We start from the raw sequence: 144,179 nt of genomic DNA, 5'->3' as shown, positions 1-144,179 counted from the left end.
CTTCATGTCTTGCTCCGGCGGATTCATGCACCGACCAATCAACGTCTTGGAGAAGGTTTTGATCAACTCCGAGTTGTCAAAGTGGGGCACCGTTATCTTCAACCTCTTGCGAGTGTTGTCACCATTCTTCATCTCACCATTATTGAGTAATTGACTCTGCGTCATGATATAGTAAAAGCTATCAAACTCGTATGAAAGTTTAAAGCAAAAACAAGTGATGCAATATAAAAGAAACCCCATAATCCTTTTATAGCTATTCCATTTTGCCAATCTAATATTTGGCAAATATTCCACAGTGATATCGAATCCATAATTGACACTCCGAATCACAATCACAAAGCTCAAATGAATCCCGAAACATACAATCCTAATAACCCAAAAGATCCCAAATCTCGTCTCCATAAACCAACAGATCCCTACTCTCCATATCCCAATCTTATCGAATCCCCCATTCATTCCACATATCTCTTTTCCTTCAAACAAGATACTCTGAAGAGAATGAAAGATATTACCTTTAGAGACATTCGATTTCATCTTGAGGATGATTGAAACCGAATCTTCTCTGAATCGACCACTCTCCATTCCATCAACATACATCGTTGATCTGCTCGAAATCGTCTTCCCGTATACATGCAACCCTTGATCTGATAAAGATCCCCTCCGATCCCTCCGCTGTTGATAATACCCGGATCCCATCTTCGAGAAAACATGGAACCCTAAATCGCCATCGCCATCGCCGGTTTTTTATTTCTAAAAAAAAATTTTCCTTTTTCATTTACATGTCTAATCTATTTATATTTTTCATTTATATACAATGTTTCAAAATATTAAATTATATATACTATTTCTTTATGTTTTTTCTTTTAACACCATACTATTTCTTTATGTATTCACCAGTAGTTACGTGCTATATTTTACATATGATGGTCGGCTTTACCAATTCACGTATATAACTGGAATAGACTTTCCACTCTATCCTATTTGAAGAGAAAAGTTATAATATTCTTTTTTTTTTGAAAATTTTACATTTAGACATACTTTTTCCTTCTTTCCTATCACTTAGACATATTCTTTTCATGTAGAGTACTTTACTAGGGGAGAATGACCAAACTACCCCAAAACTACAACTAGCTTAGGTACCTTTTTTAATTTAGATTTATTTTTATTTTTACTTCACTGTAACCCAATTACATCCTCTCTTTTATCTCTATCCTCTTAGGAACCCTAGATTTCGTCAATTCCCTTCTCACCGCCGCAGCTCAAGAATCAAAAGTTTAAGCTTTATGCAATCTTTCTATCTCCCTTTCGATTGTAAACCCTAAATCCACTCCACCTTTCTGCTTGTCTAATTACCGGCGAGGCTTTCCGGCCAGATTGCAAACTATCCGAACGGCTCTTTGCAGCATACATATTTTAGAGGAAGTGATTCAATCTCGTCGGTACTGTCAATATTGATTCGTGTGGTCAGGGATAGGAAACATGTGGTCAGCAACATCGATGATGTGGTCACTAGATGAGTGGAACTAGTGAGGTGTGTTAGGGTTTGTTGGTTAGAGGTAGCGGCATCGTGGTCAGGGGTCACACTTGTAGTACGATAGTTGGGGTCAGAGGTGGTGTGGTGTGGTATGGATGTTATGTTGTTACATGTTATTAGCTTGTTACCTTAGTGGAGAGAAGAAGGGTTGGTGAGCATGTCGTGAGTATTATGGTAGTTGTCATACACATCCACGGATATTTGATAAAGAGTTTGGTTGGCAAAACACTCAAGATCATCCTGTCTAAATATTGGAGAGGTACACGTTGGGTCACCCGTGCTGATGTGGTTAGCATCCTCTGTTTTCTGACCACATGAATCCCAGATGAAGTGTTTAAAGGTGAGTTTAATAAGAAAGGAATGTAACCGAAGGGGAGAAAACAGAGGGGAGACATTTATTAATAAATAACTTAGAACGTGTTTTAAAAGAAACGAAACTGGTCTCTTTTTGGTTTTATCTTTCTCTTTCCAATCAAGGGCAATTTTGTCTAAACAAAATCAAAAAGCAAGTTTAAAGTACACTACCAGCAAGAAGTATGTCAAAGTGTAAGGGTCTCTCTTTTTTTTTTGAACACCTTATAATATTTTCTTATACATTGAAAAAGAACGTTTTTAGTGGTGCCCCGATGTTATGCCTCCTGATTGGTAAAGTGTGTTTGCATTTCGTCTTTTTCAGCTGTAGCCTATTGTAATCCATCGCCTCCTTCCACCGTCTCTTTTTCTTCTTCAAATTATGTGGTGGTTTATTTTCATCCTCTATCAACAAAATCATATCTTCTCCTCCTCTACATGATTCTTTTCTTTCCCTACTTCATCAACTTCACCTCTGGTCATTTCTCCTCAATCACCTCCATCTGTGTACGGTATGACCATTACCAGCATTGCTTTATTTTCCTTCACCACCGTCACGACCCGTTATAACCAGTTTTCTCCTTAACTCTTCCCACGGTCTCTTATTCTATTTCATTTCTTGTACAAGAAACAATTTTTTTTTCTCCGCCGCTGCTGTGAGATACATTTTCGCTTATGCCGCTGTGAGATATACCTTATATTTTTTCGTCCTCTGATACTAAAAATGATCATTGAAGATAAACAATTCTATTATTGTCATGTAGAATAGAAATATAGACACCACCACCACCACTGATTGTGTCATTGCACCACCATATTCTCCTCCATCATCATTGCTATCCATCGTATCCTAACCTTCACCCGCCATCTCTTCTTGTCCACCACCATGTGGTGTTTTTTTCCTAAAATTATTAATTTTATATACTATTTATCTATCAATACATTATCATTTCCATACTATTTTTCATATGGTGTGCAATTTTATTAATTCGTGAATGTAAATGGAATGGAACCTCTATTTTATACTACTTATATAAAAAATGGTTTTGGTGCCAAATGATATATGGTGTTTTTGACATCATTGTATATATGTTTTTATAGGTTTTACAGTCTTATTTCGAGTCTGGTCTTTTATGAGTCGTTTTAGGTCTGGAGTAGGTTGCAGAGTCGAATGAAGGTGCATGAAGAAAAAATACCATATTTAGAGTGTTTTTCCGCGGATCCCTCAAAGAGCAGTCGAGTGATTGCTCGCGACATTTAAGGAAACCTTCAAGATATTTTGGGATTTTCCCTAACTACACTATCTTCTCCTCTAACCTATCGGCGCCTCTATATAAAAAGCGCCTCCTATCTTTCTATTTTCTTTACGCTAGTTTTAATTTTGCAAGAAACAAACTACTTTAGAATTTCTTTGTAAGAGAGACAGCTCCATCTTTCTCACCATTGAGAAGATTATCATGAACCCTAATTTATTTATATTCAATCATATCATGTATAATTCAGAATTGCTTTCTGTGTTTGCTTGTGCTATGACTGAGTAGTCGATCATATCATTATATGTAACTCTAATTTATCCAATAGATACTTTGCATTGGATCGAAACCCTAACCAAATCTATATTTTTGGGTTGGTTTTGGATGATTTTCTTGGATCCGGATAAAATGATCAAACCTAAAAAAGAGTTACATATAAATACAAATGTACATACGAAATCTCAAATAGGCTACTTCATAAATAATATAATTTTAAACAAATTCCCTGCTTCACTTTATAACATAATAATGTATAATCTCAAAATACTAATTTATATCATTTTTTTATCAACTTTAAATTTTATTTATAATCCAAGAAAATCTGCATTTTCGAAGCGCGGATCAAAATCTAGTTATTTTTTAAAACATAAATTATGTAAACATAAAATATGTGAAATGAATTTAATATAAAACTGAAACGAAAACCTTTAAAAAGTCACAAAATTATATAAAAATTAAAACAAATGAAAGTTTACTAAAATAAAAAAAATCCAACATCATTAGTAATGTCTCTTATATCATTATTTAAAAGTCTGCAATGAATCATCAATGTCTCTTATATTATTATTTAAAATCCTGCAATGAATAATCTTACACGTGACGCTATGGAGAAGAACTTTTTTTTTTAATAAAAATTTCTTTAGGTTTTAGGTTTAGATTTAACATCCACGTTTACATATATAAGAATATAAAAATACAGACTTTTTTATTTCTTTTAAATCAAATATTTTAATGATTGCATATTCGGTTACAAGAATATATGTTAATGAATGGGAAATGAAAAATACGTGGTTTGGTATTAGAATTTTAGTATATTGGTATTACTAATATTTTTAATTTAAATAATTACAAAAACACATCGGTTTCTTGGTTCGGTTCGGTTTTAATCCGAACCGAACCATTTGGGTTGGGAAAATCTTCAACCGAATGGTTTGAAATAGACTTTGGTTCGGTTTGAATCGGTTTCTGTTCAGTTGATTCAGTTCGGTTTTTTTGCCCACCCCTAATCATTTACTTATGCAATTATTTACCGTCTTTCTTTGAAAAGATGAACTTATCCTCTTTCCGAAATGGAATATCGTTTTTATTCACAAACTAGACTTGTATTTCTAACCACCCATTTATTAACTATGTGGCTTTTATTTGTAGTAATTATTAAAGTGGCGTGCTGTGATTTAAATTAACAAGTGAAGATTCCTTGGTTCAGACCAAAAAAGCAATGTCACTCTATATAGATTTTATATTGTCCATATGTGCTCCACGTCATCCCTTTCCCTTTCTCTCCATCACTAGTAAATTATAAGCGACAAGGGTAAAAATGGGTGAATCTTTGGCTAAATGTTATTTATTTAATAACGCCAAAATCATTGCCATAGTTTAAATTATGGTATAAAAACTTTAAGGAGATTTTGCTTGAAGTCTGCTCAACTTCTTTTGTTTTACAAAGAAAAAGTAGCAGATTTACCCGAAGTTTGCTAAGAAAATTTCATAAAATGGTTAGTTGCAAAGTAAAATATGCACTGACGAGAAGATCAAGTGTTTGATTACGTAGATCTGGTGAGATTTTATGTTTAGCTTCTCTGGCCACCTAGAACTACTATTTAATCTGAATGAAAAAAATACTCAACCATTAATAATCAAGAATCATTACACTTTAGGAAGTTCAATGATAATGTGATTCGAAAACCGAGAAGAGTGAAATAGGAAAAGCAAAGTAAGTGAAATTTATTAGAGATATTTGTTTGTTTTCTCTTTTATTCCTTACAAGGGACTCTCAAGTCTTAAAAGTTTCTATCTATTATACTTTGCAAAGGTGATATGATCCTGATCAGCATCAAAGTCCAAGGTATGAAAGTGAGGCATGAACCAGCTAAGCCATTGATCATGGTTTGGTTTAATGGGAATTTTCAAGACCTAATTGGATTGATCTACGAAGTTTTGGATCGAGCGAAGCTACTAGATTTGGGGCAGAACGTGGAGGTCTTTAAATGAGATTTGGGCTTATGTTTAGGCCAGGAAAAAGGCCCAAGAAGTTGGACATCAAAGCCAGCCCGATTTTATAAAGTTACAAGTCTATTAAGAGCCCAAAACAAGAGGTTTCTTTGCTTGCAAAGAAGATGGACAAAAATCAGATATTGGATTGCATGGGAAGCTTCTCTATCTTGCATGCAAAGAATCATTTAAAGTCTTTTATGTTTCTTAATTATTTCTACCATTCTCCATGCTGTTCATGCAAGTGCTTTTATTTTTCCTAGTATTATTTCTACATTTCCCTATGCTAGTCATGCATAACTTATTGTTTTCTATTTAAACTCTTGTATGTTTCATTTCAAATCATTCAACCTTTTTAATAAAAAGCATCTTCTTTAAACTTGTTGAACCATTTCTGATTTTTGGTATGTGATTTCCTTCAATCTAACTTGGTTTAATCTAGTTTGTCATATCTAGAGGCAACCATTATAGGTAGTATCAAGAGACTTTCCGCACCTCTTGCGTCACCTTTCGATCCACATCCCTTGATCGTTTGTTGCTTTCTAGCTCATTCGGTGCAAGGTTTATCCATTACCAATTTCAGAGTGTCGATCTTTGGGAGGATCTCATCAAGTGGTATCAGAGCACATTCTGAAACTTGGAGAATCATGTCTGAGCTCGAAGAAAAGACTAGCAACAATCAAAACATCGAGTTGCTGATTGAATCTGTCATGACCATAATGGAGAAGAAGTTGGACTCCAGACTTGATTCCTTACGCCAGAAGATGCATCAATCCAGGAATCAGAGAAAGAACCAGAGGCATCAACTAAGGAATCAAAGGAAGAAGGCATAGCAACAACCACCTTCGAAAGCAATTGAGAAAAAAATTTCGGCCAGAACTGAAAAGAAGGCTTGGAGAGATGGCTGCAGTCTTTCACGGGGTATCCATCAAAGGATCACATCCCCACTTCCATCCACAGTCGCTTCCAATATAGAAATCAAAGACACTGAACCAAAACCGACTGTTTTTTTATCAAAGAGACTCTATGGACGACCAGCTGCATCAAGAAGATGAACAACATGCTGTACGTGTTATCTTGCCAATCCAAAACGTGGTTGAAGAATCAGAATTCATTGGACCAGAAGCACCCGAAGAAAAAGAGCATACAATGGCTGACATGTCATGTGAAATTCAAGGTTCAATTTCATGCTATGAATTGATCCAGCCACTGGTTTGCAATGAGAACAGTCCAGTAGAGCAACTGAGGTGTGAAGATGGACTGCAACAGTTTGTCTTTGAGCGAGGAGAAAATATATGTGTACACAAAGGAAATGACAACACCTTGGTCAAACCTACAACAACAATGAAGCTGCACAAGGTCGTTTCTATAATCTTAGAAGGTTTGGATTTTAGGACAAATCCTTTTTAAGAGGGAGAGTATGATATGATCCTGACCAGCATCAAAGTCCAAGGTATGAAAGCGAGGCATGAACCAGCTAAGCCATTGATCATGGTTTGGTTTAATGGGCATTTTCAAGGCCTAATTAGATTGATCTATGAAGTTTTGGATCGAGAGAAGCTACTAGATTTGGGGCAGAACGTGGAAGTCTTAAATGATGTTTGGGCTTATGTTTAGGCTAGGAAGAAGGCCCAAGAAGTTAGAAATCAATGCCAGCTCAATTTTATGAAGTTACAAGTCCATTAAGAGCCCAAAGCAAGAGGTTTCTTGCATGCAAAGAAGATGGACGGAAATCAGATATTGGATTGCATGGGAAGGTTCTCTCTCTTGCATGCAAATAAGCATTTAAGTCTTTTATGTTTTCTAAGTATTTCTACCATTCCCCAAGCTGTTCATGAAAGTGTTTTTATTTTTCCTAGTATTATTTCTACATTTTCCTATGCTAGTCATGCATAACTTGTTGTTTTCTATTTAAACTCTTGTATGTTTCATTTCAAATCATTCAATATTTTTAATAAAAATCATCTTCTTTAAACTTGTTGAATCATTTCTGATTGTTGGTATGTGATTTCCTTCAATCTAGCTTGGTTTAATCTAGTGTGTCATATCTAGAGGCGACCATTATAGGGTAGTATCAAAAGACTTTCCCCACCTCTTGTGTCACCTTTCGATCCACATCCCTTGATCGTTTGTTGCTTTCTAGCTCATTCAGTGCAAGATTTATCCATTACAAATTTTAGAGTGTCGATCTTTTGGAGGATCTCATTAAGTGGTCCCAGAGCACATTCTAAAACTTGGAGAATCATGTCTGAGCATGAAGAAAAGACTAGCAACAATCAAAACATCGAGTTGCTGATTGAATCTGTCATGGCCATAATGGAGAAAAAGGTTTATCCATTACCAATTTTGGAGTGTCGATCTTTGGGAGGATCTCATCAAATGATCTGATTCAATCAACAACTCAATGTTTTGATTGGTTCTAGTCTTTTCTTCATGCTCAGACATGATTCTCCAAGTTTCAGAATGTGATCTGATAGCACTTGATGAGATCCTCTCAAAGATTGACACTCTGAAATTGGTAATGGATAAACCTTGCATCAAATTAGCTAGAAAGCAACAAACAATCAAGGGATGTGGATCGAAAGGTGACACAAGAGGTGCAGAAAGTCTCTTGATACTACCTTATAATGGCCACCTCTAGATATGACACACTAGATTAAACCAAGTTAGATTGAAGAAAATCACATACCAACAATCAGAAATGATTCAACAAGTTTAAAGAAGATGATTTTTATTAAAAATGTTGAATGATTTGAAATGAAACATACAAGAGTTTAAATAGAAAACAACAAGCTATTCATGACTAGCATAGGGAAATGTAGAAATAATACTAGGGAAAATAATAACACTTTCATGAACAACTTGGGGAATGGTAGAAATACTTAGAAAACATAAAAGACTTTAACTGTTTATTTGCATGCAAGAGAGAGAAGCTTCCCATGCAATCCAATATCTGATTTTCGTTCATCTTCTTTGCATGCAAGAAACCTCTTGTTTTGCGCTCTTAATGGACTTGTAACTTCATAAAATTGGATTGGGTTTGATGTCTAACTTCTTAGGCCTTCTTCCAGACCTAAACATAAGCCCAAACTTCATTTAAAGACTTCCACGTTCTGCCCAAATCTAGTAGCTTTTTTCGATCCAAAACTTCATAGATCAATCCAATTAGACCTTGAAAATGCACATTAAACCAAACCATGATCAATGGCTTAGCTGTTCATGCCTCGCTTTCATACTTTGGACTTTGATGCTAGTCAGGATCATATTAAAAGGACTCTCAGTTCTTGCCTATAAAAGATTTATTTTTTCTCTTTTATTCTTTACAAAGGACTCTCAGTTATTGCCTATAAAATATTTACGATAATTTTTAATCTTTCTAAACAGATTGCCTACTTCCTAATCCTGAGAATGCTTATCTTTTCTTTTTAAGTTCTCTACCACTTTTCCCTTTTGTTTATTAAGTATTTTGCCTCTTCTTTTTTTTTTTCAAATAGCTTTCCTTTTTGCTTACTCATTTTTTAATGCATAAGATTTCTTAATTTTTTTTGTAGCAATTGACAGATTTTGTAATGTAGATTTCTGTGACTTATTTTGTGATGCTGCCTGTGTTGAACTCAAAATTTGCTACATCAACAATAATAAGGTAGTAAACTAGAATCTTCAAAAGAAAAAAAGGTAGTTAGTTCATGAGGGAATCAATATTCTTTTTTCACCTGACAATTTTAGTTTTTGTTGGAGATAAAATCTCACATTGAAAATATGAAAAGGACTTAAGTAATATATAAGAGATTTAGTCCAATTCATTTATTACCAATTGGTTTTGAAATTGGAAGCCCATAGTAAAACCGAATCTAACATAGTATCAAAACTCGAACACACCCTGTTCAACCGAGCAAATTATTTCAGCCCATTGAAAAAGACCCGATTGATCCTAAACCGACCTGTCCCGAATATGGTCCAGTGGTCTGACCGAACTGAAACTTAAACTGGATAATGTCAAGATTAATGGTTATATGAACCTGGGTAATTCATTCATCTTATTCTTGTCATGTTGGTGGCTTAAGAAGATGGAGCCTAATGGTGGCATTTTCACGATTTGGTCACTGTTTGACCATGTTGCATGTGTTTGACTAACGCGTTGCAAGCTTTCATGTGTCCCAAGAATTATAAAGGACATACGTGTGTTTTCTTATTGACAAAAGGTGAACTGATTTCAACAGATTTTTTCCTATGTAACCGTGAGTGCTATGATGGTCTTCTCACATGATCTTCAACGATGAAGATGGTTATATGACCTTTGAACATAAATCTATGATTGATTCGTTCAGTTTGATGTTCTTTTTTCGCCCTCGTGAATAGCATATATATATACTAGGGCCGGTCCGCGCTACGCACGTTCAGTTTGTAACTATGTAATTGTACTTATTTATTGAATTTACTGATATTTTTATTTGTTTATAATTTTCTTATTTAGATAATATGGAAAAAAAAAATTAAATTACTGTGATAAAAACTATACATTATTGATTCTTTTATATGCTACTATATTTGTAGATTAGGTACACCATATTATCTAAATAAATGTTATTGATTATTTTTTTTAGAATATGATTTTAACATTTATTTTTAATATATATAGTATATATTTAGAAAGTTGACTATAATAAAACTAATAAATAATCATAAATATTTATGCTTTTAGTGGTTGTACTCATAAAGCTGATTTGAGCATTGTTTTCTAGTTATACTAATGATAGGCTTTTTTAATTTTAAAAAGAAACTTCTTCTAACTTTAGCAATATCTTGCTTAATGTGCTACTACCTTGGTTTTATAATTCTCATTTTGTAACTTGAGTGAGGAGAAAGACTTGTATTGTTATGGCTTGCAAACGCATAAACCAAAACATTAAGGACTCATTCCAATATGTTTGGAAATTATTTAAGATATTTTTTTATTGATGGGTCATATAAACAACCAAATTTCAAGGTACGTTTTTAGTTTTAGGTATGAATTTTAGTGGTATTTTTTGGTGTCATGTAGACAACCAACTTTTTCATCTTCTTTTTGTTTTTTTCGTTCAGTCTGAAAATCAAAAACTCTGTCAACAACTTAGTGTTTTTATTTGGTGGTTATTGGGAGTTGATTAATTATTAAGATTCATCATTCAAGTTACAACATATAATGAGGATCCTATACAATCACTTAGAAAACAGAGATGAGTTTTAAATCAAGGTGATATTACTATTTTCCAAACAAAGCTTCACCCAAATGGAAACCCAAAGCCATATATGATTGCATCTATCTTATTAAAGTAGAAGCACTTTAAACTTTTGTTTGGCAACATAGATAGAAGTTAAAAAAAAATATATAGTGTTGTTTGGAAACATGAATAGCAATATATTAAAGAAAAAAAGTAATTGGCTTATGTTATCAAGAAAATTGAAAATTCATTATATTATGAAAACTATATATATGAACCATCTTTAAAATATACGAAAATGGCTGACCCAATCTAATTACCTAAAAACATATTTGTCTAAAATAATCATAAAATAAAATTTAAATTTTATATACATATTTCAAATCAAAATATTAATTTAAAATTGATTTATATCAAAAAATGTTTCAAAAATATACAAATATTCAAAAATTGATTTTACTAAAATGTTTTTTTATAACCATTATAAAAATATTTTAAATATATTTAAGAAAAATACAATACAGAGCAATTTCAAACACCAACATTAATTATGATTTTTATGTTTCATATTAAGTTTTAAAAATATAATATATATGATTATTTATATGATGGTACGTATAAAATACTATTAATTATATGATTACTTATATGATGGTAGGTAAAAAACATTATTAATAATATGATGACACATATATGATATTTAATAGTGATATGAAAAATAAATAACAACATATTTTTGCAATATTATATCTTCTATCTTATTAAAGTAGAAGTACCTTTGGAAATATTTATAAACAAGAATAACATAATTAAAAAGAAATATAATTTTGTTTGAAAATATGGATAGCAGTATATTAAAAAATAATAATGGGCTTATGTTATTCAAAAAATTGAAATCCATTATATTTTTATAAATTATTTGTTTGGACCATATTTAAAATATACGAAAATGACTCAATCTAATTATTTTTTGTGCAATTGGTCCAATCTAATTAACTAAAAACATATTTTGTCTAAATTAATCATTGAAAAAAATTCAAAACAAAAATTGATTCAAAAATATACATGTATTCAAACATTGATTTTTACTAATGTATTTTCAAATAACCATTATAATTTTTTTTCAATATATATAAAAAATACAATACAAAGGAAATAATAGATTAGTATTCCTTTATTCGTATTACAAATACAATAATAGTCAAACAATAATATATAACGAGACCATAATTTTTAAAATCCAACAATTACAAATTGGTTATGAATTTATAATGTTCTTACAAATTAAAGCAAACATCCGTACAGACGCACGGATCAAGATCTAGTTCCTCGTTATAAACAAAGTGATAGATTTTCGATGTGGGAGTAAAGAAAAATATTGTTAATACAGGAATGATAAACAAAGCTTTAGTGAGTCCGTGAAAGTTAAAGCAATAGCTGACTCTTGATCTAAGGTTCAGCTGATGGAAAAGTTTCTTGCCTAACAAAATTCCAAAAAGATGAGTACAAAAGTTAGAGTCTCATAATTATTAATTAGAAAAGCTACTACAAATATATATATACAATATATGTCACAGGTATCCCAAGCGAGCTACAACATACACAATATCTACGTATTCTCCCATTTCTTTCTTTTCAAACTACATTAGAGAACATATAACTCAGCTCTGAAAATGAAAATAATGAGAATCGTATATGTGATAAGCAAGAGCTTATTAAAAACAATATAGACCTCGTAACTTTTTTTTTTGTAAACTGGACCTCGTAACTTAGTGTTTGTGTTAGCAGCGCCTTGAATTTGTTGAAAAGGGTTAAGCTAAACATCTCGTTGGGATTTGATTAATGGTCTCCTTAACCTCTACGAAGTTGGTTAGCTTGGTGAATCTAATGGATACGGTTGAATTTGGAAGCTCGTGCTGACTCCTTTTTCACATTCCTTCCCAAACACGACGTAGACCAGTTCAAAATTCTCTGCAGTGACCTGACAGAGAGACCCGTAACAACTGTCTGCATACAACGATTTCTCTTCAACTCAGAAAGTATGAGATCAGAAATAGACATAATTGTCACCTGAGTTTGTATGAAAAAGAATACAAAAGAGCTTAGAAGTGGAGAGGCATGGGATTTGGTGTCCACTGCATCCCTATTTATAGGATAAGGAAATGGAAATAACAGAGGAGTTATTAATCCTTATCACAGCCTGGTACCAGTTCCTGTAGCATCTTCGGTCGGGGCATTAATGTTGGGGTCAAAATCGGTCACGACGGAATCGATGTCCGAAAGTCCTCAGAAAAACCGAACCTCAGTCAAAACTTCAAAAGCCGAGAAAACTAATAGCCGAAACGGATCGCCCGGCGAGCTCGACCATGACACGAGACAGATCGCCCGGCGAGCACGACCGTGTTGCCGGTCGACTCACCGGCGAGCTCGGCCGCGACACGAGCCAGCTCGCCCGGCGAGCACGACCGTGTTGCCGGTCGGCTCGCTGGCGAGCTCGACCGTGGCACGGATCAGCTCGCCCGGCGAGCGCGGCCAATTCTCCGTGGACCATTCCGAACCCGGTCCCATCCCATAACAATGCATCTTCGTCTGAAGTTTCCGTAACTCAGTCTTCGGGTCCGTGGATACGACACCAATGTTCCGTCTAAAAAACATCGTCGAAAGTATTCGGGAAGTTGGGAAGGTTATGTCTCTCGAACGGTTTCCTATTCTTCGTAGTAGAGCAGGTTACGGTTAACTTAACACCAACTGCCTCGGCTATGCGAAGAAACAGGGTTCCGTTGGAAGAACCATGCCTATACCAACGGCTACTTCGCGAGTAAAATCGTAAAAACGCTTAAGTCTCGATACGGCCCAAAGAGGGTCCGAATTGCGGACAACGGCCCATCTATGGTCCCAAAAGACTTGAGTCCAAAGACTGGTATGACGGTTTATCTCATCCGCGGGAAGAGATAAATGTCAAATTTCCGAAGATAATCACAAAGAAGAAGGAAATATGGAAAAGCCCGCTTCGCGACAAATCCGGCCCAAGAAGAGGTAAACCGACCTAAGGAGGACCTAGGACGAAGAGGGAGGGGAGATCGGAGCACATCAGAGCAACTTAGCACTTAGAGCAATTTAGGCATTTTTTCCGTTTTTACTAATCGAGCTGCGACTCAACTAGTTTAGATTTAGGTCGCTAGACTAGCGAACGTACCGAGAGCTCTTGTAGCCTAGGTCTTTACTTGTTGTTCACGCTCAAACGCGAATTCGGAAATAAGATCCTTTTATTCTCTTTTCTGCTTATTTTCAGTTTATTCTTTCATATTGATCGTGTCATGTGTGGCCCAGCAGATAACCGGGACCTTCAGGGAAGGCTAGGTTAACTTGGCTTTCCTTCGATTAACAAAACTTGACGGTGCGAATTTCGGTTCCCACAGTTTGGCGCTAGAAGGAGGGGGTACGGATCTATCTCTCTCGCAACCACACACGCTCAGTCCGATTGACGACCAACGCTGACAAAGACCCGCAAACGCACCCGTCGATGCCAATGCTGATAAAACTCCAGCTGAAAACGTATCAACGGTCACTGCCGACACCGATACTAGACCAGATGAAGAAAATGTTCGCCTCCACTCAGAAAAAGTCAGACGAACAAGGAAAACTCGTGGCCTCTCTCGCAAAACAGGTGGAAACCTTAACGGCGAAGGCCAGGAGCAAAGCCCCGCGTAGGACCACAAGAGCCCGCAGCGGTAGAAGACTTGATTTCGAGACTCCGGGCAATCGAGCTGCACACGCAGACAAGGCTTCCTCAGGCCAAAACCCTGATGAAACGGTCCAGCCAGGTGCACAGCCAACTGCGGAGAACCTTCCACCTCCTACCGAGAGCAACGAAGGAGAAGAAACCGAGCGCATCGACCTGGATATAAGCGACCAGTCCGATCACTCAGACGACGGTGCTGACATCCACCCAAGAAGAACGCGAAGCCAGTCCGCTCGGCAGGACGCGTCCTTCGAAAGACCCATGACCGAGGAAGAAGAAAACCTCTATTGGGTAGAACAGGAGGAGCTGGCCGAAAAGCAGGCCAGGATCCATCGCAGCCAACACAGACAAGCTCGCAAGGCTACCAGAAATCCTGATGAGATCCACGATCTCCGCGAGTACATCGCGAAAACCGTAGCGGAGGTGAAAGCGGTGAAATCACAAATCCACCACGCGACAAGCGCTGCGCCCGAGATCGACAGACTTCTCGAGGAAGCACGCAAAACCCCGTTCACTGCCCGGATTACTGAGACCAACATCTCGGACCCAGGGAAGATCAAAATTCCCATCTACGATGGCACCACAGACCCGAAAGCGCACCTGCAGTCTTTCCAGATCGCGATGGGGAGGTGCAAACTCAAGGAACGCAAACGAGACGCTGGGTACAGCCTCGTCTTTGTCGAAAACCTCAAAGGAGCCGCGCTCGAATGGTTTTCTCGCCTAAAACGAAATTCCATCAGAAGTTTCCGCCAACTTGCTTCAGAGTTTCTCAAGCAGTATTCCATGTTCATGGACAGAGAAACCTCGGACGTCGATCTATGGAGCCTGTCTCAAAGAGAAGACGAGCCACTTCGCGAGTTCATGAACAGATTCAAGCTAGTAATGGCAAGAGTCACCGGGATCAGCGACAAAGTGGCGATCGATGCTCTGAAGAAAACTCTCTGGTACCGGTCAAAATTCCGGCAATGGATATCCCTCGAAAAACCGAGAACGATTCAGGATGCTCTTCATAAGGCAACAGACTTCATCGTAATGGAAGAGGAGATGAAAATCCTCTCCCAGAAGTACAACCCGCAGAAGATGCCCACAGAAAAGAAAAGCTCTCGAAACGACAAGTATGTCCACCACGAGGGAGAAGACGTCCAGGGCGAGCACAACTACACTATCAATTCCGAACAAGGAAAGACCTCCGGAAACACCTGGACCAGGAACCAGTACAAGGATAACTCCTATTGCGAGTTCCACCAGACCAAAGGTCATTCCACTACGAAATGCAAAGTTCTCGGCGCAAGGCTAGCCGCAAAACTCCTCGCTTGCGACCTCTCGAAGGTCACTAGCATAAAAGACCTCATCCTGGATTCCGACCACCCTCCCAGGGCTGATAAAGAGTCTCCCGCGTGGGACGCACGCACAAACCAGTCTGGCGAGAAACGCGGAAGAAGGCAGGATTACCATGGAGACAATAGTACCCGCCGGAGGATAAACATGATCATCGGAGAATCGCAATTCTACAGCGACTCTGTTTCATCCATCAAGGCCTACGGAAGAAAGGCGGAAACAAGTTCTAACTGGACGACTCGGTCCTCGACCGACAACGCTCTAAACGATACGATTGTTTTCGAGGAGGAGGAAACCGTCGGACTCGATAAACCTCACTGCGACCCGCTGGTCATCGACTTGGTGATTCGAGACCTCGAAGTGGGAAGAATCCTCATCGACACAGGCAGCACGGTCAACGTCATTTTTCGCGACACTCTCCGGAGAATGAACATCAAACTCGGGGAAGTCGTCCCGGAACCAAAACCCCTGACCGGTTTTTCGGGCACAACATCAATGACCCTCGGATCGATCAAACTTCCGGTCATGGCAAGGGAAGTCACGAAAATCGTTGACTTCGCCGTAGTCGATAACCCATCCATCTATAATGTTATCATGGGAACCCCATGGATCAACGCAATGAAGCCGGTACCGTCGACTTACCACCTTAGCATCAAGTTCCCAACACCAAACGGAACAGCAGTAATCTGGGGATGCCAGAAACAATCTAGGCTCTGCTTTTTGGCCGAGCATAAGCTACGACAAACTCGGAACACCCCTGCGATTAGCCCGAAGTGAGTCAAGAAAACTCAGAGTACTCCCGAAGGTTCCACAAAGAGCGATTCAGAATCACTCGCCCAGGCAACGGCTCCGGACAGCGACGCGATCCCGGAGTCCATCGCCCTACCAGCGGAAAACCCGACTCACGAAACGGCCGCCGATTTAACTAAAGCCTCAACGACCGAAATAACAGAAACGGCCCTATCCAACGAGTAGGAACGCCCGCAACAATGAAGCAGAACTACGAGATGGCTTGATCCTCGAAAGAGGTACGTAGGCAGCTTGTCCTATTGACAAGTTCAGCTATCCCCCTCTCCAAAAGGGGGGGGGAGTGGGTACGTATACTCGTATACTCCCACAAAGTTCGGAATATCCACACATGTACTCGATATTTTCGAAACTTTTCCAGTAAAACTCATTTTATTTCGGTCTCCCGATTCACTTGCAATAAGCCACAACAATCGGAGATTAACCTGAGAAACACCCAAGACAAGTGTCTCCAAACACGCATACCTTTCAAGCAGTCCTTGGATGGGAACTAACTTAAAAAACAACCACTGCGTATCAATGGTCAAGCATGACCAAATACATCTTCTCTAAAAACGAAGATCGTAACTTTCTCACTACAAAGGATATACCTTTCGGAAAAAGCTAGACGTCGTAAATATTTTCGAGAAATATTATTCAAACACACGGTCCGTCCGCGACTCTAAAAAAAAAACAAATTGTCCATCGATTGGCCCCGACGGACAAACCCAAAACGTTCTCAAAAAAGAACTCGTAGTCTAACCTTTCGTAAAAGTAAAGGTTCTCTTACATCCGACGAGGATACCATAGCGCGCTATACAAGAAATCCGAAATTTTGGTCAGCACTCCAGACGGTTCTGGAGAGTGCTCGGTTCGTTCCATACAAGTCATATAAGCCGGCGCCAAGTCGCGGACTTTAAATCGGAAAGAACCAGGTGGAAATCGCCCACAGGCAAAACGAGAGCCGATCAGTCGTCGCACAGCCTTAGAGCCGAAAGTAAACCTAGGTCTTGCCCTAAACCCAGTCCTACTGGTCCACTAACATCTCAAGACATGATACGAGATCTTAAAAACATGTCCCATCGTCTATATCTAATACGCTCACGAAACTTCGCGAAACTCCTAAACGTTTCCGAACGCCCTCGTTCAGTAAGAGCAAACGAACAAGACGATAAACTAAGAGTTAAGATACGAAGTGACTACTCGTATCTTTCCCTCACACTTGGCAGAAGTATAAACTAAAACGCACAGAATGTCAATCATTCATCATATATATAGAAGCCGCAAAAAACGGCTAGGACCCAAAGCCACCAAACGGCCGGTCTCAAACACATAGTTCACATAGCCTCGCAAGACCATAACACACATAAATCAAATACGGCCACACTCGGCCTAGATACATCAAACCTCGAAATAAAACTAAGGGAAATAATCCCAACAATCCTCAAAGCTCAAAGTCGAAGAACCCGGACATGGAGACCCCGAACAAGCTCGCAGGCTGGTCCACCTCTCCGTCCGCGACTCCAGCACCTTCATCACCAACACCGGTTCCCGCTTCCTCCGTGTCCTCCGAGACCTCGATGGAATCCCAAAGCTGTCAGACCCTTCCTTCGATCGGAGGAACCAAGGATTCGGCATGGGCACACCCGTTCATAAGACCCGACATCTCAGCGACCTCGGTAGGAAAAGAGAAGTCCTCGTTCTGCGACTTGTATAGGGTAGCAACCGAGCCACGGCACTCGCGAAAATCGCCCACGAATTCTTGAGCATCCTTAAAGCTCTCGAATTCGGTGGAAAACAAAGCAGCCATCCGCTTCATTTCAGCGACAATCGCTCTCTTTCCTCTCCTCTCCGCACGGACAAGGGCCCAAGAATGGAGCTCATCCTGTCTCCGCCTCTGTTCTTCGACCTCCTTCCGAAACCGAAAGAGTTCTCTTTCAGCCTCCTCGGCTTTGAAGTGAGAGATACGCGAGTCCCGGAAACTTTTGTCGAGCGCCGCATTGAACACCCTCATCCCCTGCACGAACTTAAGATCGGAAAAGGAAACAAAAAAAATATATATAATTTAGATCAAAGTTCAAAGGATAAACCTCGTTGATTAAGCTGGAGCCTTCGGCAACTACTTTCCTCCTCGACTCTTCGTCCAGCGACTCATGAGTACTAAAACCGGGAGGGAGGTCGGCAAAAAAGTCGCTGGGAGGGGGAACCTCGCTGGTTCCACTCCTTTCCCCTGGGGAGAAACAAGGGTTCCATTCTTGCAGCGGAGGGTTTCCCAAGACGTTCTCAGAGGCAACTTCCTTGCCTTTCTGAGACCTGGTTCTCTGCCTCTGAGCAGGCAAGACATCAATGACCCGTTCTACGTCATACGGAACGTCAAGAGGCTGAGAGACGGCTCGAGATCGATGGAGCTCCACCGCGTTTCGAATCTGTTCAACGGTGAAGGAATTCCAGAAGAACGGCCTGCCGCAGAGAAGATCTCGCTTGGCAAAAAGATCGGCAGGAGTCGGCGGAAGGATCCTGTTCACTGCAAGATAATAAGAAAATCATTTTCGCATGTTTTCAAGGTATCAAAACGAAAAACATAGCTATTCGTATTACCACGGGTGAAGTTCCACTCCCAACGAAATAAGTTGAGGTAGCTCTCCTCGACAGACTCCCCATTTATCCGGACCATGTCTTAGGATGTGAAGTGTGCCCCTGAATTATAGCCATGCCCTTCTTTGTCGCCATGCGGTATGAGCCATCGATCCCCGTTCCTCTAGCAGACCAAAATCCCTCGAAGTCGCCAGGGTTAAGATCCATTCCTAGTTCGTAACTCGAGATCAACACGCCGAGCCAATGCTGCAAGGCCGGAACGCTTAGCTGGCTGATCGAAAGCCCAAAAAGGTGAAGCGCGCGGACGATGGTACCAGGGATCGGAACCACACGCGGAAATACACCAGGAAGGCCTCGTAGCAAGTAAAGAAACCTTCAGGAGGGTTCTTCACACTCTCGTTGCCACTCGGGATCCGAAATACGACTCCACTTGGAATCTGGTAAAAGTCCCTGAGAGTCGGGAGAGACCATGCTCGGCTTGAGGGGTGCGTTTGGCGACCTCACGGGCCTCTTAGGAATCAGAATGTCTTGCGAAGGCGGAGGCGAGCCGCAAAGAGCTTTGTAGTACGCATCCTTTGCTTCTTCCTCAACTTCAAACTCTTCTTTCGGGGCGATCACCTCATTGGCAGAAGAGTCACCCGAAGATGAGTGTAAGGAAGAATTCCACTTTGAAGATCCTTTTCTTGAAGACATTTTCTTTGAGCAAAGAGAGATCTTGGAGAAAAAATTTCTATCTAGGAGGAATCTTTTCTTAAGGGAAGAAGTGAGTAAAGAATTTGAAAAACTTACTTCCCTTACTTATACAATTTATTTTACTATTCACCTTCAATCTTTCGACAAACGATTACGTCTAATTCCACCTAGAACAGACCATACCGCAAGCTAGGACCTAACACCCAGGTCCACGGATCCTCGCTAGCTGGGGGGCTAACTGTTAGGGTCAAATTCGGTCACGACGGAATCGATGTCCGAAAGTCCTCAGAAAAATCGAATCTCGGTCAAAACTTCAAAAGTCGAGAAAACGAATAGCCGAAACGGATCGCCCGGCGAGCTCGACCATGACATGAGCCAGCTCGCCCGGCGAGCACGACCGTGTTGCCGGTCGACTCACCGGCGAGCTCGGCCGCGACACGAGCCAGCTCGCCCGGCGAGCACGACCGTGTTGCCGGTCGACTCGCCGGCGAGCTCGGCCACGACACGAGCCAGGTCGCCCGGCGAGCACGACCGTGTTGCCGGTCGACTCACCGGCGAGATCGGCCACGACACGAGCCAGCTCGCCCGGCAAACACGACCGTGTTGCCGGTCGACTCGCCAGCGAGCTCGGCCGTGACACGAGCCAGCTCGCCCGGCGAGCACGACCGTGTTGCGGTCGGCTTGCCGGCGAGCTCGACAGTTGCACGGATCAGCTCGCCCGGCGAGCGTGGCCAATTCTCCGTGGACCATTCCAAACCCGGTCCCATCTAATAACCATGCATCTTCGTCCGAAGTTTCCGTAACTCAGTCTTCGGGTCCGTGGATACGACACCAATGTTCCGTCTAAAAAACATCGTCGAAAGTATTCGGGAAGTTGGGAAGGTTATGTCTCTCTAACGGCTTCCTATTCTTTGTAGTAGAGCAGGTTACGGTTAACTTAACACCAATTGCCTCGGCTATGCGAAGAAACAGGGTTTCGTTGGAAGAACCATGCCCATACCAATGGCTACTTCGTGAGTAAAATCGTAAAACGCTTAAGTCTCGATACGGCCCAAAAAGGGTCCGAATTGCGGACAACGGCCCATCTATGGTCCCAAAAGACTTGAGCCCAAAGACTGGTATGACGGTTTATCTCATCCGCGGGAAGAGATAAATGTCAAATTTCCGAAGATAATCACAAAGAAGAAGGAAATATGGAAAAGACCGCTTCGCGAAAAATCGGGCCCAAGAGGAGGTAAACCGACCTAAGGAGGAGTATATAAGGAGGACATAGGACGAAGAGGGAGGGGAGATCGGAGCACATCAGAGCAACTTAGCACTTAGAGCAATTTAGGCATCTTTTTCCGTTTTTACTAATCGAGCTGCGACTCAACTAGTTTAGATTTAGGTCGCTAGACTAGCGAACGTACCGACAGCTCTTGTAGCCTAGGTCTTTACTTGTTGTTCACGCTCAAACGCGAATTCGGAAATAAGATCATTTTATTCTCTTTTTCTGTTTATTTTCATTTTATTCTTTCATATTGATCGTGTCGTGTGTGGCCCAGCAGATAACCGGGACCTTCAGGGAAGGCTAGGTTAACTTTGCTTTCCTCCGATTAACAAAACTCGACGGTGCGAATTTCGGTTCCCACAATTAATATTCTCCCTTCTTTCCTATAATCCGAACATTAGTAATGAATTAGGGATTAGTCAACTGATTAAGATAAAATAATTAAAGAGTTGTAAAAATCTGTGAGATGCTAATGTATAGATATCTGTTGCTTTACCATGGTGAGCTCTAACATGAATATATGAAAGCTTCGCGTTCTCTACAGAGATTTTGTTCTTCTTCTTCCTTGAGATTTTAACCAGTAAATATTGTTAGGGATATGTGTCAAGGATTCATCAATCACTGGCTTGATCAAATGTTAAGTCAGTGTCCTGTAAGAGTGAAGTGGCGGTGGAGATATCTAAACTGATTCCAGCTTGAATAGACGACGAAGAATCATTGAAATGGAGAAGCTCCACTGCTTGTGTCAGCAGAAGCTCAAGCAACGACCTGAAACCACTGCCGCTCTCGGGAGTTAGTTTCATTAGTTGCCAAAACTCTTTGATGCCGCCATGATGAAGCAATTCTGACAAGTTTATGAGTAGATGAATGTTAACCTCTCTATTAATGTGGCCGCAGACAAGTATTTATACAACCATCATAAGATCTCCTAAACCTAGTATCAATAATGTTAATATCTAGAATAGGAAATATAGATATACACAAATCTATGTAGTATCTCTCGCAATACCCCCCCTCAAGGTGGAGCATGTAAGTTACGAATGCCCAGCTTGGACAAGAAAATGTCGAACTCCTTGCGTCCCAATGCTTTTGTAAAGATGTCCGCTAACTGTTCTTTAGTGGAAACATATGATGGTTTGAGAACGCCCTTGACGATTTCATCTCGTATGAAATGACACTCAATCTCTATATTCTTAGTCCTTTCATGAAACACTGGATTTGAACTAATATGAATTGCTGGTTGACTATCACAAAACAATGTCATTGGTTCCTTGTGATTCACTCCAAATTCCCGAAGTAAAGACTTCAACCCTAACAACTCCTTAGTGATGGCTCCCATCGCACGGTATTCAGCCTCTGCCGATGAGCAAGACACAGTGTCTTGTTTCTTGCTTTTCCACGCGATAGGAGAGGTCCCAAGCTGAATTATCCAACCAGACAGAGACCGCCGAGTAGTATGACATCCTCCCCAATCAGAATCACACCAGCCAGTCAAGTGGAAAGAGGACTTCGCGTCGAGAAAAATACCTTGACCCAAAGTCCCCTTCAAGTATGGTACCACCTTCAATGCAGCAAGCCAATGAGCTTCTTTAGGATCTTGCATAAACTGTGAAAGAATGTGTACGGCATACGTTAAGTCTGGTCCTGTCGCAGCAAGATAAATAAACCGGCCAACAAGTCTCCGATACCGTTCTGGCTCAGAAATTGTAGGACCATCAGCTCGACTAAGTTGATGATTTTGGTCCATGGGAGCTCCAGCCGGTTTACAGCCAAGCAACCCTACTTCAGTGACAATATCAGTGGCGTACTTACGCTGACATAAATAGAAACCAGACGGGCTTCGAGCAACCTCTATACCCAGAAAGTATTTGAGAAGACCAAGATCCTTCATGTGAAAACACGTCGAGAGATAGTCTTTTATGAGTTTTATATCCGTCGGAGTACTTCCTGATATAATCAGGTCGTCCACATATGCTAAGATACGAATGGACACTCCTTGCTTGAAGTAAACAAATAACAAATAATCAGACTTGGTTTGAGTAAAACCATACTTGAGAAGAGCATCTGTTAACTTGGCAAACCAACAACGAGGCGCCTGCTTCAAGCCATATAAAGATTTGCGAAGTCTACAGACCAGATTCTTATCTGTAGAAGAAAAACCCTGAGGAATTTTCATGTACACTTCCTCATGAAGATCCCCATGAAGAAACACATTGTGAACATCCATCTGATGAACTTCGTGACCCAACTTACACACATAATCCAGAAATACTCTCACCGTAGTCATCTTCGCAACTGGTGAAAAAGTATCTGTATAGCCAACTCCATGTTTCTGGCGATTACCACAGACAACTCATCTCGACTTTGGGAGTTCAATACTTCCGTCCGATCGATACTTAATCGTATATAACCATTTGTTTTCAAGTGGTTTCTTACCAGGTGGTAATGGCACCACATCCCACGTATGTTGACTCTCCAAAGCTGTAACTTCAGAACCCATAGAATCCTTCCATATTTTGTCAAGAATTGCTTCTTTAAACGATTTAGGGATATGATGAGATGATATAGCCACCAGAAAACTGCGATGTTGGTCAGAAAATTTATGACTAGATAGATAATCAGAGATAGGATAGACCGAACCTGAAGACGACTGAGAAGATGGTGAAGTAGTGGAGAGAGAGAGAAGAGTCAAGAGTAACCGTATTAACCACGAAGTCTCTCAATCGAGTAGAAGGAATTTTTGGCCGATGTCCTCATCCTAAAACCTCATCAACTCCCGTATCCGGTGTATTTGTTTCAACATTCTGAGGAATCTCCTCAGGAACCTCCGCAGGAGCCAGTTGTATATTCTCAGCCTCAGGTGCAGTAGCCAGTACATCTTCCTCTGTTACAGGTTGCACATCGTTGGATGTACCACTATCCGAGTCAGTGTCATCAAGAGTGGCCTCTTGTAGTTCAGGCACTTCCGCATGATTATCAGATTTGTCGGAATGAGAAGCCAATGGGAATATATCTTCACAGAAGATAACGTCCCGCGACGTAAAGATACTCTGCGTTTCTGAATCAAGCAGTAGCCAGCCTTTCTTTCCTACTGGATATCCAAGAAATATACACTTTCGGCTTCTTGCAGCAAATTTATCTCCTTTATGATTAATGTTATGAGCATAGGCAAGACACCCAAAGACCCGAAGATGATTAAATAATGGAGTTCTATCCCATACAGCTTTTCAAAAGGAGTCTTACCATCAAGAAGTTGAGAAGGAGTTCGATTCATGAGGTAGACTGCAGTCTTCACACACTCGCCCCAATATTCAATAGAAAGATGAGCTTGAAATCTCAAGGCTCGAGCAATGTTAAGTATGTGTCTATGTTTACGCTCTACTTGGCCATTTTGTTGTGGTGTGTACACTCAAGAGGTCTCATGATGAATTCCATTCTCTTGAAAGAATCGAGAAAGACATACAAATTCTGTCCCATTATCACTTCGAATTGTCTTGACTTTCTTTGAGAACTGTGTGTTGACCAAAGCTATAAAATCCATGAGATGTCGTGAGACTGACGTCTTATCTTTCAAAAGGTACACCCAAACAGCTCTAGAGTGATCATCAAGTATAGTTAAGAAGTATCTTGTGCCACACAGAGTCGTTGTACGATATGGACCCCATAAGTCGCAGTGAATTAAATCAAATATTGCATTAGAATAAGTTGAACTTTCAGAAAAACATTGGCGATTTTGTTTAGCTCTGAAGCAGACATCACAGTTTTTAAAAGAATCCTTATGACTACTAACACCCGTAAGCAAACTAACAATACGCGGAGATGGATGACCCAAACGACGGTGCCACAAGATGGAGTCTTCACCAACACTTGTATGCGACGACAGAATTGGCGCAGCACAGCAGAGCCGGTAAAGTCCCTCTCTCTCTCTTTCACCCATCCCAATCAGCGTCTTCGTATTGCGGTCCTGTAATAACAAGAGTTAGTCAGTGATCTGTCCGATCAAACCATTGTCAGTAACCAATTGACCAAAAGATATTAAGTTTGTGTCAAATCCATCAACAAGAAAAACATTCTTAAGTATCAGCTGTGGATTTAACCGAATGGTTCCTTGTTTAGAAGCAAGTGAATTCGCTCCCGTAGGCAACCGTACGGACACTGGAAGTATAGGACGAATGTCCTCTAGACACTCAGCCAGTCCAGTCATATGGTGCGTAGCACCAGTGTCCAGTATCCATTCGTTGCAATCAGGCTTACCACTCAAATATTCTCGGTTGGATGTGCTCCCCACCATACGTTGAATGATCTTCCATTGTTCATCAGAGATACCAGTCAAGCCTTGTCTGTCGGCTTCCGTTAAGTTCACCGGAGTAACAACAGCGGCATTTGCTCCTATGATCTGCGTGCTATTTACACGAGGCGTGGATGCACGTCCACGTCCTGAGCCACCACGTCCACCACGACCTGAAGTCCCATACCACTCCGGATATCCGACCACGTCATGACCCATCTTGCCACAAACTAAGCACTTTCTGGAAGGATCTTTATTAATAGGCCGAAAAGTCTGATCACGATTATAAGTTGGTGTCGTGACCTGTGAGGCAAAGCTCATAGCCGGAGGTTCTTGTGTTACAGTCTAGCGAATGGTTTCATTCTGAACAATAGTTTGATACACACTATCAAGGTCTGGAAGTGGTGTGATCGCACATATTTGAGAACGAATAACTCCGTGAGCCGAGTCATCCAGTCCCGAGAGAAAATCATGAACCCGTAGGATTTCACGCTCTGATTCGTGAGCTGCGTTTAGATCGCACTCACACTTTCCACAGGTACACTGCTTAGAGTTCATACTCTCATGAATTCCATCCCAGATTTTCGTGAGCCTGCCAAAGTAATCATCAACAGACGTTCCATTCTGTTTGCAAGTCGCTAGGGAATTGCGAAGTTGTTGCAGTCGTGCGCCACTCTTCACAGCGAATCTCTTTTTGATTATATCCCACAGCTCCCGTGCTACCTCTCGAGTAGATATAGAACTCCTTAGCTTTGGCTCAATGGTCTTGTTGATCCATCCGACTAAGAGGTGATTATTCACTATCCAATCTTCAAGGTTTGAGGAGTCTGCTGCAGGCTTCGGAATGCTTCCATCAATGAAGCCAAATTGCTTGCGTGAACTTAAGGCCATACGCAAGTTAATAGCCCATTCATCATAATTCGTACCGTTAAGTAACGGGGATGAAATTACTGCACCAGGGTTGTCACCGGATGTGAGGTCGTACGGTGAGATAGTACGTCTTTTAGGTGTGCCCCCAATGTTTGTCATCTTGTTTGATTAACTTGGAAGAAGAGAGAAGAAAAAAATTAGAGATGTGAGGTTCTTGTAAACAAGCGGCTCTGTTTTCGTGAATGAAAACCGAGGCAGCTCGAGATCAATGAACTGTAAGGAATTGGATCAAAGCTCTGATACCATGACAAGTTTATGAGTAGATGAATGTTAACCTCTCTATTAATGTGGCCGCAGCCAAGTATTTATACAACCATCATAAGATCTCCTAAACCTAGTATCAATAATGTTAATATCTAGAATAGGAAATATAGATATACACAAATCTATGTAGTATCTCTCGCAATAAATTCAAGCCCTGTTGCATCCTGTAACGGCCCAACGCCGCCGTATCTAGCTCTGAATGCTCCGGTCAGAAACTATACCAATTATGAAGAACAACACCGGAAATTTAGAACCTCAGAGAAACTCTCAAATTTGAGAGGAGGAAATCATATCTTTTTATACCCCTGGACACACCACCTTTCAGAAGGTGACGACATATTGATGTAGAGATCGTGGCTGAAGGAGTTAATAACATGATTAATGCGATGGATACATTAGTCTAGTTTCGTTGGACGGAAAGAAAGCTAAATCACGTATTGGATCCATAGCGAACTGTATCATCAGGCCGACTTAACAAAATCTGTCTCCAAGACAGCCGAGGACGAAGGCTGTGAGAAACCCTAATTCCCGATGGAATGCAGGTTGAGAGGAACAGCTTTGTTCGTATGCGGGCTCGGTAATTAAACGTAATAGAAGGCCAAAAAAAATAGATAAAGCCCAAATCAGTTGGTTTCACAGATTAATGAGACACAGAGTATTGTGGTCTTGGACACGTGTTGTGGGAGCTCGACTCGGTGACGTGACTTCACCAGGAGAGAAGAACATTTCTTTATTATATAAGATATACAGTCCCGGCCCTGAAACAAAATGGGCTGGAAGCAAAAAAAAATTCTAGGCTGGTTACATATAAAAGATGGAAAATGTAGATGGCTGTACTCAAACATCTGCGCTAGCAAATAATTATGTTCAAAACAAGGCCGAATTATTACATATCCTAAATAGGGCGGAAACACATGGTTCCTTGGTTTGTACCCAGAACCTATATATATATATATATATAATATATATGACTTCTCGCACTGGTGAGTTGTTTCTTTTGCACTTCGCAATCGCAAATTATTCATGAACCTTACAATCCCGAGTTTTGTCTTCTATACTTGAAGAATCCTACCACCGAGTATAAACGTCGTTGATGACCTAATAGCTGGGTGTTGCAGCCTATTTGACTCTACGATTGAGTATAAACGTCATTTATTTACCTCACAAGAGAGTCTATTGCTTATATTTTGAATACTAGGTGTTTTGCCTGCATATGTGGGCGTAATATTTTTACAAATATTTATTATTTCATATCTTATTAAATTAAAAATCAACATAATAAATTGTTATTTATGTTCTTTAAATTTTAATTTAAACATCAAATTATTTATATATGACAAAGTTTATTATCTAACAATATTTGTTTATTATTGTGTTAAAAAATTTAAAACAAATATTTTAGAAAATATATTTATACAAATTATTTGCTTGATTTGTACTTAGTTATAAAATAATTTATATCTTTTTTAATTTTATAATAGATAATATTATTTTCAGATAATAACACAATATATATATATATATATATATATATATATATATATATAAATTATCTTACTTCTTAAAATATGTTTTAGGCAATTTATTATATTAAATTATAATAAATTAACTAATCTAACAGATAGATCTAATATATTAATATAAAAATCGTTTTAAATTATATCTATAAAAGTTCATTAAAGATAAGAACGATATTAACCAGTCTAACCTTTAACGTGAGAGTTTTGTTGCGAAAATCATTTTGCAAATAATAGTATAGATTTGTTCAATCTCACTAGTGTTATCAGGAATGAGCTTGCAAGAGGGTATTTAGAGATCAGTGAGATTGACCTGATCCATGACAGCGAGCACTAGAGAGAAGTTTATTGTTTGTGGTTTTTGCTTTGGTTTTTGGTTCTGTAGAAACTATTTTTTCATCCAATCAAGTTTTTGGTTTTAGTTTTAGTTTTTGTAAAAACTATTTGAGTTGCCAAACAAGATTTTCACTAAACAGATTCCCTAAAATTTAGGGAAACTAGTTTTTGAAAAGTTTAACCAATTTATGAAGAAAAACCAAAAACCAACTTTTAGGAGCTTTTATGATGAAAAACGAATTTTGATTTTTTTTTTGTAGAAACTACTATATTTTAATTAATTAATAATTAATAAATAATATTTTTATAAAAATAATATTATCATAAAATATTTTGTAAATTAGATATAAAAAATAATGTGAAATATTTCAAAATGTGTTTCATATCTGTAAATAAATTTATATATTTTATAAATAATATTAGTCACATTAAAAATAACGAATATTATAAAAACATAATATGTTTTATTAATACAATATATTGTATAATCCTGAAATATAAAATGTGCCATTCAACTTTAAGAAAATATAAATAATTTATATAAGAAAATTTATAATTAGTTTCAAAATTTTATGTATTTTTATTTTTGTATAATTTATAATATTTATATAAGAAAAACTATTGCTATTCAAGTTTTAAAAATTAAAATAATTTATATAAGAAAAATTTCTAAGTAGTTTCAAAATTTAATATTTTTTATTTTGTGTAATTTATATATATTTTATGATTTATATTTTATATAATATATTTTTCATAAAAATATAATAATTAAAATATGTTATTTTATTTTATTTTAAAATAATAATCACAGTATTTTGATAAATTTTAATTGTAAAATCTAAATATTTATTGCTATTTTGTTGTATTATTTTAAAGTAATCTATTAATTAAGTTTTGAAAATAAAAAAAAAATACAGCAAAACCAAAGACCAAAATCTAAATCTAAAAACCAAAAACCAAAAAACAAAAACTAAAAACCAAAAACCAAAATCTAAAAACCAAAAACTAAAATCTAAAAACCAAAAACTAAAACTAAAAACTACTGAAACAATCATGTCTTAGAGTTTCATAAGACGATATTATTCCATTTAAAAAACATTCATAAATATCCATGACAATATAAGGTTTCAGACATCTTTACTGATATAAGAGACAGCTTACAAGCCTTTTGTCTCTCATAAGAGACAAGGCAATGCACACAGCGATTGATGTTAGAATGCTGAGGAAGAAAAGTCTACTGTCGAGTTTAAGATCATGGACTCGGGGTATAATGGGTAGAGATCAGTACTAGAAACAGAGGATTTCATTGTCGTTTCTGTTTGATCAGTCAAACCAGACGTGCTCGAGCTACCATGTGTATCAGTGCCCCTCGGTTTTGATATGCTAAAGTTGTGTTCATATAAACCAGGATCTGACAGAACCTGTGTTATTTCGATCTCTCCCTCTAGCATTTGCACAACCTCTGACATTGTTGGCCTTAACAATGGAGACGAGTTTGTGCAAACGAGAGAAACTTTGATCATCCTCTCCGCTTCTTTTCTGTTGAAATCACCTTCGAGCACTGGATCAATGATATCCATTATGTCTCCTGTTTGTTGCAGCTTCCGTGCCTGAGATTTTGATGTAAAACCGGTTTCAGTAAACTTATAGTGACAGAAATATACAGAGTCAATACTAAAATTGTGATTCAGTTGGGACAAAGAGAAAGGAAAACTCAACGCTTACCCATTTGATAAGCCAGACGTGATCAGCACTTCCCTTTTGTTTCGTATTACTCTTTCCACTAACAATTTCCATTGCCACAACCCCGAAGCTAAACACATCTGCCTTCTCGGTTAGTTCACCATATAATGCATATTCTGGAGCCATATATCCACTGCATTATAAGAGAAACCAATAATGAAATATTTCTTTTGACATGGTGCAGTTTTTGTTGTTGTTTAATGTTCTATACTTACATGGTTCCTGCAATTTTGGTGCTAATGTGTGTGTGTTCTTCTTCATGAAGCCTAGCCAATCCAAAGTCAGATATCTTTGCATTTAGGTCGGCGTCTAGAAGGACATTAGTGGTTTTTATGTCACGGTGAACCATCCTGATCATCGAACCTTCATGGAGGAATTCAAGCCCTCTTGCGATTCCTACACAAATTCTTTGTCTAGCAGCCCAGTCCAAATTTGGAGCACTCTCTCCTGGAATTAGAATAGTAAACCAAAAGAAAATTACATTTGTTTACATGTGGTAACATATATGTATTTTCAATGAAATAATGAGTGACTATTATTTACCATTAAGAGCAAGAGCAAGGGAGTTATTTTCCATGTATTCATACACAAGCAACAACTGATTCTTCTCGACACAACATCCATAAAGCTTGACAAGGTTTGGATGATTAAGACCTGAGATCATCCCTATCTCATTGACAAACTCGCGGTTTCCTTGGCATGATTTGGCAGAAAGCTGTTTAACTGCTATGATAGTTCCATCTGACAGTTCTCCCTGCATTAAGTTTCTCATATCAATGGCAAAAAAAACAGGAAACAGCCTTATTTTTCTTCTTTTTTTATGTATGTTTGATAAGAACTTGGCATTTGTCTTGGCATACTTTGAATACGGATCCGAAACCTCCTTCTCCAAGTTTTTTGGCTTCATCAAAATTGTTTGTTGCAGCTTGCAGTTGCCTCCATGTAAAGCAAACAGTTTGCAGTCCCTGGGCTCTCAAATCTATGTTTTCAAGTTCCCAAAGAAAAATCATTGCTAATGGCTAAAATGGAACCAATTCATACAATGTGAACTATCTTACCTCGTTCTCTTGTGTTCTTGTCTCCCCTGCATCTTTTCTGAGCATATAATCCCAAAGCCAGGAGCATAACTGCTAACAAGGCACCCGTTATCCCGAAAATTAGTGGATAATTAGTGCGATGTATTGTTTTCTCCGCTGCAAATGAGACATAAAAATTGTAAATATATATATTACATGATGCATCATATAAGTACCAAGCTACATAAATTTTCTAAGAAAGTAATATTTTTTTTCTCTTTGTACCTCCACATCCTGGCCCCAAACCTGAAATTTTGAAAGATGAATATTCTCATGAGGTGACAGGAACCAATACTAGTAAGATGAAAGTAGCAAATTGATAGTGAAGAAATACACAAAAACAATAGGATAAGGAGTTTCATGGGTACTAACTGCTGTGACACAAGGAGATCGCAGAGATAATAGGACCATAGTTCCCTCTTTGGGGAATGAGAGTTGTCCCCTTTCCCGCCCAATACAGCCGAATCTCTAACAAATGATTAGCTACATTTACGTTAGCTTCTTTCACAATAGGCTTTCGAGTTCCATTAGCCTCCTCTTTGATGTTAAAATCCCTCTTGAACAATTCTCCCTAACAATAGAGAAAACGGATATCAGCAAGTAAACTTCAAGAAATGATTAGCTAATCACTAAACAGTGACGCTTTTACCTGAAGATAGATATCGAATATGCGTCTGCCGAGTCGACTGTAGGGTTCTTCGTTGGAAAACTGAATCTCCATAAAATGGAGTTTCACATTGTAGGCTCCATTTTCCAAGCAAAACGCATAATAAACCAGAGATTGAGCAGATTGACGTGCGGACTTATAGAAAGCAGGAGAATTCTCGGGTAATGCAAATGTAGGTGTAATGATGTATATATCATTCGGCAAGTAACCTGTGCTACTTACTCCCCAGTTTTCAAAGTGCTGATTTGTTGCGGCTTTGGTTTCATTGTTATCAGCTTGATAAGTGATTTTATGAGAAGAGTTTGTAATAACTACGTCGTCTCCGCCACAATTTATATGTAGAGACCGTTGATCTACAATTGAACGATTATCACCATCATCAGAAGTATTAGAGACAGATCCTCTGTCCATCATAGTATTAGAGACAGAATAAATATAAATATAAGAATGAAAATGTGTTTTTTTGCATGAACAAAATATGAACATGAGTTTTTTGCATGAACAAAATATATTTTTTCCAGAAAAGAGAATCATGACACATTCTTGAATATTGGTGGACCGACCAAAATAGCATTATTTGATGGGACCCATGTTAGGGGTGGGCGTAATGTAAATCTACGAGATAATATGGTATATGTTGTCTGCTCCATTTTATCTGAAAGACTTTTATTATTTGATTTGCTTTTACACTATACCTTGTTGAAAAATAATCTTGATTTGGATCAAATATTATGGGTTGATCATGTATTGATCCAAAACTTAACCCAAATTCTAGAAATATCATCCACCTCCTTAAAATAAAAATCTAGATATTCTTATAGAATTATCTAGATAATTAAGATAAAATAATCTAGATTTAAGTAGAATTCTCTAGATTTAAGATTAAAATATGTAAGATATTTTGTACTTTGTAGGCTATAAATACCTCAGCTCTCTTCTCATTTTGTATCATCAAAAAGTATCCAAGTTTGTAAGAATCATCTAAGTAATAAGAATCATCTTCTAAGTTATAAAAGCTTTCTTCTTCACAAAGCTTATTTCTCTTCAAACACTTAAACACTTTCTCCATCTTTATAAAGTTTTTCATTCCAACAAAGTGGTATCAGAGCTACAAGTTCCTTTTGAAGATGGCAAACAATGGTGTTCCCTTCCAAGTTCCATTGCTCACTAAAAGCAACTATGACAATTGGAGTCTTAGGCTGATGGCTATCCTAGGAGCACATGATGTGTGGGAGATAGTCGAGAAAGGCTTCAATGAACCGGAGAATGATGGTGGTCTATCTCAAACTCAAAAGGATGGTTTGAGAGATTCAAGGAAGAGAGACAAGAAGGCTCTATGTCTAATCTATCAAGGATTAGATGAAGATACATTTGAGAAGGTTTCTAGTGCAAGGACGTCCAAAGAAGCATGGGAGAAGCTTCGGACATCTTACAAGGGAGTGGAAGAAGTTAAGAAGGTATGTCTTCAAACTCTAAGAGGAGAATTTGAACATTACAAATGAAGGAAGGAGAACTCATCTCAGATTACTTCTCAAGAGTCTTGACGGTTACTAATAACCTAAAAAGAAATGGCGAGAAGTTAGATGAGGTGAGAATCATGGAGAAAGTTCTTAGATCATTAGATTCAAAATTCGAGCATATCGTCACCGTGATTGAAGAGACAAAAGACTTAGAGACTATGACAATGGAGCAACTTCTTGGATCACTACAAGCTTATGAAGAAAAGAAGAAGAAGAAAGAAGATATTGTGGAGCAAGTTCTCAAGATGAGAATTGATCACAAGGAAGAAAGTGGCCGAAGCAATCCAAGACGTGGTGGCGGTCATTTCCAAGGACGAGGCCGTGGTGTAAATGGACGAGGTTGGAGACCATATGAAGACAACTTCAACCAAAGAGGAGAGAACTCATCAAGAGGTCGTGGAAGAGGAAACGCAAAATCAAGGTACGATAAATCAAGCATCAAATGCTATAGTTGCGGAAAGTTTGGACATTATGCTTATGAATGCAAAACTCCAAACAACAATAGAGTTGAAGAGAAGTCCAACTATGTTGAAGAACGGCGTAAGGAAGAAGATATGCTGTTGATGACTTACAAGAAGGATGAACCAAATGAGGTTCACAATTGGTACCTTGATAGTGGTGCAAGCAACCACATGTGTGGGAATAGAAGCATGTTCGTGGAGCTCGATGAATCGGTGAAAACCAATGTGGCTTTGGGAGATGAATCGAAGATGGAGGTGAAAGGTAAAGGAAATATTCTCATCCGCTTGAAGAATGGAGATCATCAATTCATTTCCAATGTTTACTACATTCCAAGCATGAAGACCAACATCTTGAGCCTAGGACAACTCTTAGAGAAAGGTTATGACATTCGACAAAAAGATAATAGCCTTTCTTTAAGAGATAATGCAAATAATCTCATCACAAAGGTGCCAATGTCAAGCAATAGAATGTGTGTCCTAAACATTCAAAATGACATTGCACGATGTCTCAAGATGTGCTACAAGGAGGAATCTTGGCTTTGGCATCTTCGATTTGGGCATCTCAACTTTGGAAGCTTAGAGCTACTTTCCAAGAAAGAAATGGTGAAATGATTACCTTGCATCAATCATCCAAATCAAGTGTGTGAAGGTTGCTTACTTGGAAAGCAATTCAAGATGAGTTTTCCAAAGGAGTCGGAGACAAGAGCAAGAAAGCCACTAGAACTCATACATACAAATGTATGTGGTCCGATCAAACCAAGTTCACTTGGTAAGAGTAACTATTTCCTTCTCTTTATCGATGACTTTTCAAGAAAAACATGGGTTTACTTTTTGAAACAAAAATCATAAGTGTTTGAAAATTTCAAAAAGTTCAAAACCCATGTTGAGAAGGAAAGTGGTCTTAAGATCAAGTCCATGAGATCGGATCGAGGAGGAGAATTCATGTCCAAGGAGTTTCTGAAGTATTGTGAAGATAATGGCATTCGAAGACATTTGACGGTGCCAAGAACTCCTCAACAAAATGGAGTAGCGGAAAGAAAGAATAGGACAATACTTGAGATGGCAAGAAGCATGCTCAAGAGTAAGAAGCTACCAAAGGAGTTGTAGGCAGAAGCGGTTGCTTGTGCGGTTTATATATCAAACCGTTCTCCAACAAAGAGTGTTTTAGAAAAGACACCACAAGAAGCTTGAAGCGGAAGGAAGTCTAGAGTCTCACACCTAAGAGTCTTTGGAAGCATTGCTCACGCTCATGTTCCATACGAGAAGCAAAGCAAACTAGATGATAAAACTGAGAAGTACATCTTCATTGGGTATGACGCTAACTCCAAAGGCTACAAGCTCTACAATCCTGAAACAAAGAAGACAAGCATTAGTAGGAATGTCATCTTTGATGAAGAAAGAGAATGGGATTGGAGATCAAATAATGAAGACTACAACTTCTTTCCATCCTTTGAAGAAGAGAATGTGGAGCAACCGAGAGAAGAGCCAGCTACACCATCAACTTCACCAACAACAAGTTTTCAAGGAGATGAAAGCTCAAGTGAAAGGACTCCACGTTTTAGAAGTCTACAAGACATCTACGAGGTAACCAAAAATTAAGACAATCTTACTCTATTTTGTCTATTTGCGGATTGCGAGCCTATGAACTTTGAAGAAGCCCAAGAAAATAAGTCATGGAGAAGTGCAATGGATGAGGAAATCAAGTCGATTCAAAAGAATGATACATGGGAGTTAGCTTCACTTCCAAATGGACACAAGACAATTGGTGTGAAGTGAGTGTACAAGGCAAAGAAGAACTCTAAAGGAGAAGTTGAAAGGTACAAGGCAAGATTGGTGGCAAAAGGCTATAGTCAAAGAGTCGGGATCGACTATGATGAGATATTTGCTCCAGTTGCTCGCTTAGAAACGGTTAGACTAATCATTTCATTGGCAGCCCAAAAGAGTTGGAGGATACATCAAATGGATGTCAAATCAGCCTGCTTAAATGGAGACCTTGAGGAAGAAGTCTACATTGAGCAACCACAAGGCTACATAGTTAAAGGAGAAGAAGACAAAGTCTTAAGGCTGAAGAAGGCGTTTTATGGATTAAAGCAAGCACCAAGAGCATGGAACACTCGGATTGATAAGTACTTCAAGGAGAAAGGCTTCATCAAGTGTCCATATGAGCATGCATTTTATATTAAAACTCAAAACAATGATATATTGAATGCATGCTTATATGTTGATGACTTGATATTCACTGGCAACAATCCGATTATGTTTGAAGATTTCAAGATGGAGATGACAAAGGAGTTCGAGATGACTGACATTGGATTGATATCATACTACCTTGGCATTGAAGTAAAGCAAGAAGAAAATGGAATCTTCATTACTCAAGAAGGCTATGCTAAAGAGGTGCTTAAGAAGTTCAGGATGGATGACTCAAATCCAGTTTGCACGCCAATGGAATGTGGAGTCAAGTTATCAAAGGAAGAAGAAGGAGAGAGTGTGGATCCAACACTCTTTAAGAGTCTAGTTGGAAGCTTACGCTATCTAACGTGCACAAGGCCCGACATTCTACACGCAGTTGGAGTTGTGAGTCGATACATGGAGCATCCAACAACCACTCATTTCAAGGTAGCCAAGAGGATCCTACGCTATATCAAAGGTACTATCAACTTTGTCTATCTCTGAAGATTACAGGCTTGTTGGATATAGCGATAGCGATTGGGGTGGAGATGTAGATGACCGGAAAAGCACAAGTGGCTTCGTGTTTTTCATTGGAGAAACCGCTTTCACATGGATGTCAAAAAAGCAATCGATTGTCACCCTTTCTACTTGTGAAGCGGAGTATGTGGCAGCTACTTCATGTGTTTGCCATGCTATTTGGTTACGAAACTTGCTAAAGGAGTTGAACCTAACACAAGAGGAGCCAACGAAGATCTTTGTGGATAATAAGTCGGCAATAGCATTGGCAAAGAATCCAGTCTTCCACGATCGGAGTAAGCACATCGATACTCATTATCACTACATAATAGAATGTGTTACCAAGATGGATGTGCAATTGGAGTATGTGAAGACAAATGATCAAGTAGCTGATATCTTCACTAAGCCACTCAAGCGAGAAGACTTCATCAAGATGAGGAGCTTACTCGGAGTAACCAAATCAAGTTTAAGAGGGGGTGTTGAAAAATAAACTTGATTTGGATCAAACATTATTGGGTTAATCATGTGTTGATCCAAACTTAGCTCAAATTCTAAAATATCATCCACCTCCTTAAAATAAAAATCTAGATATTTTTATAGAATTATCTAGATAATTAAGATAAAATAATCTAGATTTTTAAGTAGAATTCTCTAGATTTAAGATTAAAATATGTAACATATTTTGTACTTTGGAGGCTATAAATACCTCCACTCTCTTCTCATTTTGTATCATCAAGAAGTATCCAAGTTTGTAAGAATCATCTAAGTAATAAAAATCATCTTCTAAGTTATAAAAGCTTTCTTCTTCACAAAGTTTCTTTCTCTTCAAACACTTAAACACTTTCTCCATCTTTATAAAGTTTTTCATTCCAACAAAGTGGTATCAGAGCTACAAGTTCCTTTTGAAGATGGCAAATGATATCTTGTGAATTTACATGTTTTTAACTTCTTATTCTTGCATGGTTTGGTCATTTAGAGCATCATTTAGGCACATTTAGGTTGCATATCATTGCATTTGTACATATCAGGTGTTGGAGAGCACCATGGATGAATTAGAGGACCATTGGTGGGATTTTGATTGCAATTGGAGTCCAAAAGAAATGTTAAAAGTGATCATTGGGCGAGCACCTTACCAGAGCGACCAGCTGGGAGCGACACCACCAAGTCGCTCTGATCACCAGTCTGGAGCGACCAGTCCGGAGCGACACCACCAAGTCGCTCTGATCACCAGTCTGGAGCGACCTCACTAGAGCGACAGGAAAGAGTCGCTCGCGTATTGATCACCCGGAGACAACGGATCCGGAGCGACCTCTCGCAGCGACACAGCGAGGTCGCTCCCTAATCCGGAGAGTGAAAGATGAACACGGATGAAAGCCTTAAAGTTCTTTTCTGAAGCTCAAAATTAGTGGAGACACTGGAAATTGAGTTAGCTTTCCAATGGAAGTGGTTTCAAGTCATTTGGAGCTGTATTGGATAAGTTATAATCGATTTACTACAGGTGTATCAACCCTTGCCGGGGACCACTGGAAAGTTGATGGGATTAACCAACTTCCCACTTTCTTCCACCCACCTTACCTTTGCACGATTTTTCTTACTTTTATGTATAATATCTGCTTTCTTTTTATCATAAGGTGGGGAAGAAACATCATTATCCAACTTTGTAATAATTTAACTTGTCAAAACTCTCTCTCTTTGAAATATCATTGTTCTTAGTGTTCTTGAGCTGTTCTTCAATTGTTCATCATCTGTTCTTGAGTTCTAATTTCGTTTTGCTTATTTAATCCTTGTTTATCTTTATTCTCTGTTGTATTTACTTGAATATGCTTCAATCTATTATGAGATTAAGTGTTTTCATGAAGATTAGTGAGTAGTTTCCTTAAGAATTCATGGGTTAGGGAGATTAGAGTAACTTAGTGAAGATCTATGGTGTTATTGTATTAGATCCTTGTATGAACTTGCTTGTTGAGTATTTTTAATGCTTGTTTAGTCTTGATCACTCTAAACCTGATTTCTAAACACTTCTCATCAGACATGATTAGATGAAGTGTTTGAATCAACTCAACTAAGCTCTAGTGAGATTAGCCAAGGACACTTGATGTTAAAATTGCTAGATAGTTATTAAACTTGAACTTAAAGATTGCTTGATTGAATTAAGCCAAAGACATTTGATGTTTAATGATTTCTAAGCAAATGGGCATTTACCTAGACATAGGACTTGTCTAAAATTGTGTTTAGACTTAAGAGATTACTTTGATTGAAAGCTCGTCACCTAGATTGGATCTTAGTTACTTGAAGTCAATTCCCTTAGCCCATGGATTCACTTGTTTATATTTCTAGGATATTAGTTTGTTACAAATCATCTATCTTCTTGTTTGCTTAGATTAGGAAGGTTTGTGTATTCTTGGTGTTATAAGTCTCTAGTTCTCTGTGGATTCGATCCTAAAATGCTACAATGACATACCATTCGATTGTGGTATTGTTGGCACATTAGGTTAATTGGTGTGTGCTTAAACGCGTAATCAATTTGGCGCCGTTGCCGGGGAACTAAGTAGATTTGTCATTAAGATTTCAAACTTTCTTGAGACTAAGCTTTATTTTCTTATGCTTTGTTTTGCTTTTGTATAGCTACTAACCTCTTCTTCTAGCTTTTGTTATTTGTAGAGATGGCTTCAAGCTACTCTGAGAAGCCACAAGAAGAGGAAGAGACATTTGAAGATCGCATTGAAGATCAGCCATATGTGAAGCCACCACCCTTTGATATACGCATACTCACACCAGACCAAAGGGATGAGTTGCATCGGCTTCAGAGAATGAAAGAGAATCGGGACAAGACAAAGAGAAACCTAGCACAACTTATCCGGATACACCTCATTAGGGACCGAGCAGAGTTTGAAGAAAGGGAGGTTACCCAGTATGAGTTAGATGCTGCTTGTGCCCTTAATGAGGTAATGTATTGGGCTCCACCACTCCAACTGGAAGGTATAGAAATTTCCACTTTAAAACTTCAACTCGAGGAAATATGCTTGCCTTGTGGTGAGAATAATATCTCTGGTCTTAATTCTCTTGTGCTCATGAATGAATGTCTTGATCTGATATGTGAAACTAAGAAACTAGATGAGTTGAGAATAGAAAAACTTGTTAGAGATCATATTGAAGTTTGTTTTGACAAGAGCTATCTATGTGCTTCATTTGATCTTGAATCTGAGTTTTTCATTCTTGATGAACCTAGACCTCTTCTTGAACTTCCTGATTTAGGGGATGAACTTGATGTGGATAAGCTCTTGCTTGAGATAGAAAACCCCCATGCTGAAAACTATCATGAGAATGTGAACATTGTGTATTATTTGATTGATGGAGATAGAGTTGACTACTTTGTTAAAACCTCATTTGAACATGTAGTTGATTTTGTGTTTCCACCTAATGCTTTTGATTCTCATGATCATCTGAACCTCAAGGAGCATTTCATAACTCATGTCATATCTTTAGTGAAGCTCTTTGAGGAAAAATCTGTCTATTTTCTATGGACAGTAGTGTGCTCCTTTGCATACTTGGTTCCTTGTTCTTGGAGGAGAGGGACCAAAGGTGCATTGGCTCAACCTTTTGATACTTATGATTAGCAAGCACACAAAGTCAAGCTAGAGACTTAAAACAAGCTCACTTGGGAGGAAATCTCAAGAGTATCCTTTGTATATATGTGTGAATGTTTTTAATAAATTGTGTGAACTATCCTTGTTTGTGTGTTTGTTTGTGTGAATTGTGTGTCATTTCAGTTTGGAAGGTGCTCAGGAAAAGGAAAGGATTCAAAAGAGGCTAGGAAAGAAACACAAGTGCTGTGGAGACATGCTCATAGCGACATATCCATAGTGACATGCTCAAGTCGCTACAGTCACAAGGTAAGTACTCTAATCCGGTTTAAAATCTCTCCACATCTCTAGTAATTTTTATTTTACTTATCATGTAAACCACTCCAAATTCAAAGTCACACAAGAGACTGTGTGATTCGAGTGTGGTGGGGGTACTATAAAAACTGATCATTTTGCTTGGTTTTATTTGGATGATTTGCATTTGACATATCTAGCACTTTGCATCTGTGTGGATTTTAATGATTTGCATTTTGGATTTTCTTGTGATTTCTAAAAAAAAAAAAAAAAAAAAAAAAAAAATAAAAAATTTTAAAAAGAGTTGTGAGTTTTGAATTATGCATAGGGAGCCATGATTGAAATTGCCATGAAAAGAACATATCTACAAGCATCTCTTGAGCCTTGAAAACTCTTTTTGAAACATGTTGCTCATATGATATTGACATTGTTCTTGAAACCAATTACAAACTGAACTTGAGCATAATGAATTTAATCTCTCTTGCATATGGGCACTTGCATACTTGATCATGGATTTCATACACATTTGGGTTATCTTATTCCATGTCTTATCCTTTGATTAACCCAAATAGCACTCCCCTACCCTTGAACCCTTGCCATTCTTTGAAACCAATATCGATTTGTTGAGTGAGGTCTCTTATTGATAGCTTGTCATGTGCAAAATCTTGAGAGTATTGGGAGCGACATATGTTTGTTCTCATCTATTGCTAGCATAAGATCCTCATTTGAACTAGCATCTAGGATAATGAGTGAGTTTGTGTGTTTTTAAGTTGTTATATCTTGGGTTTGAGAAAAGAGAAAAAGATCAAAGAGTGTCAATAAGAAAAGAAAACCAATAGGAACCAAGAAAATAAAAGAAGAAAAACTCTTAAGTGTGTCAATTAGAATTCCCCAAAGTAAAAAAAAAAAAAAAAAAAAAATGAATGAAAGATCATAATGGGGAAAGAAAAAGAGTGTCAAGTTCTTAGTTGGTTGATCATGTAAAAAAAAAAAAAAAGAGAGTTCACTTGGTGAGAAATGTGAGTGAAGTGTATATACTTGGGTTTTGAAATATAAAAGATGGGTAGAATTTGTAATCACTTAGGAAGAAGAGTAGAATGATGAGAATGAGCTATGTATGCATGAATTGCTCCTAGTCTTAGATAAATTTTGCATAATGATCATGCTCCTTGTTCTTGAGTGATTGCCACCATTAAAAAGATTGTATTTGAACCTTTCTTTTTATTCATAAAAGACCATTAATCTACCAAGCCAAGTGATTGAGATCATGTGCCCATTTGTGAGAATCCACCTTGTGTGTGTGTGTGAATGAATGTGAGAATTGGTTGAAGTTACTTGTTGATTGATGAGCATTGCACTTTGTATAAAGAAATAAAAAGAGGTTGATAGGCATTGAGAAGCTAGACTGATAAAAGAATGACCAATGATTGTTTGCTATGATCATTTGGAATGTTGTAGAAAAGCTAAGATGTGTGTCTTTTGGCTATGAGCTCCCTTTTTCAAACTTCTTCCTTCTTAGGACTTGAAAGTTTACTTGAGGACAAGTAAAGGACTAGTGTGGGGGAGTTGATATCTTGTGAATTTACATGTTTTTAACTTCTTATTCTTGCATGGTTTGGTCATTTAGAGCATCATTTAGGCACATTTAGGTTGCATATCATTGCATTTGTACATATCAGGTGTTGGAGAGCACCATGGATGAATTAGAGGACCATTGGTGGGATTTTGATTGCAATTGGAGTCCAAAAGAAATGTTAAAAGTGATCATTGGGCGAGCACCTTACCAGAGCGACCAGCTGGGAGCGACACCACCAAGTCGCTCTGATCACCAGTCTGGAGCGACCAGTCCGGAGCGACACCACCAAGTCGCTCTGATCACCAGTCTGGAGCGACCTCACTAGAGCGACAGGAAAGAGTCGCTCGCGTATTGATCACCCGGAGACAACGGATCCGGAGCGACCTCTCGCAGCGACACAGCGAGGTCGCTCCCGAATCCGGAGAGTGAAAGATGAACACGGATGAAAGCCTTAAAGTTCTTTTCTGAAGCTCAAAATTTGTGGAGACACTGGAAATTGAGTTAGCTTTCCAATGGAAGTGGTTTCAAGTCATTTGGAGCTGTATTGGATAAGTTATAATCGATTTACTACAGGTGTATCAACCCTTGCCGGGGACCACTGGAAAGTTGATGGGATTAACCAACTTCCCACTTTCTTCCACCCACCTTACCTTTGCACGATTTTTCTTACTTTTATGTATAATATCTGCTTTCTTTTTATCATAAGGTGGGGAAGAAACATCATTATCCAACTTTGTAATAATTTAACTTGTCAAAACTCTCTCTCTTTGAAATATCATTGTTCTTAGTGTTCTTGAGCTGTTCTTCAATTGTTCATCATCTGTTCTTGAGTTTTAATTTCGTTTTGCTTATTTAATCCTTGTTTATCTTTATTCTCTGTTGTATCTACTTGAATATGCTTCAATCTATTATGAGATTAAGTGTTTTCATGAAGATTAGTGAGTAGTTTCCTTAAGAATTCATGGGTTAGGGAGATTAGAGTAACTTAGTGAAGATCTATGGTGTTATTGTATTAGATCCTTGTATGAACTTGCTTGTTGAGTATTTTTAATGCTTGTTTAGTCTTGATCACTCTAAACCTGATTTCTAAACACTTCTCATCAGACATGATTAGATGAAGTGTTTGAATCAACTCAACTAAGCTCTAGTGAGATTAGCCAAGGACACTTGATGTTAAAATTGCTAGATAGTTATTAAACTTGAACTTAAAGATTGCTTGATTGAATTAAGCCAAAGACATTTGATGTTTAATGATTTCTAAGCAAATGGGCATTTACCTAGACATAGGACTTGTCTAAAATTGTGTTTAGACTTAAGAGATTACTTTGATTGAAAGCTCGTCACCTAGATTGGATCTTAGTTACTTGAAGTCAATTCCCTTAGCCCATGGATTCACTTGTTTATATTTCTAGGATATTAGTTTGTTACAAATCATCTATCTTCTTGTTTGCTTAGATTAGGAAGGTTTGTGTATTCTTGGTGTTATAAGTCTCTAGTTCTCTGTGGATTCGATCCTAAAATGCTACAATGACATACCATTCGATTGTGGTATTGTTGGCACATTAGGTTAATTGGTGTGTGCTTAAACGCGTAATCAGCAAACAATGGTGTTCCCTTCCAATTTCCATTGCTCACTAAGAGCAACTATGACAATTGGAGTCTTAGGCTGATGACTATCCTAGGAGCACATGATGTGTGGGAGATAGTCCAGAAAGGCTTCAATGAACCGGAGAATGATGGTGGTATATCTCAAACTCAAAAGGATGGTTTGAGAGATTCAAGGAAGAGAGACAAGAAGGCTCTCTGTCTAATCTATCAAGGATTAGATGAACATACGTTTGAGAAGGTTGCTGGTGCAAGGACGTCCAAAGAAGCATGGGAGAAGCTTCGGACATCTTACAAGGGAACGGAACAAGTTAAGAAGGTACGTCTTCAAACTCTAAGAGGAGAATTTGAAGCATTACAAATGAAGGAATGAGAACTCATCTCAGATTATTTCTCAAGAGTCTTGACGGTTACTAATAACCTAAAAAGAAATGGTGAGAAGTTAGATGAGGTGAGAATCATGGAGAAAGTTCTTAGATTATTGGATTCAAAATTCGAGCATATCGTCACCGTGATTGAAGAGACAAAAGACTTAGAGACTATGACAATGGAGCAACTTCTTGGATCACTAAAAGCTTATGAAGAAAAGAAGAAGAAGAAGAAAGAAGATATTGTAGATCAAGTTCTCAAGATGAGAATTGATCACAAGGAAAAAAGTGGCCGAAGCAATCTAAGACGTGGTGGCGGTCATTTCCAAAGACGAAGCCGTAGTGTAAATGGACGAAGTTGGAGATCATATGAAGACAACTTCAACCAAAGAGAACTCATCAAAAAAAAGAAAAAGTAGACTTGTCAGAGCTTCGATCCTAATGCATTATTCATAAACCTTGAGAAACTAAACCACCTGATCTGAAGGAATACAGTAAATTTGGCCCCAAAATGTTATATAAAACCATTAGCCCCAATCTAGTGCTTCTTCAGCTTGTGGCCACAACTGGCTCTGATTAGAGATGCCATGTTTTCGATGATAAAAACCGGGTAACAGACAAAATGATTATGTTATCTAATGCATCTTGGAAATAAGTTCAACGAATAATTATTTACAATATTTTTCTATTTAAAAATAAAATAAAAAAGCTATTAAATAGAAAAATTCTTCTGCAATGTATGCTTCTAAAAATAAATGATTGCCGATTCTTATCTTATATATTAAAACAAAAGTCACAACTTTGATTCATGTGTAATTTTTTTTAAAATAGACCTAATGGACCTATTCCTAAAAAATCATGTTACATAATCTATAATCTTATCATTTAAATTTTGGGCCTACCAATTTTTATTGGGCTATCAATAATTAGATTTAAAAAATAGATGATCCATTAGATTTATAGATAGTATAAATTAAATAGATATAATTTAATGTTGTAATACTATACCTCCATATTTTAAATATTTAAATATTTGTCGATGTTAACTTTTAAAATTATAAAAAAAAATTTTGAAAATAACAAAAACCATATTATCTAATAATGATTAATCTTTACTACCTTAAACCAATGAAAACAAATTTTAAACTATATAGTTTATTTTAAAAATTAAACAAAAACTAAATGTTTAATTATTTACTCGATAATATAAATCTATGAAGCAAAAAGTTTAATTTTTTAAAAAAATTTCTAAATTTGTGAAATGTTACAATATCTTTGAATATGACAATAAAACAATATTTTGCTAAACTTTATATATATAGTTACGATTTTAATAATGAAATAATACAAAAATATATATATAGAAGAAGATACAAATACATGTGAAAGTTTAAAACAATCTATTTAATGAAAAAAATATACCGTAATCTTATTATGTTTTAAAAATTAATAGACATATTATTATACCAATTTAGAATTGAAAACAAAATATTTATATAAAAATAAATGAAAACAAAAATCTGCGCGGTTGCGCGGATCGAGACCTAGTTTCAATTATAGATGAAGTTATTTTTCCATCCATATTTAGATGAAAAATAACAATTTTTATTTTAAATTAAATATAATAAGTTAGTAAAGAATGTCCTCTATAAAACATTTAGAGACAAATATATAGATGTGGTAGATTTGCTCTTACAGTTGCACTTTATTGGACTAGCACATGGTAGAAGTCCAGTTCTGTTGGAAAAGAAGATGAGATTATAAGAAAAGTATTGAGGCATCTCAACGGCAGGAGATATTCAAATCATTTTTTGTTCTGTATGTAAAAGCAAGAGATTACTAAGTTTAGTCAATTCTTGTTGTTCGATTGTTGGACGATAAAGTAAAAGAGTGCACTTACAAATTTTTCTGCAAATATGAGCTCCGGTATGAATTAATGTTAATACTGATTCAACAGAAAATAGAACATAAACTTCAACAAAAGTAGGTTATAAGCAAAAGTAGATTATGTATCTAACACAAAATTCATGTTCATACCTCTTGTCCGGGTAGCTAGATGGGTATGAGAAATTGTTATAAGAGAGATCACTTTGAAGATTTAAACAAATATACATGATCAGCTGACACACACACAAATTTCTCTGAGTCATACAAAACAAGTGAAGGCCTGAAACTTACATATAAGATTCATTGTTGAGGAAAGCACCAGATCCAACGTTTCCAGAAAGCATGTTATCATTCAAATAGCTAAAATAACATGTCGAAACAATATATTATTCGAGGGTGATTCTGAGGTATGATTATATGAAAAGGTCTTCAACTCTTTAAAACTCCCGGTCCTAATCAGTGACAGATCTAGAAACGTTTTTAGTTGGAGGCGCAATTCTAAAAGTAACCAAAAAAAAAAATTCCGAAGCGGAGGCCCTTTTTATGTTGGTTCATTAAATTAGGAACAATTTAATCAAACCAAAAAAAAATGGGGAGGGGTGCGGGCACATGACCCTTTGCCAAAGACGTACGTCTGTCTCTGGTCCCAGTTTGTAGTACTTACGTATATTTGGGTAGTTTTACTTGTAAGTCAACTTCACCACTCAACTTGTTGAATGATACATCACTGCAGCAAACAACATGTTATAAATTGTAATTAACCAGCCCAAGATGTAAATCAGTTGATTTTTCAACATGTTATGTATAAAAAATACTTTTCCAAAAAGATCCAGTCAGCCAATCAATTAGATTTTGACAATAATGACATCATGTTAAAGTTTGCTTGCTCAGTAATTCAACTAATGGTTAAGAAAACGACAGATGATGAAAAGACGCAGAAAATACCAATATGCCCCTACATATAACTGTACAATCTCCATGACTGAACCTGAACGCATCCAGTCATGTCAATCAGTTGATTTTTCAACATGTAATATATAAAAAACACTTTTCCAAACGGGATCGAGACATCATAATATCAACCAATAAATTAGATTTCGACAATAATAACATCATGTTAAAATTTGGTTTCTCACTAATTCCAATGGTTAAGATAAAGACAGATTATGAGAAGACACAGAAAATGACTATGTAATAACAAACAGAGAAGAAATGTAGGAATAATATCGTACATTATGTTTGCTTTTTTCTCTCTACGATGCATTTCAAATGATCATTACCCATGAGCCCGGGACTATCTATAACGGTACACTCCGTAACTCTATGCATAAAACTGTACAATATCAATGAATGTACACACCCAGTCAGATGCAAACCTTTTTGTTTTTTGAACCACAGTCATATGCAAACTTCTCAGCAGAAAAAAAATGTGAAACATATACAAGCTAGTTTGATAAAGTTTTAAACTTACAAGTTCGTCACACATCACAAAAAAGAACTTACAGAGTATTTAGGGCTGGCATGGACCAGACGAAAGAAGGGATTTGACCAGACAAACTCAAATTCCGCAAAATCCTGAACCAGGACAAAGACTCAAGTTTGCGAGTTACAATAAACTCAGATATCAAGATGAGAGGTAGAAAATTATTACAGAATGTTCATAGATTTGCTGGATATATTTGGAAAGGAGTTTATCCCAGTCATATCACTAATTCTCCTGCATATGATATGATGAACACATCACTTAAAACACCAGTCTTATTTCAATGGTAGTTTTGTTAATCTTTTGAAGGTAGAAATTACAGATCAACAAGATTTTCTAGGCGGGCAAGTGCATCAGGAATAGGTCCTTTCAGTCCGCTTGCAAATAGATGTCTGTTGATCATAAACCCAATGAACGACACATGCAGGTTAGCCGGTGCAGAAACGCACACTTTAAGAGCAACTACAGTCTACAGTTTATCGGTTAAAGGCAAGCTTACATATTCTTAAGCCGAGACCAGTCGCCTATGAAGCGCGGGATGATCCCATTAAATTTATTGTCACTTATCCGACTGCGTATGAAGACAAAACTAGTTTAGAGATCTGTTAAAGTTTTTTTGGGTAAAATGTTAAGTCAGCTTTGTTAAAATTATCTTCTTAAATATTTTATAGGTTTTCTTGAGCATTTCTTCCTCAGTGTAAAATCAAGTCATAACCAAACAATTCATCCTACGAAAAAGACAAAGCATATACTATTTTGCAAACAAAAACAAACAAAAAGAGTTTTGACTAGTAATAATGCAAAATCTCAGAATTACAAAAAAAAAAATTAAGTTGAATACTAATTTCAAATTTCCATGATAAAGATTGCTAAATATTTTTTTGTACAATTGGATCAATTTTCTGGAATAGCAAAATATATAAAACAGGTTTTCATTATATTTATAGCATGATTAATGGGGGTTCTTAGGGCAGGGTTCTTAGCAGTTCTTAAATATTTCATTTAAAAACTGGTTATTACATTTTTTAGTTAAAAGTTAAGAGACGGGTTTTTATATTCTACTAAGAACCCGGCTCTAAGAACCCTCCATTAATCATGCTCTTATACATTACTGAATAAATATTAATGCTAAACCATTACAAAAAAAAAGAAAAGAAATAAGCTATGTAGGGGTTATTGGTTCTAGTAGTTTAGTAAATTAGAAATACATTTTGGATGTAGAAATTTTGATAAATCCATTGATTTTAAAATCAAACAAACAAATTTCAGAATCAAATATACAGATTTCAAAATCAAAATAAGTGGATTATTATAAATATTCAGTCAACTGGATTTTCAATAAGTTCAGATTTGTAACAAAATATATTTTTTTTTAAACTACAAAATTTGTTTTATCATGCTTTTGGTTTGGAGTTTTATGTGTTAATTTGTAATGTAATAGAGATTATACATAAATTAATTTGTACTTGTGTAATTTTTCTTAATATGTAATAGAGATTATACATAAATTATGATGGACAAATACTATAGAAAGTGGAAAATATTAAATTGTGCAAATTGGATAATTGGAAAATTTTAAAATAGAAAACTTTCAAACGGGATCAAGCAAAAAAAAAAAGAAATGTATATTGAACATGGTGGTTTTAAGGCAAAACGTGTTTATGTCAAATTTTCTCTTTCTATGTGTTTTTCGTTTTAACATATATATATTTTTAACTCACGTAGCAAGCTATCATATCTTTGTTAACTAGTGCTTGTTTATAGTTAGAGGAACATGTTCAACACGCATGACTTGGGGCAAAAAAGATACTGAGAACACTGATAATACAAATCTATCGAAATATCAACATCCAACTCATTATTTGTTAAAAAAAAAAACTCAATATTTGTTACATGTTTATAAAAAATAATAATCTCTTACTATAATTATTTAACATATTTTCAATATTTACATATTAAATTTTAAGCTATTAAAAATCAAAAAAAAAAGTGTAATTTCATTTATTACATATTTATTTATAATTTAAAAAAAATATTAGTACTAATTAAAATTTAAATTATTAGCATTATTGTTTTTATTTATATTCCATTTTTTAATTAGTAAAATACTTTCAGAATCACGTATTTGTACAGAGCTTACCAATAGAAGCTTTAGATATAAGTTCAAAGAAATATGTTCAACAAGAAAGCTTTGAACTCAAAGCTTACGGCAAAATATGTCCATTTCCTCATGAACTTGTACAAATTTACTAATATTTAAGTAATTAAAGATGAGCATTTCTGGTTACAAAGACAAAAAAAAACCTATATTTTGTTGTTTTTGAAATTTTGTATCGACAAGTACAGAAAAAAAACTTACAATTCCTTGAGATTCACCAGTTTGGAAAGAGTGGTAGGCAGGGTACTTGTAAATTGATTCGACCCAAGTTGCCTGCGATATCCAGTTTCAGAAAGCATCTAAACTATAGCTTCTTATTCCAATAAAACCAAAAGATTATTGTAATTTTGGATAATGGTTAAGATGGAAATGGGTCTTACAATCCTGTTAGGCTAATCAAGTTACCAAGCTCAGCAGGAATAGGACCAGAGAACTGGTTCGCTTCAACACCTCTGAAAATTTGGTCATTACTGGAATATCAGACTTGTGACTAAAATGATCCCTACATGTATGGGAACAAAACAGAGACGTACAGGAATTTCAGCTTCTTGAAATTTTGTAAACCAGTTGGTAAAGGCCCAGAAAGATTATTCGCGCAGACCGAGCTGAGAGAAAAGTCAAAGTTAGTCACAAATCATGAGAGAGAGAGAGAGAGAGAGAGAGAGAGAGAGAGAGAGAGAGAGAGAGAGAGAGAGAGAGAGAGCTAACATGGAAATGAGTTCTGGCATCGAAGCCCACTCCATCGGGATTGATCCCGAAAGGTAATTTCGGCACAAGTCTCTGCAAAGAAGAGCAAAAACTAAAGTTTTTCTTATAGCTAGAACCAAATGTTCTTATTATAATAATAAAAAGAACTAACGGGGATGCCTTGCAAACTGAAACCTCAGACTAAAAATTGAATTAGTAAAACTTACATTGATCGGAGATACTGAAGTTTGACCAACTCTGGTGGAACTTTTCCCGGAAGACCGAGGGTCTTGAGCTTTCTGATAGCCACACAAATCATTGGTTTAATGGAAAAAACGAACAAAAGACGTACGGTTGAAGAACAAGACTCACAAATCTGTAATATGGCATGTATTGTTGCGACTACAATCACAAAAAATGCTGTTCTCACTCGTTGGGTCCTGAGCAACATCAATCTTTAGTCTTTGTAAATCGCAAGGGTCTCCATTGCCTAGGTTCAGTTTCGTAATTCCAAGTGTAGAAGCTATCTCTTCAAGCGCTTTTACTACATAATACTCAAAAAGAAAAATTATTGACTATATAAAATACATATATATGGATTGGAAATGCTGATTTTTCTCATACATTCATCTGGGTGAAGAAGAGCTGGTGAAGTCACTGGTGTTATTTGAGCTGCGAGGAAGCTTGTGGATATGGTGGATAACAAAATGAAACTTGAGAATACTATCGACATATCCATATTAAATTATTAAGTATGTATGTGTACTTTTGGTTATTCCCGGTGTTATCATTACATAGGGGATACAATAGTTCCTTTATAGTAAACGGAAAAGTATGGTTGCTATATTTCTTTTTATTTAAGAGTTTCTGGGTCGTCGGAGACTGACTAATAGAGATATATAGGGTCAAAAATTAATTAATAATGTTAACTTCCAAGTTATAATTAATGGTAACAGACAAGTTATTGAATGCTTGATATTGCATGTCTCCTAGTATGTTTTGTTGATTTATTTAGTAGGTCAATTGACGCTGCGGTCTATGGACGCAGTTGACCTTCTTTTTTTTCCAACAAAAGCTCGATCTGGTGTATGCGAGCAAAGTGATCAAACGATCCAACTTTCTGATCGATCGAGATCTAATCCCAGGTAACTTGTCCGACCAAATAAAAAAGAAATTTTTTTTTCTTTATTTCTTTTATGCATTTTTCTTGATTTATATTTATACATGAGACAGTGTAAAGTAAATCTGGGCGAAGGTTTTTGTTGGTTACTGATGTGTTTATTCGTTTTGTATTCTTTTTTCTTGTAAGTTGTTTTATTGAGTTAAAGCTAGTCTGGAACTATAAGTTTTCCTTGGAACAAACCATATAACTGACGCCTTAGTTATTGATTGCAGACTGTGCAACATGGAATATCCAAAGTGGATTGATCTTTCGATAACATCCATGCTTGTGGGGTGTCTGAATGACTACTTGATTAGCTTGTCTTGGGGCTTGAGATACACTGGGTCAAATTGTCCTTAGCCAACATAACCTACTTGATTTTATTGTCTTGGGACTTAGATTAGATTCCTCGTTTAGATCTGAAAAGACATGTCATTGTGAGTATGGTTCACTTCTCTCCTCCCTTCATCATCTTAACAATTAGAAAAGAAAAAAAAATTCAGATGATTTCGTGTGGAGTAAAGGAGTTGGAAATTTTCATGTGACCCCATTATTTTACTTCGAACGGAGTGATCACACAAGCTCGAAGCAAGGTAGAAAAATTTCCTATGACCCCGTTATTAATAGCATACACTTTGCAGAGCAAGAAAAAAATAAAAGAAGAGAAATCGATTCAGAGAAGTGAGAAAAGAGAGACGAAACGAATCAGAATAAGACTGCATGGTTGATCAAAAACCTAAATGGGTAATAGTCCATGTGTCTTTTGATCGATACTCCCAAGATGAGGCTGCTCGTTAAATTATCAAATACGGTCAGCAATGGTGAATTTAAATTATCTTTTGTGAGTTGTGGGCTGAAAATGATTAGGTTGCTAAGTAGATGTCAAATACATTGAAGTACATTCTAAGGTTGGTACTAATTGATATGGCTTACAACTCGTTAACGTGAAAGTGGTGTTCTGAAGGTTAAGTGAGTTCCCATGTTTTCAAACCTTTCCACTAGACTCTGAATTGTTGTGTGTCTTTACATGAAGAAAAGTTAAGGTTAAGTCTAGGAGAATTGATATATCTTGTTTTCTAGTACATATTAATATGGTTCAAGGATTTTTGGATTTTCTATCTATGTTTTCAGGTAATATAAGTGCTTGGACGGTTCCGGAGACTTCAGTGAAATTTTACAGGGATTTCAATGAATTTTTGTGATGATTTGAAGCACTAGGAGAAAATGAAAGAAAAGGATCGATCTATCCCATTCCAGACCAAAACTGAATCGATCGATCCATTGAAAAAACAGCAAACTGGTCGTCTCAGCAAACCGCATTGATTAATGCAACTTCCCAATCGATCGATATGACAATTGCAAACAAAGTATTCGATTGATGCAAATTGATTGGACGAGCTGAAGGTGAAGAAACATTTCTTGCAAAAATGCATCAATCGACGGGAAAATCCGATTGATGGGATCCGCGTGAGCTGAGATGAAATTTTCATTTTCCTGTTTTGGTTTTGTCTTTTTTCCAAAAAAATTCCCCTTGTCTATAAATACCCCTAGGACGAAAACTAGAGGGCGAAGCTTTATTTTGCAATAGACTATTAGGTTTTTGAATTGAGGGGAGACGAGAGTTTATATTCTGAACCCCAATTGTTTCTCTTTAACCTAATGACATTTTCCATATTAATATGTGCTTTTGCTTCCATGTGTAAGTAGTTTCACTGCTAGGTTGAAGGTTGTCAATGGATTTGAAAAGATTTAATGTTAAGGTTTGATAGATTAGGAAATTTTCATTAGACTTCTTTACCTGGATTTTTCTTCATGCATGAACTTCATTGATTACTTAGCTCATTGACCTTAGGTTCATTAAAGGTAGCGAAATTTGGCCTACTTTCCTGAAACAAATCCTTGTGAGCAAAGTGTCCTAAGCCTGCAAAAGTTGATGTTAAGGTGCTTTATGAACATATAATAACTTTCTTCTTTATGCATGTTTATCTTCCTAAGTTCAACGAAAGTTAGTTCATAAGGTTGTTTAAACATAGTAATTGGAGCCACAACAGTGAAAAGATTATAAAACAGTCTTATGAGTTCAAGAATGGTTCTTCATCAATTTCATGACAAAACCATTGCATTCATGATCTGATTTCTTGTAAATTACATGATGCCTAACGCTTTTCTCTTATAGTTTACATCTCTCCTTATTTACTGCATTATTTAGTTTCTCTACAAAAAACGACAATGGAACAAGAGATGAATGATAGATTCTGAATTACCACATCGTTTACATTTCGGGTCCGCTTCTATGTGTCTCTCAATAAGTCTCTCTCCCACCAGGAGTGCACTTTTAAAGAGTTTCCATACGAAGACCTTGACTTTAGAGGAGCAAGGTAAATTCCAGACATTTTTCGACCAATTAAATTCTCCCCCGCCAGGGCCATTAAGATGATTATCCTCAATATCAACAGCAGCAAAGTAGCCCGATTTAGTGGTGTACTCACCGGTCTTCGTGCCTAGCCAAACCAACTTATCGGGAGCCCCCGTGCTGCTTGGTTTCAACCGTAGGATACTCTCTTAAAAGGCAGGCAGCACGAGTTGAATTTTTTCTCGATCCCACGCCTTAATTTCTGGTATCATCGAGTCTGCCAGAGTCATCTCTGTACTTTGTTCACCAGGGATATTATTTATTTTATGGTCTTCTTTGGTAGTTGAATATGCATATTTTATGGATGTTATCTCAACTTTTTATGGTCTTCTTGGATCATTGGATGGTAAATATTAACGATACGTATTTTGTGGGATAATTATCTTCTTCTTCTTTTTGTAAAAGGGCATTGGGATAATTATCTTCTTTGTTGTCTTCCAGGGTCTTGGATAGTATACATAATTATGGATATTTACTACTTTTGTTATGGTCTTCTTATATATTTGACCAAAAAAGTAAAGAAATTCTTGGGTTCTCCAGATTCACCAACCAATAGTGTTTGAGTATTTGATATTTGATATCTTTTAAAAAAGAAAACACAATTGAATTTCCAAATAAGATTATATTTTCAAAATAAAACAATAAATATACATAAAATAGTTACAAAAAATAAATAAATAAATATTGTTAAACCGTTAGCAAAATACTAAATCCTATACCCTAAATCCTAAACTACAAATCCTAAATTATAAACCTTAAATCTTGAATAAACCGTAAACCATTGGAAAATTTTAAACCTTAAATCATACATTAAAAACTAAATCTTAATAACACTAAACCCTAAACCCTAATCACTAAACCCTAAACCCTTGGATAAACCCTGAACCCTCGGATAAATCATAAAATCTAAATCAAAAATATTTAAAATTAAACCCTAGAGTTTATGATTTATCCAAGGGTTCAGAGTTTATCCAAGGGTTTAGGGTTTAGGGATTAGGATTTAGGGTTTAGTGTTATTAAAATTTAGTTTTTAATGTATCATTTAGGGTTTAAGATTTTCCAACGGTTTAGAGTTTATCCAAAGTTTAAGGTTTAACGTTTAGGGTTTAGGGTTTAGGATTTAAGGTATAGAGTTTAGTATTTTGCCGAAGACTTAACAATATTAATTAATTTATTTTTTGTAACTATTTTTTATGTATTTTATTATTTTATTTTAAAAATATAATCTAATTTGGATATTTAATTTTATTTCCTTTTTTAAAAGATATCAAATATCAAATATCAAATACTCAAACACTATTGGGTGAACCCAAGAATTTCTCAAAAAAGTATTGTCAAACTAGCAGTTTGTGCAAGTTGCATAGGTGGACAGTTACACGATAGTTAATGCTTGATGTTTCTTGTCCTTTTATTTGTTTATAAACCCTGCCCTACGGAAGTAAATGTGTGAATTTATATAAATATTTTCAATTTTAATAAGTATTTGAAAATATAAATTTAATTTTAGTTGAAGCTAGCGTAAATTTTAATATTTATTTTGTTATTCGTTTTAAAAATCCTAAGTATGTATCACATTAAAAGATTTTCACGAACATAAGTCGTTTTACAATTTTAAATTTTTGTTCCACGTTAATTACAATACTAAGTTTAAATATTTGTTAACTGTGATTACTAGTCTAAATAATACACAAAACTAACATGGATTATTTATTCATTTATATGTTTCTATTGAATTTATTAGTAATTTCATTTTTATATTTTCTCTAAGGGAATAACCAATTCACTGTAATAAAAACATCTCGAATTATGTAAACATCATGAAAAATTGGCAAGGTCTCCATAACTTATGTTCAGTCTTTTAAAAAAAAACTTATGTTCAATCTTTTGGTACTATTTGTAATACTAATGGCTATTTCGTTCAGCGCACTCACTGCAATAATATAACAAACAATATCAATTATATGAGTACCAATTTTTTTTTTTTTTTTTGTAACTGATGAGTACCAATTTTGAATGTGACTTTATAAAGTTTAGAAAATGGCGATTCTTCTCATAAATTATATATAGTGATTCTTGGTATGTCTATTTCTTGGTTAATCATAATGTTATCATCAGGAAGCCATTAAATAGATAAATTTTATATAATAACACAGGAAAAAGGTTGTTGCTATACTTTAGAACCTTCATTAGATGTTCATTTAAAAACGCTCTCCTTTGTTCTTATTTATGAAAATATTTTTGTAAACATTAAATTTGATCATGTTATCAGCAAAGTTAAAATATCTTACTGATACCTTTGATTAGTTAATTTTTTCTTTTTTAATATAAATGTTAAATTTTATACAAAACTCTTAAAATTTTTGACAGAAATATAGAAATAACTGGTAATAGAAAGAAAAAGAAAACTAAGCAACAACAAAAAGAAAGAAACAAGCAACTACAAGTGCTAACATACATTGAACTAAGACATGGTAAACTAGAAAATGAAAGCAGAAACTAGACCAAGGATACATTACCGCAGGAGAAAAAACCTTTGAAAATACATGAGATGCCTTGGTAAAAATTGGCTTGCCTGCAGTGCTTCTCCAATTGATTGGTTCTGTCTCGCGCAGCTTTGATCCTAGCCGCTGGATTAGTTAAGATTTTATTAAAATCAAAATGAAATTTTTGATTAGTCCATCAATTGTTTCTGGTTGATTAAAAGCGTGAATTAGCTGAAATATGCAACATACAAATATATAATCTATAGAACGAATACACAATTTAAATTATCTTTCATCCATTACGTCTGTAGAGGCGAAATAGGTATCAGTCCGACCAAAACAAAATAATGAAGTGTTGGGACATCTATAATGGAAATGGTCTGTTTAAATATTTTGACATTTCTTTTGAAAGATTCTCTGCTTAAGTAATAATGTAATTGGTATATACCCAAATAATGTTACGTCTCACTTTTTCCAAATTAATCCAAGAATGTGAATACGTAGAAAGAGTCAAGATGGATAACACAAATCACATCATGTCCCTATGGTCTGTCTAAACTCTAAAGAAACCACTCACTTTAAGGGCCTGACTCGTTTCCTGCTACCATCCGCAAATGCAGCTTTTGCGGTTGCTAGCGGTTGACAGCGTTTCGAAACAATCATACAAACGCTACAAATTGCTTCAAACCACTTCGAACCTCTTAAAATCAAAAGCTGGTTCCAGCTAGCGTTTGCGGTTGCGGACGGTTGCGGGAGGATAATTTTTTTTTTTTTTTTTTTAAAAAAACCATATAAATACAAAAATAAAAATATTCAATAAAAATTTTAAATTGGAATTATAAAAATACTAAAATATATCTATTATATTTTAATTAATATTATAAAATTTTAAAATAAAAATATTTTCTATAATATTAAAAATTTAAAACTATAACTTTCTAAATATAATTTTCATATTTATTATAATATTATGATTTTTGATATTTTTTATAATTATATAAAATGTAAATATTGTTAATTTATTATTTAACCGATGTTGTATTTGGTAGTTAACAAGTCATAAGTATCCGCAAACGCACCAATTTCTAACCGCAGAACCAGTCGTACAAATCTCTTAAAACCGCTAGAAACCGCAACCATCCGCATCCGCAAACTTCCGCAACCGCAACTGCTGCGTTTGAACCAGTCAGGCCGTTAATTTAACACCACTTGTTGTACAAAAAATGTTTAACCATAAAGTCCTGTCTCTGGTAAAAGAAAACTCAATAAACACAACGCCTATTAGTCAAGTAGGAGGACTTTTCGTATTTCGATTTATTCTCCTGTATTAGCTTTATCAAGTGAATTAAATACAACATGAAACCCTTTTCTAGTACCGCACTAATGATTTGAGTTAATTTTGCACTTCTCTCGAGCCTAATGTCTCCCTACAACAAGAACCACAGTGTGAAGATTATCAAGGTTGAATAGCTAAAGAGCATAAGCTGATCCGGAAGATAACGTAATCACCACAGTGGATGGCTTGATGCGCAAGTCTCTATGAACTCTACGGTAGGAGTCTCGGAGATGATATGTTATGTCTCCCCTGGAAGCATCTTTCACTTCTCTACTTCCAAGATTCTTTGCCCGAATTTAAACCAAACCAAACTGTAGCTACAAATGGAGGCAAGCCTCCGGCCTGGTTAGAGAGCTTTGATTCATTTGACAAATCAATAATCTAAGAGCAATTTTAATGGAAGTTTCTCACTACGTTATATGGAATTGGAAGTGGATACACGGAAGCACGAAACACACATTTTTAAAAAAATTTAGGAAGCGAGTATGTGTTGGAGTCGTATATATATAAATATATATATTAAACACCAAAATTAATATATGTATAATAAAATATTGTAAATAGTAACATCCAGTAGATAATTCATATACTATAAATCAAATACAATAAATATGTATAATTGCAAAGAACAAATATAATAATATATGTAAATCTTATGTATATTTATATTGCTTTGAAACTGAAAAAATAAAGCACGACAATTAGTTGATTCATGCACAGCAATTGAATAGTACAAACAACATAAAACATAACGAATAAGTGAACAAAACGTATTACAATTAATTAGATCATTATTCAGAAACACGGAGTTAGGAATGAATTTGCCTTTTTTTTTTAATTTTCAGCTCCAGTGTTAATGAATTAGGATTTTAATAAAGTGAGCTATGAAAGCTCCATTAGTCCAATGGTTGACTAATGATTCATTAATGTTTTTAAGCTATAAGTTATGAGTTTCGATTCCCCAAAAAACAGAATTACGCGGAATTAATTGTAAAAAAATTAACTAAGTTGGGCCAGAACCAATTAAACTTGCAAGCCCACAAAAATAATATTTCATCTTCTTTCCACCTACGAACCATGCGTTTCCATCACGCTTCCAAACAACACAATTCTGGAAACGCGATTCCGAGCCATTCCGCTTCCTCTTCGGACCTCCACCGGCGATTCCATGTAACGCACGAAATTCTCAATCCAAATATTATATATATAAGAATTAGTGTTTTCTTTACGAAAATTAGTATTTAATTATGGGTATTTAAAATTATGGGAAACTCACACCAAAGTATCTAAATTTATTTAGATACAAGCCTATTAATTTATAATATTTATATTTTCTAATTTTGAGAATCTTTGGTTAAATACCCTCGTTAAAGATGCTCAAAGCTGCATCTCATTTTGAAAAGAGATTGTTGTGGAGTCTTTATGATGTCTAAAAATGTGGATCAAGAAGCTTCCAAGCAAATGCTTAACAAAGTTCACCACGTTTAATTGTGTGCGGACATGTTTCACAATTGTGATCGAGTATCAGAATTTTTCATCATAGGCTCGAAGCTTTGTTTACACAACGGTCTAGATAAAACAATGGCCTGTGGACTAAGAGGGTACAGGTCGTAAGCAGACTCACAAGTGACAAGACAAAGGAATTGATACGAGGTAATCTGAAGGTAGGGACGATGTCCCAATCTCTGATGATCGCTTAAACCTCAGTTCATCTCCATACACTCCAGGGTCTAAGATTATCTGTTCTATCTCTGTCTCACCTTCAAGCATCTTCACAACTTCCGACATGGTTGGTCTTAAGGTCGGAGACTTGTTGGAACATAGAAGCGATACCTTTATCATTCTCTCTGCCTCCTTAACATCATACAATCCTTCAAGCTTCGGATCCAGAATCTCTGAGAATCACTCAATTATAACTTGGTATAATTAATTGTATAATTTGCTATAACTATAATTTAGGTATACCAAGTTATACCATTGTTAAATACCAAGCTATATTCAGACAATTGTACAACTTAGTGTAACTAAATTATAATTATACCAAGTAATACAATTATCTCAAGGTAATCTTGGTATAACTGTATAACAGAGTATAATTATAACTCTAGGTATACCAAGTTGTACTTCCATCAATTAAGATTTAAAATTTAAAAGTTTAATTTAGGAAGAAATGTAGGGATAAAAATGAAAATCTAATAATTCACTAAAGAGTATAGACTATTTAAAATTAAGTGAGAAATGATGGATTATATTTTTTCATTCAGAGAATTTGAGAATATGGTCCTCATAAGTTGCTAGAAATAGAAAAAAAAAATTCTTGATTTAAAATTTAAAGGCTTCAAAATATGACTTAGAATATAACTTTTATTAACTTTTGGGTTTTGATTTTTCTACAACATTTTATTCCCAACTAATCCAGCTTCAGTATCCACAATTTTACGACATGTGATTTAGTGATTGAGTCAGACATGTTTTATAACTATGATCGAGTTTCCGAGTGGTTCATTATAGATTCGAAGCTACGGTCTAGAGAAAACAGTGGACTCTGGACTAAGAGGGTACAGGTCGTAAGCAGATTCACAAGACGAAGGAATTGACACGAGGTAGTCAGAAGGTAAAGATGATGTACCAATCTCTGAAAATCTCTTAAATCTTAGTTCATCTCCGTACACTCCAGGATCTGCGATGATCTGTTCTATCTCTGTCTCACCTTCAAGCATCTTCACAACTTCCGACATGGTTGGTCTTAAGGTCGGAGACTTGTTGGAACATAGAAGCGATATCTTTATCATTCTCTCTGCCTCCATCACATCATACAATCCTTCAAGCTTCGGATCCAGAATCTCTGAGAAAGCTCCTTTCTTCTGTAAAACAAACGCCTGAAATTGAAAAATCAAGAAACTTGTTAAGCACGCAACGCAGATCCTTGTGGGGGAAGTATTGGGTTGAGTACCCAATCGAGAAGACCAACGCAACATTCGTTATCTGGTGTATAATTAGCATTGCTCTTTCCACTAACAATCTCCATGGCCACCACACCGAAGCTGTAAACATCTGCCTTTTCTGTTAAGTGACCCCTCATTACATATTCAGGAGCCATGTAGCCTCTGCAACCAGAACAACATTTTAACATGATACTGAAAAAAATTATCAAATGTTGGATTCATGTGTATGACTGACTACACAACTGACATTGTTCCAGCAACTTTGGTGGTAATGTGGCTCTTCTCGTCTTCATGAAGCCTAGCCAACCCGAAATCCGAAATCTTTGAGTTCAGATCCTTGTCTAGCAGTACATTTGTCCCTTTGATGTCTCTGTGAATGATCTTAACAGCTGAATCTTCATGAAGAAAAGCAAGCCCTCTCGCGATTCCTAAGCATATTTTGTGTCTTGTTCCCCATTCTAGTTTCAGACCGCTTCTTCCTGCACACAACAGTTACAAGAAAACAATCAACCTCAAGACAGGAGAAGCACCCAGCAACAAGATTTGTTTCATAGTCAGAACTTTACCAAATAATGCATCAGCAAGACAATTGTTCTCCAAGTACTCATAGACAAGAAGAAGCTGATTATTCTCACAACAGCATCCATAGAGCTTCACAAGATTTGGATGCTGCAGGCAGGCGATCATACCGATCTCGTTTACAAACTCTTTGTTTCCTTGACATGATTTGGAAGATAGCTTCTTTACCGCGATCAGTGTTCCATCTGGTAATTGTCCCTGTATCGTCAGAGTCAGCTTTAATATATTCCAATTTAAAGAATAGCTCTCCCGTACCAAGGGTAATTTGAACCCGGGACACAAGAGAAACAACCCTATTGTGTTACCACTAGGACACGACACCTTGGTTAACAGTTACATTTCTTGAACTTAAAAACACTTTTGTTACCTTATATACAGATCCAAACCCGCCTTCTCCAATCTTGTTTAAGGGATCAAAATTGTCAGTTGCAACTTTTAGTTGCTTCAAACTGAAGGAACCTGTTGTCATTTAGATCGTTTAGCTCTTTCTTTTACAAATACACCAACAACAGAACTTTAACTGATATTACCTCTCTTTCCTGAATCTTCATTTCTAACACATTTCTTCCAGTAGAATGCGCCGACAATCAAGAAAGCAAGAGAGAGTATCAAGGCTGTTATGACGAGAATGAGAGGATATATTCTTGGTTTGTGTGCTTTTCTGACTAGAAGAGGATGTACTTGAGCTGAAGATATACACAAGAAAAATAATGGGAGATAGATTGATCCATATTCATACATAAATTTTGCCAAAAATAGGATTAAACGACTGGACATTTCTTTTTCTTACCCCCACATTCAGATTCAGAACCTGAGAAAACAAGAACATGAAATGAATCAAGATGAAAGTTGATGAGAGAAACTTGATGCTGTTTTATACCAAAGAACTTTCACTTACTGGGACAGACTGAGATTGCAGATATGAGAGAGCCATAGTTCCCTCTTTTTGGAATGATCGTTGTGCCTTTCCCTGCCCAGTAAAGCCGTATCTCTAAAGTGTTATCAGTCACGGTCGTGTTCATTTCTTTTATAACTTCCTTGTGAGTTCCATTAGCCTCTTCTCTTATGTTGAAATCCTCCCAAATCAACTTCCCCTGAACAGATAACAAAGAATTAGCCAAAGATGCTAAAAAGACTTCTTGGGAAATCCACAGCTAAAAGATGTAAATGTACCTGAACGTAAATGTTAAAGAACCGTTTGGCTAGCCTAGCATATGGTTCCTCATCAGAGAATTGAATCTCCGCAAAATGGAGTTTTACATTGTAGCTTCCATTTTCAAAACAAAAAGCAAAGTAAGCCAGACTCAGGGGAGAACGTCGAGCTGTCTGATAAAGTTCAGGATATTTTGCTGACACAGGAGATTCTGATGAAATCGAGTATGTATCTTCAGTTATTATATCATCCATAAAGTCACCAGTATTGCTGAATCCCCATTTTTTTCCATGATAGTTCATAGCTGAACCGGTTAGTACAGAGTTATCAGCCTCGTATAAGAACCTTCCTCGAGAGTTTTCGATAGTTACATCAGGTCCCCCGCAGTTTATATGAAGGGATGTACTATCTGTAAAAAATTAGATTTCTTTTAGATCATACTCAAGCTAAAACACAACTTGAAAATGGAAGCAAAACAAAAGACAAACAAAAACAACACTTACAATTTTTACACTGGTTTATGGCAGAACATGGAAGAAGTCTGGTTCTGTATTAAGAACAATGAGTTAATAACAGTATGCATTGTGTTCCAAAAAAAAAGAGTTAATAACAGTATGCATCGTGAAATTGGTTAGATTGGTCAAAAATGTTCTTACAGACTGTTTCGTGAACTTGAGCTCTCATATGTGTTTACATTCCTGCATCAAAACATAATATTCATCAAGCTTTCAGAAAGTCTAAAAAGAAAAATAAACAGTAGTTTTTTTTTAAAAGAAACAGTAGTTAGGATAACAATAGAAGAATATACGTCCTCTCTCTGCAGCTTGGAGACCATGTGAAGTTATTATACGAAAGATCACTGTCCATTGCAAAAGCCAAAATAAAAGCAAGAGATTATAGCCTATTAAGGTTGAGATATATTTTTAACATGAAAGTGACACTGGCCATACATATTGGTGCTTGCAGTAAGGAAAGGTCCTGATTCAACTTTTCCTGACAACATATTTCCAGCCAAATATCTAAAAGAATTGAAACCATGAGATGAGTTCTAAAACTTTGCCTCATACTCTAACATGCTCTAATCATTTAATACTAATGGGACATACGTATATTTTGGTGCGGTTGCATCTGCTGGTATTTCTCCAGTCAGTCTATTAAAAGAAAGATCGCTGCCCGGAAAAGAAAGACATGCATCTTTGTCAAAAGATTGGATGGTATTACACAAAATGCCGAGTGGTATACATGAAACTTACAGAGTCATGAGATAGGGAAGATCCCAGATAGTGGTTGGGATAGGTCCGGTTAAGTTCATATTTCTGAGAACCCTATAAAATTAACAGAATCAGTCTTGAGCCTTAAACAAGATTTGCTTGAGCAGCGACATTAATAGTTGTAAGACATTGCATACAAATATTTCAGGTTCTTGCTAGTTATATGAGGAAATTGTCCCAATGTTGTGTCACTGATCCTCCTACATAGACAAAAAAAATAAAAATAATGGATACAGTTTAGATTTGAGAAGACCAATATGCTTCTGTATCTTCGTTCTTGGATGTTTTGAGAGAGTATTACTTACAGGTCGAACAAATTCTCTAGTTGAAAGATGGAGTCTGGAATAGGTTCTGTTAGGCCACTTGCATAGAGTTCTCTGATTAAAAATAGGCACAATCAGATAACATTGACACTGATTGAAATGCTTCAAGCTTTCAAAAATTTGGCTTACAATCTTTGAAGTTTAGATAAGGTCCCCATTAACTCCGGAATGGGTCCATTAAGGCGATTATCGCTGAAACGGCTGCAAACAATAGAATGAAAAAGTGTCAGACACAATAATTATATAGAACAGAGTTAAGAGACCATCTTGTAATGAAAAGTAAACTGATAATTACAGATTTGTCAGATTTTTTAGTCTTGCTATTGTCTTGGGTATGCCTCCAACTAATTGGTTAGAAGAGAGTACTCTGGGAGAATCAGCAAAGCAAAAGCAATATTATTTTGTCTAGTCTGTAATCTTGAATAACTGATCTAGAGATTGGTTAAAAGCATTTTTTTTCTTACAATCCTTCTAGGTTAACTAGGTTCCCAAGTTCTATAGGGATAGTTCCAGAAAATTGATTGGCTTCAAGATCTCTGAAAAACATGCATACGAAAAACAAAATTAGTTTCCAATTTTCCAGAATGATGAAACTTCATATCTAATCATACAATTTAGTGAGGTTAATAAACTTCCCCAGGCCTTTAGGAATGCCTCCTGATAGGCGATTGGCACAGACAGAGCTACAAAGAAAAATTCAGGTAAATTTAGAAGCATTTCTCACTTCCTTCACAAGAAACTCGAGATAAAAGACTTACATAGATGTGAGGTAAGGCAGTGAGGCCCATTCCATAGGGATTGAGCCATTAAGGTAATTCCGGCACAAGTCACTACACAAACAAACCAAAAATGCTCCGGTTTTGTCAACTTAAACATTGAAAGCAGAGGAAACTGAACACAAAAATCCCTCCTCACATCAATTTAAGATACTGAAGCTTTGAGAGTTCTGGTGGAAGTCTACCCGGAAGGCTGAATGTCTTAATGATACTGCACGTGAAGTAACATTAGTTATATAGATCCCAAAACCAGAGAAACAAACGTCTAGTTTCTTACAAGTGTGTGATATGACAAGTGTTGTTGTTGTTGAAACCACAGTCACATCTGATTGTGCTGTTCTGACCTTCCTTGAGGACATATTGAGTTATCACCAGAGTCTTTGTGAGACATGGATCTTCACTTAGGTTCAGGTGCTTAACACCAAGCGTCGATGCAATATCCTTAAGGGCTTCCACTGGTAAAGACCAACAAATCAAAAAGAAAACAAAATTTAGTTCAAATTCACGATGATTAGCCAATTTTGTTTGGCGACATTACATATAGATGCAATAAAAACCATTCAACCTTCATCTGGGTGCAGCGAAGGAGAAGCAGTGACTGTACAGACCAAGTAGATAAGAGTAAGAACAGAGAGAAGAGAACTAAAAAGGCACCTTTGCGACATGACCATAAGTTTGTAAGTTGCAGACAAGGAAGATTATGTCCAAGTGATCTACAAAGCTGTGCCTTGTGTTCTGTAAAATAAAACTTTTTCCTCAGGCCCCACTAAAAATAATTCTTTTAGGCCCCACTAAAAATAATTCTTTCCCTTATCATGTAAAGTCCCTTTCGGTAAATGGTGATCCTCTTATATAAAGTTTTACTTTTCTTTTATTGATAGAGGTATATGGGCGAAAGTTCAACTAATTTCACAAGAGAAAATACCAACGAATAGTCTGGTCACGAATTTCCATAGGAATAGTCAGGTCTCGAATTTCCAAATGAACCTTAAAGCATGGTTCCATATCATCTGGCCATTCAAATGGCAACTTAGTTCATGGCTGACGGGCTTACCCATTATTCCAAATTTCTCTTTTATCATCAGCCTACCACCGTTTGGTTATAAGGTTTTATGTTCCCAAATTGCTAATTAAATTGTCATATATATTATTAAAAGTGAAATACTTTTTAAAATTGTTTAAACACATTATAGCACTATAAATAAAAATTGTTTGGAAACATGAATACAAGTATTTAAAAAAAAAGCATAGTGTCATTTTTTTAATTTTATTAATATAATTACTTTAGTTGTCTTTCCATATTTAGCTCAGTTTAACAATTTCATTAATTATATTACATTAACAATACATCACATCATTAATTATAATACCATAATAATAATAGTGCAAATTTTTATTTATTAGTTAATCAATATTAACTTTATGTCAATTATAAAATCAAAAATGTAAAATAACTGGGTTTTGCATATGATTAAACGTTCGGTTTAGTTTATTTTACTAAAATTTATTTATTTATTTTAGTTTCAATCGGTGAAAAATTATGTAGCCTAAGACATGTTTTGTGAATAAAATAATAACTTAAATCAAAATAATAAAAATGTATTACATTTATTGTCACTTAATTTTTTACTCTATATAATTATTATACTAAATAATTGTTTTTCTATATCACTTAATTTAGTCAAACACATAGAAAAAGTCATTTTTATTAGTTTATAAAATCAGTAAGACATGAACACGGCTACCCATTTAGGTACGGGGTGTTCTTTTCGGATATCATTTTTTTCACATTAAGCTCTGCTTGAATATTATAAATTTATGTGTGGGTTTTGAGTTGGGTCCTTCTCGGTCTGGATGAGTTCGATTCTGATGTATAGGAACCTAAGAATATCTAAATAACAAATATATTTGAAACGGGTTCGGATATTTGTACCAAAAATAACCATACCCGATTTGATGTAGGTCTTTTGGATACAATTAATTATATTACGACATATCTAAAATATATAATATTAATAATAAACAACAAATATCATTGTGTAAAAATGTAATAACCAATATTCGCACAGGTACGTGTCCGATATTGAGCTGTGGATGGAGATCTTTCTACAGTTAGATTGAGCCCATCTTTTGACAAAAGATAGAGCTTTGAGTTAGCTTTCAAATGCCACCGGTTTGAGGTCAATCAGCATCCTATAGCAGAAGTTATGCCATTTTTACTGAACAGTGGTCAGTTTGCCTTGTGAGAAGAAGCTGTCAAGGAGATGAAAGACTGTCGATCGACGGTGCACCCATGCCATCGGTCGACGGTGATGCCAGAATTTGGTCTGAGCATATTTTATGACCGACTAAAACCCAGAAGCAACCACAAATTACCAGAATATCTTTAGACGACGTAAAACCCTTTTATGTGTTTTCTAAACCATTGTTGACGGCTACACTTTATTTTTATTTATAGTTTTAGGTTAGGAGAGAATGGAGGAACTCCTTCAGAGTCCTCTTGGAACTCCATTGGTTTTGGTTTTATTTATATTTTATGTTATTCATCTATTCATCTATGATTTTTGTGACAAACATCACGCATGAGTAGATCCACTTGGTAGGTTTAGGAATTTCTAGAGTTTTGAATGAACTTTTGAATTATATGATTGTTAGTATATCTTAAGATCTCTACATCAGGATAGCTTGTTATACTAGAATCTAGAGTAGTTGGAAAACCACGAGAGTGTGACTAATTGCTTGAGCCTAGAATCATAGGACAATTGAGAGGCACGAAAGTGTAATCAATTAACGGAACTCGAATCCTGCTAGATTAGATACCTAGGCGAATACTAACGTTGTTCTACGAATCTAGTTGAACACAATCAATCAGATCGATAACGCTTGCCTAAGGCAGCGTCGATCGACGCTCATACCATAGCATCGATCGACGCTCATACCATAGCATCGATCAACGCTCATACCGTAGCATCGATCGACACTCATACCATAGCATCGATCGATGCTCGATCCGTGTTAACATGCGAGTGCTGAAACACTAAACTTAGTCAATAGATTATACTCATAGTGAGAGATGGTTGTCTTTTGCATTAGATATCGAGTTCTAGAATCAATCTTTAGCATCTATAGATTAGAGTTCTAATGACCTGAATGAAACCCTAAGTCTAGTAACCATCCTTCCATCAAACAAACTCTCATTCCCATAAGAACAACTACCTTGTTCGCTTTGCAATTTATTATATTTACTACTGTAACACTTATTAGCCTAGCTAAATCGTATAACTATTTAGATCTTCTGTGTGTCCTAGCTCCCTGTGGATTCGATCCCTAAGTACTACAATTGAACCTCTTATTTGAGTGATATCAATATACAAAAGCGGTCATTTGATTTATATGAGCACGCCAATTTATTACATAATAGTAACTGATTTTTTAATTATTTAATATATAATTATTATTTTATTATTTCATAATATGCAGAAAAACAAAAATAAGTAATAAATATAAAATATTTATTCTGCAGAAGGCACAGATCTTAAACATTTTCTAGATCTCAGGCCAAAAAAAAATAAAATAAGAAAAAACACAAAAATCAATATTTATATCGAGCAATAACCAAAATATAAAAATGAGAAAAATATTGAAGATAGATAGGATTGGCACGTAAACGTAAACTTCTCATAACCATAATTAACTTTTAAATCGTTATATCATGATATAAAATCGAGCTGACATAGTTTCATTGTAACCAAATAGTAGGCCTGAGATTCTTGGGCCTAAACGTTAGTTTCTTATGTGATAAGTGATTTTTTTTACCTAAAATATTTTTAAAAATGGGATCAGCTCATCACTAAACAAATTATGTAATTAACAAAAAAGTTTTTTAAAAATTGTTTAAGGGTCAAAAATATTAATTCGATCAAGAATATAAATTTTATTTTTCCATACAATATTTATCAAATAATTTTCATATAAATTCAGCATGCGCAAGGTGCATGTCTTATCGACAATTAAAAAAGACGTCCTTACCGAACTCCAAGCAAAAAACACTCGATTTCGTATCTTCTATGATCTGTAACAAATAACAGTACTAGAATGTTCTCAATCATACTAAAGTGGATATTCTTAGATTAAAGATCTCTCTCTCTCTCTCTCTCTATATATATATATATATATATATGTATGATGTTTAAAGAAAGTTTGATTGGTTTTACAAATTAAACTTTTCATATATATCGATATAAATTTATTTTATCAAAAACTGTGTAATCAATTGTGTTTTTACTAATTTTATTTATAGAGTAAATTAATTTTAAATTATATTTTAGTGATATTTGTGGAAAATGTAGAATTTTTAACATTTGTGTACATATAATATGAAATGGAAAAAGAATATGTTGGAGAGAAAGAAAGTAAAATTCTTTTTTCTTTGTGTGAATGTAGAGGTTGCAAAAGCATAAATGAGAAATATCACTCATCGTTTCATATCTTTTGAGTGTATCCACATGATAACCCTCAAGTTGTAATAATATATGATAAGTTGGATCAAATGATGATATATGCTTAATCTCAAAAAATTTAATGTATATACTCTTCCATTTATATCTAATTTATTTTATTATTAAGTTTACTCAAAAAAATTATGAGAAGACCCATAAATCCTTATTGAATCTATCTATTTACTAACTATACTATCCCGTTGAACCTAATTTAATCATTTCTCTCCCCCTCCTCCAAATAATTTATTATATGTTCTTCTTCTTTTTCTTCTTCTTTTCTCTCTCCCCCCCCCCCCCCTCCAAATTATTTATTATATGTTAATTATTTTGGATTGGAGTTTTTCGCGTTTGCATTTCAATTTTTTTTATTCTTTTCGATTTCGTCTCCTTTGTTTTCTCTTCCTTTCCATTCGATTTCAAAATGAAAATCGTTGAAATAAAATTACAAATCCAGAAAATTATTTTACCAAGTTATACAATCACTCAATTATAACTTGGTATAATTAATTGTATAATTTGCTATAACTATAATTTAGGTATACCAAGTTGTACCATTGTTAAATACCAAGCTATATTCAGACAATTGTACAACTTAGTGTAACTAGATTATAATTATACCAAGTAATACAATTATCTCAAGGTAATCTTGGTATAACTGTATAACAGAGTATAATTATAACTCTAGGTATACCAAGTTGTACTTCCATCAATTAAGATTTAAAATTTAAAAGTTTAACTTAGGAAGAAATGTAGGGATAAAAATGAAAATCTAATAATTCACTAAGAATATAGACTATTTAAAATTAAGTGAGAAATGATAGATTATATTTTTTTCATTCAGAGAATTTGAGAATATGGTCCTCATAAGTTGCTAGAAATAGAAAAAAAAAATCTTGATTTAAAATTTAAAGGCTTCAAAAGTATGACTATAACTTTTATTAACTTTTGGGTTTTGATTTTTCTACAACACTTTATTCCCAATTAATCCAGCTTCAGTATCCACAATTTTACGACATGTGATTTAGTGATTGAGTCAGACATGTTTTATAACTATGATCGAGTTTCCGAGTGGTTCATTATAGATTCGAAGCTACGGTCTAGAGAAAACAGTGGACTCTGGACTAAGAGGGTACAGGTCGTAAGCAGATTCACAAGACGAAGGAATTGACACGAGGTAGTCAGAAGGTAAAGATGATGTACCAATCTCTGAAAATCTCTTAAATCTTAGTTCATCTCCGTACACTCCAGGATCTGCGATGATCTGTTCTATCTCTGTCTCACCTTCAAGCATCTTCACAACTTCCGACATGGTTGGTCTTAAGGTCGGAGACTTGTTGGAACATAGAAGCGATATCTTTATCATTCTCTCTGCCTCCATCACATCGAATACTCCTTCAAGCTTCGGATCCAGAATCTCTGAGAAAGCTCCTTTCTTCTGTAAAACAAACGCCTGAAATTGAAAAATCAAGAAACTTGTTAAGCACGCAATGCAGAGAAGGCTGAATCAAGAACCTTGTGAAGTACGCAACACAGAGAAAGCCAAGTTCTTGTGAGGGAAGTATTGGTTCAGTACCCAATCGAGAAGACCAACGCAACATTCGTTATCTGGTGTGTAATTAGCATTGCTCTTTCCGCTAACGATCTCCATTGCCACGACACCGAAGCTGTAAACATCTGCCTTTTCTGTTAGGTGACCCCTCATTGCATATTCAGGAGCCATGTAGCCTCTGTAACCAAAACAACATTTTAACATGACATTCAAAGACATTATCAAATGTTGGATTCATTTGTATAAGACCGACATTGTTCCTGCAACTCTGGTGGTAATGTGGCTCTTCTCGTCTTCATGAAGCCTAGCCAACCCAAAATCCGAAATCTTTGAGTTCAGATCCTTGTCTAGCAGTACATTTGTCCCTTTGATGTCTCTGTGAATGATCTTAACAGCTGAATCTTCATGAAGAAAAGCAAGCCCTCTCGCGATTCCTAAGCATATTTTGTGTCTTGTTCCCCATTCTAGTTTCAAACCGCTTCTTCCTGGATGCACCAGTTACAAGAAAACAATCAACTTCAAGACCGGCGAAGAATGCAAAAAAATAAAAATCATTGGTCTCTAATAGATTTATTACCAAATAATGCATCAGCAAGACAGTTGTTCTCCAAGTACTCATAGACAAGAAGAAGCTGATTATTCTCACAACAGCATCCATAAAGCTTCACAAGATTTGGATGCTGCAGGCAAGCGATCATACCGATCTCATTTACAAACTCTTTGTTACCTTGACATGATTTTGACGATAGCTTCTTTACCGCGATCAGTGTTCCATCTGGTAACCTTCCCTGTATTGCCAAATTACTCGCACGTGTCAGCCTTTAGATATTCCGATTTAAAGAATAAATCTCCGTGTACCAAGGGTGATTTGTGCTACCACTAGGCCACCAACACCTTGGTGAAATTTGATACTTCTTGAACTTAAAAACACTTTGTACCTTATAAACAGATCCGAAGCCGCCTTCTCCAATCTTGTTTAATGGATCAAAATTTTCAGTTGCAACTTTTAGTTGCTTCAAACTGAAGGAACCTGTTATCATTTAGATCTTTTAGCTCTTTCTTTTAGAAATACACCAACAACAGAACTTTAACTGATATTACCTCTCTTTCCTGAATCTGCATTTCTAACACATTTCTTCCAGTAGAATGCGCCGAAAATCAAGAAAGCAAGAGAGAGTATCAAGGCTGTTATGACGAGAATGAGAGGATATATTCTTGATTTGTGTTCTTTTGTGACTGGAGGAGTCTTCACTTCAACTGAAGATGGAGAGAAGAAAATAATGAGAGAAATATTGATCCATATTCTTTCCTAAATATAGCTGAAAATTGGATTAATAAGACTTGGCGTTTCTTTTTCTTACCGCCACATTCAGATTCAGAACCTGGGAAAACAAGAACAAGAAATGAATCAAGATGCAAGCTCATGATGCTACTTTATACCAAAAAACTTCTACTTACTGGGACAGACAGAGATTGCAGATATGAGAGAGCCATAGTTCCCTCTTTTTGGAATGATCGTTGTGCCTTTCCCTGCCCAGTAAAGCCGTATCTCTAAAGTGTTATCAGTCACGGTCGTGTTCATTTCTTTTATAACTTCCTTGTGAGTTCCATTAGCCTCTTCTCTTATGTTGAAATCCTCCCAAATCAACTTCCCCTAAACAGATAACAAAGAATTAGCCAAAGATGCTGAAAAAAACCTTCTTGAGGAATCCGCAGCTAAAAGATGTAAATGTACCTGAACGTAAATGTTAAAGAAGCGTTTGGCTAGCCTAGCATATGGTTCCTCATCAGAGAATTGAATCTCCGCAAAATGGAGTTTTACATTGTAGCTTCCATTTTCAAAACAAAAAGCAAAGTAAGCCAGACTCAGGGGAGAACGTCGAGCTGTCTGATAAAGTTCAGGATATTTTGCTGACACAGTAGATTCTGATGAAATTGAGTATGCATCTTCTGGTTGTCCATCATCCATAAAGTCACCAGTATTGCTGAATCCCCAGTTTTTCCCATGATAGTTTGTAGCTGAACCGGTTAGTCCATAGTTACCCTCATATAAAATCCTTCCACGAGAGTTTTCGATAGTTACATCAGGTCCTCCACAGTTTATATGAAGCGATTTAATATCTGCACATAGTGAATTTCTTTCAAAACCATACTCAAACTCAAAAAAAAAAAAACAATGGAAACAAAACAATAGACAACCAGAAACAACACTTACAACTTAGACACTGGCTTATGGCGGAACATGGAAGAAGGCTGGTTCTGTATCAAGAAAGTTGAGTTAATAAGAATGTGCACAGTGACCTTTGATTGATAAGAGTGCTCAAAAATGTTCTTACAGGCGGTTTTTTGACCACGAGCTCTCATATGTGTTTACATTGCTGCATCAAAACATTATTTTCTTCAAGCTTTCAGAAAGTTGTAAAGAAAAAAAACAGTACGTATGATAACAATAGCAGAACATACTCCCTCTCTCTGCAGCTTGGAGACCAAGTGAAGTTATTATAAGAAAGATCACTGTTCATTGCAAACGCCAAAAAAGTAAGAGATTAGCCTAATAAGGTTGAGATATTTTTTTCACATGAAAGTGACACTGGGCATACATATTGGTGCTTGCAGTAAGGAAAGGTCCTGATTCAATTTTTCCTGACAACTTATTTCCAGCCAAATATCTGAAAACAAAAAATAGAGTTCATAGAACTTTACTTCATACTCTAAAAGGTTCTAATGATTCAACACTATGTGACATACGTAAATTTTGGCGCGGCTGCATCTGCTAGTATTTCTCCTGTCAGTCTATTAAAGGAAAGATCGCTGCACAGGAAAGGAAAAACAAAAAGTATCATAGTCAAAAAAATTAGATCGTATTTCAAAAAATGCAGAGTGATATCTTATTACATATACATTAAACTTACAGAGTCGTGAGTTTGGGAAGACCCCATATAGTTGTTGGAATAGGTCCTGTTAAGTTCAAGTTTCTGAGAACCCTGATAAAATTAACAGAATCCATCATGAGTCATTAACACATGTATTATAAACAGGATCTTGTCTCTACCACAGACATAAATACATATGAGGTATACTGCATACAAATATTTTAGGTTCTTGCTAACAATATGAGGAAATTGTCGCAATCCAGCAGTTGTGTCACTGATCCTCCTGCATAGAAATAAATTAATGGATACATGTGTCTATAGTATGCAATCTTCTTGGATGTATTGCAAGAATATTGCTTACAGATCAACCAAATTCTCTAGACGAAAAATGGAGTCTGGAATAGGTTCTCTAAGGCCACTTGCGTAGAGTTCTCTGATTAAAGATAGTCACAAGTAAGAAAAATGAAGCTGATTGTAAAGCTTCAAGCTGTGAAAAACTCTACTGCATGATTTCTTGGCTTACAATCTTTTAAGTTTAGATAAGTTGCCTATAAACTCTGGGATGGATCCGTTAAGGTGATTATCGCTAAAACGGCTGCAGATATACCAATGAAAAAATGTAATACGTAATGGTTATACAATTGAACAGATTAAAAACAGGTATCTTATAATGGAAAAGAAAGCTGATATTACAGATTTGTCAGATTTTTTAGTCTTCCTAATGTCTCGGGTACGCTCCCAACTAATTGGTTAGAAGAGAGTACTCTGGAAGAATCAGCAAATCAAAAACAAGATTAGTTGTTCATGTTTTAAAGAAACACCCTAATCACTAACAGTGGCGGAGGTAGGTTGTAACCAGGGGGGTCACATGAGAATGGATTTTTCAAAAACAAACAGGGGGGGTCACATGACTGACCCCTATGGATTTTTCAAAAAAAATAAAAATTACTTGCATTTTCCTTTGAAAATCTGATGAAATGCTGAAAATTTAACAAATTGACCCCTTTAACAGACCTCTGTAAAACAGTCTGCTGCCTCCGCCACTGATCACTAATCATGAAAAGGTGATTTTAAAGTGTGATTAACATATTCTTGCTTACAATCCTTCTAGGTTAACCAGGTTCCCAAGTTCCTGAGGGATAACTCCAGAGAATTGGTTGGCTTCCAGAATTCTGAAGTCATTGAAACAAACAAACAAAAAAGCTTTATTTTGAATTTTCCGTAAGGATGAAATAATATATGTAATCACATGAGATGACCAAAAAAAAAAAACCGTAAAACATACAGTTGGGTTAGGTTAATAAACTTCCCCAGTCCTTTGGGAATGTCTCCTGATAATCGATTCGCACAAACAGAGCTACAAAGATAAATTAAGGTAAATTTAGAAGCATTTCTCACTTCCTTCACAAGAAATTCGAGATAAAAAACTTACATAGATGTGAGGTAAGGCAGTGAGGCCCATTCCATAGGTATTGAGCCATAAAGATAATTAAGGCATAAGTCACTGCACAAACAAGAAAAATAAGTTCCATTTTCTATAATGTTTTGTCAACTAAAACATTGAAAACAGAGGAAACTGAACACAAAGATCCCTCCTCACATCGATTCAAGATACTGAAGCTTTGAGAGTTCTGGTGGAAGTCGACCCGGAAGACTGAATGTCTTAAGGATACTGCACATGAAGTAACATTAGTTAGATGGAGCCCAAAACCGGAGAAACTAACAGGAAAGAAACGTCTAGTTTCTTACAAGTGTGTGATATGACAAGTTTTGTTGTTGTTGAAATGACAGTCACATCTGATTGTGCTGTTATGTCCTTTCTTGAGGACATCTTGAGTTATCACCAGAGTCTTTGTGAGACATGGATCTTCACTTAGGTTCAGGTGCTGGACACCGAGTGTGGATGCAATATCCTTAAGGGCTTTTACTAGAAAAGACAAACAAATTAGAGAAAAAATCATGCTTTAGCTCAAATTCACAAAGATAAGCCATGTTTGTCCGGCGACATATATATATGCATTAAAAGTTAAAACCATAATAAACCTTCATCTGGGTGCAGAGAAGGAGAAGCAGAGACTGTACAGACCAAGCAAATAAAAAGAAGAACAGTGAAAAGAGAGCTAAAATAGCGGCTTTGCGACATGATCATGAGCTTGTAAGCTGAAGACATGGAAGATTTATGTTCAAGTGATCTACATATGACTTCAAAACACTACATATATATAGCTACTAATCAGAAACCCTTCTTAAATACCAATATTTATATAAAAATGTTAGATATATATGTCTATATTAAAAATTGTGAAAGATGTGAAGTGTCTTGAGAATGTAATTTGACTAAGCTGAGATGAAGAGTCTACACATGGGATCTGATTGCTTTTTAAAGCGAGAGAGATGTGTTTCTTAATTACAATCCAGCCTCTCTGAATTTATTTATACACAATATGAAGGAAAAACTTTACAAAGAAGATTATTCACCCATTCTGTTGCATTTTATAGTATTCTACTTTTATAACTACTAGAACAAAAGTACTACTGAGATTTCATGATCCTCAAAGCATTATTAATATCACCACCCTCAACAGCACCTTACATAAACGATGAGCCCCATTTTGTAGGTTGTGGCTTGTTTTGTTAACCAATGAAAACTGGAGGGGTTGATCAGTTGTGCATCAATAAGACTGATTGAATTCAACATGAAATTTCATATGTTTAACACTTGAACTAGTTGATTATTTTGTTCAATTGTTAATCATCCTTCTTGATAGTTGACTTGTATTTTCCTTTCGATCCAAGAACTAGTTGGAATAAAAAATGAGTTTACTCCACTTTAATTTCATCGGTTCTCTGTCAGTATTTTTATAATTTTATGCAATAGGGTACTAAAGTACTATACTAACTTGATCAATTTGGTCCTTTTCTAGGTAAGTCAAATCATCCTTTTAAGCAGAGTATTTCATACAATAGTACAATAGATAAAGTGCATGCTTAAAGATTACATTTTAAGAAAATGAATTAAGAATCATTATTTGTGGCAGATCATTTCAGAAATCCAGCCTATCAAGTGATTTTTTTTTAGTTTTAATAATAGTAAACTGAATGCTCTTAGATTAAAGATCTAACAGCCTATCTTTTATTTAGTAATTTTTTTAAATTCTTGTATTTAATGGCTTCAAGTGTATAACTGGGAAAACTGGTTCCGTTTGTGCATGTTTTTTTTTCTCTAAAGAAAGGAACACTACAAGAAAACAACAGTATTCTGACGGACATTTCGACGGAAAATGAAATCCTTGGAATTTCCCGAGGAATTTCTGAGGAAATTCTGAGGAAACCCAAAATTTGGGTTTCTTCGGAATTTTCTCGGAATATACCGACGGAATTCCGAGGAAACATCAATCCGTCGGAATATTCCGAGGAAATTCCGACGAACTAGTGATCGATCGATGCGTTTTTGGACATATACCCATTGATCGATCACATTGTTACGCTTTGGTCCATCTTAGTGATCGATCGATGCGTTTTTGGACATAAATCCATCGATCAATCCGTTTATAAAAAAACATTCGAGATTTTGAAACCCCAAACACTAGTTCCTCGGAATATTCCGAGGAAATTCCGAGGAAGAAAAGGGTTTCCTCGGAATTCCCTCGGAATATTCCGAGGAAATTCCGAGGAAATAGGGTTTTTAAACCGAAAACAACGTTTTTGCGGTTTGAATAACACATATATAACCCTTATTAAGTGTCTTACGTTCATTATGAAGTCAAAAATTTGTTCCTTACCCTATAATAAACATTTTTCCGATTGTATGAACGAAATCCCCACAACATAAGAGAAACACTTATACACTTTAATGAACGGTAAAGGGAATACTTACCATTCGTTTTGAAATTTGTTATTTCATGGTTTATGCTCATCTATACAAAGAATCCTCAATGGTATGCATTACAATTGTATAAGAAATGAAATACGGCAAAAAAAATTGATGTTTTGAAACCCCAAACACTAGTTCCTCGGTATTTCCTCGGAATATTCCGAGGAAATTCCGAGGAACAATATAAATTAATAGAAATACATGCACAGGATATTCGTTTTCCTCGAATTAATGAAAATATTCCGAGGAAATTCCGACGGATATTTAAGTGGCCATCGGAATTTCCTCGGAATATTTTCATTTAACCGGGGAAACAAGCCGCCAAATATTTCGGAAAAATTGAAATTGAAAATACTGAGGGAATTCCGACGGAAAATATCCGTCGGACCCAAGGTTTTATAAACTCCAAACGCATCTTCTTCCCCATTTCTCTCTTCTTCCTCTCCGGCAATCTCTCTCTCCTTCTGGCGTTCTCCACCTTCTCTCGCGACGAACTCTCCGGCGAATCCTTTCCATTCCCTTACAAATCATGTAAGGACCCTATCCCACTCTCTTAGGTCCTATTTGTTAGGTTTTTTAAGTAGATTTGATGATTTTAGAAGGTTTTTGATAGATTTTTGTTAGGGTGATTGGGTAGGATTGTGATTTATTGTGTAATAGGTTTAGAATTGTGATTTGGTTGTGTTGAATTGATTTAGAACTTTTTTTATAAATTGTTCATTATTTTTGTATTTACAAAACGTTTTTTCTATATAAATTCGATTTTACAAAACGTTTTTTGTATATAAATTTGATTTTTGTATTTATAAAAGATGATTTCATATTTATAAAAATATTTATATTTATTAAAACTAATTTTGTATTTATAAAACATTTTTTTTGATTTATAAACACTATTTTTTATTTTTGTATTTATAAAAACTATTTTTAAATATACAAACCGTTCTTTGTATATAAATTCGATTTTTGGATTTATAAAAGATGATTTCATATTTTAAAATTAATTTTGTATTTATAAATTTTTTTTTTTTTTATAAACACTATTTTATTATTTTTTGTATTTATAAAAACTATTTTTTATTTATAAAAAGATGATTTCATATCTATAAAAATATTCATATTTATAAATCTAATTTTGTATTTATAAAACATTTTTTATTTATAAACACTATTTTATTATTTTTTGTATTTATAAAAACTATTTTGTATTTATAAAAAGATGATTTCATATTTATTAAAACTAATTTTGTATTTATAAAACATTTTTTTTATTTATAAAAACTATTTTATTATTTTTTGTATTTTAAATATGTTTTCTATTTCAATTTTAATTTTATATTTTCGAATTTCAATTTACAAAAATAAATTTATAATTTTTTTTTTTAATTTCGGAAATATTCCGATGAAGTTTATCCCTCGGAATATTCCGACGACATCTTTCTCGGAATATTCCGACGACATCTTTCTCGGAATATTCCGAGGAATTTCCGACGAACTTATGGTCCTCGAAAATTCCGAGGAAATAGGGTTTCCTCGGAATTCCGTCGGAAATTTCCGAGGGATTTCCGAGGAAAGATGAATTTCCGAGGAGTTATTTCCGAGGACTTTTTTCGTCGATATGTCGTCGGAATAGCGTTATTCCGACGACATACCGACGATTTTTTCTCTCAGTATGCCGCTGTTTTTTTGTAGTGGATGATCTGGTTCCGTTTGTGCATGTTAAGAGTCCGAAGCGAGCCTTTCCGTCTTGTTCAGACATTTTTCAAAGTGGTTCCGTTTGTGACAAGATATGCATGAAATAAAAGGCTTTAAAGAAAAGAACATCCCCACTGCTTGCTTAAAGATAATGATAGAACAACTAGCGGAGTTTCAACAAGGGGCAGATGTAGATGTTCCAGCAGGGCTGTACGACGCGCATCAATGTCGTTTGAATCAGATCTTCCTTTCTTTAGAAATATCGTATGAAAATGGCAGATAACTTCGTACGTCAAAAGTTTATAAGCATTACAACTGATGTAGAGTTGTGTAATACTTCTTACACTATTGTAACTTTTAAACTTATTTAAAAAAATAAACTTTTCGCTACAACCCATTTGGAAATAAAAAATCTCAATATTATATACTTTATAAAATTAATTTGTTTTATTAAAATTGAAATAAAACATGTTTAACTAATTTTACTATAACTGTCAAACAAAATACAAAATATTTTACAATTAGCTTTTATATTTTAAAACAATAAGATACTTAAATTAAATAATATATAAAATATGTTTATAAAAAATATATAACAAATATTTTTTTATTAATTAAATATATTTTACTTTGACAAAATATAATATTACTTTTATAGAATATTCAGAGGAGAGAACAAATGTTCATTTCATTTTGCAAAGAAATTTAAGTTACACTAATAAAAATGTTACTATAGGGCCTAATTTCATATTACCAAAGAAGTTAATTTGCCCTCCAAAGCAGGAGTCATTTTACTTCTTTCGTAATCCCATGTAAAGCTCTGAACCTCTATATTAATAAAAGACAGAACTTTGGTTCACCTCTTAGGATGAACCTTTAAATTCATCCCACCTTTTAAAACCAATCAAAGTGACACATAGATTATTAATTAAAAAACATTAAATCAAATTAAATATACCCTAAACCCAAAATCTTAACCATAAGTCCAAACAGTAAATCTTAAACCCAAACCGTAAATCCTAAACCCAAAACCTATACCCTAAACCCAAAACCTAGACCTAAAACCCAAACGGTAAACCCTAAACCCAAACCCCAAACTTAGATGCTATAGGGTTTGGGTTAAGGTTTACGGTTTGGATTTAGGGTCTAAGACTTGGGTTTAGGGTATATGGTTTAGGTTTATAGTCTATTTTTGGGTTTAAGGTATATAATTTGGGTTTATGGTCTAGGATTAGGGTTTAGGGTTTCCCTTCATTAAAATTAGCGTTTTTATTTTTTGTAGCTATTTTTTATTTAATTTAATGTTTTTAAATTCATAATCTATGTGTTATTTTGATTGGTCATAAAGGGTGGGGTGAACCTAAGTTTTGTTCATTAATAAATACACTTTTTCCTTAACATTATTTCAATAGTGTTTGAGTATTTGATATCTGATATCTTTTAAAAAAGGAAATAAAATTAAATATCCAAATTAGATTATATTTTTAAAATAAAATAATAAAAATACATAAAAATAGTTACAAAAAATAAATTAATTAATATTGTTAAGTCTTCAGCAAAATACTAAACCCTATACCCTAAATCCTAAACCCTAAACCCTAAACGTTAAAACTTAAACTTTGGATAGACTCTAAACCGTTGGAAAATCTTAAACCCTAAATCATACATTAAAAACTAAATTTTAATAACACTAAACCCTAAATCCTAAGCACTAAATCCTAAACCCTTGGGTAAACTCTGAACCCTTGGATAAATCATAAACTCTAGGGTTTAATTTTAATTATTTTTTATTTAGGGTTTAGGGTTTATCCAAGGGTTTAGGGTTTAGTGATTAGGGTTTAGGGGTTAGTGTTATTAAGATTTAGTTTTTAATGTATGATTTAGAGTTTAAAATTTTCCAATAGTTTACGGTTTATCCAAGATTTAAGGTTTATAATTTAGGGTTTGGAGTTTAGAATTTAGGGTATAGGATTTAGTATTTTGCTAACGGTTTAATAATATTTATTTATTTATTTTTGTAACTATTTTTATGTATTTTTATTGTTTTATTTTAAAAATATAATCTTATGTTTCCTTTTTTAAAAGATATCAAATACTCAAATACTATTGGTTGGTGAATCTACAGGTACTATAATTTTTCTTTCTCGTTTACATATTGCTGTCCATTAAGAGAACACATAAGGAAACAAAACTGTTATTTTGCTAAAAATAACGGTAAGAGCGCCTCTAATCACAACCTGAATAAACTAAACTATACCAAATCAAGTGCCTGTCAGTTCCAAGGCCAAAGGCATGGAAGTTAGAATCTTTCAAGCTTTATATACAAATCAACCATATCTCCAAGTTTCCATCTGAGCGAGCTGCTTGAAGAAAAACAAACCCTGAATCCTTCTCACTTGTTTTAAACTCTGGTTTCTAGGTAATGGCGTGCCATGGATTTCTTGCGACACCGACCCCGAGATCACATGGAAGGACCAGATGTTTGGCTGCAGCTGGCTCAATATTCACATCCCTCAACACGTCTATCTTCACATTCCACAACCGCCTCCTGCGTTGCATTTCCAGGTTTTTTCGTCCTTCCACCACAGCTACCGCAACTCCTTGCCGTCTAGTCACCAAGAAACAAGGCTACAAAAAGCTCGAGAAACACGAGCATCATCAGAGAAAACGTAACGACATGAAAAGAACCATCGTTCTTGATCTTGATGAAACATTGGTGCACTCATCGATGGAACCACCAGCCCGAGTTAACGTCGATTTCATGGTGAGGATAAAGATGCAAGGAACGGTTATACCGATGTTTGTGGTGAAACGACCAGGAGTTACCGAGTTTCTTGAAAGGATCGGTAAGAACTACCGAGTGGCGGTTTTCACAGCTGGGGTGCCGGAATATGCTTCACAGGTTTTGGATAAACTTGACAAGAACCGCGTGATCTCACAGAGGTTATATCGAGACTCATGCACAGAAATGAACGGGAGATATGCTAAAGATTTATCTCTGGTGGCGAGGACAGACTTCGGGAGTGTTTTGCTAGTTGATGATAACCCTTTCTCTTACTCGTTGCAGCCGGATAATGGAGTTCACATTAAGCCTTTCGTGGATGACATGGAAGATCAAGAACTGATGAAGCTTGCAGAGTTTTTTGATGGTTGTTATCAGTACGAAGATTTAAGGGATGCAGCATCAGGACTTCTATCCAACAGACTGATTTGATGCACATCTGGCTTTTATTTGCATGTTCTGATTTCAGTTTTGTTTTTGGATGATTTCTTTCTTTTTGTTGATTTTCTTTTCCTATTAGTATTTCTTTGCGTTGAAAAAAGGACTCTTCCTTTTTCAGCGTTTCTACAATTATAAAATGTGAGTGGAAAGTGTATATTATTATAAACCAAGGAAGAAAAAAAAAAAGTTTTGGACTATCCGATTATTAATGACAAGAAATGATATAAACACCGAAGTGTAAAGAGATTGATCTGATGCAGTATGATCTTAAGGGGCTATGTCCCCACAGACTCAAACTTCAACGTCAGATATTGAGTTACAAGAACATGAAATACTACTGTAAGAAAGTAGTCTTGGTAGTGCCTTAACTGGGTTTGAAACATCTATTTTTGGTGGATAGATTCAAAGAAAATAAGAGCAATGACCCAAGTATTGACTGCAAGAGAAGGACTCGGATCAAGTGAAACGCTGAGAATATTAACTTAATGTGCTTGAGACATTTCAGTGAGAAGTCTGATAAGCTTGATGACGTGGAAGATGAGTTATCAAATGAAGTAGAGCCTTGAGTTGAGGCAGAACGTTTTGCCGTTGAAGAGTGAGAGAATAAATAGAAGAGCTTCAGATGTTTACAAGCTTCAGTTTTGAATTGGAATTGAGTCGCGAGACTTGAGGAGAGTAGCTGGGTTAGGCCAGTTTTCTTGAGGAGATTGCGATCGGGTTAAGCCGTCGCATCTCAACCGTTTGGATTCAAAGTGTAGTGCGTTTCTTCTTTTATTGAATAGATTGGTGTTTGAGATTGAGTTTGGTGAGAACTTGTGAGAGAATCTATACCTAAACTCTATCGCAGTCACCCTTGAAGCTATGACCTGGTTATGCTTAAGGTAGTGTTCAATATGATTAATATAAATATTGGCTTTATAGTCTTTTGTACTCAACAGTAAAGTAAAATAGTTTCACTAAATGCCTAAACCATTATACTTCAAAAAAAATATCAATAAGTCATTCATATTGGATAAACCCGTTCTAAATATTTTTAATTGTTAGAGATTAAGTTAAAACTTTAAAAAAACTTTCGTTAGAAACAAATTTCTAACAGGTTTTATAGTTTATCTAGTTCACCAGGCCACACCAAAGGCATAGTAGCAACAATAGCAGCAGCAATATACTTGAACTGTAATTCCATATTATCTCTAAACCTATAATCTTGTAATGTATCTCTTGCTGGTTAATGTTGTATGTACATACATTATTGTCCATGAGTACATGAAACAGCACAACTATGTTGTAATTGTCCAAACCGAAACTTTCTAATATTAGGAATCTGCTCTACTTCACCTCTAACTTCCCATAAACAAACTAAACTAAACCAAAGGTACCACTTCAATTCTAGATTATGGTATAAAAAGTAGCGGAGGATAAACTCAAAAACATCTTACCCACTACCAAGCTTTCCATCTGAAGAGCTGCAAGCTTGTTTTGTTCAACAATACTTGTTTTCCTCGTTGTGTAATCAAGCAGCCGGGAGAAATCAATGGCAACTGAAAGGATCATCGAAAACAAACCAGAAAGCCACAAACACCAAAAGAAAAATGACCCATTCATGTCCATCTTGACGTTCCATTGTCGCCTTCTGCGTTGTGTATCCAGGTGCTTTACGGCCACCACCACCACCAGCTATCCAGCCACAAGACATGATGGCTATACAAAACTAACAAAATATACCAACACGAAAAGGACAATCATCCTCGATCTTGATGAAACCTTGGTTCATTCCACGACACAAATGCCTGGAGTTAAATACGATTTCATGGTGATGGTAAAAATGGAAAGTGAGATTATGCCAATCTTTGTGGTAAAACGTCCCGGGGGTGACTGAGTTCTTGGAAAGACTAGGGGAAACCTACAATGTAGCAGTTTTCACAGCTGGTCTGGAGGACTATGCTTCACAGGTTTTGGACAAGCTAGACAAGAAGGGAGCCTTTACTGAAAGTGAAAACAAAATACCAAAAAAAAAAAAAAACACTCTTGTACAAGTAGACATTTGTGGAATAGAAAAAGGTTTAGTTTTAGTGTATAATTTCTCAAATGCCTTATGATATGCAAAAAGAAACTTCAGAAGAAGACGTGTTATGGTTTCTGTTTTTGTGTTCAAGCATTTCTTCAGCCTTTACAAGGTTTTAGCTCTGCTCCAAAATCCAAAAACTAGCAGTGACGCGAAAGAACAATTCCAAACCATATATCCTTTGCTAAGACAAACACATTACAGCCTTACAGGGAAAGAAAAGACAAAATACCTAAGTTACCAATTAGTTAACCATTTGAATACTTTCGCCGAAGGCCTTAACTGTTTTTTTTTGTGGTTTTGTTTTCGTTTACATTCTAAACACTATGTTATAAATGAAAACACCAACATTGCTTTAGTTTTGGAAACAATCAATCCCTGAGTTTCCTATTAATAGAAAGATGAGAGAAAGTAAAGTACTAACTTCTTCCACAATCCACACCTACACTTTTGACCATATCGGTAACATCTTCCAATAAATATAAGGATCAAGAATTCAAGATCCAGTACAATCCAAAATTTGTGATACTCAGTTCAATTACAACAACAACATAAAACGTTATAAAATGAGACGAGCTATTCAATAAAATTCAAGATTTGGAAAGAAAAAAACTCTATCTCTCTATATTCTTCCACCAAAGCTCCGCAAGAACTACAACCTACTTAGATCAAATCTGTTAAATCTTATAACTCACAGCGGAAGACTTGACTTGGAAGTCGCAAGGCTTCGGCTTTACTGAAGCACAAGTCGTCGAGAGCTTCACTACGACACCACCTGCATCTAGGGAAACCCGAACACTGAGATCTGGTCCGCATCTCGCAGCACTTGGGCTTTCTAATAGTCTTGTTCAGCTTCGGATTTGTCCGGATCTCCAACGGCTCGCGGTCCAAAACACGAACTTTAAGTTCAGAAGACGATGAAAGCGATGGACATAGTAAAACGAGGATGAAGATAATGACTAAAGACGAGAAGCTTGAGCTAGATGCCGACATTGTCACCAAAAAAAATGCTCTGTTTTTGGTTCGATATTTTTGGAAAGTTTCTTCGTTTTCTATGTTACTCTTTCTCTGTAATAACTCGAGAAAAAGGAGGAGATTTGTGATATAAATCCCTTTACAGCAACGAGTTCGGCCTACCAAACTACATCGTATATCCACGCGTGTGGGCGCAAGTTAGCGGTATCCTTTAATAAATGAAGTCACTTTGTGACTCTACAAAATCAATGCGAAACTTATCGAAATCAGTTAGATGCATTGGGCTTTTTAACGTTTGGTTTCCGAAAGAATATTTGCACCAAATTGATCCATTTGAAGATAATGTGATACAATGAGACTTGCTTCTCATAGAGTCATAAGTTTGTTATCTGTGTTTGATTCTGCATTCTAAATGCATAGTTCGTGAAACATGATCCTCGCCACTTTTGTAGCAAGCACATGATGATGCTACAGTAGAAAAAACACTGGAATCATGTTGTGAATATAAGTAAGAAAGTGCTTATATGGATTATGCTCTTGAAGATTCTTTCAAAGTTATTAGATATTAAACAAACTCGAATAATCTACACAAATCATACAAGTAATACTAATAGAAAGACATAACTAGTCTGAAAAATTAACAAAAAGACAGACATGTGAAATCAGACAAAGGTGTTAGTTTCCTACGTGGATTTTAATTACTTTGCCAACAACTTTGCACCGAGGATTATTACATTTCCATGCAAAATTTTGGGAAACTAGTAATGACAGATTCCAATAAATGATTTTTCATTGTAACTCTTTTGGGTAATACATTGTAAATTCTTTTCATATATATACATATACATACACTGAGTTTTTTGATAAGAAAAAAACACATACATATCTGCTTGTATCTACTACATGATTTTGTGAATCGTCCTTTAGATGAAAAGCTTATCCATTAGTTTGTTTTAGCTCCCATCTCTTGTAACCTAGAGCCGCTGTTTCTTCGGAGAATCGGAATCGCTGTTTGTTCAGATCCTCCTTTTTGGTTTGTGAAATGAAATAATGTTAAAAAAAATAAAAAAAAATTCTGCAATATAGTTCTCATAAGTGCACTGACTCCGACAATCTAGCTTGAAATCTTGGCTTTAAGACACACTAGATTCTAATCCGCGCGGTTGCGCGGATTATTTATATTTATAGTTTTTAAATTACAATTTTATGGTTTGATGATATTTTATAAAATTTGGCTCGTGTCGAAATTGTATTTTCTAACTTTAGGTTTGGTTTCGGTTCGGTTATGGGTTTTGGTATTTGGTTTTTGGTTCAAGAAATATAGTAATAGCTGGGTTATTTATTAATTTCAGTTTGATTTGAGTTTTGTTATTTTGGTTTTGGTTTGTTTCAAATAATAATGTTAAAACACGATAAAATCTTGAGTTCTTCGACCACGGGGGTTTAAATAGGGATATGAAATTTTCGATCTTGATTCTGATTTAGACAGCTATATTTTTATTACATTTTCTGGTTTTTATTTTGTGTTATCGAATGTTTTCATATTTAAATATGTCGGTATATCTAAAGTTATATACCAAGTCAGAATATACTAATATCATTCTGAAATAATAAATATTTTTAGTCTATATAAGGATTAGGTATGTAACCTGCAGTTGAGCATTTTGAATACAATTATAATTATTTATATTTTCTTTATATTATAAGCAGTTCATGTAGTGTTACAGTTCCCTAATCTTTTCAAATGCATCAACCATCTCCAACACTTTTTTTCATTTTCTTGTTCCTTGTTTGTGTACCTCGCAACCTTCCATAAGAGCTAGGTCAAACCTCTGACCTTATATCCCGTAGGTTGCTAACTTCTTTTTGTATGTGTGAGGTTTTAGGGACATCAGACTATGTATACATATTTGATCAAAAAAGAGTATGTATACATATATTCGACTGAGTTTTAAAATTACTTTGTTGAATCAGTTTCTTCCCTAATACATACAACATTCTTATCAATGATTTAAGTATCCTATTTAGCTTGTGAACATAAATGTTGTTTCTTTTCTATATATCTACTCATGAATAACCACTCTTTCTCTCTATTCAAACAATTAAATGGCTCTACCAGCTTGATCACATACATATATAATATTAATAATAAGGGAATGTACATATAAATATAAGATATATACAGCAATAATGCTCCCTTTCACGCATTTCCTCTAAGCCTCCGCGTTAGAGAGATAGCAAAGACCGATCAACACAGTTACACTACCCAACCTGAACCTTTTCGTTTCTTTTGGAAATTCACGTAATGACCAAAACACCTCACACCTGTCTCATAATTTCAGTGGCTGTCTATGCTCGTCAGTCTCCTTCGCATAGTAATTACATCCACCTGTATTACTGCTCAAAAACAGACCAATGCTGAATCTCATTAGTTTCCTTTGTTTTCATGAACCTCTTTCAATCTTAAAGCGGAGGCTTGAGCAAGAAAAGAGTACACTTTTGTTTAGTTGTCCTTGAGGGCGAGTTGTTAAGCAAAGCAGCACAAGTAGGTTGGAACAATATTGTATACTTTCTTGCAGCTCTATTGGCTTCTCCATAAAACAAATATCAAGAATGAAAACACAAACATACATATTAGCACATATATTATGGGAGTATGAAAACAGAGTAATAAATCATAATAGCATACTCACACTTTCATGTAACAATATACCATAAAAAAAACTTGATTTCCTGCAAAAATAAACATTCACCAGAAAAATGTGAAGTCTTTAACTTTGTAACTATTGAATGTTCAACTACAATTCAGAATGGCATCTTTAACACTCATAACGTTGCAACAAAACTGAGTCTGGCCACAAATATAACGGATATAAACTTGACCAAAAACTAAAACTTTATAATGACCCATTACTCGACAACGTAAGCAACTTGATCCAAGTTAAATAATAATTCCAATTTAGATCGATAATAACCTGAATCATGTGAAAGGTTTGACGGAGGAATCATCAATTAGGTAACAACGTTACTCGAATCATCAATATCCACCTGATGGTTGCTCGTTTTTTCACTGTTCTTCAAAGCTTGACGACGACAAACTTTTTGTAGAATGTTATTTAATTTAATAGGTTTAATTTAGGTATTCTGAACCAATTGGTTTAATTTAATTTAATCGGTCAACATATAGAATATTGTAAGCATGTTTTTAAATTAAATCACAACATGTTCAATAGGACCAAATATAAAACATGCCAGAGTATTTTTAAATAGAACTCTATTTTAATAGATTAGATAAGAAACTATCTATTCTTTATACGTTCTATCGGCTAATTCTATCGATTTCAGCAAAAATTCATTTAGTGCTAAAGGTTAAATTAGGTATCAAATTTTCTAATCTGAATTTGAAATGTCTTCTGAATAATGCGAAAAATAACCATATTGTTTATTATAATACTACTATGTAAATTGTATATGCCAAAATGTATATACCAAAATTCAAATCCAGACTATTCATTTGAATAGCAGTTTTATTTCAGCAGGAATCAAACAAAAGACATATAATTAACTTTTATTATTAGGCTACGACTAGTTAGTTAAAAAATTTATTTGTTTCACGAAATAAGAAACTTATTAAAAGATTCAAGAACTTAGATCCGAGAGCTAGGTGGAGAAGCACGAGAGCTAAGAGAAGATGGTACTCTAAGCTTGAATATGCTTCTACTAGTGCTATGGTAGCTAATATTGATCAAAAGTTAAAATTTTATAAATATTTAAATGTTTAATAATTGTTGGTGTAAAATATATTAATTTTGGTTAAGAGAATGATGAACGTTTTGTTAAGCAAAAAAATTAATTATTTTTTATTGGTTTGATGTATCTTAACAAAAATTAATCAACTAAACTTAAGTTTATGAGAATGTTATACTTTTACATATATTTAAATATTTAAAATACTTAAATATAGTAATTGATATATATATATTAATTTTGTTAAGCTATATGCTGCTATTTTGTTAAGTTAATAAATACATCTAAAATTTTATTAGTTTTTTATATTTAATCAAAATAAATTAAATAAACTTAGTTTTATTAGAATGTTGTATTTTAAAATATATCAAACGAAAAAATAAAAGGGAACATTGTAAAAAATGACTCAAAACTTGATTTTGAATACAAAATTGTACCCCAAATTCAATCAAATGCAAAAGTAACCCAAAAGACTAGTAAAATTACGAAAGAAGACTTCTTAGGAAGTCTACTCTACAGAAGACATCTTGAGAAGTATTTCTTTGTAAATATTGGCTTACTTTTGAATTTGAAAAATTCTCGAAAATGCCAGAGAAGACTTCTCGAGAAGTCTTCACGGATAAATATGTTAGTTTTGCAACTGACTGAAGTTTGTCAGAAATTTGACTTTTTATAGAAGACTTCTGAAAGTCTTCTCAATATGTTGCAAGAACTCTACTTGGGATACTTTTGGAATTGCCTATATTTGATTTTTCCAGAGAAGACTTCTAGAGTCGTAACCAAAGGTTTGACCAAAACCCAAAATAAAATTTGATAAGACTTCTCATTAATATTAAATATTTTAATATTATTTTTCAATTGCAAAAATAACCCAAGCAGACTTCTTGTGACAGTGAGAAGACTTCGGGAAAACTTTCAGATGACTTATATAGAAGTTTTCCCTGAGAAGACTTCCCGAAAAGTCTTATATAAAAAGTCAAATTTCTGACAAACTTCGGTCAATTGCAAAACTAACATGTTTATCCGAAAAAACTTCTCGAAAAGTCTTCTCTTGAATTTTTCAGTGTTTTTTTCTTAATAAAGAAAAGTTAGAAGACTTTTTGAGAAGTCTTCTTGATAGATAACACATCTAGCGAAGTCTTTTGAAAGACTTCCCGAAGTCTTCTAAAAGTCTTCGCGAACAGATCTGAGAAAAAAAAACAATTTCATACATTGAACCTCTGAGATGACTTGCTTAGCTTCTGCAAGTACCCATAAATTCACTACAATAGCTACCAAGTCGTTAATGACCACAAATCATGAGCTTCAATGTCTCTATAAACCTTACAAAGCTTGAAATCAAAATCTTAGTTTTTGGATGAAATTGAAGAGAGAGTGAAGGAGACGTGATTTGTGTGCATAATTAATGAGATATGAAGAGTATAAATCAAAACTTTAGTGCATTAAGAGCTTCAAATTGGTTGTTCATGGTGGTTAATGTATTGATGACAATGACAATAATGTAAATATTTGGTGAAGATGAGGATGATAAGGTAAAATACTCATTTTCGAAAAAAAGAAAAAAAAAGTATTTTCGTGAATAACTCGAACTTATAGTGTGAATAGGAAAAATGAAAGTTTCAAAAAAAAAAAATGGGTTATTTTTGTGTTTGACTTGAAATTTTAGGTTATATTTGAAAAAAGCCCAAAATAAAATGTCAAATTGTGATGATTAATTTAAGATATTTTAACCGATAAATGAATAATAGGGAAAAAACTTTAAGCAAATTTTGTATTGGTAAATAAAAAATATTTGTTTATTAATATTCTATTTTGTGTATTGGAAATCACTGGCTATTTATAAATTGTGGTAAAACACTTATAAAACTATTGATATGTATTTCTCAAAATAAATACTATTGATATGTATACATTTCTTTATACAGAACAAATATGTTGACAAAGTAAGTGACGTGATTTGACAAAGTAAATGACGTGATTCAACTGGTTTTGTTTTTTTTCCTAGAACTAGCACGTCGGTAGAATAAACCTTAAGTAAAATAGACCCCCGTTATTTTGTTTCCACTTCAACATTTGTTTTAGTAAAGTTATTAATATTACCTTAAAAACTCGACGACCGACATGAGAATACGCGTAACTTGTTTAGACGATAGCGATTAGTTTGCTTTCTGTGTTGTCCCCCAAATAAGACAAAGAATCTTGACTCTAATTTTGTAGTATATCGTTGACACTCCTACATTCTATAATAGAACCACTCATAAACTAACACTACTGTAATATCGTAACATATGCTTTCATAGTCAATAAACCCCAAAAAAATAATCCAGTTATTGGCAAAACCTTTACTCAAACTTTTATCCACGATTGTGCCAGATGATAAAGCAGTAGAACATCAAATTACAATATATCATGCAAATACTTACCTTTGTTGTTGTTAATTATACCCTTTTTTTTTAACAAAATTGCAGTGTTTTTAAAACCGGACCGGCTAGCGAACCAGAATTTTTTTGGATCATAGATCATTGGGGTTCAACCGGATTTGATCGGGTTTACTTAGATTAAACTAAATTTAATGATATTTTATAAATAATATGCATATTAGAAAAATATATCATATCAAATAAAATGTTTAAACAGCGATAATGTGTAGAAAAAACAAAGATAACAATTAAAATCTAAAATCAATATGAAAAGCAAATTTAAACTTTATTCACAGATCTTATCACTCTAAATCTTCATCACCTTTAAAAAAATTATATACACATCAGGTAAAATTTATATTTTGAAATACAAATTTCAGAAACGTAAATATTTATTGACGTGAATATTAAACTTTGTGAATCTTATAATTTATGAGTTGTAGAGACGACAAAAGAAAAAGACGAGAGACGATACTTTACTAATCTTTGATAAATCTTATTTTTACTTTAAAAAAAAAAGAAAAATTAATTGTTTCATTAAAAAAAAAATTGGCTTATATACGAACCAGAGTTTGGCCGGTTCATTGGATCGCCGGTTCCCGGGGTTTTGACGGTTCGATATGAGTTTTTAACTGGTTCAATTTTAGTTGGGTTTTAACATTAACCCAACCCTGATTTTTTTCGGTTCATGGTTCAACCCGGTCCGACCGCCGGTTCGGTCTGGGTTTAAAAACGCTGCAAAATTGTTAATTATACTTATAACTGATAAAACCATACATAAACTAATCACGTTATTCCAAAGATTATTGAATGTTTCTTTTGATATGGTCCCTCCCTATCTCAAACAAAGACAAATCTGTTACAGTATAAGTAATGCATTATGCATAGCGGGTTTAAGACATTCTTAGCTTTCTACACTCGCAATGAAAAACTCAATAGTGTTCTTGCTCTCTTCCTTCTTTCTTTTTCTTCTCCCATTTGCAAGCTCGCTAAATTTTAGCATCCCTCGTTTTTCAGTAGGAGACTCTCGCATAGCTTACCAAGGAGACGCAACACCAAATGGCGAGATCGTACTCAACAATATTGCATTTACTTGTCGTGTTGGTTGGGCTACTTATGCTAAAAGAGTTGCTATTTGGGATTCCGAAACAGGGGAGGCTTCCGACTTCACCACTAATTTCTCCTTCAAGATTGATATCAACACTGCAAATTATGGCCATGGGCTCGCTTTTTTTCTTGGCCCTGCAGGCTTCACTGTCCCTCCAAATTCAGATAGTGGTTTCTTGGGCCTTTTCAATGAAACCAACGGTCATTCTTCTCGGTTCCCGCTTGTGCATGTCGAGTTCGATACGTTTTATAACGTTGAATGGGATCCTTATGGTATCAAGTCTCATGTCGGGATCAATAACAACTCGCTTGCTTCCTCTACTTTCACTTCCTGGAATGCAACCCTTCACAGCCAAGATACATGTCATGCACAAGTCTCGTATGACGCTGCTCAGAAAAACTTGAGCGTCTCTTGGAGATATGAAGAAACAACTATTCCTTCGGAGAGTTCAAGTATTTACTACATCACTGACCTTGTGAGGGTCATTCCTGCTGAAGTTACCATGGGCTTTTCAGGTGCCACAGGATCGGCGATGGAAGGGCATAGGATCTTGTCATGGGACTTTTATTCCAGCTTGGACGTGAAAGAGAAGACAAAACCAAACCGTAGAAGTGTCATTCTTGGTGCTTCTCTTTCGGGTTTTCTCCTCTTGGTCTCTTTGGTTGTTGTGGTTCCGTTGTGTTTGAAGAGGAAGCAAAGAAAGGCCAAAGCAGCAAGGAGGAGAGAAAACTTGACGTCGATAAACGAAGAAGATCTTGAAAGAGGAGCAGGGCCAAGAAGGTTCTCTTACAAAGATCTTGCAATGGCTACCAACAACTTCTTGTCTGAAAGAAAGTTAGGTCAATGAGGTTTTGGAGCAGTGTATAAAGGCTACTTAAACGACTTGGATTTGATGGTTGCCGTGAAGAAATTTTCGGGTGCTTCAAAGCAAGGAAAGAAAGAGTTCATCACCGAGGTTAAGATCATCAGCAGTTTAAGACATCGAAACCTTGTTCAACTCATTGGCTGGTGTCATGAGAAAGAAGAGCTTTTACTAGTGTACGAGTTCATGCCTAACGGTAGCCTCGACGCGCACATATTTGGTAAAAAAACATATCTCGCATGGGCTGTTAGGTGCAAGATATCTCTCGGTGTAGCTTCCGCGTTGCTTTACCTTCACGAGGAATGGGAGCAATGCATTGTCCACAGGGACATCAAGGCGAGTAACATAATGTTGGACTCAAGTTTCAACGCCAAGCTAGGTGACTTCGGGTTGGCTCGGTTGATGGACCACGAGGTAGGTCCCCAGACCACAGGACTAGCCGGGACATTTGGTTACATGGCTCCTGAATACATAAGCACAGGAAGGGCAAGCAAAGAATCCGACGTGTATAACTTTGGCATTGTTTTAGTGGAGATCGTTACAGGGAAGAAGTCGGTGAGCTTGAGGCATGGAAAGATTGAGCCAGAGTCAAGTCTTGTGGAGAAAGTATGGGATCTGTACGGTAGAGGAGAGCTGATCTCAGCCGTTGATCAACAGATGGGGAAAGATTACGATGTGGAGCAAGCAGAGTGTCTTATGATTGTAGGGTTATGGTGTGCTCATCCTGATAGTAACTCTAGACCTAGTATAAAGCAAGCCATCCAAGTCTTGAATTTCGAGGCGCCCTTACCTAATCTGCCACTAAAAATGCCAGTTGCGACATATCATGCGGCGGCAGAAACATCGTCCTCATCAAGCTCGAATGGAGTAGCAACTGCAACGTTTTCTAGTGCTCAACTTGGTCGCTGATCTGAACGTCAAAAGTTTTCTCTATAAACACAGCCTTTATGTATTTTTTTTCTTTTGCTTCATCTTTCATGTGTTGTTTAATGATTCTCTGTGTGAGTGTGCATGCAACTAATCGTAAGTTTACGGTTAAAGTTGTAATATTGTTGTTTGCGTACGTCTCTCCTTGTCTCAATATAGTTGTTATAATCATCTACATCTTTGGTTTATAAATGCTTTCTGCTAAACATGCTCCTGGGTTTCTGCCAAAACATTTTAAAGACGCATTCTTATACAGTTTTCTTATAGATTCTCGTTTTTGACTGTGCTGCAGTAATTTTGTTTCTTCCATGTGATTTCTGGTGTTGGAAGCTTAAATTTTGCAGTTTTACTGGTATTGTTAGTTTGGATGAATAAGTATGGTCGTTCGTTTGGTTTCATCAATAATTTGTTTTCCCACATTGATCCATGTGAAGGTATTTGTATCATACAATACAATGAGCAGGTTTATTGGTATCTCTCAAGAAGGGTTGTTAGCATAAATAAGAATTAACATAAAAGAAAAAATGTGATTAAAGCAGGAGGCGTCCCTTAATTAGGAGCGTGAGGGCGTCTGTATTGGGAGTCCCTTGAGGCATCCCGGAAAAAGAGTGGGAACCGAGGAAGAAAGAGAAGGAAAAACCCTTAATTAAGGGTTGTCCCTTACTCTTCAATGAAAAAAAAAAAAAAAAACAAAACAAAGGACTCTTTCTCCCTTACTCTTCATCCCACCAATAAAGATGCTCTGAAGACACCGGTCTTAGCCGCCACGTGTCGCATTACTACTGGGGAGAGGAACAGTGTCGACTCGACCGTGAATTCTTTTTTTATTTTTTTTCTTTCTCTCCTGCGAAAGGCGATTCAATGTCTCCTCCATCGTCTTCTCCACTATCATCTCCTCTCTGTTTCGAGCTTCTCTTTGGTCAAACAACAGGTAAGCTCGTATCTCTTCTCTAGATCTATAGTAATACGATGTGCGAATCAACGATTTGATGTTCCTGTTGCAAAATTTTCAATCCAGAATTGAAATTTCAATTTTTTTTTGGTTTCTTGATTGAGAAATCAGAATGATGAAGCTATGTTGTGTTGTTGTTATATTGTCAAGAAACTGCAGTTTTACTCACTGTATAGGACTGTGTACAACGAGAGGCGAGGTAAGAGCTGCTTGTTTGTGCTGTTTTGTCTTTGTGTAACATCATGTTCGATCAAGAAAGGATGAAACTTTTTGTTTAGCTCTTTGTTCCGGGTCGATCTTGCTCCTGTTATGCTAAAATGTTTGTTTAAAATGTACTTTGTTTCAAAGTTTGTATAAAATGTTCAAAATTTGTTTAAAAAGGTTCAAAGTTTGTATAAATTGATCTTGTTCATGACATACTGTTTCTGATCTTGTAATGCAGGTATTGTATTCATCAGAGAGTGGATCATTGTGCTGCGGTTGGAGAGGTCACGAGAGTGGAGCTTTGTGAAAGGTGTGTGTTTCGATCAGGTGAGACAGTGTTGTAGTCTTGTGTCTGTCTTGTATTCACCATTGTGCTGCTGTTGGAGAGGTCACGAGAGCTGTTGTTGTTGTCTTGTAGTCTTGCTGTTGTTGTAGTCTTGTAGTCTTGTGTCTGTCTTGTATTCAGGAGATAGAGGTCAGGTGTTGTAGTCTTGTGTCTGTATGTATTCACAAGAAATGTTGCTGTTGTTGTAGTCTTGTGTCACGAGGTCATGTATTTGTTGTTGTTATATATCTGAAACACACTCAGCTTTATATGTGTCACTTGTTATATACTTCACAAGAATAAATCACAAACACACTCATCCTCTCTATCTTTCATCTCACGTTTTCTCTCCATCCTCTCTATCTTTCATCTCATGTTCTCTCCCTTCTGTTTCCATATCTGAAACAATTTATATTTTATAAACAAGAATCTAAAACAAATCTTGCATGGTTTCCTCTTCTCATCACAATTTGGATGGTTCAATTGATGAAACTTTTGAATCAAACATTTGAGAATTTGTGCAATGATTTTTATTGTTAAGAACTTTTATTAAAAAACTACCAATAAACCAATATTATTAAGTGTCTTTTAACAAAGTCTCTTATCTTAATTTTAATAGTTAAAAATTCACTAAGGTCCACTTAATAACCAATTAAGGGTTTTACCAATAAACATGCTTTAACCCTAGAAACCCATTAAATTTCTTAATGATTATTTAAGTATTAAATTTTAGCTAAGAACTTTAGTTTAGAGTCATTAAATTTTCTTGCTCCAATAGGAGTTTCTTAGTCAAGGGTTTCTTAAAAAAAAATTGTTTTTAAAGATAAAATAAGTAAAAAATCTCACATTCGACATCTCTAGCATTTGCCAGAGCCTTGCTAAAGGTATTGTCAGAGGAACATACATGCTCTTTAGATACTGATTCTGAAGTAGCACTGTCATCACTTTTATCCGTCAAAGACTCATCACTCATGACAGGCTTGTGGTAATTAGTGAGGATAAGCAAAACATGAAGGCTTCACTCTGCTAATGGATGTTTAGATCCGTAACCGCCGTTATTTACAAGATAGTTCAAAGGCAAGAGCACAAATGTCGCTGCATATTAAAAAAAAAAAATCTCATGAATACATGGAACCTTTCACAAAGCTAAGTCGGATAATATAAAGTATCTGAACAGCAATAGAAAAGGGTTAACATGTACGACAGTAACACAATATGTAACAAAAACACCTACCAGTTGCAGAACCAACTCTTTCCAAAATGCCTGGTGAATCTCCATCAGAATACAAATAGCCTTTTGCATTTGGAGGGGTACGGAAAATATAATTAAGTAGCAATCTTCTGACAGCAAGAAAAACTAGAGACTTCTCCTATAAATTGTGAAGCAAAAGAAAGAGCAATAATTGGTCGGGGGTAAAATCTATGCAAAAGATGAAGAAAAAAATTAATGAAGATGTAACCTGAGACATTGTTGCATCAATAAAAGGGTTCGCCTCTCTTGGTCCAGGTGATGGGCCGGAGAGATGTTGTATCGACATTGCAACAATCATGAAGTTCATAAGTTCCTAATGTAGAACATACGAGTTGGGACTTGCCAAATAAATGATGAAAATCAGGAGAATGTGACACTTGATACTCAAATTGATAAGTATATATAAAATATACAATAAGCATGTCATACGTACCTCACTTCAGTCGATCCAATGAAGCTCAGCAGACTATGCATGACAAAGTTCTGGATGTTTTGGTCTGCCAATAATACACTCTCAATAAGTCAACTCAAGCTAGGCTAAAGTTACCAATAGCTATTTGAGAGAATCAATACCCATTACAAAGCCATGAAGAACTGGCTTACTCTCGTCTAGAGATAGATGCAACTCCTCAAGGCTGTCACTTTTTCCATTCTCAATCAAATGCTTTAAAAACACTTATGCAATATACATTGCATTAACAGCTTTCTTATAGATAGAAGCCTGATCATCATCAGAAGCTTGAAGAACCTCTTGCAAACACCACGATAGATGAATCAACAGTTTCGCAAGGTGCCTAGTGTATACATTGTTTTGCGCTGCAAAAAAAACAAAAGCATCTCTAATGCTCTCGACAACACACATCTTTCTATTTCAGTAACCGTAGATCAAAAACCCTAGAATTAAACACATTGTGCACGAGAATGACTAACGGAAGAGCTCGCAGGCTTGGTGAACCCGATCGCTAGGCCACCGAGAGCTCGACGGAAGCTCGAGCAGCTTGTTCCAGAAATCAAACGCCAAGGGAAACGATTTCTCCCCGACGAAAGTCGTAATGAGATATTCCGCCACGGAAAACATCATCACCACCGCCGGTGTTTCGCGGCGTCGACGGCGCGCCTCCCATGTCTCCTTCTCCTTAAGCCTTGCCGAGTCAACGAGGGCGTAGTATGAGTCAGTTATGGTGAAGATCAAAAACAATGCGAAGACGGAGGAGACGTCGATGAAATTCGATCGAGTCGTCGTCATCCGTCGTCTTGGATCCTTCCTCTGACGGAGAACACTAGAAGACGAAAGAAAGAGAGTAAAAAAAAATTAAATGAGATGTTGACACGTGACGCTTAAAATCGGTCTCAAAAATCCTAAGCTAATGATCAGTTATCTTTCATTTATTTAGTTTTAATTTAATTAAATCAATAATTTTGTTTAAAAACCCCACTAAAGATCAGCGATAATCAATCTTAGATTTGTGATAAAAGAGATGTAGTTTATGTTCAACCCCTTCAGTAAAACATGACCCTATAAAATTGCAACTTGAGCTTTGTTGGTTTGACTTTTTGGTCTACAATGATAAGAATTCAGTGAGCACTGTACTTGAGGAAAAATACATTTTTTGGACCCAAACATTTTGTATCGTGCATTTTTATATCCAAACAAATCATAAAATCAAAACCATACATGAACTTCAGTCCGTAGCATAAAAACATGTCTTGACTAACATCTTGTTAGTCAACTGTTATATTGGATTAAAAAAATTACATTTGATGAGAATCAAACCGTAGGGGAAAATTGCCAAATATGACTCACAACTTGATTTCAAACACAAAGGTTAACCCAAACATGAATCAAATGCAAAAGTAACCTAAAAAGCTATTGAAATTACAACCAACCCCTTGTGAACAAACAAAAAAACCGAATTTTTTTTTACATTTTTAACCCTCGTAAGTCGTCTGCCCAGACGTCTTTCTGGAAAGTCGTCTGGACTAGTTTTACTTAGAAATAATTTAAAATTTTGTAAAAAATATTTTGATAAGTGAAAAATTGAAATCATGTAATTAACATATGTTTTAAGAGATATAAATTAAGATATAACAAAAGTTAATTGTTTTCAACATAGATGAGTGAAAGTAGTGAGTCATGATATTCTTCGGTTTAGGTTTTGCCAACATATGTTGTAGTATTGTATGTGTTCTTAGGGTTAGATTTTGGAATGCATAAATGTTTTTTGGAAAACTTTAAAATTTACCTAAGTGTTTTTATTTTTGTGTATAATAAACACTATTTAAGTATAACTACGGGTTTATAACGTGGTTAGTTAGTTAATTTAGTCAATTTAGTTTAGGGGTTAAATTTAGGGTCTGGGACGACTTACTAGTAAGTCGTCCAAACCTTTAATTTTACAATGTACTTTTAAACCTAACCGGATTATTTACCGGCCATATATAAGGTGTTTTTTTTTCACTGTTTATCAAAAATCAGAAGCTGTTTCTCTCAAAGGTGATTTCAAAGGCGATTTCGGTCGATTCTCTCTAATCCATCGTTCTCATCGTTCTCACTGCCGGTTATCTCTCCGCCGTTATCACCGTCGTTCTCACCACCGTTCTCACAGCCGCTTCCTCTATTTAAGATCCGAGAGGAAACCCTAGTGCGCATTCTCTCAGAGGCATCTCGTTGAACTCCGCCGCCGGTAAGTTATATCTTTTACTGTCGAGTGATTGATTGAGGAAAAGATGAACATAAAACTGGAAGTCTTGGAAGACTTATAATTAAGTCGTCTGGAAAGTCTTCCAGCTGGAAGAATTTCCAGACGACTTAATTATAAGTCTTTCAGCTGGAAAACTTGTTAGATGACTTAATTATAAGTCTTTGATTGTTTGAGATGGTTGTCTTTGATTGTTTTGCAGGCAAAAAAAATGGAGATGCCAGAACTCCCCCGTAGGATATATACATTAGGGGAAGAGCCCCCCGCAGTGCATAGCATTTCGTATCATACTTGTTGGACGTTGCATGCTGCTTTAAAGAAAGCTCTTCATGATGATGAATATGAAGAGCTGAAGGAGTCGAAGTTGGGAGTTTTCATCAAGTTCCAAGAGCTGGGATTTGATTGGGCTTCAAGGCTGGTTCACTACATGCTCGGTTTCCAGCTGGACATAAAGAAGAAGTATGAGCTGTGGAGTCTTGTTGGTTCAGAACCTGTGAGGTTTTCACTGTTAGAGTTTGAACTCCTCACTGGTCTAAACTGCGAGTACATCGAGGACCTTGAGAGACCTCACTCTGTTGTTACAAAGGAGTTGACTTCTTTTTGGGAGATGCTGGTAGTACCTGTGAGGTTTTCACTGTTAGAGTTTGAACTCCTCACTGGTCTAAACTGCGAGTACATCGAGGACCTTGAGAGACCTCACTCTGGGCCATCTACTCAGGAGATAATAGCAGCACTTGAGAGATGCGAAGGGTGGTCTCAGGATGATCACAAGCGGCTCGCGTACCTTTCCATCTTCACTGGATACATTGAAGGGAGAAAGTATTCAACCCCTACACGGGTTAGTCTGGCAAGGCTAGTGATGGAGCTAGAACGGTTTGAGAATTATCCATGGGGGAGAGTCGCGTTTAAGATGCTGATGGACTCTGTGAAGGGCATAGATATTTCGGGTTGGTACACTATTAATAAGTTTGTGCAAGCTCTCCAGGTCTGGGTGTACACAGCTCTTCCGGAATTGGGTGCTACTTTTGGTAATCCTCTCCCAAACAATCTGTCTCCACCGATACTGGCTTACAAGGGTCGTAAAGGACGCATACAGTTTAAAGAGGCTATCCTCAGTCAGGTATTTACTTCAATCTGGACGACTTCGCAGTAAACTTATAATTAAGTCGTCTGATAAGTCTTCCAATTAGACGACTTAGTAGAAGACTTATAATTAAGTCGTCTGGAAAGTCTTTCAGCTGGATGACTAAGTAGAAGCCTTATAATTAAGTCGTCTGGGAAGACTATCCAGACTACTTAATTATAAGTCTTCTACTAAGTCTTCCAGTTGGAATACTTTCCAGACGACTTAATTATAAGTCGTCTACAAAGTCGTCCAGCTGGAAGACTTTCCAGACGACTTAATTATAAGTCGTCTGTGAAGTCTTTTCTTTCCATCTTTCTTAATCTGTCAAATATCTAAGTTCATATCTTCTATTCACTGCAGACTAGGGTGATCAACTTTGTTCAAAAGGACACTGGTGAAATATTTCCAAAATGGGAGTTTGATGTTGAGGACACGCTCTCGGAGAACATAATTAAACTCATGTTTGTGAAGAAACCGTGGAAGTGGACCATGGATTGCTGGGAAGTCACCGGTACTTGGGTCAATACAAAGCCGGTGGTTGTGAGTCCAGCGAAGAAAAAGGTAGTGAAGGAAGACAGTCCAAGACCTCGGAAGAAAGCTCGTAAAGAGGCACCTGTTGCAGCTGCAGAGGCTAGTGAAGAGGCAGGTTCAGAGGCTAGTGAAGAGGTGACTACGACTGTTGGTGGGTTGACCAAAGAGGATATTAAAACCATTTTCAAGGACATAGCTGATGCCATGAGGGAAGGGTTTGGGACGTGCCTTAAGGAGATCAAGTATCTGTCGGAAAGGGTGGAAGCTGTGGAGAAGAAAGTTGGTATCACCACAAAACGGAAAGGGGCATCATCTAAAACACTACCTCTCCACCTAAACCGACGCTCGAACCCGGGGTTAGTAACAAATCCTCTCCCAAAAAGAGATTGACTAGACAAACTCTTAAGAATAAGAATTGAAAAGTTGCATTTGCTTTGTTTCTTGTATGTCAGAACATGTGTGCTTTGTTTATAGTGTATGGATTTTATATATGTATTTTGTTTCACGTTTGAAGACACTCATTGGTTATTATTGTTTGAAATGGATCTTTGGTTATTATTGTATAAACCCATCTTGTATATTGCAGAGTGAAAGTGACAATGGGACGAACGCGGGAAGGAAGAGCTTGGCGGAGGATAAAGGTCCAGATGTGCCCGCAGATGTGCCTGCAGCTGTGCCCGCAGATGCTAGTTCCTTGGAAGATAAAGCTCCAGAACCGAGCCTTGTTCTATTGGACAAAAATCAATCCACTGTTTCAGATTTACAGAAGGAGGATGCTAGATATCTAGAAAAGAGGGATGCTGCTTTGGCACTTTGCCGTGCAAAGAGTGATCGAACAAGGAAACTTGCTGCCTCACAAAAATCTCCTTATACGGCAAACAGCACGGCCAAAGTGATCATTTTAAACAGAAAGCTTTATCCAGGCTATAATCCTTTTGCACCAATTGACAAGAATAAGTTGAAGGAGCTCGCTGATTGGTTGAAATCTTGTCCGTAAGTGTTTGCTTTTCCCATAATAGCCTGCTTTTCACATAATAGCTTGCTTTTCCCATAAAACCTGATTGTTTTTCAACATTTTGTGTTTGCAGTCATTATAGAACAACTCTCGATAAAAAACCACGTAAAGGTAGAACTTGGTGGTATCAAATCCTCCAAACCTCCCTAGAGTGGCTGGAGGACTTTGTAAGTCTTCTGCTATGACGACTTATCAGACGACTTAATTCGTCTACGACTTACTTGTAAATCGTCTGGTAAGTCGTCTACGTAGAAGACTTACCACTAAGTCGTCTGATATCTTCGGACTTGTACTTTATTTTATATGCAGCATATTGATGGTTGGATTAATGTGCTGAGTAAGAGGTACGACGCTAACCCACAACATTTCAGGAGCGAGAGAATGTGCTTCCTTGATCATCTCTTTGCTCAGCAATGGAGATTCAACTTCAAGGATTTTAAGGACTCGAAGCCCAATCACAACGGTTTAGGAAGAAGACTCCCTGGTGGGGCGTGGAATTATTATGCATGCATTATACCATCATTTTGCCAATCGAACAAGGTTTAGGGGACGGATATTGATGATATCTATGTGCCAGTAAACTTCGCCGACAGTCATTGGATTGCTATGTGGATATCGATCCCTAAGAGGCACATAGTTGTCTTTGACAGCATTTGTTCTAGTATCTTCCCAGAAGAACTCGATGTGGTAATGGAGCATTTTCTCTACATGGTCCCCTATCTGCTTGTTGAGTGCGCTTCCTCAGATGAACTACATGCCCAATACAGCCTGGAGCCATTCACATATGAGAGACCGACCAATATACCTCCGGCCCGAGCTGGTGATTGTGGCGTTTACACTCTAAAGTACATTGAATGTCATGCTCTTGGGATAGAGTTTAGTAAAAAAGACTTTGCTAAGCCCAACGGGAAGAGTATGGGGGATAAGATGGCGGTAGATATATTTTAAGAGCTTCCTGACGCGCATGAGTTCGAAAACAAGGACATGGATGACATCCTGAGTACGTATGACGGGTGATAAACAGGCCACTTTATATTATTTTGTATGACAGTTTAGGCTGATGTGTGTATTTGAACTTGATCCCTATTTTGTATTTGAACTTGATCCCTATTTTGTAACTATATTCTGCGCAGAAGACTTACAGTTAAGTCGTCTGGAATGTTGGACGACTTAACTATAAGTAGTCTGGAAAGTCTTCTGAGCAGTGACCTTTTGTAACTATATTTCGGATAATATAAAGGGCAAGATCATCTCAAATTTGTTTGGTAGTGCAATTTGACAAAGAAGTTGACACAGATAAGTTCATAACACAAATTTTTAGTACATAGACTGCACACTGGATGACTAACTTGAAGGTCTTCTGGAAGAAAAAACCCTGGACGACTTAGTTGAAGGTCTTCTGGAAGATTAATCACTGGACGACTAACTTGAATGTCTTCTGGAAGAAAAAACCCTGGACGACTAACTGGACGACCTTCTGGACGACTTAATTGAAGGTCTTCTGGAAGACTAATCACTGGACGACTAACTTGAAGGTCTTCTGGAAGAAAAAACCCTAGACGACTAACTGGAAGACCTTCTGGACGACTTAATGGAAAGTCTTCTGGAAGACTAATCACTGGACGACTTACATTGTGGTTTCGTATGGCCAGTTTCCTTGCATTTTGAGCATCTATAACCCTGTGTTGCTTCCGGGGTTTGCGTCCTCTCATCCTGGATAGCTCCAACCAAGATTGCCATCTTGATTTCTTCTGTCTTCCCGGACCACGTTTTACTTCCGGAGGAAAGCATGTGCGTTCCTCAACTTGTTGTCCAACACAAGGATATATATTCTCTGAGTATCCTGCAAACAGAAAATCCTTTGAGTACACTGGACATACAAGTGTGGAGATATGCAAACCAACAGATGTTCCAGCAGCTATAACATGAGAGCAAGGTATTTTCTCCACTGCATAGACACCACAATCACACTTTCCATGTTCCAAATCAACCACACAGTCCATTTTCCCACCTTTCACAAAGAATCGCCATCCATCAATTGGTTGTACCGTCATCGTATCCGCTATCTCCGATCGAACAACAAGCAAGTATTCAACACCTCGACTATGTTGAGTTGGGAGACTCAAAGCATCTTCTCTCCTTTTCCAAAACCACTTTCCTAGCTTCTCCCTTATGAACTCCAACAGGAACTGAACCGGAAATCCTCTAGCTCGCTTCAGAGCGGAATTAATAGATTCAGCGATGTTGCTTGTTTTTATGTTGTACCTGTCCCCCTGACAATAAACCCTTGACCATAGGCTGACGTCGGCATTCTCCAAATACGTTGCAAGATCCGGGTTTGCACTCCGTATCTCAGCCATGTACCGGTCAAAATCTGAAACCGTATGAGCATAAACAGCACCTTTCACCAAGTACAAGAGAAGTTTCCCTTTATACTTTTTGACAATGTTATCTTGAAGGTGATAATAACATATTCCTCGTGTTGCCCAAGGAAACACCTTATCACACGCACTTTTAATGGCCGCGTGCCGGTCAGAGACTATCACCAGAGGCTGCTCATCAGAGACACAACTAGCCAATTTTGTGAAAAACCATTCCCAAGAAGGTTCATCTTCAGCATCTACGATCCCAAAAGCCAATGGAAATATCTGAAAATTCCCATCTTGTGCGGCTGCAACTAACATAACACCTTCATATTTCCCACTTAGGTGAGTCCCATCCACCACAATGACCCTTTTCTGATACTTAAAACCTTTGATAGAAGCTCCAAAAGAGAGAAATAAATACTTAAATCTATTGATAGAATCAAGTTCTATAGCCGTGATAGAATCGGGATTTACTAAAGAGATTTGCTCGAGATATGATGGCAGACGCGAATACCCATCATCTGTTGATCCTCTCACCAATGTTTGTGCATATAAAAGTGCTCTGTATGAAGTGGTGTAATCAAGCGTCATGCCAAACATGTTCTTCATTGCATCAGTGATATGCTGCGGATTCAACCCATCAATGATTCCAACACGATCAATGAAAAGCCTACCAACATACTTCGGAGTACAGTGTCTCCGCTGAGCGAGTCGGTCTCCCGCTGAGCATGTATGTTTTTCCACATACTTTGTTACCCAAAATGTGTTTGACCCATGTTTCACACTCGCTCTGACCTTCCATTGACAACCACTAACCGGACATGTTGTCACAAGGAGAGTTTTCGTTGACTTGTATATTCTGAAGGAGAACTTAAACCTCACTGCTGTCAACCGCAGCTCTGAAAGCAGTGCATCCTTGCTAACAAAAATCTGGTTGACATAGATAATGTTACCATTCGATCTTCCTCCTTCAATCTTTTCGATATCTTCAAAACACATATCATCATCTTCCTCATCCTCATCTTCAACCTTTCCATAAACACTGTAATCCTCACCATTCTCGTCCGCTTCAGCAACAATAGAGATACCAGCATCCTCCTCCACATCGTCCTCCTCCCCATCATGATTTTCATCTTCAACCAAATCATCATCATCATCATCAAAACATACATCAGCTTCATCAGCTTCATCATCTTCCCTGAACTCTGAAACCGTTTCCACCTTGCTACGGCTTGATACACAAAGACGTACTCCATGCGTTTTGGTTATCTCGAGCAAGTTTCGAACTTGTCTATCACTTGTAACATGAATAGGAGGGGTGTCTGGAGCCTGCATCATTTCTGCTGGTAATGAGTAGGTTATCTCCACAGATTTTGTGCTCATGTCCAGGTTATAATCTTCTTGAGCCATTGCAAGAAGTTCACATGTGTCGAACCTTCCCCCAAAAAAATGATTCTCACTCCTTGGACATTATCAACCACAAAATCCCAACGACAATCATTCAACAACCATTCTCCATACACTGCATGTAACTGACGCATCATCTACAAAAATTCAAAATAAAACACATTAGTAAACATAGAGAAAATGAAAGTTTACTAAACATTGACGCAGACGACATACCAGTCGTCTTACTTGACTTTCAAGTAAGTCGTCTTACTTGACGACTTCCGCGTAAGTCGTCTGAGAAAAGTTAAATATTTAAGTTTTATTTTCCAATTGCAAAAGTAACATGAGACGACTTACAGATAAGTCGTCCAGATTTAATAAAATATTGAAAATTTTGTTTTCCCGGAGACGACTTACTGGTAAGTCGTCCAGGAAAAGTCAAATATCTGACACAATTCGGTCAAATGCAAAACTAACATATTTATCCTAGACGACTTATCAGTAAGTCGTATAGGGTATTCTCTAGATTTTTTTTAACAAACAAAGATGACGACTTAAAAGTAAGTCATCCGTTTGACCAGAAGACTTACCCGTAAGTCTTCTACAGCCAGACTACTTACGGGTAAGTCTTTTACACAAACAGATCTGGAAAAAATTTCAGTTTCATACCTTAAACTAGTGAGATGACTTCCTTAGCACACATAGTCTTCTCCAACCACCCAGAATCTCAAACGAAGTAACCCACCAAGAATAGTATGCTTGAATGGCTCTATAAACCATAAAAAAATTTGTATCAAAAGCTTGAGTTTTTTGGATGAATATGGAGGCAAAGTGAAAGAGATGTTGTTTTTAGTTCATAACAAGTGAGAAAGAGAGAGTGTAAATCGATTTTAGGTGCATTAAGAGCTTCAAATTGGTTGTTGATGGTGGTTGGGGTATTGATGACAATGGCAATCTTGTAATTACTTGAAGATGATGAGGGTGAGAGAGTAAAAATGTCATTTTCGGAAGAAAAATTTTTTTAAAAAATTTGATGGCATTTTCGTGAGTATCATGAACTTGTGGGGTGAATAGAACAAAAGAAAAATCCAAAAAAAACATGGGTTAGTTTTAGGTTTGACTTTGAGTTTTGAGTCAATCTTGCAAAAAGCCCCAAACCGTAGTCCCACACACACGATACATTATTAATTTTTTTATTGTTTTCTTATTAGAAATAAAACATTTATATTTTGATTTGTATATTCTAAAGAAAAAAATATTTTTGTTTACAAATTTTATTTAGTACAAATTATAATTGCACCAATAATCTATATATTTCAAGTTTTTACGCTCTTACAAATCTACATATAATAGTGAATATATTTATCTTAAAAATTAAAACTTAACTTTTTAAATAAACAAGTGAAATTTTCTAAGATAGCATTTTTAGTTTATTTTCACAAAAATAGCTCTCAATGAAGAAAATTGCTAAAATAATATTTATTAAAGGGTAAAAATACATTTTTAACTAATCTAGACTTTGTGTTTAGAGTTAAGGTGTAGGGTTTTGGAGAAATGGTTTCAAATTTTTTAAAAATATATATATATTAAAATTTCAAAATAAAAAAGGCTATTTTGTCATTTTTTTCTTCAAGTGTTATTTTATAACAAAAACTTGAAAATGACTGTCTAAGAGAATTGTTCCATAAACAATGCACACCAAATTAAATAATCACTATGTGTTTTTCAATCATATATATTTACTCCAGGTTTTGAAAATACTAATTAAGTTTTATATGTTAAATTTGTAATTGGTAAATCAATTAAAAAATCATAAGTTTACAGGTCAAATTTGTAAGAAGTCTAAAACATATGGGGGGGAATATATTAAAAAGAAGAAGAAGATGAAGCGCGTCTGAAAAAAGCTACGTTTGGTTTTAAATCATTTTCTCCCCTTTGGAGGTGTTGCGAGAGCGTGCGTTAATATCGATTCAAAACGAAGACTGCTCCGATGGTGAGATCTTCTCTCGACGCTTTTTCCAAGTCTTTTGGTGTTTGTCACAAGTATTTTTTTTTTTTACGGGGAACGCGAATTTTGTTAGGGTTTTTGGGTACTTCTTCGTGGAGATTATGCATAAGTTGTTGGAAGTCGAATTCAGTTGATTACTAATGATTTCCACTTCTAGTCCTTTCTGCAGTAGAACGTGAATTTTTGTTCTTGTTCTTGATTGAAACTGAGTTCCTTTTAATGAGATTCAATCTTTGTCTCATGAAAGAAAGAAAGAAAAAAAAAACATGTAAAAGTATCAGCTTTTGGTTATATAGCCTTAAAGACTTTTGGATTTGATGATTATTAGCTAGGATTTGAATCCGTAATGTTATCTAGGATGTGATTCCATATACTTGTAGATCATTTTAGCTCATAGCTTATAATTTTTCTTGGTAAAACTTCATTGGATTCTGCTACTTTTGCTCTCATGTTTGCTTTTCGTGAAAAGGAATCCTTTTTTCTTTCAGGGGTTCTTGAGCATTGTTAGTCATTGCTTTACTTTTGTTCTAACTTCACAAATGAATTAAAAGTAGGCCCATCTCTTGTTTCATCGCTCTTTGGCATATTATGTAAGAAAAATGAGTGTTGTTCTGTATTGAATGCAAAAGAAAGTACCCTTAGACACGACTTAGTTGATTGGTTTTTAGTTGATATATTAGTTTTCAGCAAATCATGGCACTATGCATCATGTCAGCCCAAAGTTATTTCTCCTTCGGAAGTTGAGATTTTTTTTTTGCAATTTTATGATTCTGACCCCTTTTACTTCTCTCTCTGTGTAGGCTGATCCTGAACTAGAAGCTATCAGGCAGAGGAGAATGCAAGAGCTCATGGCTCAACATGGCACTGTAATATTCTGAATAATAACCTTCACTTATGCTTCTTCTCTTTTTTTTCAATTGAGAAAAATTGCACTTTGTGTGGCTCATTGATTGTGAACCAACCTAATTTGCAGGGGAAGCAGGGCAATCAGCAGAATCCAGATCAAGAGAGAGCACAAGAAGATGCTAAAAGGTCTGTTGTCTATTACTTGAAAGCAAACTCTATGTTGAGCTAACCTTCTTTTCTCTGATTGGAACATGGGTTCAGGGAAGCTGATGAACGTAGACAAATGATGCTTAGTCAAATACTGTCTTCCCAAGCCCGAGAGAGAAGTAAGTTACCACATCTAAATATGCTTTCGACTTCATCTAGTTCCTCTTGCTTTGTTTCTTTCTTCGTGACTGTCACTGATATGATAATCTTCCACGTTGTGGTAATGTATCATTTTTCTATAGTTGCTCGAATTGCACTGGTGAAACCTGACAAGGCTAGAGGCGTAGAGGATGTTATTTTAAGAGCTGGTCAAATGGGACAGATTGTTGAGAAAGTAAGAATCCACTTACCTTTCCTTGTGATAGAGTTCATAATTCGTTTTATAAATGTCTACTCAGTTTCGCTGACACTTCACGAATGTTACGCATCTGATAGTTATTGCAATACTCTTGTTTGTTTTTAACAGGTTTCTGAGGAGCGGCTCATAACCCTCTTGGAACAAATAAACAGCCAAACTAGCAAGCAGACCAAAGTCACGGTACGGTCACACAATCCTCCAAAAACACAAGTTATCAAAGCAAAAAGCTTTGCTCTTAGTTTAACGATATCATCGAGTGTAAGTTTATCTTGGATGTGTTTACTGTTTACAGATCCAGAGACGTCGTGGGGTGGACGACGATTAGGAAGAAGAAGATTATGCTGTGCTTTTGTATATCTATGGAGATCTCACTGTTGAGTTGGTGAGTTCTAGTTAGATGTTACCGTGAAATATGTTTATTCTGAGTGAATCTTAATGATCTTCCAAATGGTTGGGATGTGATAAAGAGTAATCTCAAACTGAAACTCTGCATTTTATATTTTGGACATTTCATTTGACTCTAACCCGACTCTTTTTTTATAAAAAAAAAAATTGCTTCTATTCTGACTAATTTTATCTGAGTTCTTCATGAAGAATTAATCAATTTATTGATACAAAATAAATAATTCAACTTCTGTCGGCCGTGAAGTACTGAAGCGACTATCATTTTCATGTCACAAGAATCAAAGGTCAACCGAAATACTAAAGCAAGCATTTGACAAATAAGTGACGCCATATGGTTCAACTTTATCGTTACTTTATGATCAAAAGTATGATTTCTGATTATTTTTAAAGCATTCATTTGTCAAATAAGTGACGCCATAGACCACATTTCTAACAAACAAGCATTATCCATACGTTTCCTAACGATTTCTTTATAACCTTCCCAAAACTATGTAATTACCAAGAATAAAATGGTCCTAGTCAGTTTTTACACTCAAAGTTAGTTGTTACTTCTTACAAATACAATTAAAGAGAAAGGGGACACTGGGCAGTCAGTGTATCCGTTTTTATCCACTCGCCAACAGAAGATCATTTGTAAAGTGGCTCAACTCAGCAAACTCAGCAGGAGCAGTGAATACGTCTCATGTGTTGCTTCTGTTGGTTTGTTATCCGTTTTTAGTTTTGAGCAAAAAAGTTATCTAAATTATAATAAACGAAATCTTTTGTATTATAATGAATTAAACAAAAGTAGTATACTTATGTAAATATTTTAGAGTTTTTTACTTTATACAGTTGATGTGGATAAAAAGTTTCTCTTTTATTCTTAATGTTATTTTATATCGATTTAAAACATATAATTATCTATAAAATATAAAAAAAATAGCTTGGACTTCTAACTAACTAAGCTTGTCTCAAATTCACGTGCAAAATTTAAGTAGCTAAAATAAATATATAATTATCAAGTAATTTACAAATAAGTATCAAGTAATTTATAAATAGTTCACACATAACATATATAGTAAACCGTTGTAAATAACTTGTAAATACGTCAATTTCCAGCAAATACTTAAAACTTGTATAACAAACCAAATACAAATTTAAATGGCAAATTGTCAAAAATACCATTTTCAAAGTACCATTTTTTACGTTTACACTAACCACTTTTACCCTCATTTTTAATGAAGGGTAAAAGACATTTATAACCTTTTGATTAACTTTGACAAAAAAATAACTAATCTAAATTTAAAACATCAACTCTAAACCCTAAATCATCAACTCTAAACCATGAAACATCAACTCTAAACCCTAAACTCCGAAACATCAACTCTAAACCCTAAACCCTAAACCTTCAAATCAAAAACCCTAAAACATCAACTATAAACCCTAAACGTAAACCTTAAACCCTAAATCTAAACTTAAAACATCAAATTTAAACCCTAAATCATCAACTCTAAACCCTAAACAATGAAACATCAACTCTAAACCCTAAACCCCGAAACATCAACTCTAAACCCTAAACCCTAAACCTTCAAATATAAACCCTAAAACATCAATTCTAAACCCTAAACATAAACCCTAAACCCTAAACCTACAAATCTAAACTCTAAAACATCAACTCTAGGGTTTTAGGGTTTAGAGTTGATGTTTTATGGTTTAGGGTTAATTTTTTAGGGTTTAGAGTTTACTTTTTAGGGTTTAGGGTTTAGTGTTGATGGTTTAGAGTTTAGAGATGAAGTTTATGGCTTAGGGTTTAGAGTTGATGTTTTAGGGTTTAGAGTTGAAGGTTTAGGGTTTAGAGTTGATGTTTCGGGGTTTAGGGTTTAGAGTTGATGTTTCAGGGTTTAGGGTTCGTATTTAAAAAAAAAATAGGGTTTAGGATTGATGGTTTAGGGTTTAGGGTTCGTATTTCGAAAAAAATAGGGTTTAGGATTTACGGTTTAGGATTTACGGTTTAGTTTTAGGGTTTAGGGTTCGAATTTCTAAATAGTATAATTTGAAAAAAAATTATTTTTTATTTTGTTAGAGTTTTATTTATTTAAATATTTATTTATTATATATATAAAGAACAAAGATATAAAAGTTTTTTCCCACTTTAGTGAAGAAAATATTTTTGAAAATATCTTTTTAGTGGTGATAAAAATGAAAAGTGGTAGTATAAAAATGATAAACATGTAATTTTCCGGGTTTAAATTTACATTACTCGAACAACACAAGTCGAGTACTAAATATACCAAAAGATGCAATTAGTGCCCACATCAGACCTTACCCATCACTCGCGTAAATCGGAAGCTGGACTATGCAGTTAAAAATGATGCAATTATACAATGATAAAGTGGATATGTGAAAGAGAGAGAAAAAAAGACAATTAAACAACATTTTAAGCAAAGTCTTTTGCGATCCGTACAATAATCTCTTATTAAAATGATAAAACGCAAAGAATTTTTCTTCATTAGAAAATGGTAATAGAAAATGTCATTAGTGGAGTGGATTGAACTTTAAAATCTCGATTTCAACTTAGGCTAAAACGTTGACCTTTGACTTTTTAAATTTCAGTCATAGATATTAACTAAATATTAAAATTAATATCTCCAATATTGTCGTTCATCAATTAACGCACCAAACACAATACCTGCCCATATAGACAAAATAATAAATTAAAAGAAAAAATCATTCATAATCATAACTTTAGTGTCACACTCAACTAATTAGAATTGACATGAGTAGTTCAGTCAGACTTTCATGTTTTGTTATTTAATCTAAACTATATAGTTTTGAGTTTGAATACAGACTTTACAAGTTATACGTTATTTGTGAAAATAAAGTATTATTCACCGTATTTATATATTAGTATTGTAACCAATAGCATGAGTACAAAGTAAGCAAGTAACTGAAATAAAAATGTATATATGGTAAGTGGTAACTAATCGGTCCATTTTTTGACCGATTCACATGTTTGTCACTACAGAACTAGTATGAGCTCTTATAGAATTTAGTTTTTCTTTTAATTGTAAAAGGGAATATTATAAAATTTACTTACAGACCAAAATCCAAAAATAGCCACTAAAATATAGGTTTAAATTATACACGAGAAATTATAATTTATAAGAAAGCAAATTATGATTTATATTAACCAGTTTGTCCCATTATTTTGGTAGTGGCGACACTGGACTTGAAAAGACTATTTAAAGACTGATTTACATATGCTACTATTTTTATCAAATTAAAAAAAAAATTATATATGCTACTGTGGAACATTTGAACTAGCAAATAAAAAGTTGGTATGTAAATGTTAAAGAAAAAGTAACAAATGCGCATCATTTGGCTTCTACAAGTGTCTCCGCGCTTGACCTATCAACTAATCTTGTATTATTATTATCTCTTATGTCTACTTAAATTCTACAATAAATTATTTACTAGATTCTGACCCGCCCTAAGGGCGGGTATATTTTTATTTTATTTTATTTTTAATTTTAATTTTATATGTTTTTGTTGTTTTAATCATATTTGTGTTAAATGTTACTTTAATATAATTTTTGATAACTATATTACATATGTCAAATTGCATAACTGTGCATTTGTGAGATATATACATCAGATGTTTTACATGTATATATAATATAATTAATAAATTTAATAATTAAAAGATATACACATTATAAAATAGTTTTGAATCTATCAATACGTAAGCATGAATATAATCGAATATAGGAGCTACATAAGGAGCTAAATAACTGAGAAATTGAAAATTTTCTAAAGATAAAATTGTAGTTCAAATAAAAAAAGCATTATAAGCATCTTCAAAGGTAGGATACAAAACTCCATTAACAGTTCGTATATCTGTGTAGCTGGTTGATACTTTGTTCTTGTTTAAAAGAAAACTCAGATAAAACAATTCGCTTGTGTTGGAGTTATTTTCATGGTTAATCATTGTTTTCTCTTTGTTCTTACTATTAACTTCCATCCAATCTTGATATTGCGAAGTTTGATTTGCCTTTGTTGAAACATCACCTAAATCATCAGCTTCATGTGTAGCTTCTATGTCATCTTTTTCATATTTTTTTCTCTTCATCTATAGCAAATATGATTAACATAAAGTTATAAATTATAATGGACAAAAACACATAAGAAACTTTGAAATCCAAATCAATATTATTAATACTTAGAAAATGTAATAATGATTAAAGTGCACATGGGTAACTTTCTATTATCTACAAAATAGACACACATATCATATATATATCACCGTCTTAAAAAATCATTTATATACATGAGATAGGTAGTAAATGTTTTGTCTATAATATTTATTACTTTAAAACACATTTAAGATAACATTATAAGTTAGAGTTATTATTTTCAATGTCTTGATGATGTTTGATATTCTTTACAGGATTGTATTATTATGTATAACAGTTTAATTCAGATTGGAGGTAGAAAAACTATCACCTTGGAAGATAATTGAAGAAAAAAATTTCACTTTCTCGCTAACAATTTGAAAATCTGACCTTTGAATACTGGTAGATATTGATGATTGAAGACGAATGAATTGAAGAGATTTTCAATGTTAGGGTATTAAATGGTTTTACAAATAACTGAGAAAATAGTAGATTAATTTATAGGAGATGAAGAAAATAAGTAAATATTTAAATCAATGTAGCTTAAAACTTGAATGAGAAAAATTAGGAAATTGTTAGTTTATATTTAGACTCCAGAAAAAAGGATATAGCAAAGAAAACTTCAAAACCAACTAATTTTTCATAATAATCTGTCCATATAATTTTTTAATAAAAACATTTGGGGTATTTTGTTTTTATTGTTTTTTTGTCACAGAAAAGGTTGTAGTTTATATTTTTACATGGAAATTGATTTGTATATTTGTGTTTGGAAAGTTTAAACAATAGTAATAGCATTGTTTAAACTATAATAACATTTTTTTATGTCAACAAAAAACCTAAATACATAGATCCTGACAATATAAGGCCTTATATTTGCAGTTTCTAGTGAATCAAAAACTTGATTTGATTTTATTTATGATTTTTTCAATTACAGGCCCAAGGCCCAACTTTAATCATTCTCCGACAATACTCGTTTGACCTTTCGTGTTTCATTCTAGAAAAATTCCAGCTTGAAACGAACACTGCTTCTCTCTCTCTCTAATACCACCAAAAGGATCGTGTCTCAAATTCATGGATCTTTAAAATTCTTCTCCAACCCGTTCAGGTACTTGTAATATCCTTCGTTTTCTTGTTAAAGTATAGATTCTGGGATATATTCTCTAATTTTGAGCTGAATCTAATAGTTTGCGTAAATTAAAGTCTTTGTTTACAGTAGTTAGAAGATGTGACTTAAGAGGACTCCGTTTATTCCAATGATCGATCTTACCGAAGCTGGTCATCGTAGAGCTATTATATGTGTCTGAAGTATATTTGAAGGGAGCCAAGTTCGATCTACTTAATCGAGAAAGGCAGAAAGCATCATTGGCTATTCTCTGTCCAGCTGTGTGACAAAGAAACTCAATTAGTGTCTCATCACCGACGATTCATCTCAAACTAAATCAGAAAAGCTTCATTTCCGATCTGTAAGTTAACTTTTAAAGCTTTGTTCTTCTACTTAATCAGGATAAATTATGGAAATTAAAAAACTAAATGAGGTGGAATAAGGGCTTGTCTTAACCTTTTCATAAATATTTTGGTTGAAAGTGAAAAGTGCTTTTGAGTAATCTTGGTCCCATCTTTGTTTCAGTAGTTGGAAGTAATGATGATTGGTGAAACATGAAGGTGATCTTGACTCTTCTCATTTATAAACATGAAGGTGATCATATCTCTTCTAGTAATAGTATTGATGTTTTGTGATATTGCCTTAAGGTTCTTATATTTTATGTCTTAGTTGTAAATGTTACAGTAGTTTTACAGTAAATAAAATAACTAAATATTATCTGCTGTAGTGTTCGATGTAATGAAACTCTTGTATTTGTTCTTCAGGACGAAATAACTAAAAGAAGAATGAGCAAATGGAGCAAAGGAAATCAATCAAACCGTTCTCAAAATAACCTTAAGCATTGGCATTTCAAGTAAGTCTCTCTAAACAACTTTTAAAAGGAAGAACAGGTTTAGAATTGTGGAACATAAATTAGGATTGGTAGAACAAACGGAATACAAATGTTAAATGTCTGATGTATGTCTACTTGTGTTATTTCTTGCTTGACTCCTTTAGACAAACCTTAGCAAGAGTTCTTACGTATAAGTGTTTTGCTTTAATGTATTTCTGTTGTGTTGTTACTTGCTAGATTAAATTACTTATATAGACATTTAGTTCAAACGTTTCCAAATAAGTTCAGAGTCTGAAAGTAAAAGCAATAAGTTTTAGAAGTCAAAACACACAGCAAAATAAAAATTACAATTAGAGATTCTGAAAAATCTCTTTGAAAACAACATTCTTTGTCTCCTTCTTAGGCTTTCCTTCCTCGTCAACAATTAAAATCTTCAATCCCTTCTTGGATGTAACCCTGGAGACAGCTACATATAGTTGTCCATGAGAGAATACATCTCTTGGAAGATACAAACCTACATGAGATAGTGATTGACCTTGACTCTTATTAATTGTAATAGCAAATGCAACTGCAATAGGGAGCTGCCTCCTCCTCATCTTGAAAGGCAATTTCTTATCTGATGGTGTTATAGAAATTCTAGGAATGACCACAGTTTTTCCCACCTTTTCTCCTGTAATCACTTTCGCCTTTACCATTAAATCATCCATCTCTGTAATCTGGAGTCTAGTGCCATTCATCAGTCCGTTTGTATGATCGATGTTTCTAAGCAGCATAACCGGACAGCCGACTTTCAAACGAATGCTATGATTTGGAAGACCAGAAGCCTTGATGGTGTTTAAAAAATCGGGAGTGAGAGCTTGGTCATTAAATGAGAATCGATCAGAAGCATCAATGGAGTCAGAGCTTAAGTAAATTCTTTCTTCTCCTGCATGTTACAAACTCCAATATGAAATCCAGTTGCAGAAAACAATTGCAAAAGCCGAAAAATTTCACCAAAAAAATACTATACCTGGTAGTTTATCCAACATGTGCTGGTTAATCTTGTTGACATCCTCATTCGTAGGACACAAAATTGCTCTCTCTTGAAAAAACTTTGGCTCTTTATTCTGCTGTAAAGAAACAACATCACCATACACTGCTCTGCTAATTGATTCTATTGGATCATCTCCATCAGTAATAAGAAACTCTTCTGGAATATTGATTACTACTTCTCCATCATTCTCTTCACCAATTTTTCCATCCCCAACATCTAAAATCCACTCTGAGAATTTCTTTAATTCCTTTGCATCTTCAGCATATAGGTTTTCAGAAAGTAGCCTCATATTCTTTGTCAGTTTCATCACTTTGACATGCTTCCATAAATATGAGGAATTAAGAGAATCCAGTACTATTTCTGCTCTTCCAGCACCATGTATGACAGGTAATACTTGTCTAAAATCACCTCCAAATACAACTACTTTCCCACCAAAAGGTCTCCTGTCCTTGTTCCCCAAAATGTCTTTCATACTCCTATCCAAAGATTCAAAACAGTGTCTGCTCATCATTGGGGCTTCATCCCAAATGATTAGAGAAGCTGCTTTTACCAGATTAGCCTGATCACTACCTGGAATGAGTGTGCAAGTGGAAAACTCATCTGGGTTTATCGGTATTCCAAACCTAGAATGTGCTGTCCTTCCTCCTTGTAGCAATAGAGAAGCTATCCCACTTGATGCAGTGTTCAAACATATTTCTCCTTTGTATCTGATTGCTGCAGACAACAATTTCCAGAGGAAGGTTTTACCAGTTCCACCAAATCCATAAACAAAGAACACACCTCCTTTTTCATTTGCTACTGCATCAACAATCTCGTCATAGATCTTCCTTTGCTCCTCTGTTAGTTTGACAATGTCTCTGTCATGCTCGGCTTTCATCTTCTCCCTATCATAACTCAGCTCATCTAAAATCAACACATTGTCATTCCCACCAATGTCTGGAGCTGGCTTTGGCATATATTCCCATTGATCTAAAGAAAATCCATTTCTCTTTAAAATCTTCTCAATCTCTAGAAGAGCAAACTGTATTTTTTCATCATCACTTAAACAGAGATCTACAAAGAAGTAAAACAACAAACAAATTAGACATATAATGTTCCTTTTAGAATGTTGTTTTATCAGTGTAAATAGAGTTATGTTCAAACCTGGTCTGTTTAGTAGCTTTCTCCGTTTATACTCTATATCATCACATAGTAACTCCCATGTATTCTCCCAAACAACTTCTGGCTCTGACAAACTACCAGACATGAGCATTATAACAAAAGCATGCCGCATATGTCCTGCTGATTCAGTGAAACTCGCCCTCACAAGATCATCAATATATTCTTGATCGTCATCTAGTAAGCCCCTCGCGTAGCACGCCTTCTTATATGTAGGATACACAACATTGTTGAATGTTCGAATCTCCTCAAAACATGTTGGACCTCTAACTATGTTTAGCAAAACACGCAAATAGAAAGCTTCTTCAATTTTCCTTGGGGCATAATTGATCCTACCAATACTGAATCCTTTCTTTCTATCGTGGAACTTTCTCTCATTCTTATTCCACGTGAACTTAGTTGGGATTTCTGCAAACGTTAGCTTTCTGGCAACATCACTCACCTTGCACAAGTCAAACCATGCTGTGAACATAGTATTTTCAATAAGCTTGCGACTGGTCACTTTGTCATAAGTGTCATCATCTTTGAAAATAATAATCTGCTTTCCTGGTAAGTGCCACTGCAGTCGCTCAACTGGGACTGATCGATAGTGAATAGGGAACTTAAAAGTCCTCCATGACCCTTCACATGCAGAAACATATCTGAAAATTTATGAAATCAAAATTAGTTCAGTAGCTGATGACATTTAGAAGTCAACAATAGCAGAAAAAGACCAAATAGAAATTAACCTGCAGTTGAAGAAATTTTTGATCTCATTTTCCTTTTCAACTTTTACTGTTCCATCAGTCCCAACCTTTTGTTTAGCTGGTCCTTTTTCTGGTGGCACAACAGTAACAGTGACACGATCTTGACCTTTATTAATATACTTGAATAAGTATTTAATAGAACCAGTCTGATTACACCATTCCACATTTATATGGGCTCGATAACGAAGGGATAATTCCTTATTATACGGTATAACATATCTGTTGTCGCAGTTGAAGCCATTTTTCTCTACAAAGCAACCAGGCATTTCACTCCTTCTATAAACTGGAAAGCCATCTTTGTTCACTATCGTTTTCTCAACATGATCTTTAGGATACAGCTTTGAACATTTGCCATTTTCCATGCATGGTGACTTCATATTAACTGCCCCACAAGGACCATGAATCATCATATCCTTTACCACTTCAAACAACTCTGGTTCTTTTTCCTTATCTGGTATTTCTGCGGAGATGATCTTGTCAATGTCATTTGTTGTAGGAAATTTGGATTTCGAATGCATGAATATCAGAATATGAGCATGTGGTAGGCCACGTTTCTGAAATTCAACAGTGTACATTGCTGCTTATGAAAAAGAGAACGACATTAGTTACTATAGAAAATACCATATTATATCAGAATAAAACACCCATGTAATAAAACTCACATGCCACTGTCTTTCCAAGAAGCTCCTTATATGTTAAATCATACATAAGCGAATCCAATTTACACTTAAATATCCTGCAGAGAATATCGGGTCTGTCATCAGGACTGAGTTTGCGTGGCTGAAGATACCTGGTGATTTCAGGCCATTTAGGATTGCATGTAAAGGTTATAAACAGATCTGGAAACCCGAAATATTTGCAGATCGCCATTGCATCTAGATACATATTCTTCATGTATCTTGGTCCTCCAACAAATGTGGCTGGTAACAAAAACCGACTGCCTTGATCATGCATATCTATCTTCCCATCATTTTCAGACTGCTGAATAGAGTCAAAGCTATCTGATCTAAGGCTTTTCTGGTTCATCCTCAGATAGCACAAGCGGTTAGACTCTATAGTTGTAAAAGCATCAACCAAAAACTGTTGGAATAGCCTTTTAGAGTGCAGAAGTGTATGACTTTCCCCATCTCTCTCCTGAATCCGAAATGCATACCACTGTCTCATACTAATATTTTTCCTCTTCAGTTTTGCTGTAGCATCTGTAGGTCTTTTTTTAATCCCAAGTCTGAAACCATCCTCACCATATGTAAATATAAGAGGATATTGAAGAGCTAGATAGGAAGGATGTATTTCACTTATCCGTTTCAGCCATCCTGTTCGCTTCTCTTCCAAAACAATATCTCTTTTATCCATTTCCAAATTGAAATCACCTGGAATTAATGCAGCCACCTCAGATGCAGTAGGAGTATCATATGTCCTCCCGTCTTTCTCGCGACTGCTGACAATCCGCATATGGAAAGTAGTCTCTGGATTAGTATTAAACCTATCCCTTGCTGAGCGGAATTGATGCACATATGGATTAACTTCGTTTAGCATCTCAACTATCTTCTGAATGACTTGTTTTCTCAAACTCTCTTTTTTAGCCTTATCAGCAGATTTCTTGTATTTCCTGGTTAACAATGACAATGTACACATTCTTAGAATATCAAATAATATAGAAACATAGGCTATCTCGCAGTACTTATTTATTTAATAACATACCCTATGATGGCGGCTCTGTTTTCAATTTCGTTTTCAGTGTCAACAATGTAAAGCTGAGAAAACTTGGCTTCTTCTCCATCTTGTGGCTTCAAACTACCCATTAAGTGATAGTTTTCTCCTTGAAGCTGAAACATTTTTGGTCCACGTCCTTGCGGAACACATCTATCCACTTTACCCCCAAGAGATGTAAAAGAAAAAACCATATTAATCTGCCTGATATTTTCCCGAAAATATCTGCTCATATCATCATCTCCATGAAGCAATCTTTTCAAGACCTCCGGTGATTCCTTTAGTATTGGTAACTGAACTTGACCTAGTCCACAACACATAGAAAATTTTGGTTTCTTGATCTTCCTTTTCTTTTCAATGCGTTCACCATACCACATTTTCGCACCACAGTAGTCACAAATGTAAGTAGGATCACCCTCATCTAAATACTCTATTAAAAATTAAAAATTAATCAGTGTTTGTTAAAAAGGTTATATTGAAATACAAAAACGAAAAAAATTATTATTACCTGTAGTATTTGATTTTGATTCTGATGGTAAAGTAGATGAAGATTCACCTTGGTTGAACGTTGATTTGGATTCATTCACCGGAGAAACAATATCTTCGAACATGGTTTTAAATAATTCAGCCATACTCAAAATCCTAGACCTTTGTTCATCTGGTACAGAACTTCTTCCAGTATTTTTTTCAGTGTTACCAGTAGCTACTTCATACGAATCACTATCTTCACTACTAACACCATAACTCTGATCACTATAATCGTCACCCTCCTCTGTATATTAATAAAAAACAGTATCATGTATATGGTTGATATGTTTGTTTGAAAAAACTGTGACAATGCATACCATGTTCATCCTCTGTGTTGTTATGTTGACTTGTTGTCCACACTTTTGAATTTTGCTGCTTTGCAATGTCTGCCTTGGAGAAGGCTGGTAATAGATTAGTAGGTTGAATTTTGAGACATGAACTCCTTCTTGAAATGATGTTCGAGAACTGAGCAGACTTGTTGTTATAATCACCTCCTCATCAAAACGATTAAAGGAAATAACAATATCAGTTGACATAACTAAACCAAATGGTTATTTAAGTTATTTTTTAAAAAAAAAAATTGACCCAGCTTACCATTACCTCTAAATCTCTTAGAATACTGAGGCTGCTTTCCTTTAGCTTTGTCTGTAAGTGTAAACACAACAAAATAGAATGAATCAAATGCACTTAAATTGATTAGTCACTGACTACAAACCAGACAAACAGTAACACATAAAACTGTAATGGGTTAAGAAAAATCACCATAGTTTTGATTTCTTGAACTTAAGACATTTGATGGATGAGTAAAACGCTGACTACTCCTTGATAGTGATAATGTCGGAGTTAAATTTGAAACATCTTTCAGCACTGAACGATTTCCAATATCGGATTTTGTCCCCTCAGACGATTGAGAATCTGATGGCGTTGGAGTTATAGGTTGATGATTTGGTTTCCTCTTCCGTGTATCAGATTCTTTGTTCTTCATGTTTGGTTTTGGTTACTGCTACCGGAGATGTTAGTTTTCATTGAAATCTCAAATAACCATCCTTATTATGTAAAGAGTGTTAGGGTTGCTTTATATGATCGTGGGTTAGCTTTCAGAAAATAAATTTAAAACACCTTGCGTTTAAATTAACTTGCTTACGATGTGTATCAAATAAGTCGATATATTTGTATTAATTTGAAAAGATAGATACAATATTTATCCACTTATGTTTGATTAATTTTCATATTTTTTATTTGAATCAATCTCATAAATATAAAAATAACTAAACTTGTATATTTATGTTCTAATAATACACCGCCCATAATTGAAATGGAATAAATTAGAACAATACAAAACTTGTAATATATAATTGGAAATTATAAATATTGGGGTTTAATTTTTTTATTATTAATTTATTATTATTATTTTTATTTTAATTATTATGTTATTAAGGTTTAACTATAAACGTTAGTTTAGACTTTAGTCTTACAATATTTTTAGAGTTTTTAAGCAGACATAAAAAGACGTAAATAACACTGCATTGGTAATCAAAGTTCAAATAAAACCAAACACTTGCAAAGAACAAACTTACTGGAAACAGAAAACAACAAACTTACTGGAAACAGAAAACGACAAACATAAATCATAATGAAAACATAAAAACAGAAAACGACAAACACAAAGCACAATTCCACACTTCCTTAGCCACTTTTGTTCGAGTTTCACTGCTGCTTGAGACCTTTTTCTTTTTTCACAAACACTCTGGTACAATGTTTCTTTGATGACGAAGTGAGTTCAGTTGGGCCGGAGAGATGTTGTATCGACATTGCAACAATCATGAAGTTCATAAGTTCCTAATGTAGAACATACGAGTTGGGACTTGCCAAATAAATGATGAAAATCAGGAGAATGTGACACTTGATACTCAAATTGATAAGTATATATAAAATATACAATAAGCATGTCATACGTACCTCACTTCAGTCGATCCAATGAAGCTCAGCAGACTATGCATGACAAAGTTCTGGATGTTTTGGTCTGCCAATAATACACTCTCAATAAGTCAACTCAAGCTAGGCTAAAGTTACCAATAGCTATTTGAGAGAATCAATACCCATTACAAAGCCATGAAGAACTGGCTTACTCTCGTCTAGAGATAGATGCAACTCCTCAAGGCTGTCACTTTTTCCATTCTCAATCAAATGCTTTAAAAACACTTATGCAATATACATTGCATTAACAGCTTTCTTATAGATAGAAGCCTGATCATCATCAGAAGCTTGAAGAACCTCTTGCAAACACCACGATAGATGAATCAACAGTTTCGCAAGGTGCCTAGTGTATACATTGTTTTGCGCTGCAAAAAAAACAAAAGCATCTCTAATGCTCTCGACAACACACATCTTTCTATTTCAGTAACCGTAGATCAAAAACCCTAGAATTAAACACATTGTGCACGAGAATGACTAACGGAAGAGCTCGCAGGCTTGGTGAACCCGATCGCTAGGCCACCGAGAGCTCGACGGAAGCTCGAGCAGCTTGTTCCAGAAATCAAACGCCAAGGGAAACGATTTCTCCCCGACGAAAGTCGTAATGAGATATTCCGCCACGGAAAACATCATCACCACCGCCGGTGTTTCGCGGCGTCGACGGCGCGCCTCCCATGTCTCCTTCTCCTTAAGCCTTGCCGAGTCAACGAGGGCGTAGTATGAGTCAGTTATGGTGAAGATCAAAAACAATGCGAAGACGGAGGAGACGTCGATGAAATTCGATCGAGTCGTCGTCATCCGTCGTCTTGGATCCTTCCTCTGACGGAGAACACTAGAAGACGAAAGAAAGAGAGTAAAAAAAAATTAAATGAGATGTTGACACGTGACGCTTAAAATCGGTCTCAAAAATCCTAAGCTAATGATCAGTTATCTTTCATTTATTTAGTTTTAATTTAATTAAATCAATAATTTTGTTTAAAAACCCCACTAAAGATCAGCGATAATCAATCTTAGATTTGTGATAAAAGAGATGTAGTTTATGTTCAACCCCTTCAGTAAAACATGACCCTATAAAATTGCAACTTGAGCTTTGTTGGTTTGACTTTTTGGTCTACAATGATAAGAATTCAGTGAGCACTGTACTTGAGGAAAAATACATTTTTTGGACCCAAACATTTTGTATCGTGCATTTTTATATCCAAACAAATCATAAAATCAAAACCATACATGAACTTCAGTCCGTAGCATAAAAACATGTCTTGACTAACATCTTGTTAGTCAACTGTTATATTGGATTAAAAAAATTACATTTGATGAGAATCAAACCGTAGGGGAAAATTGCCAAATATGACTCACAACTTGATTTCAAACACAAAGGTTAACCCAAACATGAATCAAATGCAAAAGTAACCTAAAAAGCTATTGAAATTACAACCAACCCCTTGTGAACAAACAAAAAAACCGAATTTTTTTTTACATTTTTAACCCTCGTAAGTCGTCTGCCCAGACGTCTTTCTGGAAAGTCGTCTGGACTAGTTTTACTTAGAAATAATTTAAAATTTTGTAAAAAATATTTTGATAAGTGAAAAATTGAAATCATGTAATTAACATATGTTTTAAGAGATATAAATTAAGATATAACAAAAGTTAATTGTTTTCAACATAGATGAGTGAAAGTAGTGAGTCATGATATTCTTCGGTTTAGGTTTTGCCAACATATGTTGTAGTATTGTATGTGTTCTTAGGGTTAGATTTTGGAATGCATAAATGTTTTTTGGAAAACTTTAAAATTTACCTAAGTGTTTTTATTTTTGTGTATAATAAACACTATTTAAGTATAACTACGGGTTTATAACGTGGTTAGTTAGTTAATTTAGTCAATTTAGTTTAGGGGTTAAATTTAGGGTCTGGGACGACTTACTAGTAAGTCGTCCAAACCTTTAATTTTACAATGTACTTTTAAACCTAACCGGATTATTTACCGGCCATATATAAGGTGTTTTTTTTTCACTGTTTATCAAAAATCAGAAGCTGTTTCTCTCAAAGGTGATTTCAAAGGCGATTTCGGTCGATTCTCTCTAATCCATCGTTCTCATCGTTCTCACCGCCGGTTATCTCTCCGCCGTTATCACCGTCGTTCTCACCACCGTTCTCACAGCCGCTTCCTCTATTTAAGATCCGAGAGGAAACCCTAGTGCGCATTCTCTCAGAGGCATCTCGTTGAACTCCGCCGCCGGTAAGTTATATCTTTTACTGTCGAGTGATTGATTGAGGAAAAGATGAACATAAAACTGGAAGTCTTGGAAGACTTATAATTAAGTCGTCTGGAAAGTCTTCCAGCTGGAAGAATTTCCAGACGACTTAATTATAAGTCTTTCAGCTGGAAAACTTGTTAGATGACTTAATTATAAGTCTTTGATTGTTTGAGATGGTTGTCTTTGATTGTTTTGCAGGCAAAAAAAATGGAGATGCCAGAACTCCCCCGTAGGATATATACATTAGGGGAAGAGCCCCCCGCAGTGCATAGCATTTCGTATCATACTTGTTGGACGTTGCATGCTGCTTTAAAGAAAGCTCTTCATGATGATGAATATGAAGAGCTGAAGGAGTCGAAGTTGGGAGTTTTCATCAAGTTCCAAGAGCTGGGATTTGATTGGGCTTCAAGGCTGGTTCACTACATGCTCGGTTTCCAGCTGGACATAAAGAAGAAGTATGAGCTGTGGAGTCTTGTTGGTTCAGAACCTGTGAGGTTTTCACTGTTAGAGTTTGAACTCCTCACTGGTCTAAACTGCGAGTACATCGAGGACCTTGAGAGACCTCACTCTGTTGTTACAAAGGAGTTGACTTCTTTTTGGGAGATGCTGGTAGTTCATGTCGAAGCTGGGCCATCTACTCAGGAGATAATAGCAGCACTTGAGAGATGCGAAGGGTGGTCTCAGGATGATCACAAGCGGCTCGCGTACCTTTCCATCTTCACTGGATACATTGAAGGGAGAAAGTATTCAACCCCTACACGGGTTAGTCTGGCAAGGCTAGTGATGGAGCTAGAACGGTTTGAGAATTATCCATGGGGGAGAGTCGCGTTTAAGATGCTGATGGACTCTGTGAAGGGCATAGATATTTCGGGTTGGTACACTATTAATAAGTTTGTGCAAGCTCTCCAGGTCTGGGTGTACACAGCTCTTCCGGAATTGGGTGCTACTTTTGGTAATCCTCTCCCAAACAATCTGTCTCCACCGATACTGGCTTACAAGGGTCGTAAAGGACGCATACAGTTTAAAGAGGCTATCCTCAGTCAGGTATTTACTTCAATCTGGACGACTTCGCAGTAAACTTATAATTAAGTCGTCTGATAAGTCTTCCAATTAGACGACTTAGTAGAAGACTTATAATTAAGTCGTCTGGAAAGTCTTTCAGCTGGATGACTAAGTAGAAGCCTTATAATTAAGTCGTCTGGGAAGACTATCCATACTACTTAATTATAAGTCTTCTACTAAGTCTTCCAGTTGGAATACTTTCCAGACGACTTAATTATAAGTCGTCTACAAAGTCGTCCAGCTGGAAGACTTTCCAGACGACTTAATTATAAGTCGTCTGTGAAGTCTTTTCTTTCCATCTTTCTTAATCTGTCAAATATCTAAGTTCATATCTTCTATTCACTGCAGACTAGGGTGATCAACTTTGTTCAAAAGGACACTGGTGAAATATTTCCAAAATGGGAGTTTGATGTTGAGGACACGCTCTCGGAGAACATAATTAAACTCATGTTTGTGAAGAAACCGTGGAAGTGGACCATGGATTGCTGGGAAGTCACCGGTACTTGGGTCAATACAAAGCCGGTGGTTGTGAGTCCAGCGAAGAAAAAGGTAGTGAAGGAAGACAGTCCAAGACCTCGGAAGAAAGCTCGTAAAGAGGCACCTGTTGCAGCTGCAGAGGCTAGTGAAGAGGCAGGTTCAGAGGCTAGTGAAGAGGTGACTACGACTGTTGGTGGGTTGACCAAAGAGGATATTAAAACCATTTTCAAGGACATAGCTGATGCCATGAGGGAAGGGTTTGGGACGTGCCTTAAGGAGATCAAGTATCTGTCGGAAAGGGTGGAAGCTGTGGAGAAGAAAGTTGGTATCACCACAAAACGGAAAGGGGCATCATCTAAAACACTACCTCTCCACCTAAACCGACGCTCGAACCCGGGGTTAGTAACAAATCCTCTCCCAAAAAGAGATTGACTAGACAAACTCTTAAGAATAAGAATTGAAAAGTTGCATTTGCTTTGTTTCTTGTATGTCAGAACATGTGTGCTTTGTTTATAGTGTATGGATTTTATATATGTATTTTGTTTCACGTTTGAAGACACTCATTGGTTATTATTGTTTGAAATGGATCTTTGGTTATTATTGTATAAACCCATCTTGTATATTGCAGAGTGAAAGTGACAATGGGACGAACGCGGGAAGGAAGAGCTTGGCGGAGGATAAAGGTCCAGATGTGCCCGCAGATGTGCCTGCAGCTGTGCCCGCAGATGCTAGTTCCTTGGAAGATAAAGCTCCAGAACCGAGCCTTGTTCTATTGGACAAAAATCAATCCACTGTTTCAGATTTACAGAAGGAGGATGCTAGATATCTAGAAAAGAGGGATGCTGCTTTGGCACTTTGCCGTGCAAAGAGTGATCGAACAAGGAAACTTGCTGCCTCACAAAAATCTCCTTATACGGCAAACAGCACGGCCAAAGTGATCATTTTAAACAGAAAGCTTTATCCAGGCTATAATCCTTTTGCACCAATTGACAAGAATAAGTTGAAGGAGCTCGCTGATTGGTTGAAATCTTGTCCGTAAGTGTTTGCTTTTCCCATAATAGCCTGCTTTTCACATAATAGCTTGCTTTTCCCATAAAACCTGATTGTTTTTCAACATTTTGTGTTTGCAGTCATTATAGAACAACTCTCGATAAAAAACCACGTAAAGGTAGAACTTGGTGGTATCAAATCCTCCAAACCTCCCTAGAGTGGCTGGAGGACTTTGTAAGTCTTCTGCTATGACGACTTATCAGACGACTTAATTCGTCTACGACTTACTTGTAAATCGTCTGGTAAGTCGTCTACGTAGAAGACTTACCACTAAGTCGTCTGATATCTTCGGACTTGTACTTTATTTTATATGCAGCATATTGATGGTTGGATTAATGTGCTGAGTAAGAGGTACGACGCTAACCCACAACATTTCAGGAGCGAGAGAATGTGCTTCCTTGATCATCTCTTTGCTCAGCAATGGAGATTCAACTTCAAGGATTTTAAGGACTCGAAGCCCAATCACAACGGTTTAGGAAGAAGACTCCCTGGTGGGGCGTGGAATTATTATGCATGCATTATACCATCATTTTGCCAATCGAACAAGGTTTAGGGGACGGATATTGATGATATCTATGTGCCAGTAAACTTCGCCGACAGTCATTGGATTGCTATGTGGATATCGATCCCTAAGAGGCACATAGTTGTCTTTGACAGCATTTGTTCTAGTATCTTCCCAGAAGAACTCGATGTGGTAATGGAGCATTTTCTCTACATGGTCCCCTATCTGCTTGTTGAGTGCGCTTCCTCAGATGAACTACATGCCCAATACAGCCTGGAGCCATTCACATATGAGAGACCGACCAATATACCTCCGGCCCGAGCTGGTGATTGTGGCGTTTACACTCTAAAGTACATTGAATGTCATGCTCTTGGGATAAAGTTTAGTAAAAAAGACTTTGCTAAGCCCAACGGGAAGAGTATGGGGGATAAGATGGCGGTAGATATATTTTAAGAGCTTCCTGACGCGCATGAGTTCGAAAACAAGGACATGGATGACATCCTGAGTACGTATGACGGGTGATAAACAGGCCACTTTATATTATTTTGTATGACAGTTTAGGCTGATGTGTGTATTTGAACTTGATCCCTATTTTGTATTTGAACTTGATCCCTATTTTGTAACTATATTCTGCGCAGAAGACTTACAGTTAAGTCGTCTGGAATGTTGGACGACTTAACTATAAGTAGTCTGGAAAGTCTTCTGAGCAGTGACCTTTTGTAACTATATTTCGGATAATATAAAGGGCAAGATCATCTCAAATTTGTTTGGTTGTGCAATTTGACAAAGAAGTTGACACAGATAAGTTCATAACACAAATTTTTAGTACATAGACTGCACACTGGATGACTAACTTGAAGGTCTTCTGGAAGAAAAAACCCTGGACGACTTAGTTGAAGGTCTTCTGGAAGATTAATCACTGGACGACTAACTTGAATGTCTTCTGGAAGAAAAAACCCTGGACGACTAACTGGACGACCTTCTGGACGACTTAATTGAAGGTCTTCTGGAAGACTAATCACTGGACGACTAACTTGAAGGTCTTCTGGAAGAAAAAACCCTAGACGACTAACTGGAAGACCTTCTGGACGACTTAATGGAAAGTCTTCTGGAAGACTAATCACTGGACGACTTACATTGTGGTTTCGTATGGCCAGTTTCCTTGCATTTTGAGCATCTATAACCCTGTGTTGCTTCCGGGGTTTGCGTCCTCTCATCCTGGATAGCTCCAACCAAGATTGCCATCTTGATTTCTTCTGTCTTCCCGGACCACGTTTTACTTCCGGAGGAAAGCATGTGCGTTCCTCAACTTGTTGTCCAACACAAGGATATATATTCTCTGAGTATCCTGCAAACAGAAAATCCTTTGAGTACACTGGACATACAAGTGTGGAGATATGCAAACCAACAGATGTTCCAGCAGCTATAACATGAGAGCAAGGTATTTTCTCCACTGCATAGACACCACAATCACACTTTCCATGTTCCAAATCAACCACACAGTCCATTTTCCCACCTTTCACAAAGAATCGCCATCCATCAATTGGTTGTACCGTCATCGTATCCGCTATCTCCGATCGAACAACAAGCAAGTATTCAACACCTCGACTATGTTGAGTTGGGAGACTCAAAGCATCTTCTCTCCTTTTCCAAAACCACTTTCCTAGCTTCTCCCTTATGAACTCCAACAGGAACTGAACCGGAAATCCTCTAGCTCGCTTCAGAGCGGAATTAATAGATTCAGCGATGTTGCTTGTTTTTATGTTGTACCTGTCCCCCTGACAATAAACCCTTGACCATAGGCTGACGTCGGCATTCTCCAAATACGTTGCAAGATCCGGGTTTGCACTCCGTATCTCAGCCATGTACCGGTCAAAATCTGAAACCGTATGAGCATAAACAGCACCTTTCACCAAGTACAAGAGAAGTTTCCCTTTATACTTTTTGACAATGTTATCTTGAAGGTGATAATAACATATTCCTCGTGTTGCCCAAGGAAACACCTTATCACACGCACTTTTAATGGCCGCGTGCCGGTCAGAGACTATCACCAGAGGCTGCTCATCAGAGACACAACTAGCCAATTTTGTGAAAAACCATTCCCAAGAAGGTTCATCTTCAGCATCTACGATCCCAAAAGCCAATGGAAATATCTGAAAATTCCCATCTTGTGCGGCTGCAACTAACATAACACCTTCATATTTCCCACTTAGGTGAGTCCCATCCACCACAATGACCCTTTCTGATACTTAAAACCTTTGATAGAAGCTCCAAAAGAGAGAAATAAATACTTAAATCTATTGATAGAATCAAGTTCTATAGCCGTGATAGAATCGGGATTTGCTAAAGAGATTTGCTCGAGATATGATGGCAGACGCGAATACCCATCATCTGTTGATCCTCTCACCAATGTTTGTGCATATAAAAGTGCTCTGTATGAAGTGGTGTAATCAAGCGTCATGCCAAACATGTTCTTCATTGCATCAGTGATATGCTGCGGATTCAACCCATCAATGATTCCAACACGATCAATGAAAAGCCTACCAACATACTTCGGAGTACAGTGTCTCCGCTGAGCGAGTCGGTCTCCCGCTGAGCATGTATGTTTTTCCACATACTTTGTTACCCAAAATGTGTTTGACCCATGTTTCACACTCGCTCTGACCTTCCATTGACAACCACTAACCGGACATGTTGTCACAAGGAGAGTTTTCGTTGACTTGTATATTCTGAAGGAGAACTTAAACCTCACTGCTGTCAACCGCAGCTCTGAAAGCAGTGCATCCTTGCTAACAAAAATCTGGTTGACATAGATAATGTTACCATTCGATCTTCCTCCTTCAATCTTTTCGATATCTTCAAAACACATATCATCATCTTCCTCATCCTCATCTTCAACCTTTCCATAAACACTGTAATCCTCACCATTCTCGTCCGCTTCAGCAACAATAGAGATACCAGCATCCTCCTCCACATCGTCCTCCTCCCCATCATGATTTTCATCTTCAACCAAATCATCATCATCATCATCAAAACATACATCAGCTTCATCAGCTTCATCATCTTCCCTGAACTCTGAAACCGTTTCCACCTTGCTACGGCTTGATACACAAAGACGTACTCCATGCGTTTTGGTTATCTCGAGCAAGTTTCGAACTTGTCTATCACTTGTAACATGAATAGGAGGGGTGTCTGGAGCCTGCATCATTTCTGCTGGTAATGAGTAGGTTATCTCCACAGATTTTGTGCTCATGTCCAGGTTATAATCTTCTTGAGCCATTGCAAGAAGTTCACATGTGTCGAACCTTCCCCCAAAAAAATGATTCTCACTCCTTGGACATTATCAACCACAAAATCCCAACGACAATCATTCAACAACCATTCTCCATACACTGCATGTAACTGACGCATCATCTACAAAAATTCAAAATAAAACACATTAGTAAACATAGAGAAAATGAAAGTTTACTAAACATTGACGCAGACGACATACCAGTCGTCTTACTTGACTTTCAAGTAAGTCGTCTTACTTGACGACTTCCGCGTAAGTCGTCTGAGAAAAGTTAAATATTTAAGTTTTATTTTCCAATTGCAAAAGTAACATGAGACGACTTACAGATAAGTCGTCCAGATTTAATAAAATATTGAAAATTTTGTTTTCCCGGAGACGACTTACTGGTAAGTCGTCCAGGAAAAGTCAAATATCTGACACAATTCGGTCAAATGCAAAACTAACATATTTATCCTAGACGACTTATCAGTAAGTCGTATAGGGTATTCTCTAGATTTTTTTTTAACAAACAAAGATGACGACTTAAAAGTAAGTCATCCGTTTGACCAGAAGACTTACCCGTAAGTCTTCTACAGCCAGACTACTTACGGGTAAGTCTTTTACACAAACAGATCTGGAAAAAATTTCAGTTTCATACCTTAAACTAGTGAGATGACTTCCTTAGCACACATAGTCTTCTCCAACCACCCAGAATCTCAAACGAAGTAACCCACCAAGAATAGTATGCTTGAATGGCTCTATAAACCATAAAAAAATTTGTATCAAAAGCTTGAGTTTTTTGGATGAATATGGAGGCAAAGTGAAAGAGATGTTGTTTTTAGTTCATAACAAGTGAGAAAGAGAGAGTGTAAATCGATTTTAGGTGCATTAAGAGCTTCAAATTGGTTGTTGATGGTGGTTGGGGTATTGATGACAATGGCAATCTTGTAATTACTTGAAGATGATGAGGGTGAGAGAGTAAAAATGTCATTTTCGGAAGAAAAATTTTTTTAAAAAATTTGATGGCATTTTCGTGAGTATCATGAACTTGTGGGGTGAATAGAACAAAAGAAAAATCCAAAAAAAACATGGGTTAGTTTTAGGTTTGACTTTGAGTTTTGAGTCAATCTTGCAAAAAGCCCCAAACCGTAGTCCCACACACACGATACATTATTAATTTTTTTATTGTTTTCTTATTAGAAATAAAACATTTATATTTTGATTTGTATATTCTAAAGAAAAAAATATTTTTGTTTACAAATTTTATTTAGTACAAATTATAATTGCACCAATAATCTATATATTTCAAGTTTTTACGCTCTTACAAATCTACATATAATAGTGAATATATTTATCTTAAAAATTAAAACTTAACTTTTTAAATAAACAAGTGAAATTTTCTAAGATAGCATTTTTAGTTTATTTTCACAAAAATAGCTCTCAATGAAGAAAATTGCTAAAATAATATTTATTAAAGGGTAAAAATACATTTTTAACTAATCTAGACTTTGTGTTTAGAGTTAAGGTGTAGGGTTTTGGAGAAATGGTTTCAAATTTTTTAAAAATATATATATATTAAAATTTCAAAATAAAAAAGGCTATTTTGTCATTTTTTTCTTCAAGTGTTATTTTATAACAAAAACTTGAAAATGACTGTCTAAGAGAATTGTTCCATAAACAATGCACACCAAATTAAATAATCACTATGTGTTTTTCAATCATATATATTTACTCCAGGTTTTGAAAATACTAATTAAGTTTTATATGTTAAATTTGTAATTGGTAAATCAATTAAAAAATCATAAGTTTACAGGTCAAATTTGTAAGAAGTCTAAAACATATGGGGGGGAATATATTAAAAAGAAGAAGAAGATGAAGCGCGTCTGAAAAAAGCTACGTTTGGTTTTAAATCATTTTCTCCCCTTTGGAGGTGTTGCGAGAGCGTGCGTTAATATCGATTCAAAACGAAGACTGCTCCGATGGTGAGATCTTCTCTCGACGCTTTTTCCAAGTCTTTTGGTGTTTGTCACAAGTATTTTTTTTTTTTACGGGGAACGCGAATTTTGTTAGGGTTTTTGGGTACTTCTTCGTGGAGATTATGCATAAGTTGTTGGAAGTCGAATTCAGTTGATTACTAATGATTTCCACTTCTAGTCCTTTCTGCAGTAGAACGTGAATTTTTGTTCTTGTTCTTGATTGAAACTGAGTTCCTTTTAATGAGATTCAATCTTTGTCTCATGAAAGAAAGAAAGAAAAAAAAAACATGTAAAAGTATCAGCTTTTGGTTATATAGCCTTAAAGACTTTTGGATTTGATGATTATTAGCTAGGATTTGAATCCGTAATGTTATCTAGGATGTGATTCCATATACTTGTAGATCATTTTAGCTCATAGCTTATAATTTTTCTTGGTAAAACTTCATTGGATTCTGCTACTTTTGCTCTCATGTTTGCTTTTCGTGAAAAGGAATCCTTTTTTCTTTCAGGGGTTCTTGAGCATTGTTAGTCATTGCTTTACTTTTGTTCTAACTTCACAAATGAATTAAAAGTAGGCCCATCTCTTGTTTCATCGCTCTTTGGCATATTATGTAAGAAAAATGAGTGTTGTTCTGTATTGAATGCAAAAGAAAGTACCCTTAGACACGACTTAGTTGATTGGTTTTTAGTTGATATATTAGTTTTCAGCAAATCATGGCACTATGCATCATGTCAGCCCAAAGTTATTTCTCCTTCGGAAGTTGAGATTTTTTTTTTGCAATTTTATGATTCTGACCCCTTTTACTTCTCTCTCTGTGTAGGCTGATCCTGAACTAGAAGCTATCAGGCAGAGGAGAATGCAAGAGCTCATGGCTCAACATGGCACTGTAATATTCTGAATAATAACCTTCACTTATGCTTCTTCTCTTTTTTTTCAATTGAGAAAAATTGCACTTTGTGTGGCTCATTGATTGTGAACCAACCTAATTTGCAGGGGAAGCAGGGCAATCAGCAGAATCCAGATCAAGAGAGAGCACAAGAAGATGCTAAAAGGTCTGTTGTCTATTACTTGAAAGCAAACTCTATGTTGAGCTAACCTTCTTTTCTCTGATTGGAACATGGGTTCAGGGAAGCTGATGAACGTAGACAAATGATGCTTAGTCAAATACTGTCTTCCCAAGCCCGAGAGAGAAGTAAGTTACCACATCTAAATATGCTTTCGACTTCATCTAGTTCCTCTTGCTTTGTTTCTTTCTTCGTGACTGTCACTGATATGATAATCTTCCACGTTGTGGTAATGTATCATTTTTCTATAGTTGCTCGAATTGCACTGGTGAAACCTGACAAGGCTAGAGGCGTAGAGGATGTTATTTTAAGAGCTGGTCAAATGGGACAGATTGTTGAGAAAGTAAGAATCCACTTACCTTTCCTTGTGATAGAGTTCATAATTCGTTTTATAAATGTCTACTCAGTTTCGCTGACACTTCACGAATGTTACGCATCTGATAGTTATTGCAATACTCTTGTTTGTTTTTAACAGGTTTCTGAGGAGCGGCTCATAACCCTCTTGGAACAAATAAACAGCCAAACTAGCAAGCAGACCAAAGTCACGGTACGGTCACACAATCCTCCAAAAACACAAGTTATCAAAGCAAAAAGCTTTGCTCTTAGTTTAACGATATCATCGAGTGTAAGTTTATCTTGGATGTGTTTACTGTTTACAGATCCAGAGACGTCGTGGGGTGGACGACGATTAGGAAGAAGAAGATTATGCTGTGCTTTTGTATATCTATGGAGATCTCACTGTTGAGTTGGTGAGTTCTAGTTAGATGTTACCGTGAAATATGTTTATTCTGAGTGAATCTTAATGATCTTCCAAATGGTTGGGATGTGATAAAGAGTAATCTCAAACTGAAACTCTGCATTTTATATTTTGGACATTTCATTTGACTCTAACCCGACTCTTTTTTTATAAAAAAAAAAATTGCTTCTATTCTGACTAATTTTATCTGAGTTCTTCATGAAGAATTAATCAATTTATTGATACAAAATAAATAATTCAACTTCTGTCGGCCGTGAAGTACTGAAGCGACTATCATTTTCATGTCACAAGAATCAAAGGTCAACCGAAATACTAAAGCAAGCATTTGACAAATAAGTGACGCCATATGGTTCAACTTTATCGTTACTTTATGATCAAAAGTATGATTTCTGATTATTTTTAAAGCATTCATTTGTCAAATAAGTGACGCCATAGACCACATTTCTAACAAACAAGCATTATCCATACGTTTCCTAACGATTTCTTTATAACCTTCCCAAAACTATGTAATTACCAAGAATAAAATGGTCCTAGTCAGTTTTTACACTCAAAGTTAGTTGTTACTTCTTACAAATACAATTAAAGAGAAAGGGGACACTGGGCAGTCAGTGTATCCGTTTTTATCCACTCGCCAACAGAAGATCATTTGTAAAGTGGCTCAACTCAGCAAACTCAGCAGGAGCAGTGAATACGTCTCATGTGTTGCTTCTGTTGGTTTGTTATCCGTTTTTAGTTTTGAGCAAAAAAGTTATCTAAATTATAATAAACGAAATCTTTTGTATTATAATGAATTAAACAAAAGTAGTATACTTATGTAAATATTTTAGAGTTTTTTACTTTATACAGTTGATGTGGATAAAAAGTTTCTCTTTTATTCTTAATGTTATTTTATATCGATTTAAAACATATAATTATCTATAAAATATAAAAAAAATAGCTTGGACTTCTAACTAACTAAGCTTGTCTCAAATTCACGTGCAAAATTTAAGTAGCTAAAATAAATATATAATTATCAAGTAATTTACAAATAAGTATCAAGTAATTTATAAATAGTTCACACATAACATATATAGTAAACCGTTGTAAATAACTTGTAAATACGTCAATTTCCAGCAAATACTTAAAACTTGTATAACAAACCAAATACAAATTTAAATGGCAAATTGTCAAAAATACCATTTTCAAAGTACCATTTTTACGTTTACACTAACCACTTTTACCCTCATTTTTAATGAAGGGTAAAAGACATTTATAACCTTTTGATTAACTTTGACAAAAAAATAACTAATCTAAATTTAAAACATCAACTCTAAACCCTAAATCATCAACTCTAAACCATGAAACATCAACTCTAAACCCTAAACTCCGAAACATCAACTCTAAACCCTAAACCCTAAACCTTCAAATCAAAAACCCTAAAACATCAACTATAAACCCTAAACGTAAACCTTAAACCCTAAATCTAAACTTAAAACATCAAATTTAAACCCTAAATCATCAACTCTAAACCCTAAACAATGAAACATCAACTCTAAACCCTAAACCCCGAAACATCAACTCTAAACCCTAAACCCTAAACCTTCAAATATAAACCCTAAAACATCAATTCTAAACCCTAAACATAAACCCTAAACCCTAAACCTACAAATCTAAACTCTAAAACATCAACTCTAGGGTTTTAGGGTTTAGAGTTGATGTTTTATGGTTTAGGGTTAATTTTTTAGGGTTTAGAGTTTACTTTTTAGGGTTTAGGGTTTAGTGTTGATGGTTTAGAGTTTAGAGATGAAGTTTATGGCTTAGGGTTTAGAGTTGATGTTTTAGGGTTTAGAGTTGAAGGTTTAGGGTTTAGAGTTGATGTTTCGGGGTTTAGGGTTTAGAGTTGATGTTTCAGGGTTTAGGGTTCGTATTTAAAAAAAAATAGGGTTTAGGATTGATGGTTTAGGGTTTAGGGTTCGTATTTCGAAAAAAATAGGGTTTAGGATTTACGGTTTAGGATTTACGGTTTAGTTTTAGGGTTTAGGGTTCGAATTTCTAAATAGTATAATTTGAAAAAAAATTATTTTTTATTTTGTTAGAGTTTTATTTATTTAAATATTTATTTATTATATATATAAAGAACAAAGATATAAAAGTTTTTTCCCACTTTAGTGAAGAAAATATTTTTGAAAATATCTTTTTAGTGGTGATAAAAATGAAAAGTGGTAGTATAAAAATGATAAACATGTAATTTTCCGGGTTTAAATTTACATTACTCGAACAACACAAGTCGAGTACTAAATATACCAAAAGATGCAATTAGTGCCCACATCAGACCTTACCCATCACTCGCGTAAATCGGAAGCTGGACTATGCAGTTAAAAATGATGCAATTATACAATGATAAAGTGGATATGTGAAAGAGAGAGAAAAAAAGACAATTAAACAACATTTTAAGCAAAGTCTTTTGCGATCCGTACAATAATCTCTTATTAAAATGATAAAACGCAAAGAATTTTTCTTCATTAGAAAATGGTAATAGAAAATGTCATTAGTGGAGTGGATTGAACTTTAAAATCTCGATTTCAACTTAGGCTAAAACGTTGACCTTTGACTTTTTAAATTTCAGTCATAGATATTAACTAAATATTAAAATTAATATCTCCAATATTGTCGTTCATCAATTAACGCACCAAACACAATACTGCCCATATAGACAAAATAATAAATTAAAAGAAAAAATCATTCATAATCATAACTTTAGTGTCACACTCAACTAATTAGAATTGACATGAGTAGTTCAGTCAGACTTTCATGTTTTGTTATTTAATCTAAACTATATAGTTTTGAGTTTGAATACAGACTTTACAAGTTATACGTTATTTGTGAAAATAAAGTATTATTCACCGTATTTATATATAGTATTGTAACCAATAGCATGAGTACAAAGTAAGCAAGTAACTGAAATAAAAATGTATATATGGTAAGTGGTAATAATCGGTCCATTTTTTGACCGATTCACATGTTTGTCACTACAGAACTAGTATGAGCTCTTATAGAATTAGTTTTTCTTTAATTGCCTTCTCTCCATATTGTGACTTTGAGCTATCACCATCTATTTATTTCGTTTACCTTTCCGGTGTGCGGTGCTTCTCACCAACACTGGGAAAAGACTCACCTCCATGCTCTTGTTTTCCTCACATTCTTCTCCTGTGAGATTATCCGGTATTTGTTATAGATCAGGCTTACGAGTTTCCAGTTATGCAGTTGTTTCTCACAACGTTATAGGTTGTTTCGGTCAATATCGGTTATATTTTTTTCTTAGATTTTGGCTAATGTTAGGAAATACATTTTGTTGGGTTGGTTAGAGTTTAGTTGTCTTTGATGTTGTCTTCCTCGTTGTTGGTTTGCCGTCGATTGTCTCTGCTTATCTTGGTTTTCAAAATCTGGTTTTTGGTCTCCACGGTTTGCTGATTTCGTTTCGTCTTTTTTCTCTATTTGTTCTCTCATTTCGTTGCATATTTCATCGATGCTCGCGTCTCTGGTGGCTCTTGGGATAGTGTTTTCATTTGTGTATGCTCTGTGGGATTGAAAAGTTGTTTCTGGTCTCAAGCTTGAGTTCTGTTTTCTCAGTGGTTGGTTCTCCTTCTCCCGTGTAGGTGTGCGTAGTTAGTCTTTTGGAGCTTTGGTCTCTTCTATTCAGAGCTTTGTGTTATCTCGTTGGAATGGACGCCTTGTATGTGCTTTTTACTTCTTAGTTAGTAGTTGTGCTTCTGGTGCTTTAGGCATGTGTCTTGCGATGACTATTCTTTTTCTGACCCGTATTTTTGATTTTTTGCGTTAGTGTTTGATCGCATTCTTTTGTGTTCGGAAGATTGTTTTGTCTCATATTTTATCTCTTTTTTTTCTGACATTTGCTTGTTATAGCGAAGACATTCTATGGTAAGAGGAGGTAAGTTAGTATTCTTTGTTGATCTTTTTTTTTATTTTATTTTTTCTGCGATTTTGGAAGTTTTAAGTTTAGATTAGGAGTTGTACTGTAGTTTTTCTTATTAGTTTGGTTATTTTATGATTTTTAATAGTAAAATAAATATATAATTTGTTAATAAAATAATATAAAAATTGTAAAAAATAATAAAATAATAAAAATTTATATTACTTTTAGCTGTGAACAAATTAAATATTTAAAATATTTTTTTATTCATCTTGAATTTAGTGATCAATAAAATAGATTATCAAACTTCATATAATACACAATTAGAAAATACTTAACCAAATTACAATAGTCTAAAAGAAGAATGACCTAAAATATATTAAAAAAAATAACGGAAAACACGTGTCATCAGACTCCTCTGCCATTTGTCAAAAGCTAACTTTAGATATATAGATTTAAACTTCAATTCAAACATCTTGACGTTAGGTGATATGATAACATTTTTGGTTTAATCATAATCAGGTAATTTCAATAAATTTAATCATCAAATTGTTTTAAGAAGTTGTTAAAAAAAGTTGTACACAAAAGTTTGATAGTTGGGTAGTAATATTTTTCGAACAGTTGTGTAGCTTTTCTGCTCAACTTCTTTTTAGATCTAATATTCATCAAATGGAAAGGCAAATTCTTTTTAGTATGTACGTATATATCGCTAGTTTAGTTTTTATTTATTTATTTTTTGACAGCAATGCTAGTTTAGTTTAGTTCAAGTAGTCTCATTTTATTTAGCTAATTTAAAACTAAGATATAGTGATTTTTATCTGAGTTTAACTTTTCTGTTTCCAACTTTAGATCCACTATATTTGTATAGAATTTTTATTATAAAAGATAAAATTACATCTAGACGTACTTTTTCATTGTCAACTTACATTTAGATATACTTTGAACATGTCACATACTTTCTTTTGAAAAAATACCTAAATGAGTGAATTTGCTCAATATTCATAACAGGTGAACGAATTAAGAATATAGTCATTCTACAGTTGCATTCGGCGGATGGGACAATTTGCACACAAATATGACTGAAATCTCTTTCTAAGCGCGTGCGCGTGATGTTGTTGACACTCCAAAATTAAGGTTATCGTACTATATTATATACCATATAGTATAGCGAGTTACACAAATGAATTAACTAGTTACAAGGTTGAGTTTCATCCACTATATGACTATATTATACATGATTATGACATAGTATAGAATACTCAGCACAACCCCCCAGACTTTTGTATATATGAAATTATTTCACAGTGTATTAAAGAGGGAGGGAGGGAGGGAGAGAGAGAGAGAGAGATTAAGATTATTAATAAGATTCAGAAGGTGTAAGAATACATATGATATGAATCATTAAATCATTAATCACTAAATCATTAATCACTTTGAATGTTTCTCAAATAAAATAGAACCTAACAAAAACACTTTAAAAAGATGAAACATATTTATGTTCTATTCTATGTTTCCTATTAAAATAGAATAGTGCATCGCAATGTTAATTGTTTATCTTCTCCAAAAGTTATCATGTCTCTAGCAATCAAAGTTTATTAATAGTTCGTTCATTAACCTCATGTATCGATCATTGCTGCATTCAATTGATTTGAATGAAACCACCGCCGATCTCCGCTTACCACCATCGTTGGAGCTGTCGTCGTTACTAATTATTCTCAATGACTCTTCTTCATTATTTCATTCTTCAGGTCACTCATATATGAGTTCGGCTTATTTGTAATCCTTACCACAACAAACAAAATATCAAAAAAGCATGTGGTTAATGAAACACACGCGCATGATAGTTTTGTCATTAATACATAATATATAGACAACATCGTAACCATCAACTTGTTATGTGCATAGACTTAATATTTTTCCTGCTTTGTACATGTCCACTAATTTTCCATACCTAAAATTTTTTCAACTCTAACTAATTGAAAACATGGGTTAAGATTACTCAATCAATTCTCATTCACTTTTACCGTGAATTTTAATGTCTTAACTCTTTAATTTGTTTTCTCTCTGCTTTTTTTCGCTCCCACATATCTCCTCGTCAAACACCATATATCTTTTCAAATTGCAGAATATATCACTTTTTCTCCTTTTTTTTTTATTTTTCATCTTTGGTTCATTATGTTTCTTCGCTTATCTTTCCTTCTTCTCTTTCTCTCTTTCTCTTTTATCTAACTCAGATCTGTGAATTTTTTAAAACAACACTATCCTTTTAACACTTTGCATAATTACTGGGCTGCAATTCTTTCCCCACCATTTCTGAAAAAACTCTGACCACATGAATACTAATCTTGACCACAAGAACACTGGCTCTAACTTTGACCATATGAACATTAACTCTGATTCTGATCATATGACACTGACCCTAACCATCCTTTCTCTCGATGAAAACCATGACCATGTGGCTTCCGACCGTAACCACAAGCTCAATGAAACCCCTAATGACAGAAGAGCAGCCAACCCTACACTATGACCCTGACCACAAATGCATGTTCTTATTAACCACATCAAAACTTAAACATGCATAATCCGCACGTGACCACATGTTCCTGACCACAAAACCCACCAGTCAGATCAAAGTCATTCACCATCAATCCTTCAGTGTTTGTTAAATTTCAAACATTCGTAAACCTACCTAATATTAATTACAAACAAGAAGCCTAACTAATTAATTAAAGCTAACAAAACCAAATTTTTTGTCACCATTTTTCTTTAAATCATAGGGGTATTTTTGTCATAAAATTTTACAACTAAAATCATCTTCAACCCAACCTCAAATCTTTAAATTTTGAGGTTTTTGTCATTCCAATCCAATCTCAAATCCTCAAATTTTGAATTTTTGAATAGTGACACTTCAAATTTTAGGTTTCACTATTCGTAACCTCAAAACTACTATTCATTTTCTTTTCAGTCCTTACATTTATTTTCTTTCACAAATACATCTACTAACTTTATTTAGAATAACTTAAGTACACCAAAATAAAATAAAATAAAATAGAATAAATATTACATACCTTAAAATATAATTCACACAAATAAAAAATACATTAAATAAAGCTCACACAAAATAAAAATAAATTAAAAAAACTTAACATAAATTAAAGCAAATTACATAAACATTTAAATATTACATATCTTATAAGTGGTACCAAAATACCAGAATTCATCAGCTAACCAAAATATTACATATCTTACAAGTGGTACCAAAATACATTTTCTTTTGTGTGTATGTGTATTTTTTGTCAATGTGTATGTGTGTTGTTTTATAACATATGTAATTTATAGTGTTTTTATTATATAATATTTTAATACCGTGTGTTTATAATATCTTAAAAATATGTTATATATGTATTTGTGAAATATTGTCAGTATTAGTAATTTTTGTTAATGTCAAAAACTATAATGCAAATGAATAAACTTTTAAATTTTTTTCGAGGATTCATGGTTGGAGTAATTAACCCTCAAATCTTCATTTTGAGGTTTTGCTTCCATTAAAATAATGTTTTGAGTTGGCGATGCTAGACCTAAAGTACACCTCATGCACAAAGTACAGTTGTAAATGATCAAACCCAAAGTATGTCTATGTGTAATGCTTTTATAAGAAACCACCCTCCAAACAAGAATTGTTTTGTTAAAAGTTTGTCAAATTTTATTTAAATAAAATAATATGTAATTTTTTGTTACAATATTTTGTATTATCAAAAGAAAAAGGTGACGATTTATTTCCCAATAAAAATATCATATAGCACAACATATACTAAAAAATCAAGCTCACAATCTATATATTCATCAATTAAAATTTAAATATTAAATTTCTCATCTTTTCAAATTTTGAATCATATTTACTCATGATATAATAGTTGAAATTAATTTACACCCAAACCACAATTGACCACGATTGAATTTGGTTTACTATGTACCAACACAATATTTAACAATAAGATACAAATCAAAATTTTAAATTAAACCGATTTGTTGAGTTATAACCTAAACCTAATAGCAGACCCAATAATACATTATTGTCGGTTTAGATGTTTGCTATTTGATTTAGAGCATAACCTAATAAATCGGTTTAGTTTATATTGTGATTGGTAGTTTGTGATAAATATGTTTTTAGTACACAGTAAACAGGAGCGGATGCAGGAATCTAAGAGCACCATTAACGGGGTCTCTAATACAGGTCTCTTAGTTTAGTTGTGCTTAAAAACAAAATCAGAAATAGAAAAGGAACAAGACACGTCTCTTATTTTTGGACCGCAAGAGACGTCGCTTAGAGACAGCTGTCGAAACAGCTGTCGAAACGAGAGTGGGTGGAGTAGGAGGTGTTGTTTCGACCATCTCGGCTTCTCTCGGCTTCTCTCTCTCAAATCCTCTCCTCGACGAAAGTCTCTCTCTGTCGATTCATCTCGTATGTGGCTCCTCTCTTCTCCACGACGTCTTCCTCGGTGGCTCTCATCGGCGATCT

The 144,179-nt window shown here is 35.5% G+C and overlaps 7 protein-coding genes, 2 long non-coding RNA genes and 3 pseudogenes across 13 annotated transcripts; 6 read left to right on the top strand and 6 right to left on the bottom strand.

The window, feature by feature from the left end:
* Positions 1–29,427: 29,427 nt before the first annotated feature.
* LOC106421812 (probable LRR receptor-like serine/threonine-protein kinase At1g29720) lies at positions 29,428–51,028 on the bottom strand. Of its 5 annotated transcripts, none has more exons than XM_048763623.1 (25): positions 50,788–51,028; positions 50,536–50,707; positions 50,391–50,462; positions 50,185–50,256; positions 50,010–50,081; positions 49,857–49,928; positions 49,678–49,749; positions 47,818–47,889; positions 47,639–47,710; positions 47,487–47,552; positions 47,339–47,410; positions 46,500–46,562; positions 46,127–46,195; positions 45,986–46,036; positions 45,849–45,893; positions 45,645–45,685; positions 31,838–32,208; positions 31,561–31,759; positions 31,414–31,434; positions 31,171–31,305; positions 30,973–31,091; positions 30,656–30,866; positions 30,328–30,559; positions 30,095–30,245; positions 29,428–29,979 (listed from the first exon to the last, which is right to left on the bottom strand). In XM_048763623.1, exons 1-25 carry the CDS (start codon positions 50,900–50,902, stop codon positions 29,581–29,583), a joined length of 3,036 nt encoding a protein of 1,011 aa, XP_048619580.1. In that variant the 5' UTR covers positions 50,903–51,028; the 3' UTR covers positions 29,428–29,580. The 5 variants fall into 5 exon arrangements, with proteins under 5 accessions (XP_048619580.1, XP_048619584.1, XP_048619581.1 ...); XM_048763627.1 differs by having other exon boundaries at positions 50,185–50,275; positions 50,788–51,012; XM_048763624.1 differs by lacking the exon at positions 45,849–45,893.
* Positions 51,029–51,119: 91 nt separating this feature from the next.
* On the top strand, positions 51,120–53,005 carry LOC106421811. The gene is made up of 2 exons (XR_001284256.3): positions 51,120–51,308; positions 51,559–53,005. It is a non-coding gene; the product is annotated as an uncharacterized LOC106421811 (long non-coding RNA).
* A 4,436-nt stretch (positions 53,006–57,441) lies between these two features.
* LOC125590251 lies at positions 57,442–59,716 on the top strand. Its single transcript, XR_007326550.1, has 2 exons — positions 57,442–58,727; positions 59,101–59,716. It is a non-coding gene; the product is annotated as an uncharacterized LOC125590251 (long non-coding RNA).
* Positions 59,717–59,903: 187 nt separating this feature from the next.
* Positions 59,904–65,336, bottom strand: LOC106421817 (probable LRR receptor-like serine/threonine-protein kinase At1g29720). The gene is made up of 25 exons (XM_048763622.1): positions 65,170–65,336; positions 64,882–65,059; positions 64,744–64,815; positions 64,587–64,658; positions 64,440–64,511; positions 64,293–64,364; positions 64,124–64,195; positions 63,958–64,029; positions 63,811–63,882; positions 63,643–63,705; positions 63,488–63,559; positions 63,341–63,403; positions 63,185–63,253; positions 63,043–63,093; positions 62,891–62,932; positions 62,738–62,781; positions 62,255–62,643; positions 61,980–62,175; positions 61,872–61,892; positions 61,612–61,767; positions 61,449–61,540; positions 61,069–61,279; positions 60,750–60,981; positions 60,511–60,664; positions 59,904–60,436 (listed from the first exon to the last, which is right to left on the bottom strand). The coding sequence occupies exons 1-25, from the start codon at positions 65,273–65,275 to the stop codon at positions 60,077–60,079; spliced, it is 3,003 nt and encodes a 1,000-aa protein (XP_048619579.1). The 5' UTR covers positions 65,276–65,336; the 3' UTR covers positions 59,904–60,076.
* A 4,787-nt stretch (positions 65,337–70,123) lies between these two features.
* Positions 70,124–75,797, bottom strand: LOC106421818 (probable LRR receptor-like serine/threonine-protein kinase At1g29720). The gene is made up of 25 exons (XM_013862641.3): positions 75,569–75,797; positions 75,275–75,452; positions 75,126–75,197; positions 74,958–75,029; positions 74,811–74,882; positions 74,626–74,697; positions 74,219–74,290; positions 74,049–74,120; positions 73,887–73,958; positions 73,740–73,808; positions 73,565–73,636; positions 73,401–73,463; positions 73,253–73,321; positions 73,116–73,166; positions 72,989–73,030; positions 72,868–72,911; positions 72,388–72,773; positions 72,111–72,306; positions 72,014–72,034; positions 71,754–71,909; positions 71,591–71,682; positions 71,230–71,440; positions 70,906–71,137; positions 70,677–70,830; positions 70,124–70,553 (listed from the first exon to the last, which is right to left on the bottom strand). The coding sequence occupies exons 1-25, from the start codon at positions 75,693–75,695 to the stop codon at positions 70,194–70,196; spliced, it is 3,027 nt and encodes a 1,008-aa protein (XP_013718095.1). The 5' UTR covers positions 75,696–75,797; the 3' UTR covers positions 70,124–70,193.
* A 5,324-nt stretch (positions 75,798–81,121) lies between these two features.
* LOC106421803 (probable C-terminal domain small phosphatase) lies at positions 81,122–82,319 on the top strand. Its single transcript, XM_013862623.3, has one exon. It carries the CDS (start codon positions 81,517–81,519, stop codon positions 82,306–82,308), a length of 792 nt encoding a protein of 263 aa, XP_013718077.1. The 5' UTR covers positions 81,122–81,516; the 3' UTR covers positions 82,309–82,319.
* Positions 82,320–83,657: 1,338 nt separating this feature from the next.
* LOC125590250 lies at positions 83,658–92,052 on the bottom strand. Its single transcript, XM_048763621.1, has one exon. It carries the CDS (start codon positions 83,923–83,925, stop codon positions 83,704–83,706), a length of 222 nt encoding a protein of 73 aa, XP_048619578.1. The 5' UTR covers positions 83,926–92,052; the 3' UTR covers positions 83,658–83,703.
* A 135-nt stretch (positions 92,053–92,187) lies between these two features.
* Positions 92,188–96,170, top strand: LOC111207586 (annotated as a pseudogene).
* LOC106421730 lies at positions 95,985–98,397 on the bottom strand (annotated as a pseudogene).
* Positions 98,398–108,085: 9,688 nt separating this feature from the next.
* Positions 108,086–110,257, top strand: LOC106421708 (DNA-binding protein DDB_G0278111-like). Its single transcript, XM_013862547.3, has 7 exons — positions 108,086–108,270; positions 109,086–109,151; positions 109,259–109,317; positions 109,393–109,457; positions 109,581–109,672; positions 109,805–109,876; positions 109,989–110,257. Exons 1-7 carry the CDS (start codon positions 108,268–108,270, stop codon positions 110,019–110,021), a joined length of 390 nt encoding a protein of 129 aa, XP_013718001.1. The 5' UTR covers positions 108,086–108,267; the 3' UTR covers positions 110,022–110,257.
* Positions 110,258–113,585: 3,328 nt separating this feature from the next.
* Positions 113,586–124,978, bottom strand: LOC106403391 (annotated as a pseudogene).
* An 8,771-nt stretch (positions 124,979–133,749) lies between these two features.
* Positions 133,750–135,921, top strand: LOC106421709 (DNA-binding protein DDB_G0278111-like). The gene is made up of 7 exons (XM_013862548.3): positions 133,750–133,934; positions 134,750–134,815; positions 134,923–134,981; positions 135,057–135,121; positions 135,245–135,336; positions 135,469–135,540; positions 135,653–135,921. The coding sequence occupies exons 1-7, from the start codon at positions 133,932–133,934 to the stop codon at positions 135,683–135,685; spliced, it is 390 nt and encodes a 129-aa protein (XP_013718002.1). The 5' UTR covers positions 133,750–133,931; the 3' UTR covers positions 135,686–135,921.
* Positions 135,922–144,179: the final 8,258 nt, after the last annotated feature.

Source organism: Brassica napus, chromosome C7 (assembly GCF_020379485.1).
Source record: "Brassica napus cultivar Da-Ae chromosome C7, Da-Ae, whole genome shotgun sequence".
NCBI classification, from domain to species: Eukaryota; Viridiplantae; Streptophyta; class Magnoliopsida; order Brassicales; family Brassicaceae; genus Brassica; species Brassica napus.
Note: the sequence above shows the minus strand (reverse complement) of the source record. Positions and strands in the feature narration are given on the sequence as shown.

Bases quoted from the DNA above. Each gene is read 5' to 3' on its own strand.
- LOC106421818 (XM_013862641.3), bottom strand. From the start codon at position 75,695: ATGTCTTCAGCTTACAAGCTCATGATCATGTCGCAAAGCCGCTATTTT. The intron at 74,121-74,218 runs GTAATATCAGCT...GTATATCTGCAG, and splicing joins CTAAAAAATCTGACAAATCT to CCGTTTTAGCGATAATCACC. The intron at 73,167-73,252 runs GTATGCCCAGTG...TGCAATGAACAG, and splicing joins CTTACTGCAAGCACCAATAT to TGATCTTTCTTATAATAACT.
- LOC106421812 (XM_048763623.1), bottom strand. From the start codon at position 50,902: ATGGATATGTCGATAGTATTCTCAAGTTTCATTTTGTTATCCACCATA. The intron at 50,257-50,390 runs GTAAGTTTTACT...TCTTCTTTGCAG, and splicing joins CTTCAGTATCTCCGATCAAT to AGACTTGTGCCGAAATTACC. The intron at 46,196-46,499 runs GTAAGTACTACA...ATGTTATTTTAG, and splicing joins GTAAAACTACCCAAATATAC to CTATTTGAATGATAACATGC.
- LOC125590250 (XM_048763621.1), bottom strand. From the start codon at position 83,925: ATGGACATGAATGGGTCATTTTTCTTTTGGTGTTTGTGGCTTTCTGGT.
- LOC106421803 (XM_013862623.3), top strand. From the start codon at position 81,517: ATGGCGTGCCATGGATTTCTTGCGACACCGACCCCGAGATCACATGGA.
- LOC106421817 (XM_048763622.1), bottom strand. From the start codon at position 65,275: ATGGTCATGTCGCAAAGGTGCCTTTTTAGTTCTCTTCTCTCTGTTCTT. The intron at 63,094-63,184 runs GTATGGCCAGTG...TGCAATGGACAG, and splicing joins CTTACTGCAAGCACCAATAT to TGATCTTTCGTATAATAACT. The intron at 60,665-60,749 runs GTCAGTTGTGTA...TTCTGGTTGCAG, and splicing joins ACCAAAGTTGCTGGAACAAT to AGGCTACATGGCTCCTGAAT.
- LOC106421708 (XM_013862547.3), top strand. The intron at 109,458-109,580 runs GTAAGTTACCAC...ATTTTTCTATAG, and splicing joins TTCCCAAGCCCGAGAGAGAA to TTGCTCGAATTGCACTGGTG. The intron at 109,877-109,988 runs GTACGGTCACAC...TACTGTTTACAG, and splicing joins GCAAGCAGACCAAAGTCACG to ATCCAGAGACGTCGTGGGGT.
- LOC106421709 (XM_013862548.3), top strand. The intron at 134,982-135,056 runs GTCTGTTGTCTA...ACATGGGTTCAG, and splicing joins GCACAAGAAGATGCTAAAAG to GGAAGCTGATGAACGTAGAC. The intron at 135,337-135,468 runs GTAAGAATCCAC...TGTTTTTAACAG, and splicing joins TGGGACAGATTGTTGAGAAA to GTTTCTGAGGAGCGGCTCAT.